Raw genomic sequence first — 136,293 nt, forward strand, 5'->3', positions numbered from 1 at the left:
TTAAACAGTCACCACTAGCTGGCCTCTGCCCAGTACCCTGCCCTGAACTTTAGTCACTGTTACTAGCCGGCTACTCAACCCTGCACCTTAGAGACTGCTGCAGTATGTACATAGTCATTGAACACTGGTCACTTTAATGATGTTTACATACTGTTTTACCCACTTTATATGTATAGTATTCATTATACTGTATTGTAGTCATGGCTCATTCTATATAACTACTGCTGTACACACCTTTTCCAGTCATTTACTGTCCATAATGTCTATACACACCATCATATACATACAGTGCCTTGCAAAATGATTCATCCCCCTTGGCGTTTTTCCAATTTTGTTTGCGTTACAACCTGTAATTTAAATGGTTTTAATTTGGATTTGATGTAATGGACATACACAAAATAGTCCAAATTGGTGAAGTGAAATTAAAATAAATAACTTGTTTCAAAAAATTATAAAAAATAAATAACGGAAAAGTGGTGCGTGCATATGTATTCACCTCCTTTGCTATGAAGCCCCTAAATAAGATCTGGTGCAACCAATTACCTTCAGAAGTCACATAATTAGTTAAATAATGTCCACCTGTGTGCAATCTAAGTGTCACATGATCTGTCACATGTATATATACACCTGTTCTGAAAGGCCCCAGAGTCTGCAACACCACTCAGCAAGGGGCACCACCAAGCAAGTGACACCATGAAGACCAAGGAGCTCTCCAAACAGGTCAGGGACAACGTTGTGGAGAAGTACAGATCAGGGTTGGGTTATAAAAAAATATCTGAAACTTTGAACATCCCACGGAGCACCAATAAATCCATCATTAAAAAATGGAAAGAATATGGCACCACAACAAACCTGCCAAGAGAGGGCCGCCCACCAAAACTCACGGACCAGGCAAGGAGGGCATTAATCAGAGAGGCAACAAAGAGATTGGAGTATCTGTCCATAGGACCACTTTAAGCCGTACACTCCACAGAGCTGGGCTTTATGGAAGAGTGGCCAGAAAAAAGCCATTACTTAAAGAAAAAAATAAGCAAACACATTTGGTGTTCGCCAAAAGGCATGTGGGAGACTCCCCAAACATTTGGAAGAAAGTACTCTGGTCAGATGAGACTAAAATTGAGCTTTTTGGCCATCAGGGAAAACACTATGTCTGGCGCAAACCCAACACCTCTCATCACCTCGAGAACACCATCCCCACAGTGAAGCATGGTGGTGGCAGCATCATGCTGTGGGGATGTTTTTCATCAGCAGGGACTGGGAAACTGGCCAGAATTGAAGGAATGATGGATGGCGCTAAATACAGGGACATTTTTGAGGGAAACCTGTTTCAGTCTTCCAGAGATTTGAGACTGGGACAGAGGTTCACCTTCCAGCAGGAAAATGAACCTAAGCATACTGCTAAAGCAACACTTGAGTGGTTTAAGGGGAAACATTTAAATGTCTTGGAATGGCCTAGTCAAAGCCCAGACGAGCTTCAATGCCATACAACAATCCTTCAGTAGCCTCCAACTGCTCTTAAACACTAGTAAAACTAAATGCATGCTTTTCAATCGAACGCTGCTGGCACCCGCCCACCCGACTAGAATCACCACTCTCGACGGGTCTGACCTAGAGTATGTGGACAACTACAAATACCTAGGTGTCTGGTTAGACTGTAAACTCAACTTCCAGACTCACATAAAGAATCTCCAATCCAAAGTTAAATCTAGAATCGGCTTCCTATTTCGCAATAAAGCCTCCTTCACTCATGCTGCCAAACATGCCCTCGTAAAACTGACTATCCTACCGATCCTTGACTTCGGCGATGTAATTTACAAAATAGCCTCCAACACTCTACTCAGCAAATTGGATGTAGTCTATCACAGTGCCATCCGTTTTGTCTCCAAAGCCCCATACACTACCCACCACTGTGACCTGTACGCTCTTGTTGGCTGGTCCTCACTACATGTTCGTCGTCAAACCCACTGGCTCCAGGCCATCTATAAATCACTGCTAGGCAAATCCCCGCCTTATCTTAGCTCATTGGTCACCATAGCAGCACCCACCCGTAGTCTACGCTCCAGCAGGTATATCTCACTGGTCATTCCCAAAGCCAACACCTCCTTTGGCCGCCATTCCTTCCAGTTCTCTGCTGCCAATGACTGGAACGAATTGCAAAAATCTCTGAAGCTGGAGACTCTTATCTCCCTTAATAACTTTAAGCATCAGTTGTCAGAGCACCTTACCGATCACTGCACCTGTACACAGCCCATCCGAAATTAGCCCACCCAACTACCTCATCCCTATATTATTTATTTTGCTCTTTTGCACCCCAGTATCTCTATTTGCACATAATCTCTTGCACATCTAGCATTCCAGTGTTAATACTATTGTAATTATTCTGCACTATAGCCTATTTATTGCCTTACCTCCATAACTTGCTACATTTGCACACACTGTATATATATTTTCTGTTGTATTTTCTGACTTTATGTTTTTTTTACCCCATATGTAACTCTGTTGTTTTTATTGCACTACTTTGCTTTATCTTGGCCAGGTCGCAGTTGTAAATGAGAACTTGTTCTCAACTGGCTTACCTGGTTAAATAAAGGTGAAATAAAATAAAATAAAATAAAAACTCAATCCAATTGAGAATCTGTGGTATGACTTAAAGATTGCTGTACTCCAGCGGAACCCATCCAACTTGAAGGAGCTGGAGCAGTTTTGCCTTGAAGAATGGGCAAAAATCCCAGTGGCTAGATGTGTCAGATTAAGCTAACACAACATGCCTGGGTCTAACACGTAGGTAGGTATAGCCGGAGGGCGGCAAAGCCATAGAGGAGGAACAAGAGAAGGGATCTCTAAATGAAGGGAGAAGGGGTTAGTGTGTGGCAAGGCCCTAAAGTAGGTCACTTGGCTGAGGGCTGCTCGTCTCCAAACAAAATGGAGGACTGGACCCGCGAGAGTTTGGGGTTAGATTTACTGTGTGTCTATTTGTGTGTATATGCGTGCGTGCGTGTGTGTGTTTGTATGTGTATGTGTGCACATGCATGTGTGCATTTACACATATATGTGCACGTGCACGTATGCATGTGCGTGCCTGTTCGCATCCATGCATGCGTTTGTGTGTATTTTGAAGGCCAGGGGCACCATTTCTGTCCATCCAGATTGTATGGGGGGAAGCTTCACTTATAACCCCCAGGTCCTAGAAATCCCACCCGCACCGCCCCCTCCGCTCCTGGCCACAAAAACCCAAAGGATGGATGGATACTGACGTTAAAATAACCAGAAGAAAACCACTATGTTCTCGTCTCTGTTTCAAAGCCTTGTTTCTCTGAAAATGGCTGTCCACATGCACTGGATCTGTCACACATTCAAGGAGAATTCATTGGCAGAAGGAAGGAAGGAAGGAAGGAAGGAAGGAAGGAAGGAAGGAAGGAAGGAAGGAAGGAAGGAAGGAAGGAAGGAAGGAAGGAAGGAATGCATGAGTGGTACAGTGGATGTGACTGAGAAGTCTTCCTCCATAGGCTTATTAGTGAATAACGCTTTTTATCAAATCCCAATTGGATGATATTGATAACACACACATCCATACACTCTCGTGGACGCAAAATGATGACCTCCCACACAGACAAACACAACCCCGCTCATCGTCTCAAGATCTAATTTCACTCTCACCCTCACTCTGGTGCTGCTTTAAAACCCTGTGGGATTAGTGGCCTGATTAAAAGCTGCACGCAGCACTCACAGACCTCCGCCTCCCAACCGCTCCCCCCCCCCCCCCTCCACCCCCTCCTGTCACCATCACACAGTCTGTCACCGTGCCAACCGAGGGTCTTATTGCGCTGCCAAACAGGCGGGGTGTCTCGCTCTTGGAAATGTAAAGTGTCGACACGTTATCAGCCCTCATCACTCACTGGGCCCCCCACCATGCCAACACCCCCTACCTTAAAAACCCTCAGGTACCTTGGGCGTGTCCCAAATTGCACCCTATTCCTTATTTAGTGCACTACATTTGACCAGAGCCCTATGGGAATGGCACCCTATGTAGGGCATAGGGTGCCATTTGGGATGCAGACCTCATCACTATGCAGTTGCCAGAGTGAAGGAGTAGTGTGTGTGAAATATATTCAGGTGGTTGGGTAGATGAATTGAGCGGTGGTAGGGACTTGCTGTTCTGTTCCATGGACTGAAGGATTGGCTGAGCTGTAGGGCCTTGACATCACTATCAAGGTGAGGTATGTCATCTCGATGCGTTTGTACGATCAACGACGTGGCTCAGAATTAGATACCCATATTTTCTTGTGCGAGCACAATGAAATCCTTACTCCTATTCATGGGTGGCACATTTCATCACAATATTGTTTTGAACATTCGTTTCAGGACCGATGCCCGACTGAACGTTCTGCTCAATGCTTTGTCAATTGGCGCTGATGAAGATTTAATTAAAAGTGCAGCACAGTGGCTTGGAAATACACTGTAATTTTGAAAAGAGGGCTAATAATTTGTACGAAAAACTTTTGTCGTCATTTTGATGTTGCCAGATTGCTTTTAGATGCACGTGTAACGTTAGCTAAGCTAGCTAGCTAAGATTGAGGGGAGACCACCAGATTTTAGCTAGCTAACGTTAGCATTGCTAGCTATTTTTGACAAACTTTGCCATCTGTCTAAAGTAAATTTGATGACATGATAATGACGGCGAAGTTGTTTCCTACTAAATATTTGCCTACTCCAGGCCACTGTAGTGTAATTCAGACGAAACAGTCAGTAGCCCCTGTTCAAAATGACTGGGCTTATGACAAGCTTTTGGGCGCCACTAACATTTTACATTTTAGTCATTTAGCAGACGCTCTTATCCAGAGCGACTTACAGTTAGTGCCATGCTCTACCAACTGAGCTAACGTGCTGGGCGGCTTGAGAACGTTCATAACAATGGAATGACGCGACCGAGGGACAGAGGTGCAACATATGAATTTAAATTGTAAAACTCTGGTTTGAAACTGAAGTATGGCTCTGAAGTGGCTGGCTGGTGACAGGATGATGAACAGTTGGCTCCGGACTAGAAAACAAGTCTTATACAGAAACAAATGACTCACGGGAAGCTGTGTCAGAATCAGAACAACGTACGATGAGAGACTGGGTAAGAAATAAGAAATGAACAGGAGAACAGGCTCAACTTTAATTTAGGTGTTATAAAATGCCATAAAAGATCACCTTGGAGTCGTAGAGTTATAGAGCATCGTTTGAAAATAGGCTAAGTGTTTACTTTATCAAGCACAACCCAACTCTGTGTATCATGTTTACCACCTCAGTCTGAAAGCTCAAATAACGATGAGCCAAGGAGATCTATTCAGCTCCTAGAGTTATAGCTGTGACAGTCGATCTAAAGGAAACGTTTACATTGGCTGGGCTGGTTGAACGGCAGCCAACTGGGAGTTTCTGGAGTGCCACAAGGTCTAGTCTTGGGCCCATTACTATTCACTCTGCTCTATAAGTAATTCACTAATGATGCTGAGAAAATTATATAAATCTAAGATACTTTGTCATTGTGCACAGCGGCATTGAATAACTATGTCGGGGGGGATATATTACATTTTCGCATGAAAAGAAAGCGCTTTCAATGGCATCACTACTTGGAAATCTAATGAACTGGAAGAGTTTTAAAACAATACAAGATTTGGACACACTTTATTTGATATTCTGGATTTTCCATCTGTAGATGCTGTACTACTATCAACAAACTATCTATTGAATGTTATGGTTAGGGTTAGGTTTAGAATAAGGGTTAGGTTTAGAATAAGGGTTAGGTTTAGAATAAGGGTTAGGTTTAGAATAAGGGTTAGGGTAAGGTTACGGTTAGGGTTAGGTTTAAAATAAGGGTTAGGTTTAGAATAAGGGTTAGGGTAAGGATTAAGGTTAGGTTTAGGGTAAGGGTTCAGTTTAGGGTTAGGATAAGGGTTACTAGATAGTTAGTTGAAATGTTACTGATGGTCTGTAGAGCCTCTACAGATGGACTATCCAAATAAAGTGTTACCCAGGATTGTTATTCAAGAAAACCCATGCAAAGTTTTTGTTGTCTATGCTGACTGGCTTTAGAATAAGCCGGAACAAGATGGCAAGGAGAAAAGTGGTTGTCTGCGGTTACAGAGAACACAGAGAAAGCAGGAAAGCAGTGAACTTTGTCACAAAAATACCACAATTTTACAACCCAAGGAAAAGTAAACAGTTCGAGGATTGGACTGGTCCCAGTTGTGTAACTACAGACCACATGTTTTCAGCTCTCCTCTGTCGTAGGTACACCCAGCTAGATCAAGGTTACGGCCCAAATGGCAGACCTATTCCCACAGGGCTCTGGTCAAAAGTAATGCACTATCTAGGGTGCTATTTGAGTCGTCTATTCAATCTGTAACGCTTGATTTCCGCGATAGTAATTTTAAGAGAATTTCCGATTGAGCCGACACATGCAGCATTTACCGTGAATGCAGTCTCTGCAAAAGCAGAAAGATTGCCTTTACATTTTTGAGCACGCTTAAAGCTGAACTTTCCGCGATGCGGATTAGGATTAGGGTTCGATGTCAATTCAAAATGGCATCTATCAATATAAGGATATAAGGAACGTTGTGCGCTAACTCCTTATTTTGACGCCCTTGACTTAGCGTGCCCAGCATTCCAACATGCTGCTGCCAGGTCACGAGGTCACTGGGGGTCACGGGCCACAAAGAGGTGACGAGCGGGGGTCCCAAATGGCACCCTATTCCCTATGTAGTATCCTATATTTCCTATGCATACATCGTCTATGTAGTGCCTATGTAGGCCCCGTAGGGCTCTAGTCAAAAGTAGTGCCCAATGTAGGGAATAGGGTGCCATTTGGGACACACACCGTGTCTGGGTCCCGCTGGACAAGGTGGGAGGCAACCAGGGCAGGGCAGGGTAGGGAGGGGGACCCATAAATCTGCCGGAGGTGGTTGGGAGAGGGTGAAGTCTCCTTATTCACACAGCGGCCTGTAATCCACGAGGGGCCACCTCTACCCTCTCTTTGCCCAGCACAGAGGGCCTGTTGTCAGGGTACACCGCCCGGAGATCCGGCCTCCTTCCGCTGTCAGTCTGGTTCACATACAATGCAGCGAAGAATCTGTCCTTCTGTTTAGCTCAGGCGTAGTTCAGTTTAGCACAGAACCCTGTGAATTTCTTATGGAAGACTTATGTAAGACGTATGGCCAATCTGGCCCTGTTAAACAGAGGTGAAATCTACAGGGCTCTTATGCAACTCAGACTTCACAGATACCCATCAGCAGACAAAGATGAAAGGGTAACTGCTAATTTTTCATTACAAGGCTATTTGTAGTGCTATTTCTGTCCGTGATTTTTTATTTTTTTTTGTTAAGTGGTGCAATACCGGTGACAGTGTAGCCTGAATCCCAGATCTGTTTGTGCTGTCTTGCCAAACTCCACTGCTGTCATTGTTTGGCATGATAATACAGCAATGGAGATGGCAAGACCACACAAACAGTTCTGGGAGCTGTGTGCCTGAGAAGATTGCCTCTTCTGCCGCCACACTACAGTAGAGCTAGTGCAAAATGCTACGACCATGGTGACGTGTTGCCATGGGGACGTGGGGTAGGGAAGGAACACTGTGAGCCTAAATGGTAACACTAATCTTTCTCTGGCCATTGATTGTTTGGCTTGTCTGCAGACACTTCAAACAGGGGATTTTGGTTGGGTACACAATCCAGCAGAGAATGCATCGCAGGACATCCGCGCCAGTGGCTTTCTCATTCCTTATCATTTCCATCTTATCTACAAATAGTATCAAAAAACCAAGAAATAACCCGCATAAACGGACACGTTTTAACAGACGCTCTTATCCAGAGCAATTAGGGTTAAGTGCCTTGCTCGAGGGCACGTCGACAGATTTTTCACATAGTCGGGCTCAGGGATTCGAACCAGAAACCTTTCGGTTACCGGCCCAACGCTCTTAACCGCTAAGCTGCTTGGCGGTCTCTGACACGTCTTCCAATCGAGCTGGAGGTCGTGGCAAAAAAAGGAATAAAACAAACGTTTTGTGTGTCTCAGGCTGTTTCTGTCAATGTTGTGAATGATAAACAGAGGAAAATGAAGGTTGTGTTTGTCATAGGAAACAGGTGCTTCACGTACTAGACACAATCACATCCATTATCCTGTTCAGAGAGAGAGAAGGCCTTTTCTGACCCATGTAACACACAGCAACACAAATGACTGTTTTGAGTGTTTCCATAAGAAGTATTCTAACGCAGGATGTGACTGTGCAGCCGAGACAAATGAGAGCAGTCAGAGGGCTTGTGATTCTGTGATTGTGATAAACAAAGCTGACAGTAATTGGAGAGTTGGGAAACACATGAGAGGTGTCTAATGACAGGTGTCTTCTCCCTCTTTCAAGTCACACAGTGATAGATAGAGAATGGAAACCAGTACAGAGATTAAACCAGTCAGACTCGGCCTATGAAAAGTGTGAGTGATGTCATACCCAGATATGGACCTTCTTCTGCTTTTCTGTGAGGCTGCTGCACAGTGCGGGGTGACAAAGCCACACGTTTGCAATGAGGTTGAGCCACACAAACAACAAACAAACACACGAAGTGTTGAAAGGGAGGCCTTCCTGTCAGGCTGTGTCTGCTCAGAGATGTTTCTCACCTCTATCCTCTCTGAGACGAGACCTTTAGTCTCATCTGTGCTGTGACACTACAACACTGCACACATATAGAGACTGGGGTAAGTCCATTTTATTTTAAGTTGTTTAGGTGGTGTTTTCTTGGTTAGCACAATAAACATGATACTGTTATCGCACAATAACTCATCATCTTATGTGTGTTTTGAAGAATATATTTACTATTATGTCTTGATAAACCGCGTGACGATTAGCTTAGCAACCGCGTGACGATTAGCTTAGCAACCGCGTGACGATTAGCTTAGCAACCGCTTGACGAATAGTTAGGCATGACATTTGTTTGGGGGTTAATAAATGTTTTCTCATTAGATGCTGTTGGGTTCTTGAATTTCCTTGCCAGGAAAAACAAAACAGCGTGATCAAGGTCCATGGTGTGTCTATCAGGGGGAAAAGATAAGTTATCGTGAATATTGAAGTCCCACTCAATGCCAGGACAAAAAGGGGAAGCTACTCAGCAGTGGAATATGTACTTAATGTCATACTTGAGTAAAAGTAAAGATACCTTAATAGAAAATGACTCAAGTAAAAGTTAAAGTCACCCAGTAAAATATTACTTGAGTAAAAGTCTGAAAGTATCTGGTTTTAAATATTCTTAAGTACAGTGGTGGAAAAAGTAGTCATATTTGAGTAAAAGTACAAAGTAAAAGTAAATACTATACATCAAATTCCTTATATTAAGTAAACCAGATGGCATGATTTTCTTTATTTTTTAAATTTATGGACAGCCAGGGGCACACTCCAACACTCAGACATAATTTACAAACGCAGTATTTGTGTTTAGTGAGTCCGCCAGATCAGAGGCAGTAGGGGTGACAACGCATTATATTGATAGGTGCGTGAATTGGACCATATTGCTGTCCTGCCTGAGCATTCGAAATGTAACGAGTACTTTTTGGTGTCAGGGGAAATGTATGGGAGTAAAAAGTACATATAAATAGTAAAGTAAAGTACAGATACTGAAAAAAACTACTTAAGTAGTACTTCAAAGGGTTTTTACTTAGTTACTTTACACCGCTGCAGCTAATGATAAATAACTAGGCCTAACACATTTTTGTGTCAATTTGTGACGCTCAAATATTTTGAAATAGTTCAGAAACACATGTTTAAAAGAAATGCTGATTAACAATCTCTTATCATAGAAACGGAAACTCTGTCGAAGCTTGAGCTTGAAACAGCATAATACATACGGAAACTCTGTCGGAGCTTGAGCTTGAAACAGCATAATACATACAATCGCACTTCCTTTTCCTCCCTCTGTCATATGAACCTCAACTGGTAAATCCTCTGCTGTCTGGTACACTTTATCTTTCTCAAATACACAAGTGTGTGTGTGTGTGTGTGTGTGTATGTGTGTATGTGTGTGTGTGTGTGTGTGTGTGTGTATGTGTGTGTGTGTGTGTGTGTGTGTGTGTGTGTGTGTGTGTGTGTGTGTGTGTGTGTGTGTGTGTGTGTGTGTGTGTGTGTGTGTGTGTATTTGTGATTTCCTGTGCCCTCCCTAGTTGGTTTATGAAAGTTTACCTGACAGTAAAACTTCCATGGCTTTAGTGGAAACAACTGTTGACAAGATACATTGGGGGAAAAAAGTATTTAGTCAGCCACCAATTGTGCAAGTTCTCCCACTTAAAAAGATGAGAGAGGCCTGTAATTTTCATCATAGGTACACGTCAACTATGACAGACAAATTGAGAAAAAAAAATCCAGAAAATCACATTGTAGGATTTTTAATGCATTTATTTTCAAATTATGGTGGAAAATAAGTATTTGGTCACCTACAAACAAGCAAGATTTCTGGCTCTCACAGACCTGTAACTTCTTCTTTAAGAGGCTCCTCTGTCCTCCACTCGTTACCTGTATTAATGGCACCTATTTGAACTTGTTATCAGTATAAAAGACACCTGTCCACAACCTCAAACAGTCACACTCCAAACTCCACTATGGCCAAGACCAAAGAGCTGTCAAAGGACACCAGAAACACAATTGTAGACCTGCACTAGGCTGGGAAGACTGAATCTGCAATAGGTAAGCAGCTTGGTTTGAAGAAATCAACTGTGGGAGCAATTATTAGGAAATGGAAGAGATACAAGACCACTAATAATCTCCCTCGATCTGGGGCTCCACGTAAGATCTCACCCCGTGGGGTCAAAATGATCATAAGAACGGTGAGCAAAAATCCCAGAACCACACGGGGGGACCTAGTGAATGACCTGCAGAGAGCTGGGACCAAAGTAACAAAGCCTACCATCAGTAACACACTATGCCGCCAGGGACTCAAATCCTGCAGTGCCAGACGTGTCCCCCGGCTTAAGCCCCCTGCTTAAGCCAGTACATGTCCAGGCCCGTCTGATTTTTTTTTCTCATTTTGTCTGTCATAGTTGACGTGTACCTATGATGAAAATTACAGGCCTCTCTCATCTTTTTAAGTGGGAGAACTTGCACAATTGGTGGCTGACTAAATACTTTTTTTCCCCACTGTACAACACAAATGGCTCTAAGATGATCTGTACATGATGGAAAGGAAGGCACAATCCCTAGCCAGCGTCAACTTCACCCACTCTTTATCCACTCACATCCTGTCTGCACACAATTAAACTTACTTTGGTTTCAAAGCCAACGAGTTGGACCAAGGCCCTAGGCTGTGATTTAGTGGTGCAGTGTTGACGAGCTTGATCGATGAGGTCAAACCAAAGTAGTTCCTCCTGACCTGTCCCTGCTAATGCACCAACTTTCTGAGTCTCACCATCACCTCTCACCGAATATGTCGAAGGAACAGATTTAGCATGGCAGCTATTCTTGTTCTATGGTGACCACGACTACCCTATGTTTTTGGGTTGGTTAAGCCTAACTGGCATACCTGGCGCAGACGGAAATGTAGTGGTTGCTTTCCTGACGGTTTTCTATTTGTTTGGTGGGCGTGTATACCAACAGGCCCTCTGCTACGTAAAGCTACGCTTATTTATGCAACATGTACATGTTTTAGATATTTCAGGTTTCAGTTGTGAAATTATAGTTAATAGTTAATCAATCAATACTGCTTGCACTGCATTCTGGGATGAATCTGGTAATGATAGCATTAAAATAAAATAAAATAAAATCTTATTGGTCACATACACATATTTAGCAGATGTTATTGCCGGTGTAGCGAAATGCTTGTATTCCTAGCTCCAACAGTGCAGTAGTATCTTACAATTCACAACAATACACACAAATCTAAAAGTAAAATAATGGAATATATATACAGTTGAAGTCGGAAATATACATACACCTTAGCCAAATACATTTAAACTCAGTTTTTCACAATTCCTGACATTTAATCGTGGTAAAAATTCCCTGTTTTATGTCAGTTAGGATCACCACTTTATTTTAACCCTCCTGTTATGTTGTGGGTCAATTTGACCCGTTTCCACTTTTGCGTTGTCTAAAATACTAGTTAACCACTCTTTTTCGCCATGAAATTACATGACTTTTCCTCATTTAGGGTCATGAACCTAACTGCAAAATGTGGACACACTGATGTGTTGTGGAATGTCTGTGTACATTTTGTATACAAACATGATGTTGTGGGTCATTTTGACCCGGAGGCTTTCATGTGTATATATATTTGCACAGGTGCAAAACAAAAAAGTGTCTTTGATTTATTTTGTTTTGACTGGTCCTGGTTGCACTTTTAGAATTGTGTTTGGGTTAAAAAGGGCTTTCCCAAGCTTCTCCTCAGTGTGAGAGCAGCAGGTCCCTGACACAGACACTCAAAAATGAGCTCCAAAAGATTTTCAATCAATGAAGTCTTATCACAAATTCTGGACTGTGACAGTGAAAAAGAAGAAGAGGTTTCAGAGACAGAGGATATTTCAGAGATAGAGGACAATGCTGTTGATGATCCAGATTTTGTCTTCATTGAAGAGGATTCAGAGGAGGAGTCTGCCGTACCATCCCCTACATCAGATGAGAGACAGAGCATGCAACAAGCATCATCAAGAGAAGAGAAGACATGGAAGTCTAAAGATGGTCATATTGAATGGTCACCGTCACCACAACGAGGTCAAGGTAGACTCTCAGCTTCCAATGTAATAAAAATGGTTCCAGGACCTACACGATTTGCTGTCACTCGAGTCCATGACATACAATCAGCTTTTGAGCTCTTTTTACCCCAAGCAATAGAGAAGATTGTTCTGGACATGACCAACTTGGAGGGGAGCCGTGTGTTTCAAGAGAACTGGAAGCCACTGGATCGGATTGACTTGCATGCATACATTGGATTGCTCATATTAGCTGGAGTCTACCGGTCAAACGGAGAAGCAACGGCCAGCCTGTGGAATGAAGAGAATGGAAGGCCAATATTTCGGGCAACAATGTCTCTACAAGAATTCCACATAATTTCTCGGGTGATTCGCTTTGATAACCGTGATACCAGACCGGGTCGACGTGAAAGAGACAAACTAGCTGCAATCAGAGATGTATGGGATAAATGGGTGGAAATTCTACCGTTACTGTACAATCCCAGTCCTCATGTTACAGTTGATGAACGCCTTGTTCCATTCAGAGGACGTTGTCCCTTCAGACAGTATATGCCAAACAAGCCTGCAAAATATGGCATCAAAATATGGGCAGCATGTGATGCCACATCAAGCTATGCATGGAATATGCAAGTTTACACTGGGAAGCCACCCGGCGGAGTGCCTGAGAAAAACCAGGGGATGCGGGTGGTGCTGGACATGAGTGAAGGGCTGCAAGGTCATAACATCACGTGTGACAACTTCTTCACATCCTACCGCCTTGGTGTTGAACTACAGAAGAGAAAGCTGACCATGGTTGGAACAATCAGAAAAAACAAACCTGAACTTCCCAGTGAGCTTCTGAAAATGCAGGGCAGAACTGTGCATTCCTCTAAATTTGCTTTCTCTGAAAATGCAACTGTTGTTTCATACTGCCCAAAGAAGAACAAGAATGTTCTTGTAATGAGCACAATGCACAAAGATGCATCGCTGAGTGCAAGAGAGGACATCAAGCCACAAATAATACTGGACTACAATTCCACCAAAGGAGGAGTTGACAATTTGGATAAAGTCACAGCAACATATAGTTGTCAGCGCATGACTGCCCGCTGGCCTTTGGTGATTTTCTACAACATTGTGGATGTGTCTGCTTACAATGCCTATGTCCTGTGGACTGAAATCAACCAGCAATGGAATGGTGGCAAATTGTACCGACGCCGGCTTTTCCTAGAGGAGCTCGGCAAAGCTCTCATCACTCCCAAGATCCAGAGGAGAGTCCGGCCTCCTCGGTCGACAGCAGCTGCATCTGCCGTCCAGAAAATTCAAGCTGGACCATCAACACATGCCTCCAATCAACCAGAAATGGATCCAGTGGATACAGGCAGTGGCAAGAAACGGAAAAGATGCCAGCTCTGCCCCCCTCGACAAGACAGTAAAACAAGCACCACTTGTGTAGAATGCAATAAATACATCTGCAGAAAGCACACACACACATTGTGTTCAACATGTAGAGAGAAAGACTGAAGGGATAATATGGACCAATAGGGGGGGAAAAAACCTACTTGGGGAAACTGAAAAATCTTGTTTGTGAGAAAGGAAATATGTTTAACAAATAGTTCTTAAATATTGTTTAAAAAAAATAAAAAGTATTGTATTTCTTCTTTCTGAAATGTCTGATAAGACAAAATAAAGTTGTTTCTGTTTTTACTTAATTCTTTGACTGTCTTGAGTGTGTTTAAACTGTGCGGGTCAATTTGACCCGTAACATAGTGGATGTAATTTTTTTTTAGCATAACAGGAGGGTTAAGAATGTGAAATGTCAGAATAATAGTAGAGAAAATGATTTATTTCAGCTTTTATTTCTTTCATCACATTCCTAGTGGGTCAGAAGTTTACATACACTATTAGTATTTGGTAGCATTGCCTTTAAATTGTTTAACTTGGGTCAAACGTTTTGGGTAGCCTTCCACAAGCTTCCCACAATAAGTTGGGTGAATTTTGTCCCATTCCTCCTGACAGAGCTGGTGTAACTGAGTCAGGTTTGTAGGCCTCCTTGCTTGCACATGCTTTTTCAGTTCTGCCCACAAATGTTCTATAGGATTGAGGTCAGGGCTTTGTGATGGCCACTCCAATACCTTGACTTTGCTGTCCTTAAGCCATTTTGCCACAACTTTGGAAGTATGCTTGGGGTCATTGTCCATTTGGAAGACCCATTTGCGACCAAGCTTTAACTTCCTGACTGATGTCTTGAGATGTTGCTTCAATATATCCACATAATTTTCCTTCCTCATGATGCCATCTATTTTGTGAAGTGCACCAGTCCCTCCTACAGCAAAGCACCCCCACAGCATGATGCTGCCACCCCGTGCTTCACGGTTGGGATGGTGTTCTTCGGCTTGCAAGCCACCCCCTTTTTCCTCCAAACATAACGATGGTCATTATGGCCAAACAGTTCTATTTTTGTTTCATCAGACCAGAGGACATTTCTCCAAAAAGTACAATCTTTGTGCAGTTGAAGTCGGAAGTTTACATACACTTAAGTTGGAGTCATTAAAACTCGTTTTTCAACCACTCCACAAATTTCTTGTTAAAAAACTATAGCTTTGGCAAGTCGGTTAGGACATCTAGCAATTTTTCCAGCAATTATTTCCAGACCAATTATTTCACTTATAATTCACTGTATCACAATTCCAGTGGGTCAGAAGTTTACATACACTAAGTTGACTGTGCCTTTAAACAGCTTGGAAAATTCCAGAAAATGATGTCATGGCTTTAGAAGCTTCTGATAGGCTAATTTACATAATTTGAGTCAATTGGAGGTGTACCTGTGGATGTATTTCAAGGCCTAACTTCAAACTCAGTGCCTCATTGCTTGACATCATTGGAAAATCAAAAGAAATCAGCCAAGATCTCAGAAAGAAAATTGTAGACCTCCACAATTCTGGTTCATCCTTGGGAGCAATTTCCAAACGCCTGAAGGCACCACGTTCATCTGTACAAACAATTGTACGCAAGTATAAACACCAAGGACCACGCAGCCGTCATACCGCTCAGGAAGGAGATGCGTTCTGTCTCCTAGAGATTAACGTACTTTGGTGTGAAAAGTGCAAATCAATCCCAGAACAACAGCAAAGGACCTTGTGAAGATGCTGGAGGAAACAGGTACAAAAGTATCTACACTGCTCAAAAAAATAAAGGGAACACTTAAACAACACAATGTAACTCCAAGTCAATCACACTTCTGTGAAATCAAACTGTCCACTTAGGAAGCAACACTGATTGACAATAAATGTCACATGCTGTTGTGCAAATGGAATAGACAACAGGTGGAAATTATAGGCAATTAGCAAGACACCCCCAATAAAGGACTGGTTTTGCAGGTGGTGACCACAGACCACTTCTCAGTTCCTATGCTTCCTGGCTGATGTTTTGGTCACTTTTGAATGCTGGCAGTGCTTTCACTCTAGTGGTAGCATGAGACCCACACAAGTGGCTCAGGTAGTGCAGCTCATCCAGGATGGCACATCAATGCGAGCTGTGGCAAGAAGGTTTGCTGTGTCTGTCAGCGTAGTGTCCAGAGCATGGAGGCGCTACCAGGAGACAGGCCAGTACATCAGGAGACGTGGAGGAGGCAGTAGGAGGGCAACAACCCAGCAGCAGGACTGCTACCTCCGCCTTTGTGCAAGGAGGAGCAGGAGGAGCACTGCCAGAGCCCTGCAAAATGACCTCCAGCAGGCCACAAATGTGCATGTGTCTGCTCAAACGGTCAGAAACAGACTCCATGAGGGTGGTATGAGGGCCCGACGTCCACAGGTGGGGGTTGTGCTTACAGCCCAACACCGTGCAGGACGTTTGGCATTTGCCAGAGAACACCAAGATTGGCAAATTCGCCACTGGCGCCCTGTGCTCTTCACAGATGAAAGCAGGTTCACACTGAGCACGTGACAAATGTGACAGAGTCTGGAGACGCCGTGGAGAACGTTCTGCTGCCTGCAACATCCTCCAGCATGACCGGTTTGGCGGTGGGTCAGTCATGGTGTGGGGTGGCATTTCTTTGGGGGGCCGCACATCCCTCCATGTGCCCGCCAGAGGTAGCCTGACTGCCATTAGGTACCGAGATGAGATCCTCAGACCCCTTGTGAGACCATATGCTGATGCGGTTGGCCCTGGGTTCCTCCTAATGCAAGACAATGCTAGACCTCATGTGGCTGGAGTGTGTCAGCAGTTCCTGCAAGAGGAAGGCATTGATGCTATGGACTGGCCCGCCCGTTCCCCAGACCTGAATCCAATTGAGCACATCTGGGACATCATGTCTCGCTCCATCCACCAACCACAGACTGTCCAGGAGTTGGCGGATGCTGTAGTCCAGGTCTGGGAGGAGATCCCTCAGGAGACCATCCGCCACCTCATCAGGAGCATGCCCAGGCGTTGTAGGGAGGTCATACAGGCACGTGGAGGCCACACACACTACTGAGCCTCATTTTGACTTGTTTTAAGGACATTACATCAAAGTTGGATCAGCCTGTAGTGTGGTTTTCCACTTTAATTTTGAGGGTGACTCCAAATCCAGACCTCCATGGGTTGATACATTTGATTTCCATTGATAATTTTTGTGTGATTTTGTTGTCAGCACATTCAACTATGTAAAGAAAAAAGTATTTAATAAGATTATTTCATTCATTCAGATCTAGGATGTGTTGTTTAAGTGTTCCCTTTATTTTTTTGAGCAGTGTATATCCACAGTAAAACGAGTCCTATATTGACATAACCTGAAAGGCCACTCAGCAAGGAAGAAGCCACTGCTCCAAAACCGCCATAAAAAGCCAGACTACAGTTTGCAACTGCACATAGGGACAAATATCTTACTTTTTGGAGAAATGTCCTCTGGTCTGATGAAACACAAATAGAACTGTTTGGCCATAATGACCACTGTTATGTTTGGAGGAAAAAGGGGGGACTTGCAAGCCGAAGAACACCATCCCAACCGTGAAGCACGGTGGTGGCAGCATCATGCTGTGGGGGTGCTTTTCTGCAGGAGGGACTGGTGCACTTCACAAAATAGATGGCATCATGAGGAAGGAAAATTATATGGATATATTGAAGCAACATCTCAAGACATCAGTCAGGAAGTTAAAGCTTGGTCGCAAATGGGTCTTCCAAATGGACAATGAGCACAATTATACTTCCAAAGTTGTGGCAAAATGGCTTAAGGACAACAAAGTCAAGGATTTGGAGTGGCCATCGCAAAGACCTGACCTCAATCCTACAGAAAATGTGTGGGCAGAACTGAAAAAGCGTGTGCTAGCAACGAGGCCTACAAACCTGACTCGGTTACAGCAGCTCTGTCAGGAGGAATGGGCCTAAATTCACCCAAGTTATTGTGGGAAGCTTGTGGAAGGCTACCCGAAACATTTGACCCAAGTTAAACAATTTAAAGGCAATGCTACCAAATACTAATTGAGTGTATGTAAACTTCTGACCCACTAGGAATGTAATGGAATAAATAAAAGCTGAAATAAATCATTCTCTCTACTATTATTCTGACATTTAACATTCTTAAAATAAAGTGGTGATCCTAACTGACCTAAGACAGGGAATGTTTACTAGGATTAAATGTCAGGAATTGTGAAAAACTGAGTTTAAATGTATTTGGCTAAGGTGTATGTAAACTCTCGACATCAACTGTAAATTTACATTTGACATTTAGCAGACGCTCTTATCCAGAGCGACTTACAGGAGCAATTAGGGTTAAGTGCCTTGCTCAAGGGCACATCGGCAGATTTTTCACCTAGTCGGCTTGGGGATTAGAACCAGCGACCTTTCGGTTACTGGCACAATGCTCTTAACCACTAAGCTACCTGCCGCCCCAAATATTAGGACGAGCGATGTCGGAGTGGCATTGACTAAAATACAGTAGAATAGAATACAGTATATACATATGAAATGAGTAAAGCAGTATGTAAACATTATTAAAGTGACCAGTGATTCCATGTCTAAGTATATAGGGCAGCAGCCTCTAAGGTGCAGGGTTGAGTAACCGGGTGGAAGCCGGCTAGAGATGGCTAAAGATAATATATAATATATAATATGCCATTTAGCAGACGCTTTTATCCAACGCGACTTACAGTCGTGTGTGCATACATTTTAGATGAAGGGTAGGAGACAGGTTAAAGAAGGATTTTTAAGCCTTGAGACAGATTGTGTGTGTGCCATTCAGAGAGTGACAAAATATTTAGTTGCCTTTGAACGGGATATGGTAGCAGGTGCCAGTTTGAGTGCGTCAAGAACTGCAACGCTGCTGGATTTGTCATGCTCAACAGTTTCCTGTGTGTATCAATAATGGTCCACTACCCAAAGGACAGGTGTAGTAGGGTGATTGTTAGGAGTATTGACAGGGTTAGAGACAGGACAGTGTGTGTGTGTGTGTGTGTCAGCCGGACAGTTTGCTAAATACTTTTATAGGTGCATTGCACCAAGCAAAGTCCCATAAGACTTTGAGCCATAATTCACTACATTTTATAACTGCTTTCCTCCAATGGTCCTTGCTTCCAATATAGTCAATAGACATGGACATTAAAATCGTAGCAGGCCGTTCATTAGATGACGTCAGTTTTACGCTGCATCAGCAAGGGAGGTACCGGGGCCGATTTGACCAATGAGTTAAGAGGCATTGTAAATGAGCTGAGGCGTTAAAGATCGTTCTCGTTCAGCCGCAACCAGATATGTTTATTGCAGAACCTGAGTGATACGCACGACTGGTTTGAAAATTACTGAAGGAAACATTCGCTTTTTATTGTCTTTACCATTGACCAAATCTTGATGGCTGTTTGATCGCAAATAAAACGTTTCGTTGCAACATCAGATGTGTTCTCTTTGACGCGACAAGCGGATATTTTACACTTCCCCGGAGTCGGAGAGGAGACGAGGCGCTCAAAATGAAGTACAAAGTAAGTGACTGTCCACAAAGTCATTGGAATGAGAGCTCCAGGAATTCACTGATAAGGTTGTTGTAATGGATTTATAAAATTATTTTGTGATCATAAACTGGCATAACCATAAACTGGCATAGCCCTTCAGACTAGACTTTATGAATTCTAGGGCTATGTATTGGGGAAAAGTTATAAATGTTTTCACCACAAAGAAAAACAAGAATGAACCTGAGTCAGTTTCAAGTTATATGCATAGTTTATTTGAAAATAAGCAGAGTGGTGGATTGTAACAATGTTGTAACAAATGTAACAACAGTGTTGTAGGCTAACAACGCTGTTACAGCATTTGTGTAACAATGTTACCCAGGGAAACATTTAGCCCACCGCAGCCTTGGGAAGTCGACGCGGGAAGAGGATGTTCTGTGGTCTGTCAGATCGTTCTTTGGTCTCCAGTCATAAACAAGGACATTACGATATTAATTAAATTGTTAAAAAAAAAAAATATATATATATATATATATATATATATAGGTCCCGTTACTTTCTCTGTGCGTAGGCTATGGGCTCTTCCAAAGTGGGCGAAGTGGGATTTAAAAGTGCTGAAGTGATGCTCGAATCTCAGGCTACGATGAATACTAGACGACGTAAGAATTCTCTCTCCTCTGCCCAATAATTCCCTCTCCTCTTCCCAATAATGATCTCTCTGCCCATGGGTCGAATTATTAAGGAGTAATCAAATACCCATGCGTTGACAGTGAACGCTATACCTTCACGGGTAATACATAATACATGATTGTATCGAATCAGGTTACTTTGTAGGATATGTCGGCACGGTCATTCTGAGTTCTCTCCCTGTATCCCCTTGCTGTCCGTTCGACCGTGGCTATAGCTTTATTTGGGCAATATATTTTGTTTACACTCAAGGTCTGACGAACAAACGAGACATTCAGTGAAGTTGATTTAACCCTTTCTACTTTGGGGGTTTGAGTCCTAGCACTGACTGGCCTGTTGTAACAAGCACACTTCATTATTCATAATTGTCTCCAGGACTTAGCATATTCAGTTTTTTTTAAAGTATTTTTTTAAAGCTGCTTAGATTGCATAATTGAATAGACTTCACTGTTCATGAGATCTGTAAAGTAAGGAGTAACTGAGATTGCTCAATCAGGGCCTGCCTATGAGTCAGTGTCAGCAAAAAAAAACCTGCCTTGGAGGCATGGGGCTGTCTGTCTCTCAACTCCTAAAGCCAAGGAAACCTGGCCTCTGTTATAGTTTCAGCCCTTTCATTCACAATTAACAAACTCCGTAAAGGCACTGATTGGAGCTCATGGAAAGAGCTCACTTCCTACTATGGTTTGAGGTTCAGAACTCCTCTTGAATGGAATGCTTTTGTCTACTTCACACTATCAGGGGAATGTAGGGCACTTGGCAAGAGAGCTGGCCGTTAGTTATGGATCTGACTGATGGTGCTGTTTGGAATCCTCCAAAATACTGTACTTACTGAAATAACCACCTCTTATAATAATAATAACTTATTCTCTTCTTTATTGGAGACATGCTTGGGTCTAATGTCTGTGTCCTACCATGTCAGGAAAGCCACAACTCACAGCTCTGTCATGCAAGGCTGTGAAGGAGTTTTCTTGTGATTCAGTATTATCAAGGGCCAACGACTTCAGTGTTAAGTTACCACAATGCTGTAATGCTTGGCTTGGCCTTAATCATCGGGAAAAGCACCCACATCTAGATTAGTGTTAGAAGATCACTAATTTGGCTGAAGTCCACTTCACACTTCTGAGTGCATGGCGCATGCAGGCTTTCCCTAAGGGCCTAGTGATTGCGGCGTCATGTGTGCTGTGTGTGTTTTGCGTCATGCATATGTATGTAGCCTTGTACTGTAGGTCTGTTCTTCTAACCTGGAGTAATATAGGGCTCTTCAAGGCAGGGCTACAGGGTTTGTTATCAGGCCCTGTAGGGGTTGGATCGGTATATTGCCTTCCATACCCTCTGACACAGCAGACCTGACCCTGTTGGGCTCTCTACTACTCTCTACATTACATTACATTTACATTTTAGTCATTTAGCAGACGCTCTTATCCAGAGCGACTTACAGGAGCAATTAGGGTTAAGTGCCTTGCTTAAGGGCACATCGACAGATTTTTCACCTAGTCAGCTACTACTCTCTACTCCTCTCTCCACTACTCTCTACTCCTTTCTCTACTCCTCTCTCTACTACTCTCTACTCCTCTCTCTACTACTCTCTACTACTCTCTACTCCTCTCTCTACTACTCTCTACTCCTCTCTCTACTACTCTCTCTACTCCTCTCTCTACTACTCTCTACTACTCTCTACTACTCTCTCTACTACTCTCTCTACTACTCTCTACTCCTCTCTCTACTCCTCTCTCTACTACTCTCTATTCCTCTCTCTACTACTCTCTCTACTACTCCTCTCTACTACTCTCTACTACTCTCTACTACTCTACTCCTCTCTCTACTACTCTACTCCTCTCTCTACTACTCTCTACTCCTCTCTCTACTACTCTCTACTCCTCTCTCTACTACTCTCTACTCCTCTCTCTACTACTCTCTACTCCTCTCTCTACTACTCTCTTCTCCTCGCTCTACTACTCTCTCTACTACTCTCTCTACTACTCTCTACTACTCTCTACTACTCTCTACTCCTCTCTCTACTACTCTCTACTCCTCTCTCTACTCCTCTCTCTACTACTCTCTACTACTCTCTACTACTCTCTCTACTACTCTCTACTCCTCTCTCTACTACTCTCTACTACTCTCTACTCCTCTCTCTACTACTCTCTACTCCTCTCTCTACTACTCTCTCTACTCCTCTCTCTACTACTCTCTACTACTCTCTACTACTCTCTACTCCTCTCTCTACTACTCTCTCTACTACTCTCTCTACTACTCTCTACTCCTCTCTCTACTACTCTCTACTCCTCTCTCTACTACTCTCTACTCCTCTCTACTACTCTCTACTCCTCTCTCTACTACTCTACTCCTCTCTCTACTACCCTCTCTACTACTCTCTACTACTCTCTACTCCTCTCTCTACTACTCTCTACTACTCTCTACTACTCTCTCTACTACTCTCTCTACTACTCTCTACTACTCTCTCTACTACTCTCTCTACTACTCTCTACTACTCTCTACTACTCTCTCTACTACTCTCTCTACTACTCTCTACTACTCTCTACTCCTCTCTCTACTACTCTCTACTCCTCTCTCTACTACTCTCTCTACTACTCTCTACTACTCTCTCTACTACTCTCTACTCTCTCTATTACTCTCTAATCCTCTCTCTACTCCTCTCTCTACTACTCTCTACTCCTCTCTCTACTACTCTCTACTACTCTCTCTACTACTCTCTACTACTCTCTACTACTCTCTACTCCTCTCTCTACTACTCTCTACTCCTCTCTCTACTACTCTCTCTACTACTCTCTACTACTCTCTCTACTACTCTCTACTCCTCTCTCTACTACTCTCTACTCCTCTCTCTACTCCTCTCTCTACTACTCTCTACTCCTCTCTCTACTACTCTCTCTACTACTCTCTACTACTCTCTCTACTACTCTCTACTCCTCTCTCTACTACTCTCTACTCCTCTCTCTACTCCTCTCTCTACTACTCTCTACTCCTCTCTCTACTACTCTCTACTACTCTCTCTACTACTCTCTCTACTCCTCTCTCTACTACTCTCTACTACTCTCTCTACTACTCTCTATTACTCTCTCTACTACTCTCTACTCCTCTCTCTACTACTCTCTACTCCTCTCTCTACTCCTCTCTATTACTCTCTCTACTACTCTCTCTACTACTCTCTACTCCCCTCTCTACTACACTCCACTCCTCTCTCTACTACTCTCTCTACTCCTCTCTCTACTACTCTCTACTACTCCCTACTACTCTCTCTACTACTCTCTACTACTCTCTACTCCTCTCTCTACTACTCTCTACTACTCTCTCTACTCCTCTCTCTACTACTCTCTACTCCTCTCTCTACTACTCTCTCTACTACTCTCTACTCCTCTCTCTACTACTCTCTCTACTACTCTCTACTACTCTCTCTACTACTGTCTACTCCTCTCTCTACTCCTCTCTCTACTACTCTCTACTCCTCTCTCTACTACTCTCTCTACTACTCTCTACTCCTCTCTCTATGACTCTCACTACTACTCTACTCCTCTCTCTACTCCTCTCTCTACTACTCTCTACTCCTCTCTCTACTCCTCTCTCTACTACTCTCTCTACTCCTCTCTCTACTACTCTCTCTACTACTCTACTCCTCTCTCTACTACTCTCTACTACTCTCTACTACTCTATCTACTACTCTACTCCTCTCTCTACTACTCTACTCCTCTCTCTACTCCTCTCTCTACTACTCTCTACTACTCTTTACTCCTCTCTACTACTCTCTCTACTCCTCTCTCTACTACTCTCTACTACTCTCTACTCCTCTCTCTACTACTCTCTACTACTCTACTCCTCTCTCTACTACTCTCTCTACTACTCTCTACTACTCTCTCTACTACTCTACTCCTCTCTCTACTACTCTCTCTACTACTCTCTACTACTCTCTCTACTACTCTACTCCTCTCTCTACTACTCTCTACTCCTCTCTCTACTCCTCTCTACTACTCTACTCCTCTCTCTACTACTCTCTCTACTACTCTACTCCTCTCTCTACTCCTCTCTCTAATATTCTCTCTACTACTCTCTACTACTCTCTACTACTCTCTACTCCTCTCTCTACTACGCTCTACTACTCTACTCCTCTTTCTACTCTCTACTACTCTCTACTACTCTCTATTACTCTCTACTACTCTCTACTACTCTCTCTACTACTCTCTACTCCTCTCTACTACTCTCTACTACTCTCTACTACTCTACTCCTCTCTCTACTACTCTCTACTACTCTTCCCCTCTCTCTACTACTCTCTACTACTCTATACTCCTCTCTCTACTCCTCTCTACTATTCTACTCCTCTCTCTACTACTCTCTACTACTCTTTACTCCTCTCTCTACTCCTCTCTCTACTACTCTCTACTACTCTACTGCCATCTACTACTCTCTACTACTCTCTACTACTCTACTACTCTCTACTTCTCTCTACTACTCTCTACTACTCTCTACTACTCTCTACTACTCCACTCCTCTCTCTACTACTCTACTCCTCTCTACTACTCTACTCCTCTCTACTCCTCTCTCTACTACTCTCTACTACTCTCTACTACTCTCTACTACTCCACTCCTCTCTCTACTACTCTACTCCTCTCTCTCTACTACTCTCTACTCCTCTCTCTACTACTCTACTCCTCTCTACTACTCTCTACTACTCCACTCCTCTCTCTACTACTCTCTACTCCTCTCTCTACTACTCTACTCCTCTCTCTCTACTACTCTCTACTACTCTCTACTACTCTCTACTACTCCACTCCTCTCTCTACTACTCTCTCTACTACTCTCTACTACTCTCTACTCCTCTCTCTACTACTCTCTACTACTCTCTACTACTCTCTACTACTCTCTACTCCTCTCTCTACTACTCCACTCCTCTCTCTACTACTCTACTCCTCTCTCTCTACTACTCTCTACTACTCTCTACTACTCTCTACTACTCTCTCTACTACTCCACTCCTCTCTCTACTACTCTCTCTACTACTCTCTACTACTCTCTACTACTCTCTACTCCTCTCTACTACTCTCTCTACTACTCCACTCCTCTCTCTACTACTCTACTCCTCTCTCTCTACTACTCTCTACTACTCTCTCCTCTACCACGTCTGTCTGAGAGGGCTTAGCAATAGCACAGACACCACCACAGCATTCAGCCTGTGATAACCTATCGTTATTATGCAATGGCACAAAGAAAGGGAAGGGTGGATGCATGCTGGGACGGACCTGACCTCTGGTTACACTTCACAGGTTATGTCCCAAACGGCACCCTATTCCCTTTGTAGTGCACTACTTTTGACAAGGGCTCATAAGGCTGTGGTCAAAAGTAGTGCACTATATAGCGAATAGGGTGCCATTTAATCTATCTGCTCTCTGCTCCTGAGTCAGCCACTCTGGATGACAGTTTACAGCCTTTGTCTTCTGACATAGCCCAGTTTAATTCAGTTAAATATTGACAGGAAGTTTTCTGTCCCCTCTATCAGATGCTCTTCCTTGTACTGAGGTTGAATTATTCATTGCACGGAAGTTTTAGTGTTAAGTATTAAATTCCTCCTGGATTGTTTATGGTCTTTTTTTTTTTACGGGCTGAGGTGCCAGGCAGCGGTCCAAAGAGAATGGGGGGGCGGTGGAGAGCGGGCAGACATTGTTCTGCAAGCGAGTGATTGAGGAGGGAGGAGGGTGGTGTTTCTAATACTGAAAGGGAAAGAAAATGAAAGAAATAGGAAGTGGGGTAGGCGGAAGGAGGTACAGTAGCTTGCGAAAGTATTCACCCCCCTTGGCATTTTTCCTATTTTGTTGCCTTACAACCTGGAATTAAAATGGATTTGGGGGGGGTTGTATCATTTGATTTACACTACCACTTTGAAGATGCAAAATATTTTTTTTGGTGAAACAAACAAGAAATAAGACAAAAAAAAAACAGAAAACTTGAGCGTGCATAACTATTCACCCCTCCAAAGTCAATACTTTGTAGAGCCACCTTTTGCAGCAATTACAGCTGCAAGTCTTTTGAGTTATGTCTCTATAAGCTTGGCACATCTAGCCTCTGGGATTTATGCCCATTCTTCAAGGCAAAACTGCTCCAGCTCCTTCAAGTTGGATGGGTTCCGCTGGTGTACAGCAATCTTTAAGTCATATCACAGATTCTCAATTGGATTGAGGTCTGGGCTTTGACTAGGCCATTCCAAGACATTTAAATGTTTTCCCTTAAACCACTCGAGTGTTGCTTTAGCAGTATGCTTAGGATCATTGTCCTGCTGGAAGGTGAACCTCCGTCCCAGTCTCAAATCTCTGGAAGACTGAAACAGGTTTCCCTCAAGAATTTCCCTGTATTTAGCGCCATCCATCATTCCTTCAATTCTGACCAGTTTCCCAGTCCCTGCTGATGAAAAACTTCCTGCTGCCACCACCATGCTTCACTGTGGGGATGGTGTTCTCGGGGTGATGAGAGGTGTTGGGTTTGCGCCAGACATAGCGTTTTCCTTGATGACCAAAAAGCTCAATTTTTGTCTCATCTGACCAGAGTACCTTCTTCCATATGTCTTTTGGCGAACACCAAACGTGTTTGCTTATTTTTTTCTTTAAGCAATGGCTTTTTTCTGGCCACTCTTCCGTAAAGCCCAGCTCTGTGGAGTGTACGGCTTAAAGTGGTCCTATGGACAGATACTCCAATCTCCACTGTGGCGCTTTGCAGCTCCTTCAGGGTTATCTTTGGTCTCTTTGTTGCCTCTCTGATTAATGCCCTCCTTGCCTGGTACGTGAATTTTGGTGGGCGGCCCTGTCTTGGCAGATTTGTTCTGGTGCCATATTCTTTCCATTTTTTAATAATGGATTTAATGGTTCTCCGTGGGATGTTCAAAGTTTCAGATATTTTTTTATAACCCAACCCTGATCTGTACTTCTCCACAACTTTGTCCCAGACCTGTTTGGAGAGCTCCTTGGTCTTAATGGTGCCGCTTGCTTGGTGGTGCCCCTTGCTTAGTGGTGTTGCAGACTCTGGGGCCTTTCAGAACAGGTGTATATATACTGAGATCATGTGACAGATCATGTGACACTTAGATTGCACACAGGTGGGCTTTATTTAACTAATTATGTGACTTCTGAAGGTAATTGGTTGCACCAGATCTTATTTAGGGGCTTCATAGCAAAGGGGTGAATACATATGCATGCACCACTTTTCCGTTATTTATTTTAACACGTTTTTTTAAACAAGTTATTTTTTTCATTTCACTTCACCAATTTTGACTATTTTGGGTATGTCCATTACATGAAATCCAAATAAAAATCCATTTAAATTACAGGTTGTAATGCAACAAAATAGGAAAAACGCCAATGGGGATGAATACTTTTGCAAGGCACTGTAAATAGAGTTGGGTGTACGTGTGTAAAGAGGGATTGGGGTGGGGTGGTTGGGTCCGGGAGCTCCCCATGACAAAAACCTTCTGGAGGAATGTGCATGGAGAGGTTAGTCAGAAGATGCACTTGATTGTTTCAAGGTTCCGCCTTCTCATTGGCTACGAGGGTTTACCCTGCTAGGGGGCCTCATTGGCTACCAAGAGTTTACCGTCTTTTTCAGTGTGTGTGTGTGTTGGTGTGGCATTGTTCAGAAAGAGCACTTCTCCGTGCAGGCATTTTGTATTCTCCAGTAGAAGAACAGGGTTCATTCACGGAGCAGATTTCAGCCATCATTGAACTATACAGTCCTCTCCTTTGTTGCAAGGCCTTTCTCCCACAAATCAACCTTTTACTGAGGGAGCCCAGTACCCTTTGTAATTACAAAGACATTGTTATGCAGGTACATTGGTATGGCACGACCATTGCATCTCAATGTTCTTACTTTCAATATCAAATTATTCTTAGTCCTTTCAATATAAGACCCCACAAAACAAGCTATGTTGTTTTCATAAGGTGATGAAAAGTTTGGGAGACATTTGAGAGAGTGTAGTTTGCTCGTATGCATGCATAAGTGTTTGTGTGTGTGTGTCTGTGTGTGTGTGTGTGTGTGTGTGTGTGTGTGTGTGTACTCAGCGGCTCTACACCCCTCTGGACCTATTTAGGAATCGTCCCTCTTGTTGCCTCCACTCCACCCAACCCCCCGACAAAATGTTCCACTGTGAGCAGCGTGAAGAGCATATTCCCCTGCTATGAATGGACAAAGGTTTCCACCCCCTGCTGTGCCATTGCACCGTGGGCCGAGCTTTACCATTTGAAAATGGCCAGTGGGGAGAGGCAGAATGCATTGTGGGCCGTGGCGCCTGAGAGTTCCCTGCCTTACATCAACAACAATACAAGACCAATCATTTCCATGTTTAACCTTCGGCAGAAATAAGTGCCCCCCCCCCCTCCCCCGCATCTTCCCTTAAGAATGCCAAGTATTTCACAGGGTGATCCTTTCAGACTTTAGTGCCCATATTCACAAGAGTCTCAGAGTAGGAGTGCTGATCCAGGATCAGGTTCCCCTCTCATATAATTATGACTTACAAGGCAAAACTGATCCTAGATCACGCTGAGATTCTTGTGAATATGGGCCTATCAAAAGTTGTGCACCATCTAGGGAATAGGGTGCCATTTGGGATTCAAGCCTGATGTCAAACTAGAAGGACCTTGACAGCTGAGAACACGGCGGTCCAGCCAAGAAGTCCCCATGCTGCTAAGGCATTCTCAAGCTCAGCTTTCACAACAAATTGCCTTGTATGCAAGAAGCTACTGTGCTTTTAGTGCCTGGGTGTCTGTGTTAGAGTGAGTAAATAGCAGAGTCTACGTTTTTGGGTGTGCTATTTTGTAAGCCGGCAAATATCTTGTTTTATAAAGTCACGCTTTGTGGAGTAAATACTCTCCTTTTTTTCCCCAAAGTGGTCCATTTATGGATAAAAGATACTACGACGGAGGACGTTTTATCTTTTTGTGTTCGGGCAGGACCTCTTTGTGGAGCGTGAAATTGAGCGGACAGTGTGAAGCGTGAAATTGAGCGGACAGTGTGAAGCGAATCTGGAGTTGGTTGGCTGTTTCTTTGTAAAGCCATGAAATGTGTTCCTGTAGAGATACCGTAAACACACCGTACATCTCGGCCAATAGCTTTGAAGAATTATGTCCCCAAGGGTTACTAAGATACACTCCTCCCCTTCGGCATCTTTTACGCCCCTTATTCCTCTCAATAGAACCCCCTTCTTCTCCAGAACTGAGACCGTATTCCTCTTAATAGAACCCCCTTCTTCTCCAGAACTGAGACCGTATTCCTCTTAATAGAACCCCCTTCTTCTCCAGAGCTGAGACCGTATTCCTCTTAATAGAACCCCCTTCTTCTCCAGAGCTGAGACCGTATTCCTCTTAATAGAACCCCCTTCTTCTCCAGAACTGAGACCGTATGCCTCTTAATAGAACCCCCTTCTTCTCCAGAGCTGAGACCGTATTCCTCTTAATAGAACCCCCTTCTTCTCCAGAGCTGAGACCGTATGCCTCTTAATAGAACCCCCTTCTTCTCCAGAGCTGAGACCGTATTCCTCTTAATAGAACCCCCTTCTTCTCCAGAACTGAGACCTATTTTCTTTGATCCCATGAATACAGTTACATTAGTTGAGAGTATAAATACTTCTGGCATGACTTTCAGTTATGTCAAGGACTGTATTACACAATACACTACTATGCTGAGCCCTTCTGGAGAATGCTATTCTATACACAACTAAAATAATACACCCACGTGTAACTTTCTTATCTTGTTTTCTGTGGTAGAGGGTGTCAGTTGTCTACGTGGCCAGACAGAGATAGAGCAGGGCAGCTGGTGTTGTCGTGAGATGACTAGGCTAGGTGGTTCCTATCCTGACTAGGATCCCTCATCGTGTGAGTGTGTAAACAGGAACTGCTTCAGGCTAAGGAGGAGTGGGGCGGAAACGGAGAGGATAGAGGTGGACATCATGTTACCTCTTAATGTGACAATAAAACTAACAAACTGAGGGCTGGCCCAAGGGTCTGGAAGATGTTTGTTTTACGTAATAGGCTTGGAGACGGTCAGACTGTACTCTGGGATTTGGGTCAATGGAGCTCTTTAGATGTTGCGCTACCTGACATTCTGACCTGCCCACAATTTAGAGCTTTCATCTAGACTTTTACTGCTAGCCTTCGTTGAAAGTTGGTTTAGTGGAAGTTGGTGAGGGTGGAATACCTAACCAACACAGTAGAATGGGTACATCCACAAGAGAGCGTAGTCTCAAATTGAAAGGGTTCTATCAACCATAGTAGATTTGACCTTTGATATGTGAAATAATTACACGTAAGACTGAAATTGAATAGACCTAAATCTGTTCTGAAACCCAACACACACGGTGGAAGGTACAGGGTTGTATTGACATCAGTTTGATGCTAGCCTACATAATGTCCAAATGTCAAAGGTCAAACCTAGCGTGTGTGGTTTGTACCAACATGCATTGCAGTTAGACACCACATGACGTATCATATCCTGTTGAAGTTACAGTTGCCATGGTGCCACTGTTTAATGTGTAATATGTGGGGGTGGGGGTATTTCAGTGATACTATCCACGTGTCTCTGTGTGTAGCGGAATAGAGTGAATCACAGATGAGAGGAGGAAGGTGGGTGACATCGGCCTACTTACACTATCCTCCCTCATATTTATATACCATTTCCCCTTAATAGGTCGTTATCAATAAAACGTCACAATAGCATTCGATTTGGCTGCTGGGGGGGGGGGGGGGGTAAGGAGACCTCCAGCTCTGCTTAAAACCATTGACAACTATGGCACCGCTGTCACGCTCTGGCTCCGGGACTGTGTAGTTTGAGCCAGGGTGTATTCATTTGGTTGTGTTGGGTATAGGGTGTGTTCATTTGGTTGTGTTTGGTTTTGGTTGTAGTGTCTTGTCTCGTCATGTGACTCCCAATCGGAGGTAACGAGTGTCAGCTGTCGGCTCGTTATCTCTGATTGGGAGCCATATTTAAACTGTCAGTGTTCACCTTAGGGTTGTGGGTTTTTGTTCCATGTTTCAGTCTGTGTACTGAGGACTTCACTATCCGTCATTGTTTATTGTTTTCTCGTTCGTGCACTTTAACTTTAATAAAGTCATGTTCGCTACAAACGCTGCGCTTTGGTCCACTCCTTCCGTAGACGGCCGTGACAGAAAAACCCACCACAAAAGGACCAAGCAGCGTGTCCAGGAGCAAGGAGACTGGACATGGGAGGAAGCGCCGGGTAAGGAGATCGAGAGGCTGGCGATGGCCCAGGTGGGCAAATCGTGGTCCTGGGAGGACATGCTCGGGGGCAAGGGACCTTGGGGGAGGATCAAGGCCCTGGCGAGAGAGGAGCAACGGCGTCAGCAGGGCCATCGTCGGAAGGACGAGAGGCAACCCCAAAAAGTTTTTTGGGGGGGGCACATGGCTTGGGCGGCTGGGCAGCAGGAGGCTGCCACAGGGAGACGTGGAGAGAAGGCTACCGGATTACGGGAGCCATTGGCGAGTAGAGGGAGGGAAGTAGTGGAGGCACGGCGTGAGAGACTGAGGTGTGTTACCAGTCCGGTCCGGCCCGTTCCTGATCCCCGGTTGAGGCCAGTGGTGTGTGTTCCCAGTATGGACCGGCCTGTTCCTACTCCACGCACCAAGTCCACGGTGTGCGTCGCCAGCCCAGCCCGGCCTGTTCCTGCGCCACGCACAAAGCCTACGGTGTGCGTCGACAGCCCTGTCCGGCCTGTTCCTGCTCCACGTACCAGACCTACGGTGTGCGTCGCCAGCCCAGCCCGGCCTGTTCCTGCTCCACGCACTAAACCTACGGTGTGCGTCGCCAGCCCAGCCCGGCCTGTTCCTGCTCCACGCACTAAACCTACGGTGTGCGTCGCCAGCCCAGCCCGGCCTGTTCCTGCCACCCGCACCAAGTCTACGGTGCGCGTCGCCAGCCCGACCCGGCCTGTTCCTGCCACTCGCACCAAACCTACGGTGCGCGTCGCCAGCCCGGTCCGGCCTGTTCCTGCCACCCGCACCAAGTGTACGGTGTGCGTCGCCAGCCCAACCCGGCCTGTTCCTGCCACCCGCACCAAGTCTACGGTGCGCGTCGCCAGCCCGACCCGGCCTGTTCCTGCCACTCGCACCAAACCTACGGTGCGCGTCGCCAGCCCGGTCCGGCCTGTTCCTGCCACCCGCACCAAGTCTACGGTGCGCGTCGCCAGCCCGACCCGGCCTGTTCCTGCCACTCGCACCAAACCTACGGTGCGCGTCGCCAGCCCGGTCCGGCCTGTTCCTGCCACTCGCACCAAGCCAAGGGTGCGAGTCGTCAGCCTGGTCCAGCCCACTCCTGCTACTCGCACCAAGCCAGGGATGCGAGTCGTCAGCCTGGGGAGGCCCGTTCCGGCTCCACGCATCAAGCCTAGGGTGCGTTTCGTCGGCCCTGTCCGGCCCGTTCCTGCTCCCCGCACCAGGTCTGTGGTGCGTGTCGTCAGCCCTGTCCGACCCGTTCCTGCTCCCCGCACCAAGTCTGTGGTGCGTTTCGTCAGCCCTGTCCGGCCCGGTCCCGCTCTCCGCACCAAGTCAAGGGTGCGCTTCGTCAGCCCGGTCCGGCCCATTCCTGCTCCCCGCGCCAAGGCAGTGGTGCGCGTCGTCAGCCTGGTAAGGCCCGTTCGTCCTCCACGCACCAAGCCAGGGGCGCGTGTCGTCAGTCCGGCTCCGGCCAGCGGGGCTAGACAGGACCAGGGGTACTTTGGGGGGTTGGAGAGGAGGTGGGGATCAAGGCCGGAGCCAGAGCCACCGCCGAGGAGGTATGCCCGCCCAGCCCTCCCTTGTTTAGCCCGTATTGAGGCGCGGTCGCAGTCCGCGCCTTTAGGGGGGGGTACTGTCACGCTCTGGCTCCGGGACTGTGTAGTTTGAGCCAGGGTGTATTCATTTGGTTGTGTTGGGTATAGGGTGTGTTCATTTGGTTGTGTTTGGTTTTGGTTGTAGTGTCTTGTCTCGTCATGTGACTCCCAATCGGAGGTAACGAGTGTCAGCTGTCGGCTCGTTATCTCTGATTGGGAGCCATATTTAAACTGTCAGTGTTCACCTTAGGGTTGTGGGGTTTTGTTCCATGTTTCAGTCTGTGTACTGAGGACTTCACTTTTCCGTCATTGTTTATTGTTTTCTCGTTCGTGCACTTTAACTTTAATAAAGTCATGTTCGCTACAAACGCTGCGCTTTGGTCCACTCCTTCCGTAGACGGCCGTGACAACCGCGTTTTCAAGGGATTGTTATATAAATGTTAGAACTGTTTGGTTTTAATATCGTCTCCTCTTGGGAGAGCATAGTCAGAACTACAGATGTCCTGTTATTCCACATTTAGCTCTATCATCTTATAGTTATACCAGCAATCAGTAAACATCAATTGATCATGTATTTTCAAATACGTGAGGGTAGCCAGATCCATTTGGCATGTAGCTAGCTAGCTAGCTAGCTAAAGCAAACAACATGTGTCATTTAGCTTGCTTGATCAGAGATTAGGCTTTTGGAAAGAGCTTGACATCGTCCCGGTAAAGTTATAATAATAATAATAATAATATAATAAAGTTGTCAGTCGGACTACTGTCATCACCGCTTGTATATGGAAAGCAAATCAAACAATATGTGGATATAGTCATCTAGTTTATCCCCTGAAAGTTAGCTTGTTAACTAGCCATATTGACGTGATCTGTAGTTAGCTTGTTAACTAGCCATATTGACCTGATCTGTAGTTAGCTTGTTAACTAGCCATATTGACGTGATCTGTAGTTAGCTTGTTAACTAGCCATATTGACGTGATCTGTAGTTAGCTTGTTAACTAGCCATATTGACGTGATCTGTAGTTAGCTTGTTAACTAGCCATATTGACGTGATCTGTAGTTAGCTTGTTAACTAGCCATATTGACGTGATCTGTAGTTAGCTTGTTAACTAGCCATATTGACGTGATCTGTAGTTAGCTTGTTAACTAGCCATATTGACGTGATCTGTAGTTAGCTTGTTAACTAGCCATATTGACGTGATCTGTAGTTAGCTTGTTAACTAGCCATATTGACGTGATCTGTGGTTAGCTTGTTAACTAGCCATATTGACGTGATCTGTAGTTAGCTTGTTAACTAGCCATATTGACGTGATCTGTGGTTAGCTTGTTAACTAGCCATATTGACGTGATCTGTAGTTAGCTTGTTAACTAGCCATATTGACGTGATCTGTAGTTAGCTTGTTAACTAGCCATATTGACGTGATCTGTAGTTAGCTTGTTAACTAGCCATATTGACGTGATCTGTAGTTAGCTTGTTAACTAGCCATATTGACGTGATCTGTAGTTAGCTTGTTAACTAGCCATATTGACGTGATCTGTGGTCAGGCTACCCTCAAGTATCTGAAATTACATGATCAATTGATGTTGAGCCTACTGATCATGAAAAGTATGCAGTTAGGCCCAGCCTACTTGCTGTAGTCCTATAACTCCGATGATAGAGCTAAATGTGCACAATTGTTTTGTATGGAATAATTGGACTTTTATAGTTCTGACTAAGCTCTTCGAGAGGTGATGATATTTTAACAAATATCTGTAACTGGACTGTAGTATTGATTTACTACTCTACTGTAGTCTGTAACTGGACTGTAGTATTGATTTACTACTGTATTTGTATTTATTAGGGATCCCCATTAGCTGCTGCCATGTAGTCATGGCTCTATGTAGTACTGTGCACCTCCCGTAGTCTGTTCTGGACTTGGGGACTGTGAAGAGACCTCTGGTGGCATGTCTTGTGGGGTATGCACAAATACGAGCTGTGTGCTAGTATTTTAAACAGACAGCTCGGAACATTCAGCTTGTCAACACTTCTTACAAAAACAAGTAGTGATTAAGTCAATCTCTCTTCCACTTTGAACCATGAGAGATTGACATGCATGTCATTAATGTTAGCTCTCCTTGTACTTTTAAGGGGCAACCGTGCTGCCCTGTTCTGAGCCAACTGGAATTTTCCCAAGTCCCTCTTTGTGGCACCTGACCACACTACTGAACAGTAGTCTAGGTGCGACAAAACTAGGGCCTGTAGGACGTTGATAGTGTTGTTAAGAAGGCAGAGCAGCGCTTAATTATGGACAGACTTCTCCCCATCTTAGCTACAGTTGTATCAATATGTTTTGACCATGACAGTTTACAATCCAGGGTTCCTCCAAGCAGTTTAGTCACCTCAACTTGCTCAATTTACATTTACATTTACATTTTCGTCATTTAGCAGACGCTCTCATCCAGAGCGACTTATAATTTCCACATGATTCATTACGAGATGTAGTTGAGGTTTAGGGTTTAGTGAATGATTTGTCCCAAAATACAATGCTTTTATTTTTTTGGAAATATTTAGGACTAACTTATTCCTTGCTACCCCATTCTGAAACTAACCGCAGCTCTTTGTTAAGTGTTGCAGTCATTTCAGTTGCTGTAGTAGCTGACGTGTATAGTATTGAGTCATCCGCATACATAGACACAAGCCAGTGGCATGACGTTAGTAAAGATTGGAAATAGCTGAGGCCGTACCATAGCTTGTTTACACATGGCATCATAAACTAATGCAAGGGGATAGAACACGTGCATGCTATGATAGATGGTTGCTAATGCCTCCTACAGACTGGTAACAGGCTACTTTAGAAATGGAAAAAGTCAACGTTGTGACGTGGTATAAGCCTTACTGGCATTGAGAGTGTTGGAGAAACTCAGGATGTGAGGGTTTTACCCAGTCTCCCTGTGTAATTATGTTATTACATGCACGTTGGCCCGCGTTTTAAAAAGCCTTAGTAATCAGAGGATCAGCAGTGTTCTCTAGGCTCGGTCCAAATTAAGAAATGTACCCTGAGCTCTGAACTTCCTTCAGTCCCACGAGCCTGTTCTACCCAGAACCCTTCACATGGCCCATTCATTCGCACTGCGTCCCAAATGGCACCCTAGTCCCTATATAATGCACTGTGCCCTGGACAAAAGTAGTGCACTATATAGGGAATAGGGTGCCATTTGGCTCTGACGCTCAGCCTCAGCAGGCTAGCAACACTCAGAGGAACAGAACAGCCTCAACCTCAGCCTCAGCAGGCTAGCAACACTCAGGGGAACAGAACAGCCTCAACCTCAGCCTCAGCAGGCTAGCAACACACAGGGGAACAGAACAGAACAGCCTCTGCAGGCTAGCAACACTCAGAGGAACAGAACAGCCTCAGCCTCAGCAGGCTAGCAACACTCAGGGGAACAGAACAGCCTCAGCCTCAGCAGGCTAGCAACACTCAGGGGAACAGAACAGAACAGCCTCAGCAGGCTAGCAACACTCAGGGGAACAGAACAGAACAGCCTCAGCAGGCTAGCAACACTCAGGGGAACAGAACAGAACAGTCTCAGCAGGCTAGCAACACTCAGGGGAACAGAACAGAACAGCCTCAGCAGGCTAGCAACACTCAGGGGAACAGAACAGCCTCAGCAGGTTAGCAACACTCAGGGGAACAGAACAGAACAGCCTCAGCAGGCTAGCAACACTCAGAGGAACAGAACAGAACAGCCTCAGCAGGCTAGCAACACTCAGGGGAACAGAACAGAACAGCCTCAGCAGGTTAGCAACACTCAGGGGAACAAAACAGAACAGCCTCAGCCTCAGCCTCAGCAGCAGGCTACACTCAGAGGAACAGAACAGGCCGTTCAAAGTCATCAGGTCCTCATTACCACCATCATTACTATAATTATTTTCTATATTTACCTACAGTATGGTGAAATGAGGCCAAATGAGATGTGCTGGTTCACCCTTTCTAATGCAGTATGCACCACCATCACCCCCGGGGCACGTGTTACGGTGGGCTGGCCCTAATTTTCACACTAGCAGCCCATTGCCGAGGGACACAGATCTGTGCTGTGCTGCGGTGTGGTCGGTCGGGGGTGGCTGAGGCAGAGGGGGAATTTGGACTGTCGTATTTGTGAGCTCATTTACCCAAAGCCACCTTCATTAGGCTGATGTGTACTCTGGAGGCAGAGCCAAAACCACCCAGTGAGCCCTTCCTGAATACTGACTGACTTGGAGCTGGGAGGGAAGGTGGGGCCCCATTCATTGGTAACATTACGTAAGGGTTTTTTAATTTTCGGGTTGGTCAGCAACTAAGCATACGTGTTCCCCCAAACAAATGAGAAAACTGTTATTTGTGCTTCGGCGAGACACACCAGTGAAAAATACCCCTGTTGATATATAGGTGTCTTGAGTCATAAAACTTCCCCGAGTGGATGGAGGCGTGGTAGGTCTAAGGGAATGAAAGGGGCTAGACAGCTGGATATACATATATGTGTGTGTGTGTGCTCCAGGTGTGGTTCTGGACAGTTCAACGCTGCACTATTCCACACTTCCAATGATAACAGCATATGAGACCAAGACTATATATCACTAGCCAGATGTATCCTAGCCGTGGACAGAGAGACGTGAGACACATCTCCAACTAGGTCATGTGTGAATCAGGGTTTTCTTTCCCTTCAGTCATTAGCCTACGTGTCTGGAGACACACAAACTGTTTATGTGTTCAATTCTTATCTTTAAAACTATTATCTAAGTACTGGTGCTAGATTGTACTCCTTGTTATCAGATGAAGCCACCTACCAACTGACAGACGCAGTGAGTCAACATACTGAAGAATGTTTTGTTGTAGATACCTGGAGGAGAATCCTGGGTGTAGATACCTGGAGGAGAATCCTGGGTGGATCATTATCACTGTCTCCAACTCTAAGCCATGGCCACCCTGTATAACCATGCCATTAGTGACGCTAGGTAAGAGAAGGACCAGAAAACCCCATCTCTGTTTAGGGAGGTTTGGTAAAGGTTACTACAAGTTTCCACTCCGTTGATCTACGTGCGTGCACGTGGGAGTGGGATTTTTGGAGTAGCGGACACCTTCTGGTAACATAATATCCTTGCAGGTCCCACTCCCATCCACAAGGGGGCGATAGCAAAGTATTTTTTTGTTTTAGTATTTTCATTTTGTGAAAGCAAGTAAGAGTTGCCTTCCCTTGCTGGTAGTAGCTAGCTGGCAGCTTGGCTAGCTGGCTTTAGCCTGGCTAAAAACATAGCTAGCTAGCTAGCCTTTTTAGCTTCCCACATCTCCATGTGAAATAATTAGATCTATGATGAAATAATATGCTCTGGCAACTCTTTACTTGCCGGTGTAACCTACAACGTTATCCTAGTTTAATATGCTGCTTGAATGTATCCACTCCCATACCAGCTAAAAATCATGTTTTGGTTGTGAAGAAAAAGCACATATCTCGCAGCTGTTTTTACCAGAAAAACCCTTCCCTGGTTAAGGACGTTGGGTAACAGAAGGACCAGAAAAACCCTTCCCTGGTTAAGGACGTTGGGTAACAGGACCAGAAAAACCCTTCCCTGGTTAAGGACGTTGGGTAACAGAAGGACCAGAAAAACCCTTCCCTGGTTAAGGACGTTGGGTAACAGAAGGACCAGAAAAACCCTTCCCTGGTTAAGGACGTTGGGTAACAGGACCAGTAAAACCCTTCCCTGGTTAAGGACGTTGGGTAACAGGACCAGAACAACCCTTCCCTGGTTAAGGACGTTGGGTAACAGGACCAGAAAAACCCTTCCCTGGTTAAGGACGTTGGGTAACAGGACCAGAAAAACCCTTCCCTGGTTTGTCATGGTTCATGTCGTGAGAGGCGGTGGAATGCCATGTTCCAGGATCCAAGGAAGCCCATTGGTTGTCATCAGTAGAGTAAGAGCCGGGGCCTCCCTGCCTCCCAGCCTCCCAGCCTCCCAGCCTCCCAGCCTCCCATCCTCCATGCTTCCCAGCCTCCCAGCCTCCCAGCCTCCCTGCCTCCCAGCCTCCCTGCCTCCCAGCCTCCCAGCCTCCCTGCCTCCCTGCCTCCCTGCCTCCCTGCCTCCCAGCATCCCAGCCTCCATGTCTCCCTGCCTCCCAGCCACCCTGCCTCCATGCCTCCCAGCCTCCCTGACTCCCTGCCTCCCAGCCTCCCTGCCTCCCAGCCTCCCTGCCTCCCAGCCTCCCTGCCTCCCAGCCTCCCTGCCTCCCAGCCTCCCTGCCTCCCTGCCTCCCTGCCTCCCTGCCTCCCAGCATCCCAGCCTCCATGTCTCCCTGCCTCCCAGCCACCCTGCCTCCATGCCTCCCAGCCTCCCTGACTCCCTGCCTCCCAGCCTCCCTGCCTCCCAGCCTCCCTGTCTCCCAGCCTCCCAGCATCCCAGCCTCCCAGCCTCCCTGCCTCCATGCCTCCCAGCCTCCCAGCCTCCCAGCCTCCCAGCCTCCCAGCCTCCCTGCCTCCCAGCCTCCCAGCCTCCCAGCCTCCCTGCCTCCCTGCCTCCCAGCATCCCAGCCTCCCTGTCTCCCTGCCTCCCAGCCACCCTGCCTCCATGCCTCCCAGCCTCCCAGCCTCCCTGACTCCCAGCCTCCCAGCCTCCCTGCCTCCCAGCCTCCCTGCCTCCCAGCCTCCCAGCCTCCCTGCCTCCCAGCATCCCAGCCTCCCAGCCTCCCTGACTCCCTGCCTCCCTGCCTCCCAGCCTCCCAGCCCACTGACAGATGGAGGACAGATGTTAACTGGAGGATCAACAGTCAGCAGCCCACTGAGTCACCTCCTTATGACTAGCCAATGTTTATACCAGGGATATACGTACGCATGCGCTCATTGGTCGTCCCATGTGCTCCAATTACAGATGTGCAGTAGCACAGACCAAACGACAGACCAACCAATAGGAGCTGATCTCTTTAGATCAAAATGATTTCTCAGTTTACATGGCTATATTTTTGCAGTCACAATATATCAAGACTATATTCAGCCCACATTAACTGGAATCCTATTCTGGTTTAATAATCTTCTGAGTCATTGATTCTGCTGAAGTGCTTTGCATGAACAAATCTGAATCATTACTATAAACGGTTCACTTTAAACCCAAACTTTGCATAGCAGGAAGTGCTAGTATTAGTATGCATTTGTGTGTGTGTGTGTGTGTGTGTGTGTGTGTGTGTGTGTGTGTGTGTGTGTGTGTGCATCTGTTCTCACTCACTCACAGTTGTCAGACCTCCTCATATGTCCAGTTACCACAGTCTAACAGTTGAGTTTTATTCACTGTCAGTAAGCATCAACTGTTCCTGATGAGGGATGACATAACGTGTTGGCTTTGGGCTCCCTGTTGTGTGTATCCTGCTCTTATCTTCGTCAATTTCTTGTTGACCTATTTTGTGAAGGTCTTTTTATGTACTCGGTCCCGTTCATCTATGGGAGAGAGAAGGAGATTATCGATATCAAACAGCGTTTGAGTTTTATTGAATCACTCATATGAAAGATCAATTGTTCAGATGAAATAGTCAAAAAGAAGAAGAAGTGTAAAGTTTGTGTCATGTCTGGGTAAGTGCCTTGGTGCTTCAAACCTGCAAAAATAGAGATGTGTGTGTTTGCAACGTGTGTGTGTGCAAGAGTGTTTTTGTGTTTTTAGTGTGTGTGAGGTAAAGCTGTTGACACTAGGAGAAACTAACCGCTGACAGAGTCAGATATGAGAACTAGCAGACCCTGGGTGGTTTGGAGGCGTTAGGATTAGTGGAGCTCTTAACTTTACACTCTGAAAGATTAGCTGAACAAAGCTCTTTCACGGTGTGTGTGTGTGTGTGTGGTTGTTTGTGTGGTAAGATGAACTGTCTGGTCATTTGTGTTGTCAGATGATAGCGATACTCTGAGTAATTAGTGGAAGATCGACAGTCTGAAAGGGATGATGTAATCATGTCTGTTGTTGTTGTTGTGGTATTGGCCTCTCCTGTCCTTCTCATGTCTGTTGTTGTTGTGGTAGTGACCTCTCCTGTCCTTCTCATGTCTGTTGTTGTTGTGGTAGTGACCTCTCCTGTCCTTCTCATGTCTGTTGTTGTTGTGGTATTGGCCTCTCCTGTCCTTCTCATGTCTGTTGTTGTTGTGGTAGTGACCTCTCCAGAGTTTCTCATGTCTGTTGTTGTGGTAGTGACCTCTCCAGTCCTTCTCATGTCTGTTGTTGTGGTAGTGACCTCTCCTGTCCTTCTCATGTCTGTTGTTGTGGTATTGACCTCTCCAGAGTTTCTCATGTCTGTTGTTGTGGTAGTGACCTCTCCAGTCCGTCTCATGTCTGTTGTTGTGGTAGTGACCTCTCCAGTTCGTCTCATGTCTGTTGTTGTGGTATTGACCTCTCCAGTCCTTCTCATGTCTGTTGTTGTGGTATTGGCCTCTCCAGTCCTTCTCATGTCTGTTGTTGTGGTAGTGACCTCTCCAGAGTTTCTCATGTCTGTTGTTGTGGTAGTGACCTCTCCAGTTCGTCTCATGTCTGTTGTTGTGGTAGTGACCTCTCCAGTCCTTCTCATGTCTGTTGTTGTGGTATTGGCCTCTCCAGTCCTTCTCATGTCTGTTGTTGTGGTAGTGACCTCTCCAGAGTTTCTCATGTCTGTTGTTGTGGTAGTGACCTCTCCAGTTCGTCTCATGTCTGTTGTTGTGGTAGTGACCTCTCCAGTCCGTCTCATGTCTGTTGTTGTGGTAGTGACCTCTCCAGTCCTTCTCATGTCTGTTGTTGTGGTAGTGACCTCTCCAGAGTTTCTCATGTCTGTTGTTGTGGTAGTGACCTCTCCAGTCCTTCTCATCCAGTAAATATTACAAGTAATCCTACTAGAGCAGAGGCTTTGCTTTCAGAAGTGTTGTCTCAGCAATTAACCAAACGTTCATCCGTAAAGGAGGTTGGATGGATATAGATGTCTAAATGTGTACTGTATCAGGGGAATAACGAGGCAGTTCATACTCGTAATAATCAGCATTTCTGTTCCTCCTAAGAGACTATGACTAGTACGTTCATCATCAGAATAATGAACAGGAACAGATCCCAGCGATCCTCTCCCATTGGCCAGCAGCATGCCGTGACCTTTGGGGTCAGGCAAGCGGCCGGGTGGCGGGGGGGTAATTGTGGTCTGTAATTGTGCAGTGAGTGTTGGGGACTATGACAGAGCACTGAGACAATGGCTAGTGAGGCCAGACGCCCAGTGAGACGACCCAGTGAGAGATAACGATTACCACCGACCCAGTTAAGGTTCACATGGGAACCCTGTGTGTGCGTCACAAGTGGCACCCTGTTCCCTACATAGTGCACTACTTTTGACCAGAGCCCTATGGACCCTGGTCAAATGTAGTGCACTGTGTAGGTAATAGGGTGCCATTTGTGACACAACTCCGGAGAATCAGAGCGGGTGTGAAGAGGGAGAAGGCCAGGGAACATTCAGCCCGAGAGGAATGCTTCCGGAATCCTGATTCCCACACAGTGACAGAGGAGGGAGAAGGCCAGGGAACATTCAGCCCGAGAGGAATGCTTCCGGAATCCTGATTCCCACACAGTGACAGAGGAGGGAGAAGGCCAGGGAACATTCAGCCCGAGAGGAATGCTTCCGGAATCCTGATTCCCACACAGTGACAGAGGAGGGAGAAGGCCAGGGAACATTCAGCCCGAGAGGAATGCTTCCGGAATCCTGATTCCCACACAGTGACAGAGGAGGGAGAAGGCCAGGGAACATTCAGCCCGAGAGGAATGCTTCCGGAATCCTGATTCCCACACAGTGACAGAGGAGGGAGAAGGCCAGGGAACATTCAGCCCGAGAGGAATGCTTCCTGAATCCTGATTCCCACACAGTGACAGAGGAGGGAGAAGGCCAGGGAACATTCAGCCCGAGAGGAATGCTTCCTGAATCCTGATTCCCACACAGTGACAGAGGAGGGAGAAGGCCAGGGAACATTCAGCCCGAGAGGAATGCTTCCGGAATCCTGATTCCCACACAGTGACAGAGGAGGGAGAAGGCCAGGGAACATTCAGCCCGAGAGGAATGCTTCCGGAATCCTGATTCCCACACAGTGACAGAGGAGGGAGAAGGCCAGGGAACATTCAGCCCGAGAGGAATGCTTCCTGAATCCTGATTCCCACACAGTGACAGAGAAGGGAGAAGGCCAGGGAACATTCAGCCCGAGAGGAATGCTTCCTGAATCCTGATTCCCACACAGTGACAGAGAAGGGAGAAGGCCAGGGAACATTCAGCCCGAGAGGAATGCTTCCTGAATCCTGATTCCCACACAGTGACAGAGGAGGGAGAAGGCCAGGGAACATTCAGCCCGAGAGGAATGCTTCCTGAATCCTGATTCCCACACAGTGACAGAGGAGGGAGAAGGCCAGGGAACATTCAGCCCGAGAGGAATGCTTCCTGAATCCTGATTCCCACACAGTGACAGAGAAGGGAGAAGGCCAGGGAACATTCAGCCCGAGAGGAATGCTTCCTGAATCCTGATTCCCACACAGTGACAGAGGAGGGAGAAGGCCAGGGAACATTCAGCCCGAGAGGAATGCTTCCTGAATCCTGATTCCCACACAGTGACAAAGGAGGGAGAAGGCCAGTGAACATTCAGCCCGAGAGGAATGCTTCCTGAATCCTGATTCCCACACAGTGACAGAGGAGGGAGAAGGCCAGGGAACATTCAGCCCGAGAGGAATGCTTCCTGAATCCTGATTCCCACACAGTGACAGAGGAGGGAGAAGGCCAGGGAACATTCAGCCCGAGAGGAATGCTTCCTGAATCCTGATTCCCACACAGTGACAGAGAAGGGAGAAGGCCAGGGAACATTCAGCCCGAGAGGAATGCTTCCTGAATCCTGATTCCCACACAGTGACAGAGAAGGGAGAAGGCCAGGGAACATTCAGCCCGAGAGGAATGCTTCCTGAATCCTGATTCCCACACAGTGACAGAGAAGGGAGAAGGCCAGGGAACATTCAGCCCGAGAGGAATGCTTCCTGAATCCTGATTCCCACACAGTGACAGAGAAGGGAGAAGGCCAGGGAACATTCAGCCCGAGAGGAATGCTTCCTGAATCCTGATTCCCACACAGTGACAGAGAAGGGAGAAGGCCAGGGAACATTCAGCCCGAGAGGAATGCTTCCTGAATCCTGATTCCCACACAGTGACAGAGAAGGGAGAAGGCCAGGGAACATTCAGCCCGAGAGGAATGCTTCCTGAATCCTGATTCCCACACAGTGACAGAGAAGGGCTCAGATAACTTGTGCTTGAGAGAGATAGGAAGAGAGTGACAGAGAAAGACAGTGTGTGAGAGAGGGGTCTGAAATGAGAGACTATATGCAGGAACAGCAAGGACCGTGTTTCCTGAAAACTGGTTTATGTGTTTGTATTCTATTCATTACTCTGTAGAACGAGCTGTTTGTTACTGTAGAACGAGCTGTTTGTTACTGTAGAACGAGCTGTTTGTTACTGTAGAATGAGCTGTTTGTTACTGTAGAATGAGCTGTTTGTTACTGTAGAACAAGCTGTTTGTTACTGTAGAACGAGCTGTTTGTTACTGTAGAACGAGCTATTTGTTACTGTAGAACGAGCTGTTTGTTACTGTAGAACAAGCTGTTTGTTACTGTAGAACAAGCTGTTTGTTACTGTAGAGCGAGCTGTTTGTTACGGCAATGAATGATCCTGTACTGTCAGATTTAGTGTGAGATTTTATTCCCAGCCCAGGTTCTCTGATAGAGTAGCCCAGCCCAGCCCAGCCCAGGTTCTCTGATAGCCCAGCCCAGCCCAGGTTCTCTGATAGTGTAGCTCAGCTCAGGTTCTCTGCTAGCGTAGCTCAGCTCAGGTTCTCTGCTAGCGTAGCTCAGCTCAGGTTCTCTGCTAGCGTAGCTCAGCTCAGGTTCTCTGCTAGCGTAGCCCAGCCCAGGTTCTCTGCTAGCCCAGCCCAGGTTCTCTGCTAGCCCAGCCCACCTCAGTTTCTCTGCTAGCGTAGCCCAGCTCAGGTTCTCTGCTAGCCCAGCTCAGGTTCTCTGCTAGCGTAGCTCAGCTCAGGTTCTCTGCTAGCCCAGCCCAGCCCAGGTTCTCTGCTAGCCCAGCCCAGCTCAGGTTCTCTGCTAGCGTAGCTCAGCTCAGGTTCTCTGCTAGCGTAGCCCAGCTCAGGTTCTCTGCTAGCCCAGCCCAGCTCAGGTGCTCTGCTAGCGTAGCTCAGCTCAGGTTCTCTGCTAGCCCAGCCCAGCTCAGGTTCTCTGCTAGCCCAGGCCAGCTCAGGTTCTCTGCTAGCCCTGCCCAGGTTCTCTGCTAGCGTAGCCCAGCTCAGGTTCTCTGCTAGCCCAGCCCAGCTCAGGTTCTCTGCTAGCCGAGCCCAGCTCAGGATCTCTGCTAGCGTAGCAAGTGAAAAGCTGCAAAGCACACTGACTGTACTGTGTATGAGAAAAGTGGATCTAAAATTAACAGTCAGTCTGGTGGACCAATGGTGAGATCAATCCTGACAGTCCCTCTGGGGGTTTATCTCAGCTTGGGATGTGATGATAAGAAAGCTTTTTGTGATAGAAATAAAATGGCTATGCTAGCCTATAGTGCAGACGATTGTTGGCTGGTCCTCACTACATATTCATCGCCAAACCCACTGGCTCCAGGTCATCTATAAATCACTGCTAGGCAAATCCCCGCCTTATCTTAGCTCATTGGTCACCATAGCAACACCCACCCGTAGTATGCGCTCCAGCAGGTATATCTCACTGGTCATCCCCAAAGCCAACACCTCCTTTGGCCGCCATTCCTTCCAGTTCTCTGCTGCCAATGACTGGAACGAACTGCAAAAATCTCTGAAGCTGGAGACTCTTATCTCCCTCACTAACTTTAAGCATCAGTTGTCAGAGCACCTTACCGATCACTGCACCTGTACACAGCCCATCTGAAATTAGCCCACCCAACTACCTCATCCCTATATTGTTATTTATTTTGCTCATTTGCACCCCAGTATCTCTATTTGCACATCATCTCTTGCACATCTATCATTCCAGTGTTAATACTAAATTGTAATTATTTTGCACTATGGCCTATTTATTGCCTTACCTCCATAACTTGCTACATTTGCACACACTGTATATATATTTTCTGTTTGTATTTTTGACTTTATGTTTTGTTTACCCCATATGTAACTCTGTGTTGTTGTTGTTTTATCACACTGCTTTGCTTTATCTTGGCCAGGTCGCAGTTGTAAATGAGAACTTGTTCTCAACTGGCTTACCTGGTTCAATAAATGTGAAATAAAAATAAATAAATATGTATGTGTATTTGTTTTGCACTGAATGTTGGTTTACCAAGTGGCTGTCCCCTATATACACAATAGCAGCAGCCCTTAGGGGTTTCCTATCTCTACTGCTGTGGTTAGGAACCATTATCCCTCCCTATAACCACACACCACCACACCAACAAACCGGTTGGATCACCATGCCCTGGAGCACTCACAGCAAAGACTGAGAGAAAATCCTATCAAATTAAAATCAGTCGAAAAGACATCTGGCATGGGAGCTAATACAATGTTGCATGGTAATTGCAAGTTGCACATTGCACAAATGCGACAGTCCACCCTAGGACTAACTGTGGACAAGAGCCACATAGACTAGAAAAGTGGTTCCCAAACTGTGGGTTGGGCTGGGGTCCAGATGGGTCGAGGGATAACATTGTGCCCCACCCCCACCTTCCCCAAATATATATATATATATATATATATATATATATATATATATACACTACCAGTCAAAAGTTTGGACACACCTACTCACTCAAGGGTTTTTCTTTATTAGTACTATTTTCTACATTGTAGAATAATAGGGAAGATGCACTTAAAATAAAGTGGGACTGATTTTGTTATAATGTTTGAGCAAAAGCACACAGCATTAGCCATATCAAGATGCGTAGAATTGTAGGAAATGACCTTAAAATACTACAAACGTGTCTCTCAGCTCCATGGCAAAATGTATAGAATTACAAGAAATTGGCTTTAAAATTGCATGTGTTGATGTGTGGAGTTGCAAGAGATTAGCTTTGAAACTGCAACATTGTTTCTAAATGTATATTTTGGACTTTATTCTTTGGTCTCTGTATTTTCTTTCACCGCTCAACCCTTATGGTGGGTCACGACTGGGGACCCCTGGACTAGCAGACCGGCAGGTGGCTCAGTGGGTAAGAGCGTTGTGCCAGTAACTGAAAGGTCGCTGGTTCTAATCCCCGAGCCGACTAGGTGAAAAATCTGTCGATGTGCCCTTGATCAAGGCACTTAACCCTAATTGCGCCTGTAAGTCGCTCTGGATAAGAGCGTCGGCTAAATGACTATAAAAAATAAAGACCGTCATGTTACATTTGTTAAATAACATTAGGCTAATGTTCAGTACAGTCTATAACATTAGGCTAATGTAATGTTCAGTACAGTCTATGATATGTTGGATAACATTAGGCTAATGCAATGTTCAGTACAGTCTATGATATGTTGCTAAAACTAGGCTATAAACTAAACTGTACATTGCTTCCTGTAGACTCCTCTCTTCTTTAACGGTAGTACATTGTTTACTGTAGACTCATCTCTTCTTTAACGGTAGTATGTTGTTTACTGTAGACTAATCTCTTCTTTAACGGTACTACATTGTTTACTGTAGACTCATCTCTTCTTTAACGGTAGTACATTGTTTACTGTAGACTCATCTCTACTTTAAATCAAATCAAATGTTATTGGTCACATACACATATTTTAGCAGATGTTATTGCAGGTGTAGCGAAATGCTTGTGTTCCTAGCTCCAACAGTGCAGTAGTATCTATCATTTCACAACCATACACAAAATCTAAAAGTAAAAGAATGGAATTAAGAAATATATAAATATTAGGACGAGCAATGTCGGAGTGGCATTGACTAAAATACAGTAGAATAGAATACAGTATATACATATGAAATGAGTAAAGCAGTATGTAAACATTATTAAAATGACTAGTGTTCCATTATTAAAGTGACCAGTGATTCCATGTCTATGTATATAGGGCAGCAGCCTCTAAGGCAGGGGTGTCAAACTCATTTTAGCTCAGGGGCCACATGGAGGAAAATCTATTCCCAAGTGGGCCGGACCGGAAAAATCATGGTATATATAACTTAAAAACAACAACTTCAGATTGTTTTCTTTGTTTTAATACGATCAACATACAACATAAAGCTGGAGTCTGAGGACAGTGTCCAAAAGCACAACATCACTATTAATCATAAAACACCTCAAGTTATATGAAAGTTCTGAGGACAAAGAACACACAAACACACAATGCCTCAGTGATTAACAGAACTGTTTCACAGATCACAGAACTATATCAGGGTGTCATTTCTCAGGCAGAAATGTAGATAAAAATAATGAAATCCTGTTCCCCAAACAAGTGCAAGAACCACAGAGTCAAGAATAGGTTAAATATACAAATAAAATAAAATCAATTAAAAACAATAGCACATCAACATAAAAACATAAACATAAATCTGAAAGTGTTGCTCAAACTCCCGTAACAGTCCCGTTATTTTATCTTTGAACCGCTTCATGTCTGCCACATGTTGGGTCGCGCACACATTTTTCAGACAGGGGAAGTGAGCTGCATCACCACCGGCAAGTTGCGTCTCCCACAATGACAGCTTCAACTTGAAAGAACGTATGCTGTCATAATACTGCGTGACAACTTTGTTGCGCCCTTGCAGCTGTTTGTTCAAGTTATTCAGGTGCTCTGTAACATCCACGATAAATGCAAGGTCCTGCATCCATTCTGCGGAATGAAATTCTAACACTGGTTTGCCCTTTTCTTCCATGAACTGTTCAATTTCTTCTCGTAAATCAAAGAAACGCCTCAACACAGCACCTCGGCTTAACCATCTTACCTCAGTGTGGTATGGCAGGCCATAGATGTGGTCTTTCTCTCTGAGAAGGCTGTCAAACTGACGGTGATTCAGGCTTCTGGATCGGATGAAATTAACAGTTTGGATGACCACCTTCATGACGTTATCCATCTTTAATGACTTGCAACACAGCCTCCTGGTGCAAAATACAGTGAAAAGTCAAAAAATCACGTCCTCCATTTGCAGATTGCACTTTCTCTCTGAACTTTGTCACAACGCCTGCTTTTTTCCCGATCATTGAGGGCGCACCATCTATAGCCAGGCTGACAGCGCGGGACCAGTCCACTCCGACCCTGTCCAGCGCGCCGACGAGTGCGGTAAAAATATCAGCTGCTGTCGTTGTATCTGTCATCGGCACCAACTCCACGAACTCCTCGGTGACGGTCAATGTGTCATCAACTCCGCGGATGAAAATGGCCAGTTGTGCAACATCTGTAATGTCCGTGCTTTCATCAATTGCAACCGAAAACGCAATAAATGACTTTACTTTTTGCTTCAACTGGCTGTCCAAATCCACTGAAAGATCGGAAATCCTGTCTGCAACTGTGTTTCTTGTCAGGCTGATATTTGCAAAAGCCTGCCGCTTTTCAGGGCACACAATCTCCGCTGCCTTCATCATGCATGTTTTTACAAATTCACCCTCACTAAATGGTTTTGAAGCCACTGCGATTTCATTAGCAATGAGGTAGCTAGCTTTCACTGCAGCGTCACTGATGTCTCGGCTGTGAGTAAACACAGACTGCTGTTTCTTCAGACCCGCCAACAGTTCATTCACCTTCTCTCATCTCCGCTGTCCTTGAAAGTTGTCATATTTGTCGGCATGAAGACTCACATAGTGGCGACGAAGGTTATATTCTTTCAGCACTGCAACATGCTCTGAACACACCAAACATACAGCTTTCCCATTCAATTCCGTGAATAAATAGGATGACCATTTTTCTTGGAACACTCTGCACTCTGCGTCCACTTTTCTCTTTTTTGACAGAGACATTTTGGGGCAATGAGGGTGCCAAAGCACATAATGTTAAAAGTAGAAGCCGTAATAAATATCGCGGGCAAAACAAAGTAGCTCATTGGCTGCACGTGCTTGACCTACTTGCTCTGCCCCGGTATAAACAGTTTGCTTGCTTAACACAATTGCTATTGCGCCGTCCAGTGGACGCAATTGGAACAGCAGTTTATTTAATAGAAAAATTGCAGCGCATTTTTATACTTTACAAAAATGATTATTATTATTATTATTATTATTATTATTTTTTTTTTTTTCAAAATCATCTTGCGGGCCGGATTAAACCCGTTTGCGGGCCTGATCCGGCCCGCGGGCCGTACGTTTGACACCCCTGCTCTAAGGTGCAGGGTTGAGTAAAGGGGTGGAAGCCTCCTGTAGCTCAGTTGGTAGAGCATGGCGCTTGCAACGCCAGGGTTGTGGGTTCGATTCCCACGGGGGGCCAGTATGAAAAATATATGCACTCACTAACTGTAAGTCGCTCTGGATAAGAGCGTCTGCTAAATGACTAAAAATGTGTATGTAAGCTATTTAACAGTCTGATGGCCTTGAGATAGAAGCTGTTTTTCACCTTCTCCACTGCGGTCCTGTGGATAGGGGTCTGCTGTCTCCTGAAGTCCACGATCAGCTCCTTCATTTTGTTGAGGGAGAGGTTATTTTCCTGCCACCACTCCGCCAGGGCCCACACCTCCTCCCTGTAGGCTGTCTTGTCATTGTTGGTAATCAAGCCTACTACTGTTGTGTCATCTGCAAACTTGATGATTGAGTTGGAGGCGTGCGTGGCCACGCAGTCATTGGGGAACAGGGAGTACAGGAGGGGGCTGAGCATGCACCCTTGTGGGGCCCCTGTGTTGAGGATCAGCAAAGTGGAGGTGTTGTTTCCTACCTTCACCACCTGGGGGCGGCCCGTCAGGAAGTCCAGCACCCAGTTGCACAGGGTGGGGTTCAGACCCAGGGCCCTGAGCTTAATGATGAGCTTGGACGGTACTATGGTGTTGAAGGCTGAGCTTTAGTCAATGAACAGCATTCTTACATAGGTATTCCTCTTGTCCAGATAGGACAGGGCAGTGTGCAGTGTGATGGCGATTGCATCGTCTGTGGATCTATTGGGGCGGTATGCAAATTAAAGTGGGTCTACGGTGGCAGGTAAGGTAGAGGTGATATGATCCTTGACTAGTCTCTCAAAGCACTTCATGATGACAGAGGTGAGTGCTACGGGGTGATAGTCATTTAGTTCAGTTACAGAACAAGTATTTGATACACTGCCGATTTTGCAGGTTTTCCTACTTACAAAGCATGTAGAGGTCTGTAATTTTTATCATAGGTACACTTCAACTGTGAGAGACGGAATCTAAAACAAAAATCCAGAAAATAACATTGTATGATTTTTAAGTAATTAATTTGCATTTTATTGCATGACATAAGTATTTGATACATCAGAAAAGCAGAACTTAATATTTGGTACAGAAACCTTTGTTTGCAATTACAGAGATCATATGTTTCCTGTAGGTCTTGACCAGGTTTGCACACACTGCAGCAGGGATTTTGGCCCACTCCTCCATACAGACCTTCTCCAGATCCTTCAGGTTTCGGGGCTGTCACTGGGCAATACGGACTTGCAGCTCCCTCCAAAGATTTTCTATTGGGTTCAGGTCTGGAAACTGGCTAGGCCACTCCAGGACCTTGAGATGCTTCTTACGGAGCCACTCCTTAGTTGCCCTGGCTGTGTGTTTCGGGTCGTTGTCATGCTGGAAGACCCAGCCACGACCCATCTTCAATGCTCTTACTGAGGGAAGGAGTTTTTTTTTTTTTTTTGGGGGGGGTGGATCAGCTTAATATTGCAGATAGATCTCGCGATACATGGCCCCATCCATCCTCCCCTCAATACGGTGCAGTCGTCCTGTCCCCTTTGCAGAAAAGCATCCCCAAAGAATGATGTTTCCACCTCCATGCTTCACGGTTGGGATGGTGTTCTTGGGGATGTACTCATCCTTCTTCTTCCTCCAAACATGGCGAGTGGAGTTTAGACCAAAAAGCTCTATTTTTGTCTCATCAGACCACATGACCTTCTCCCATTCCTCCTCTGGATCATCCAGATGGTCATTGGCAAACTTCAGATGGGCCTGGACATGCGCTGGCTTGAGCAGGGGACCTTGCGTGCACTGCAGGATTTTAATCCATGACGGCGTAGTGTGTTACTAATGGTTTTCTTTGAGACTGTGGTGCCAGCTCTCTTCAGGTCATTGACCAGGTCCTGCCGTGTAGTTCTGGGCTGATCCCTCACCTTCCTCATGATCATTGATGCCCCACGAGGTGAGATCTTGCATGGAGCCCCAGACCGAGGGTGATTGACCGTCATCTTGAACTTCTTCCATTTTCTAATAATTGCGCCAACATTTGTTGCCTTCTCATCAAGCTGCTTGCCTATTGTCCTGTAGCCCATCCCAGCCTTGTGCAGGTCTACAATTTTATCCCTGATGTCCTTACACAGCTCTCTGGTCTTGGCCATTGTGGAGAGGTTGGAGTCTGTTTGATTGAGTGTGTGGACAGGTGTCTTTTATACAAGTAACAAGTTCAAACAGGTGCAGTTAATACAGGTAATGAGTGGAGAACAGGAGGGCTTCTTAAAGAAAAACTAACAGGTCTGTGAGAGCCGGAATTCTTACTGGTTGGTAGGTAATCAAATACTTATGTCATGCAATAAAATACAAATTAATTACTTAAAAATCATACAATGTGATTTTCTGGATTTTTGTTTTAGATTCCGTCTCTCACAGTTGAAGTGTATCTATGATAAAAATTACAGACCTCTACATGCTTTGTAAGTAGGAAAACCTGCAAAATCGGCAGTGTATCAAATACTTGTTCTCCCCACTGTACCTTTGCTTTCTTGGGTACAGGAACAATGGTGGACATCTTGAAGCAAGTGGGGACAGCAGACTGGGATAGGGAGAGATTGAATATGTCCGTAAACACTGCAGCCAGCTGGTCTGCGCATGCTCTGAGGATGCGGCTAGAGATGCCGTCTGGGCCGGAAGCCTTGTGAGGATTAACACTCTTAAATGTCTTACTCACGTAGGCCACAGAGAAGGAGAGCCCACAGTCCTTGGGAGCGGGCCGCGTCGGTGGCACTGTGTTATCCTCAAAGCGAGCGAAGAAGGTGTTTAGCTTGTCGGGAGCAAGACGTCGGTGTCTGTGACGTGGCTGGTTTTCCCTTTGTAATCCGTGATTCTCTGTAGGACCTGCCACATACGTCTCGTGTCTGAGCCGTTGAATTGCGTCTCCACTTTGTCTCTATACTGACGTTTTGCCTGTTTGATTGCCTTATGGAGGGAATAACTACACTGTTTGTATTCAACCATATTCCCAGTCACCTTGCCATGGTTAAATGCGGTGGTTCGCGCTTTCAGTTTTGCGCGAATGCTGCCATCTATCCACGGTTTTTGGTTTGGGTAGGTTTTAATAGTCACAGTGGGAACAACATCCCCTATACACTTCCTGATGAACTCAGTCACTGTGTCCGTGTATACGTCAATGTTATTCCCAGAGGCTACCCGGAACATATCCCAGTCCGGTATGTTCCTGACAGTAGACTGACTTCTCTTCTCTCTGTAGAACCTGATGGCCAAGGCGTTGTACGACAACGTCCCCGAGTCCCCGGAGGAGCTGGCCTTCCGGAAGGGGGACATCCTAACGATCATCGAGCAGAACACGGGCGGCCTGGAGGGGTGGTGGCTCTGCTCGCTGCACGGACGCCAGGGCATCGCCCCGGGCAACCGCCTCAAGCTGCTGATTGGTGCAATGTTCGACGCCCAGTCCCCTGTCGCCCAATCATCACCTACGGGCTCGGCCTACCAGCAGAAGGTTGTGTCGTCGTCCCAGGGGCTATATCAGGTGCCCCCCTCCGTCCAGAGCCCTGGACAGCAGGGGATCTACCAGGTACCCACGGGACAGGATGTGTACCAGGTCCCCCCTCAGAGGAATGCCCTGGCTGCAGACAACACCACCAGCAAGGTAAGAGACTTGGAGAGAGAGAGAGAGAGAGAGAGAGGGGACACACACACACACACACACACACACACACACACACACACACAGACAGACAGAGAGAGCTGGATAGAGAGAACAATACTAACTGCTCAGCTAAAGCTGGTCCCCTGGCATCAGGAGACAGAGGGCTCTGGGATGTTCAAAGGGGATCATAGACACCAGTGGACCCAGGGGCATTAAATGGAGCTTTAAACCATGGCCTGTTCTGTTGTCCTGCCCTGTGAGGCAGCTGCCACGCCGCTGGCCACGGACCAGTCTAATGAGAGTCATTACACAGATACAGGCCGGAGGGATTGCAGGGCTGCAATGTGAAATGAAATGTGGACAGGGTGTGCCCAGATGTTAGTTCACCACAGAAGAGGGCAGTGTTTTTATTCACATAGACAGAGAGACTCCCATTTGGCTTATTTGTGTGTTGGCGAGCTGTGTGTAGGACTAGAGCAGCCGCAGAAAGGCACTGAACAGGGCACAACTCATGGAAAAGCCAACGGTGCAGAGCTGTGTTTTTATGGGGTTGGTGTTTGGTGGAGTCCAGCAGCAGCTGCCTGTGTTTAGGTCTGTCTGTACTCAAATACTGCACACCAGCTCACAGACAACAACCAAGCCCAGTGCACATGGATTCACCAGTCGTCTGTAGGTCTATTCATGTTCCAGGCAGTACAGTATAGCTGTGGATTTTTAATACTGAAATAAGCTAGCTATACACTTCAGCAGGGTTTCCCAACTGGCCCTCGTGTGATTTTATTTGCCCCCCCCAGTTTTCTGAGCAAAACAAATAATTTGTATTTGTTGGACATAAGACTGTAAAAACACCAGCAAATCAGCTCCAAGTGATTTTAATTTTGGAAATCTGTTTCAAAAATGTCCCACGCATAATAGAGAGATACACTACATGACCAAAAGTATGTGGACACCTGCTCGTCGAACATCTCATTCCAAAATCACGGGAATTAATATGGAGTTGGTCCCCCCTTTGGTGCTATAACAGCCTCCACTCTTCTGGGAAGGCTTTCCACTAGATGTTGGAACATTGCTGCGAGGACTTGCTTCCATTCAGCCACAAGAGCATTAGTGAGGTCGGGCACTGATGTTGGGCGATTCGGCCTGGCTCACAGTCGGCGTTCTAATTCATCCCAAAGGTGTTCAATGGGGTTGAGGTCAGGGCTCTGTGCTGGCCAGTCAAGTTCTTCCACACCGATCTCGACAAACCATTTCTGTATGGACCTCGCTTTGTGCACGGGGGCATTGTCATGCTGAAACAGGAAAGGGCCTTCCTCAAATGGTTGCCACAAAGTTGGAAGCACAGAATTGTCTAGAATGTCAATAACAACACTTTCAGTTGACCGGGGCAGCTCTAGCAGGGCAGGAATTTGACGAACTGACTTGTTGGAAAGGTGGCATCTTATGACGGTGCCACGTTGAAAGTCACTGAGCTGTTCAGTAAGGCCATTCTACTGCCAATGTTTGTCTATGGAGATTGCATAGCTGTGTGCTCAACGGGTGTGGCTGAAATAGCCGAATCCACTAATTTGAAGGGGTGTCCACATACTTTTGTATATATAGTGTACAGTATATGTGATCATATACAAATGTAAGCAAGGTTTGAAATATTATGTTTTAGTCAAATATTATATCTGATTGGGCTTCATGCGGTCAATTTGCAGTCTACAAATTATTTGTAATTATTTTCCGTCCCCCTGAACATCCGCTCAAGAAAAAATTGTCCAGCTGCTGAATCGAGTCGATGATTCATAATATGGTGAATATTGTCCCTGGTCAAATCTAGTTGATGACCCCTGATATGGGGAATATTGTCCCTGGTCAAATCTAGTTGATGATCCCTGAATTACAGTATATCAATAAAAGCACAAGAATATATATCAGGGTGTGACAGAAAATGTTTCTCTGTGGTAGGAGCAAGTTGTTTCTCTGTGGTAGGAGCAAGTAGTTTCTCTGCGGTAGGAGGAAGTTGTTTTTCTGTGGTAGAAGCAAGTTTCCAAGCAGTTTCACATTACATTTTAAATCGGAACAGAAAGATAATTACAACATATAGAAGTCAATGGAAAGGCAGTGGCGGAGGTGCAGTACATCAATCAAAGTTACGTACAGTGCCTTGCAAAAGTATTCATCCCCCTTCGCATTTTTCCTATTTTGTTGTGTTACAACCTGTCATTTAAATGGTTTTTATTTGGATTTAATGTAATGGACATACACAAAATAGTCCAAATTGGTGAAGTGAAATGAAAAAAATAACTTGTTTATAAATAACAGAAAAGTGGTGTGTGCATATGTATTCACCTCCTTTGCTATGAAGCCCCTAAATAAGATCTGGTGCAACCATTTACCTTTAGAAGTCACATAATTAGTTAAATAAAGTCCACCTGTGTGCAATCTAAGTGTCACATGATCTGTCACATGATCTCAGTATATATACACCTGTTCTGAAAGGCCCCAGAGTCTGCAACACCACTAAACAAGGGGCACGGAGCACCATTAAATCCATTATAAAAAAATGGAAAGAATATGGCACCACAACAAACCTGCCAAGAGAGGGCCGCCCACCAAAACTCACGGACCAGGCAAGGAGGGCACCAAAGATAACCCTGAAGGAGTTATAAAGCTCCACAGCGGAGATTGGAGTATCTGTCCATAGGACCACTTTAAGCCATACACTCCACAGAGCTGGGCTTTATGGATGAGTGGCCAGAAAAAAAGCCATTGCTTAAAGAAAAAAATAAGCAAACACGTTTGGTGTTCGCCAAAAGGCATGTGGGAGACTCCCCAAACATATGGAAGAAGGTACGCTGGTCAGATGAGACTAAAATTGAGCTTTTTAGCCATCAAGGAAAACGCTATGTCTGGCGCAAACCCAACACCTCTCATCACCCCGAGAACACCAGTGAAGAATGGTGGTGGCAGAATCATGTTGTGGGGATGTTTTTCATCAGCAGGGACTGGGAAACTGGCCAGAATTGAAGGAATGATAGATGGCGCTAAATACAGGGAAATTCTTGAGGGAAACCTGTTTCAGTCTTCCAGAGGTTTGAGACTGGGACGGAGGTTCACCTTCCAGCAGGACAATGATCCTAAGCATACTGCTAAAGCAACACTCGAGTGGTTTAAGGGGAAACATTTAAATGTCTTGGAATGGCCTAGTCAAAGCCCAGACCTCAATCCAATTGAGAATCTGTGGTATGACTTAAAGATTGCTGTACACCAGCGAAACCCATCCAACTTGAAGGAGCTGGAGCAGTTTTATCTTGAAGAATGGGCAAAAATCCCAGTGGATTTTGCATCTTCAAAGTGGTAGGCATGTTTTGTAAATCAAATGATACAAACCCCCCAAAAATCTATTTTAATTCCAGGTTGTAAGGCTACAAAATAGGAAAAATGCCAAGGGGGGTGAATACTTTCGCAAGCCACTGTAAAATAAAGACCAGTTCTCAACCTTAACTGGATAGGCGCTCTACTCCACCTCCTTAGGAGAGGGAAAATAATTATAACCAGTTCTTAACCTTAACTGGATAGGCGCTCTACTCCACCTCCTTAGGAGAGGAAAAATAATTATAACCAGTTCTTAACCTTAACTGGATAGGCGCTCTACTCCACCTCCTTAGGAGAGGGAAAATAATTATAACCAGTTCTTAACCTTAACTGGATAGGCGCTCTACTCCATCTCCTTAGGAGAGGGAAAATAATTATAACCTGGCAAAATGTCTTCTGGGTATTTTCAACAGGAAGGCTTGAGTTGGCAGAGACGTTACCCAGCTAAGGTGTGTTTGTGTAAATAGGGAGCTGCGCCTGCCGGGAGTTGGAGTTGTTTCCCAAACGGCACCCTATTCCCTTCATAGTGCACTACTTATGACCGGGGCACACAGGGAAAACAGCAAGGCATGTCAATCACTCCCACCTGTACTGTACACACACACACAGTCTCTGTCTGAAAGGGCACCATATTCCCTGTATAGTGCCCTAGTTTCGACCTGGGCCCATAGAGCTCTGGTCAAAAGTAGTGCACTATGTAGGGAAAAGGGTGCCATTTGGGACACATCCCTAATCACACTCAAAGACCAGTCCTACCATCACGATCACACTCCCCCTCTCACTGATAGGGAGCTTTACTAAGGGAACGGAATTAAGGCTTTGGTAATAAGGTCAATTAAATGTGTCTATATGAATGTGTCTACACTAGTTTATAATAGCAATTTTTTTTAATTAAATTGAGTCTGCGTCAACGTCTAAACGTCCAATCTGTGTTTGGCAAAGTGGTGCAGTCAGATTTTAGCTGTGTTCCTGGCCATTAAAGAGAGCAGAAATGCTGGCTCTGTGCTCTGTGGAGTCCAGACAGACAGACAGGGATGGCTCTGTGTACTCTGTGGAGTCCAGACAGACAGACAGGGCTGTGTTGTTTTCCACCCAGCTCTATGTGACTCATAGAGAGCTGGGCTAGGCCCAAATGGCACCCTATTCCCTATATAATGCAATACGTTTGACCAGGGCAATAGGGTGCCATTTGTGAAGCAGTCCTGGTCTAGGTTGATGAAGTAATAGGAAGGGCCTGTTGTTGAGTGGCTGAGTGCTGTAGAACGGTTGCATGCTGTTTAGGTGTTCCGTTTGTTTTTGTTTTTTTGTTTGTTTTTTTTGTTTTGTTTTTCTGGGGGGATGGATCAGCTTAATATTGCAGATAGATTGTATCTTCTATCAATGTAATTGTCTGCATCACTTCCAATCCCCCATGTTTTTTTTATTTTTTATATATATATTCCCCTTTATTACTTTTCAACCCCACCATCCTTTCCCTACTTGGAGTAAATTAGTGAACAACAACGCCCAGGCCTCTACTTCCGGTCTATAATTACTATCTACACCTTATGGACAGAGTTAATTTTACAATAATTCTATATCCATATATATATAGGTGTTCCGTTTGTTTGAGCTGGTTAGGAGGGAGGTAAGGGGGGTTTCCTGGTTGTCGAGCACACACACCCACTTCCTCCTCCGAGGAATCGAATGATAATGGGCACTGAGGCAGCCTCCTGCACTGATAATCCCCTCTCATATTCCACCAAAGCCACCATGTGTCGACATGTCATACCCCACTGTGAAAGGAACCAGCATGGTGTGTGTGTGTGTTTGTGTGTGTGTCTGTACATGTGTGTGCCAACCCCCGCTGTGCAAATCCAGATTGGCGACTGGTTATTTTCTGTTCATGTGGCTTTGGTATATAAAGGCACATTGAGGTTTGGCACTTGCTCTAGCTAGCTGCTCAGTTTGATGCTGTGGCCCTGCCTGTCTGTCCTTGACTGACCCTCCAGGGAGGGTGAGCTAAAGCGCCCCACAGCTGCGCCATTCAAGGCCCCAGTGTTCGCCCGAAGCTGGAAGCCATCCCTGGGGCTCTCGGCCACACAAAGAGCCCCTCACATGGAAGCCAGGAGCTGCCTTGCACCACTTTGTCACCCTGGTGTTAGAGGGCAGTTTATCATCAGCCGCTGGCCCTGCTTCTTATTTTAGTTTTTTACAGCTCTGATTCTGAAAGGTGTGTCTGTTTCCCTCTCTCTCTCTCTCTCTCTCTCTTTCTTTCTTTTTTTTCTCTCACTCTCTTTGACGTCCTGGTTGTTTCTCTGTAATTCCCCTTGTGTGAGTCAGGCAGTGAGGTCACGGCGCTCAAAGACGGAGTCGGGTCGGAGATCAAAGGCCCCGCCAAGCCTCTTATCTACTCCTACAAGGCCTTAACTACTCCTACCAGGCCGGAACGGCTTCTCTTCCTCACATCCTGCCTCCTTCTATGGGCCCTTCCTGTCACTATGTTAAATACCCATATAGAGATGATATTATTCACTGATATGGACTATGGTCATTACATTTACATTTACGTCATTTAGCGACTTACAAATTGGTGCATTCACCTTATAGCCAGTGGGATAACCACTTTACAATGGGTTTTTTTTTTGGGGGGGGGGGTAGAAGGATTACTTTATCCTATCCCAGGTATTCCTTAAAGAGGTGGGGTTTCAAATGTCTCCGGAAGGTGGTGAGTGACTCCGCTGTCCTGGCGTCGTGAGGGAGCTTGTTCCACGATTGGGGTGCCAGAGCAGCGAACAGTTTTGACTGGGCTGAGCGGGAACTGTGCTTCCGCAGAGGTAGGGGAGCCAGCAGGCCAGAGGTGGATGAACGCAATGCCCTCGTTTGGGTGTAGGGACTGATCAGAGCCTGAAGATACGGAGGTGCCGTTCCCCTCACAGCTCCGTAGGCAAGCACCATGGTCTTGTAGCAGATGCAAGCTTCAACTGGAAGCCAGTGGAGTGTGCGGAGGAGCGGGGTGACGTGAGAGAACTTGGGAAGGTTGAACACCAGACGGGCTGCGGCATTCTGGATGAATTGTAGGGGTTTAATGGCACAGGCAGGGAGCCCAGCCAACAGCGAGTTGCAGTAATCCAGACGGGAGATGACAAGTGCCTGGATTAGGACCTGTGCCGCTTCCTGTGTAAGGCAGGGTCGTACTCTTCGAATGTTGTAGAGCATGAACCTACAGGATCGGGTCACCGCCTTGATGTTAGCGGAGAACGACAGCGTGTTGTCCAGGGTCACGCCAAGGCTCTTCGCACTCTGGGAGGAGTGCGTCAGGACACACAGGAACACAGAGGGACTGAGTTAATAAACTCCCACAAGTCACAGAGGATTGAGGAAGTGCACTGCTTGGGTAACTGAGCCGTCCGTTAGCTTGATAAGATTATTTTATTTTCGAGGTAACCAGGTTAAGCTCTAATGTATGGACTTGTTTGTGAGGCATGCCAGACATATTTTCTCCCTCTAATCATGTGTAGAAGGGCCCCAGCAGCAGATAAATGAATGACGCCTTCCTGTGGTGCTCCACTCCTCTAGACACTGGTCTGCTCTCTGGCCTGTGTGATTTGACCCAGGGCAAGGTCATGAATCCCATTGCATGAAAAGGCATTGACCCAGTCCTGCCACCGCATACCGACAGAGACAGAGAGAGAAAGAGAGAGAGAGATCATTCCCCGAAAAGTTCTGCAGTGCAAAGGAGTAAGAAAGAGGAGTGAAAGTAAAGGAGGAAGGAAGACAGGAAATGCTTGGCTGAAAGGTAACTTACATTTTCCCCTGTTTAAAATCTATGTTGGCAGGGGTCAGCTAAGACATTTCCCATACTTGGTCAGAAGACATTTTTACATTTTAGTCATTTAGCAGACACTCTTATCCAGAGCGACTTACAGTTAGTGAATACATATTTTTTTATACTGGCCCCCCGTGGGAATCGAACCCACAACCCTGGCGTTGCAAACGCCATGCTTTATCAACTGAGCTACATCCCTGCCGGCCATTCCCTCCCCTACCCTGGACCAATTGTGCGCCGCCCATGAGTCTCCCGGTCACGGCCGGCTGCGACAGAGCCTGGATTCGAACCAGGATCTCTAGTGGCACAGTTAGCACTGCGATGCAGTGCCTTAGACCACTGCGCCACTCAGGAGACAAGACAAGAGGGACATTTAATAATGAATAATGAATGAATAACGAAGTCAAGAGGGACATCTTAATAATGAATCATGAATTAATTCCTGGAATGTAAACACGAAATGACCGTGCCATCATTAAAACTAGTGATGGAAGGGGGGTGGGTGGGGAGGTAATATGAGAGAATGGTGTCTGAAGCCACACACACACACACACACACACACACACACACACACACACACACACACACACAGAGAATCTGGTAAAGGCGCCAGCATGCTTCAGTTGGGCTGGTGCCGAGCCGAACTCAGCTAGCCGAACCGAACGAGTGTTCTCGCATACTCCCTTAATAGACCTTCGCTTAAAGAGTCGTCTCTCGTTGAATGACAACAAAGACTTTATTGAAGAATCCCTACAGTTGACCAATCATGGACAAAAGGGCGTAGACTTTGGCTCCCGAACTTTGGCTGGCCTCGAGAACGAAGTCCAAAATGAACAAAAAACATCACAAAATGTTGTCGTAATATATGCACAAACTCTTCAGAACTGTTTCGGCTGGGAAGCATGCGGACGCCTTAAAGGGATGGAAGGACAAGGAGGGAGAGATGGGGGATGAATAGATTAATGGAAAGGGTAGACAGATGGAATCACCCCATCCGGTTCGAACAGGGGTCAATTGTTGGAAGCGTCATTGTCACCATTAGTGTGACCCGGCCACCACTGACAGGCCTGATGGGACCGTTGACATGTCTCATCAGGTCATCAGCGTGTGAGGGAGCAACGAGACGACAAACTCCTAGTGGGTCTTTCTACACACACACCTACCAGCCTCCACACAAAGTTACACAAACACAAAGTTACCTCCTGCATAAAAGAACCGGTCTGGTCAATATTTACCCAAACACCATTAGGAGTTCCAAGTACCCTAACCGGGCCTGCCGCAGCAGCAAAGCTTGCTGGGTAAACAGAGGGTGTATATGGGAAATACATGAGCAGTGTGCGTCTGGCATCGCCTGAGAGGACCCAGTGACAGAAAGAGGGGAGCACAGAGTGGCTGTTTACGTCCCAAATGGCACCCTATTCCCTATATAGTGCACTACTTTTGGTTAAAAAAAAGTAGGGCACTGTGTAGGGGATAGGGTGCCATTTGGGACACTGATTTGACATGTACATGTTGAGTGTCCAGACTAGTCTAGCTCTAAGGGGTAATGTATTAGCCATCTCTATGGACTGACTTTAAGGGGTAATGTATTAGCCATCTCTATGGACTGACTTTAAGGGGTAATGTATTAGCCATCTCTATGGACTGACTTTAAGGGGTAATGTATTAGCCATCTCTATGGACTGACTTTGAGGGGTAATGTATTAGCCATCTCTATGGACTGACTTTGAGGGGTAATGTATTAGCCATCTCTATGGACTGACTTTGAGAGAGAGGGTAACTCCAAACAGAGATCTCCTTGTGTTCAATGTCAGTTCGCTGCAACTTTCCCACACAAAGTCACACCATAGGGAGTAGTAGGGACTATGGAGAAAGCAACAAGGACCTATTAGTCCGGGACTTTGGCGTTTTCTAACTAACTGGCTGCTGTGTCCGGCATCCAACCAAGGCCACACGTGTGTGAGTGAGAAAAAATAGAACGTAGCAGGATTGTTTGTTCCCCTGTCTCCATAACAGACATGCCTGTATATAGCCTCGTTATTGTTAATTTATTTTTTACTTTAGTTTATTTAGTAAACATTTTCTTAACTCTTATTTTTCTTAAAACTGCATTGCTGGTTAAGGGCTTGTAAGTAAGCGTTTCACGGTAAGGTCTACACCTGAAGTATTCTGCGCATGTGACAAATAACATTTGATTTGATTTGATGCCTTATTGCAGTCAGTCAGAGCTGGGTTGACTCACACAAACCTATAGTGAGTAAACGTTTAGTCTGTGGCCATATAGGTCCTATGGGATGGTGTATGTATGGATAGGAATGCCTTAAGTCACACAGGGAGAGGATGCACAGATCTGGCTAGCTGAGAACCATATGGTGTTCTGCTATAGTAGTCTTCATTCAGGCTCTTCACTCAGGCCCTTCACTCAGGCTCTTCACCCAGGCTCTTCACTCAGGCTCTTCACTCAGGCTCTTCACTCAGGCTCTTCACCTAGGCTCTTCACCTAGGCTCTTCACTCAGGCTCTTCACCTAGGCTCTTCACTCAGGCTCTTCACCCAGGCTCTTCACTCAGGCTCTTCACCTAGGCACTTCACTCAGGCTCTGGGTTGACATTCCTCTCTACTCTCATTTTCTCTCTTTCCCTCTCTCTATACCTCTCCATCTGTCTTTATATGTCTCTCTCTCTCTCTCTCTCCCTCTCCCTCTCCTCTCTCTCTCTCTCTCTCTCTCTCTCTCTCTCTCTCTCTCTCTCTCTCTCTCTCTCTCTCTCTCTCTCTCTCTCTCTCTCTCTCTCTCTCTCTCTCTCTCTCTCTCTCTCTCTCTCTCTCTCTCTCTCTCTCTCTCTCTCTCTCTCTCAGACTGGTGGATGGAGGGGGTCTTATGCTGGGATTATACCTGTGATCATTCAGATGATTATTTGTCAATGAGAGGAGGTATTAGAACGGCTACACAGGGACTAAAGAAGAGACCATAGAGATTTCATTGTTGTCTCTGTGTGCGTCCCAAATAGGCACCCTATTCCCTAGATAGAGAGATACAGGAAGAGAGAGGAGGGGGATACAGGGATACAGGGAGAGAGGGGAGGGGGATAGAGAGATACAGGGAGAGAGAGGAGGGGGATAGAGAGATACAGAGAGAGAGAAGAGGGGGATAGAGATACAGGGAGAGAGAGGAGGGGGGGAGAGAGATACAGGAAGAGAGAGGAGGGGGATAGAGAGATACAGAGAGAGAGAGAGAGAGAGGAGGGGGATAGAGTGATACGGGGAGAGAGAGGAGGGGGATAGAGAGATACAGGAAGAGAGAGGAGGGGGATAGAGAGATACAGAGAGAGAGAGGAGGGGGATAGAGATACAGGAAGAGAGAGGAGGGGGAGAGAGATACGGGAAGAGAGAGGAGGGGGATAGAGGGATATAGGAAGAGAGAGGAGGGGGATAGAGGGATGTAGAGAGAGAGAGACAGAGAGGAGGGGGATAGAGAGATACAGAGAGAGAGAGAGGAGGGGGATAGAGATATACAGAGAGAGAGATGAGGGGGATAGAGAGATACAGGGAGAGAGAGGAGGGGGATAGAGAGATACAGGGAGAGAGATGAGGGGGATAGAGAGATACAGAGAGAGAGAGGAGGGGGATAGAGAGATACAGGAAGAGAGAGGAGGGGGATAGAGAATACAGGAAGAGAGAGGAGGGGGATAGAGGGATACAGGGAGAGAAAGGAGGGGGATAGAGAGAGAGAGAGGAGGGGGATAGAGAGATACAGGAAGAGAGAGGAGGGGGATAGAGATACAGGAAGAGAGAGGAGGGGGATAGAGATACAGGAAGAGAGAGGAGGGGGATAGAGATACAGGAAGAGAGAGGAGGGGGATAGAGATACAGGAAGAGAGAGGAGGGGGATAGAGAGATACAGGAAGAGAGAGGAGGGGGATAGAGAGATACAGAGAGAGAGAAGAGGGGGATAGAGATACAGGGAGAGAGAGGAGGGGGATAGAGAGATACAGGAAGAGAGAGGAGGGGGATAGAGAGATACAGAGAGAGAGAGGAGGGGGATAGAGAGATACAGGAAGAGAGAGGAGGGGGATAGAGGGATACAGGGAGAGAGAGGAGGGGGATAGAGAGATACAGGAAGAGAGAGGAGGGGGATAGAGGGATACAGGGAAAGGGGAAGAGAATTCTGCACATTCTTCTGTCTGACGTAGTGAGGAGTTTTGGAGCTCAGCATGCTGGGACAAAGAGGGTAAGGAGGAGGGAGGGGTGGAGGTATGGCAGGGTGAAAGAGAGATGGAGAGGGTGATTAACACTTACGGGAGAGAGAGAGAGAGAGAGAGAGAGAGAGAGAGAGAGAGAGAGAGAAGAGAGAGAGAGAGAGAGAGAGAGAGAGAGAGAGAGAGAGAGAGAGAGAGAGAGAGAGAGAGAGAGAGAGAGAGAGAGAGAGAGAGAGAGATGTGAAGGAATGTGACACCCACGAGTGAAAATGTTGGAAAGGGAGGAAAAAGCTGTCACTGCATTTTCTGCCTTTTTTGGCTGTTTCTGCCTTTCTTTCTCGCCTCGCTTCTTGAGGAGCCAAAGTGACACCCATGTCCCGGGACGTCTGTTTTCACTTGCAGCATCACACCTCATGACAGCTCAGTCTCCTACTTCATGGCTTTAGTTTTTGTGGTGTTTCTGGCCCCAGTCCTGTTGGCTGAGCTCTGGTCAAAAGTAGTGCACTACATAGGGAATAGGGTGCCATTTGGGATGCACTTCATGGCTTTTCTGTGACATTTCTGGCCATAGCCCTGCTGTCTAAGGGGCTGGCTCTCTAGCAGGCTCCCACACCATTGTCCCTTGCTTGCCAGGCCTCTGTTTATCACACGGTTGGGTTTGGAGGGCGCTCCGCAAATAGGCTGAGACATGCACAGTCAGGACAGATTTGGTCTGAGTCGTTATTACTGCTGCAGGGTTACATAAGGAGAGGACTGACTGGGGAACAGAGGCTACGTGCCAAATGGTACCCTATTACCTATATAGTGCACTACGTTTGGCCCTGGTCAAAAGTAGTATAGGGTGCAATTTCGAACACAAACAGAGAACAGGGTCATTCATATACACTAGTCACCAAACAGAAGAAAAAATACTGAAAAATGTCTGGGGGGGGGGGAATACTATAAGAAACGCCTGTTTTCGTTTTCTGCTGCAAAACGTTTTACTACCATGTGCTCTAATGAATGTGACCCAGCTATGGGAGTCAGGAGAGAGAGATGCGCAGGTTTAGAGTCACAGTGACTCAGGGACTACATGAACAACTCATATGAGATACAGGGTGAATATACAGTATGTGGGCTAGCATTTGGTAGCCTGGATACCAGTCTGTTTGTGCCATCATGCCCCTACTTGCCACTCCTTGGCATAACAACATGAAACAAACGGACTGGTGAACAGGCTAAGCATTTGTAGGTCTGACACTGTTGGAACTGTCACGAACCAGTTGTCATGTGTTGTTTCTCCTGCCTCCTCCCTGGTGTGGACAGGTGGTGACCCCAACAGGAGTGGGACAGTCCTATGCCTACAGCGCTGGTCAGCACAACCAACAGGACCTCTATGACGTTCCTCCCATGAGACCACAGGGGGTAGGTGTCTCACTCAACTACACACATTCTATAGCAATCCCTATTTCAATCCGTTAGGACAATTCTGAAATGGAACCCTAGACGGTTAGCTACTGTATAGGAAACACAGAGGCTGTGTAGGGCCCTGGCCAAACGTGGTGCACTTTAAAGGGAACAGGGAGCAATTTCAGACACAACCTCTGTGTTTCACGTAGCTAATTCTGCCATGTCAATTGAATGTCATCCATGGGATCCTGATTTGGGATTTGTCGCTGTGTTTTCCAGGTGTATGACATTCCTCCTGGGAAACTGATGGGGTCACACTCTCCCGGACAACATGGGAATGCTCGCCCCCAAGAGGGAGTCTATGATATTCCTCCTGGGAAACTGATGGGGTCACCCTATCCCGGACAACATGGGAATGCTCGCCCCCAAGTGGGAGTCCATGATATTCCTCCATCCACTCAAATGGACCCCCGGACACAAGGGGTATGACTAGGACCACTCATACTACACACAGAAACACTACCCACATAGAGAGACAGCATACAGAAGGCCTGTAGGAAGCGGTAGCCGTTTAAGTCCGGAAAATGTTACTGTGTTTATTGATACAGGCTCTAGTATTCCCCTTAATTGCCTGGTAATAAATTAATAATATGTCAAATGATCGTATTTATGACTTCTTCGCGGTTCCCTAAATGAAAGCGTTGCCTGCCAAAAGTGTTCGAGCAAAACTCGCTGAGTAGCGTTCTCTCTCTCCATCTGTGAACCCTCCCGCAGGGAAAGTCAAGGACTAAATGATTACTTACTCTTGGGCTATGTACCAAATGGCACCCTATTCCCTATACAGTGCGTTCTTTTGACCAGGGCCCATAGGGCTGTGGTCGAAAGGAGTGGTCAAACGTAGTGCACTATGTAGGGTCCCATTTGGGACGTAGCCTGGGCCGTCTTACATTACTCCCTGGAACGTCCAGACCTGTCCCAAGGCTTAGGGCCATCAGTTGCTTGGTAACAACGTGAAATATGTGGGACCTCGTTATTTGCGTCGCTCCTAATTACAGTTTGGGGTCGGCCCATCTCGCACTAAGGAGTGGATTTTTAAGGCTGAGTGAAATCACTTACAGCCCACTCATTTTATTTATACAGCTCCACTTTCATGCTGCATGACATGTCCTGTACAATCCATATTCCACCTCTGTCAGGACTATACTGTTTTTAAAGGGCTAGATGTTTATTGCTTATAATGCTTGCCATATTCAAGGTGATACTGAGTTATTATGGGGAAGAAATAGAGAAGGAATAGAGAGTAAACATATTTAGATTAGCAAATATAGAATCAACAGAAACTAAACAGTACTTTCAGTTCCTCAATATCTAACTAAAATAATGTGGTACAAAGTGTGCTTGTTATTGATATGGATAAGCTGTGTCTCTGTAGCTATGTTATTGATATGGATAAGCTGTGTGTCTGTAGCTATATTATCGATATGGATAAGCTGTGTCTCTGTAACTACGTTATTGATATGGATAAGCTGTGTGTCTGTAGCTATGTTATTGATATGGATAAGCTGTGTGTCTGTAGCTACGTTATTGATATGGATAAGCTGTGTGTCTGTAGCTATGTTATTGATATGGATAAGCTGTGTGTCTGTAGCTATGTTATTGATATGGATAAGCTGTGTGTCTGTAGCTACGTTATTGATATGGATAAGCTGTGTGTCTGTAGCTATGTTATTGATATGGATAAGCTGTGTGTCTGTAGCTACGTTATTGATATGGATAAGCTGTGTGTCTGTAGCTATGTTATTGATATGGATAAGCTGTGTGTCTGTAGCTATGCTATTGATATGGATAAGCTGTGTGTCTGTAGCTACGTTATTGATATGGATAAGCTGTGTGGCTGTAGCTACGTTATTGATATGGATAAGCTGTGTGTCTGTAGCTATGTTATTGATATGGATAAGCTGTGTGTCTGTAGCTATGATGCATTGTTGGTTGAATCGCTGTCTACTCCCATCCTTATTGTAGTCTGAGGCACTCAACAAATGCTTGTCTTGTCCCTGCAGGTGTACTCTGTGCCTCCCTGCTTGAACACCCCAGTCCTCCAGGAGGGGAACTACGATTTTCCCCAGCCTCTCAAACAACACAAACAACAGGAGGGCATCTATGACGTACCCCCTCCCACCTTCACCAAACCCTCAGCCTCCCTGTCCCCACAGTCCAACTACGACTTCCCCCCCAGTTCCCAGCAAATCGGCCCCCACCACCTCCAACGCCCCGTCGCTAATGACAACGAGGGAATCTACGACGTGCCGCCCCCCGCCCACCAGCTCTCTGGGGCGGGGCCTCGGGGGGACCTGTATGACATCCCCAGGGGGATGCAGCAGCCCCCCTCCCAGCACCGCTCCACCCCCCAGGAGAGGGACAGGGGGAAGGGCCAGTCCACCCCCCAGGAGCGGGACAGGGGGAAGGGCCAGGGCATATATGACATCCCCCCTGCTCTGGGGGACGTGACGGACGGGGTGAATCGCCTGTCCTTCTCCAGTACGGGCTCCACACACAGCTCCATGTCCACCACCTCCACCTCCACGGTCTCCAGCGCTGAGGGCCGACCGGCCCTGGATGTGGACCAGGCCGTCCAGAGGCTGTGCCGCCAGCAGCAGGCTGTAGAGGCCTCGGTCGGGGCCCTGCAGAGCCTGGCCTCTTCGCCCCACTGGAGGACTTACCCCTTCATGGAGCGCCATAGCAACGAGTTGCGCACCGTGCTGGACCGGGTGCGGGCGGCCCTGGCAGACTTCGTGGTGTTTGGGAGGGGTGCTGCGGCCAACGCCACTGCCCTGTCGGACCCCAGTCTGCACAGTAAGCTGAGGAGGCAGCTGGGGAGGCTGGAGGACTCCCAGCAGATCATCCTGCAGACCTACCAAAGCCTGGAGAACTGCGGCTGGGCCCTCAACGCCCTGACCATCTCCAGCGCCTCCAAGCACCAGATCAAGAATGACGACCTGGATCGCTTTGTCATGGTGTCCAGGACGGTGCCCAACGACGCCAAACAGCTGGCCTCCTCCGTGGGGGGTAACGCTGAGCTGCTTTTCAGACGGGCACCCACCACGAACGGGTCCTCCTACCGCAAGGGTGGCACGCCCGAGGAGGCCGTTATCCACCCTCAGACTTCTCCACCCTCAGACAGGGATAACTACAGGGGCCACAACCAAGACAAAGGCAACATGAACAATAGTGAGAAGTGTGTGAAGAGCTGGATGGAGGACTATGACTACGTCCATCTGCAGGTACGACTGACTCTGACTCTAGCCCGACCTACCACACAGATGTTACATTTACATGACATTGTGGTCATTTAACAGACGCATTCCTTATCCAGAGCAACTTACAGTCGAGCGTTCAACTTATGTTAGCTAGTGAAGACAAAAAGGTAGCTAGGTAAGATGTTAGCCCCTCGTGTTAAGACATAATCCCTGGTGTATGCGTGAGAGCTTGGATGTGGAATTCCTACACAGCTTCTAAGGTGTGTTGCTGCCTTATGGACCCCTTGTGAGGATCTGGTGGTATTCAGGATGTGTGGGCTAGCTGTTTAAAGTGTTGAGGTAGTCAGGCTGTATCAGCATATTGGGTTGTACCATATGTTCATCAAGGAAGAGGCAGATCTTAATCGAGGGGAATAAAAGTAAAGGTTGAATGAGGGTATGTATTTTAATGAGTATACATGTAGCTACCCTCTGTATGTACCTACCCTCTGTATGTACCTACCCTCTGTATGTACCTACCCTCTGCTGTTTAAGTCTGCTGTCTTAGTTGAGTTCTCCTCACTCTTGTTTCTCCTCAGGGAAAAGAGGACTTTGAGCGTCAGCAGAAAGTGCTTCTGGAGAAAGAGAACATAATTAAACAGAGCAAGGTGCAGCTGGGACAGGAACAGGTGAAGGTTTTTTTCTCTCTCTTCTCTGTTCTGTTCTGTTCTGTTCTTCTCTGTTCTGCTCTGTTCTTCTCTGTTCTGTTCTGCTCTGTTCTCCTCTTCCCACTGGGCACACACTGGTTGAATCAAAGTTTTTCCCACGTCATTTCAATTAAATTACGTTGAACCAACTTGGAATAGATGTTGAATTGATGTCTGTTCTGTTCTGTTCTGTTCTGTTCTTCTCTGTTCTGTTCTGTTCTTCTCTGTTCTGTTCTGTTCTTCTCTGTTCTGTTCTTCTCTGTTCTGTTCTTCTCTGTTCTGTTCTGTTCTGTTCTTCTCTGTTCTGTTCTGTTCTTCTCTGTTCTGTTCTTCTCTGTTCTGTTCTGTTCTGTTCTGTTCTGTTCTGTTCTGTTCTTCTCTGTTCTGTTCTGTTCTTCTCTGTTCTGTTCTGTTCTGTTCTTCTCTGTTCTGTTCTGTTCATCTCTGTTCTTCTCTTTTCTGTTCTTCTCTGTTCTGTTCTGTTCTGTTCTGTTCTGTTCTGTTCTGTTCTGTTCTGTTCTTCTCTGTTCTGTTCTGTTCTTCTCTGTTCTGTTCTGTTCTGTTCTTCTCTGTTCTGTTCTGTTCTGTTCTTCTCTGTTCTTCTCTGTTATGTTGTTCTCTGTTCTGTTCTTCTGTGTTCTGTTCTGTTCTTCTCTGGTCTGTTCTGTTCTTCTCTGTTCTGTTCTTCTGTGTTCTGTTCTGTTCTTCTCTGTTCTGTTCTTCTGTGTTCTGTTCTGTTCTTCTCTGTTCTGTTCTGTTCTTCTCTGTTCTGTTCTTCTGTGTTCTGTTCTTCTCTGTTCTGTTCTGTTCTTCTGTGTTCTGTTCTGTTCTTCTCTGTTCTGTTCTGTTCTGTTCTTCTGTGTTCTGTTCTGTTCTTCTCTGTTCTGTTCTGTTCTTCTGTGTTCTGTTCTGTTCTTCTCTGTTCTGTTCTGTTCTGTTCTTCTGTGTTCTGTTCTGTTCTTCTCTGTTCTGTTCTGTTCTTCTCTTTTCTGTTCTTCTCTGTTCTGTTCTGTTCTGTTCTGTTCTTCTCTGTTCTGTTCTGTTCTTCTCTGTTCTGTTCTGTTCTGTTCTGTTCTGTTCTTCTCTGTTCTTCTCTGTTATGTTGTTCTCTGTTCTGTTCTTCTGTGTTCTGTTCTGTTCTTCTCTGTTCTGTTCTGTTCTTCTCTGTTCTGTTCTTCTGTGTTCTGTTCTGTTCTTCTCTGTTCTGTTCTTCTGTGTTCTGTTCTGTTCTTCTCTGTTCTGTTCTGTTCTTCTCTGTTCTGTTCTTCTGTGTTCTGTTCTGTTCTTCTCTGTTCTGTTCTGTTCTTCTGTGTTCTGTTCTGTTCTTCTCTGTTCTGTTCTGTTCTGTTCTTCTGTGTTCTGTTCTGTTCTTCTCTGTTCTGTTCTGTTCTTCTGTGTTCTGTTCTGTTCTTCTCTGTTCTGTTCTGTTCTGTTCTTCTGTGTTCTGTTCTGTTCTTCTCTGTTCTGTTCTGTTCTTCTCTGTTCTGTTCTTCTGTGTTCTGTTCTTCTCTGTTATGTTCTATTTGTGGTCCTCTGTAGCTCAGCTGGTAGAGCACGGTGCTTGTAATGCCAGGGTAGTGGGTTCGATCCCCGGGACCACCCATACACAAAAATGTATGCACGCATGACTGTAAGTCGCTTTGGATAAAAGCGTCTGCTAAATGGCATACTATTATTCTGTTCTGTTCTTCTCTCCACTCCACTCTTCTCTTCTTTTCTTTTTTGGCCAGTCTGGGCCACCGTACCTTGGTCATGCATACACATTTTCTTTGTCTTTTTGCATGGACTACAGTTACAATATTAAAGGCCCACTCCTCTAATTGAGAAACAACAAAATGGTAGCCCCGCCACTTGGTTTTCTATAAATCTGAGAGATGGGGCTGGAGAAATATGCCCACTCTCAGACATTATTTTCCTACTTTTCACATAATTTATCGAACACACATTATTTAATCAAACACGCAGTGGGTGACCTTTCTAGCATGGGTTCATAGACGGTACCTAGAACATTATGATAATTCCTTGTGGCTTGTACTAATATGATGAAATTGACAGGTAGGATGTATTTTCATCATGTTTATTGTGTGTGAGAGAGTTCCGTCTCCCGTCTCTCCACAATACTTAACTAGTTTGTGTAAATATGAAGAAAGAAATATCAACACAAAATATTAATCCGCTTTCTCTCTTTTAACCCTCACAGATTAACCAGTTCAAGCAGTTGGAGCAAGAGGTGATTAAACCGGTGGAGAACGACATCACACAGTGGATCTCCCATCAGCACCCGACAGGCCCCTCCTCCTCCCCATCAGACTCCTCCTCCTCTGCCTCCCCCTCCCTGACAGGAGGCGGGGCCCGTCAGATGCTGTGTGGGCGGGACCGTCAGTTGCTGGGCTTCTACGCGGAGCAGTGCCAGCAGCACTTTGTCACGCTGCTCAACGCCGTGGACGCTTTCTTTGGCTGCGTGGGCACCGGCCAGCCACCCCGCATCTTTGTGGCACACAGCAAGTTTGTCATTCTCAGCGCCCACAAACTGGTGTTCATCGGGGACACCCTGTCCAGGCAAGTAGCCACGCCCGAGGTGGCCAACCGGGTGATGAACTCTAGCAATGTGCTTTGCGACCTGCTGAAGACTGTGGTGGGAGCCACTAAGACGGCCGCGCTGCACTACCCCAACACAGCCGCCGTTCAGGACATGGTGGACAGAGTCACGGATCTCTCACACCACGCTCAACAGTTCAAAGAACAGCTGCTTCAGATGGCTGCTTTGTGATAGTTTGTGTTGTCACTACCTGGTCCCGCCTATTTCACCATAGCAACCTATGTGTATATACCGTATATATCTATATATATATATATATATATTGCTAGTTGTTAATCTTAAGAGTTTTTTTTGGGGCTGTTCTGTAAATATTTGGCTCTATTTGTGTGTAGATTGTTTTATATAATTAATTATGATATATAGATATGATATCTGTGGCTTTTTAGGGTGACTTGGACATATTTTCGTTACATTCCCGTTTCATATATTATAAAGCACCTTATGATGATGACATGTCCTTTTTTTTTTTTCACCTGTAGATTATTGACGCACCCTACTGCTGGAAATGATGTCAGTACTTTGTGTAAATCGTTTGATGTCGCACTCTTTTATTGAAAGGGTAGGGCTCTCAACAGACAAAGTAAAGGACTGTTCTTACCCATATGACTGTGTTATAAAGTTTGTTAACTGCTAAGAAGACTAGTGGGCGCCACTTTATTTTCAGACAGTGCACATGACATGACATAAACAAGCCTTGTTAAACATCACCTATGTTATTGCACACACACACACACACACACAACAGGTGGACATGTTTGCCTGGATAGCAGTAACTAGAGACCTGAATGGCTGACCTGGTACACAATATTGGCAACAACACTAAAACTCACAGCCAAAACCTGGTATTTATCTTTCACATTCACCCAGAGCTCGGTGTGGTTACTTGAAATAAATGAAATGGATATTACATGACCGGATGGTAAACAGCTCATGTTTCCATTTGAACAGAATTGCCAGTCATGTGTGGCCTTGAATAACAACACCGGTATGTTGCACATTAACATAACATTACTGATACAGCAGATCAGATGTTAACATCATAACTGATATGGCAGATCATATGTTAACATCATAACTGATACGGCAGATCATATGTTAACATCATAACTGGTATGGCAGATCATATGTTAACATTATAACTGATGTAGCAGATCATATGTTAACATTATAACTGATGTAGCAGATCAGATGTTAACATCATAACTGATGTAGCAGATCATATGTTAACATCCTAACTGATATGGCAGATCATATGTTAACATCATAACTGATACGGCAAATCATATGTTAACATCATAACTGACACGGAAGATCATATGTTGACATCATAATTGATAAGGCAAATAATATGTTAACATCATTACTGATATGGCAGATAATATGTTAACATCATAACTGATATGGCAGTTCATATGTTAACATCAAGATAAGTTGCCTCTTCTCTCTTATCCTCTTGGATCCGTCATGTAGCATGGCATGGGGCCAGCGAATAATTAAGCTTTTTGCGTTGCGCCAACTGGTAAGATGCTTTAGGAGGTTGGTCACGTGTGCTAGCTAGGCAGAGGTCAGGTCCTGGGTTGGAGCCTCGGTGTGAGCCCAATCAGGGGGACACGGTACTCACTAAGCAGCGTGACGTCCTTTACACTCACATGATATTTTCCATTCCATGTCATATTCAATGAGGATGTCTCAATACCATCTAAGCCTCAGAGGGGACGATGAAAGACGGGGATAAAAGGATTTCACGGTAAGCGGGGCGGGGCAGGGCCAGTGGAAAGGTGCCCATCCATGCCAAATGATCAGCCTTTAGTTAGCCTGTGGAACATCCTTTAGTTAGCCTGTGGAACATCCTTTAGTTAGCCTGTGGAACATCCTTTAGTTAGCCTGTGGAACATCCTTTAGTTAGCCTGTGGAACATCCTTTAGTTAGCCTGTGGAACATCCTTTAGTTAGCCTGTGGAACATCCTTTAGTTAGCCTGTGGAACATCCTTTAGTTAGCCTGTGGAACATCCTTTAGTTAGCCTGTGGAACATCCTTTAGTTAGCTTGTGGAACATCCTTTAGTTAGCCTGTGGAGCATCCTTTAGTTAGCCTGTGGAACATCCTTTAGTTAGCCTGTGGAACATCCTTTAGTTAGCCTGTGGAACATCCTTTAGTTAGCCTGTGGAACATCATTTAGTTAGCCTGTGGAGCATCCTTTAGTTAGCCTGTGGAACATCCTTTAGTTAGCCTGTGGAACATCCTTTAGTTAGCCTGTGGAACATCCTTTAGTTAGCCTGTGGAACATCCTTTAGTTAGCCTGTGGAACATCCTTTAGTTAGCCTGTGGAACATCCTTTATGGCATGAGTCAGTGGATGGGAGAGGGGTTATAGGGGGGACAGAACATTACACGTGTCCTACTGCTCTTCAAATCAAATCAAATCAAATTTAATTGGTCACATGCGCCGAATACAACAGGTGCAGACATTACAGTGAAATGCTTACTTACAGCCCTTAACCAACAGTGCATTTATTTTAAACAAAAAAAGTAAAAATAAAACAACAACAAAAAAAGTGTTGAGAAAAAAAAGAGCAGAAGTAAAATAAAGTGACAGTAGGGAGGCTATATATACAGGGGGGTACCGTTGCAGAGTCAATGTGCGGGGGCACCGGCTAGTTGAGGTAGTTGAGGTAATATGTACATGTGGGTAGAGTTAAAGTGACTATGCATAAATACTTAACGGAGTAGCAGCAGCGTAAAAAGGATGGGGTGGGGGGGCAGTGCAAATAGTCCGGGTAGCCATGATTAGCTGTTCAGGAGTCTTATGGCTTGGGGGTAGAAGCTGTTGAGAAGTCTTTTGGACCTAGACTTGGCACTCCGGTACCGCTTGCCGTGCAGTAGCAGAGAGAACAGTCTATGACTAGGGTGGCTGGAGTCTTTGACAATTTTGAGGGCCTTCCTCTGACACCGCCTGGTATAGAGGTCTTGGATGGCAGGAAGCTTTGCCCCAGTGATGTACTGGGCCGTACGCACTACCCTCTGTAGTGCCTTGCGGTCGGAGGCCAAGCAGTTGCCATACCAGGCGGTGATGCAACCAGTCAGGATGCTCTCGATGGTGCAGCTGTATAATTTTTTGAGGATCTGAGGACCCATGCCAAATCTTTTTAGTCTCCTGAGGGGGAATAGGCTTTGTCGTGCCCTCTTCACGACTGTCTTGGTGTGTTTGGACCATGATAGTTCGTTGGTGATGTGGACACCAAGGAACTTGAAGCTCTCAACCTGTTCCACTACAGCCCCGTCGATGAGAATGGGGGCGTGCTCAGTCCTCTTTTTTTTCCTGTAGTCCACAATCATCTCCTTTGTCTTGGTCACGTTGAGGGAGAGGTTGTTGTCCTGGCACCACACGGCCAGATCTCTGACCTCCTCCCTATAGGCTGTCTCATCGTTGTCGGTGATCAGGCCTACCACTGTTGTGTCGTCGGCAAACTTAATGATGGTGTTGGAGTCGTGCCTGGCCATGCAGTCATGGGTGAACAGAGAGTACAGGAGGGGACTGAGCACGCACCCCTGAGGGGCCCCCGTGTTGAGGATCAGTGTGGCAGATGTGTTGTTACCTACCCTTACCACCTGGGGGCGGCCCGTCAGGAAGTCCAGGATCCAGTTGCAGAGGGAGGTGTTTAGTCCCAGGATCCTTAGCTTAGTGATGAGCTTAGAGGGCACTATGGTGTTGAATGCTGAGCTGTAGTCAATGAATAGCATTCTCACGTAGGTGTTCCTCTTGTCCAGGTGGGAAAGGGCAGTGTGGAGTGCGATAGAGATTGCATCATCTGTGGATCTGTTGGGGCGGTATGCAAATTGGAGTGGGTCTAGGGTTTCTGGGATAATGCTGTTGATGTGAGCCATGACCAGCCTTTCAAAGCACTTCATGGCTACAGACGTCAGTGCTACGGGTCGGTAGTCATTTAGGCAGGTTATCTTAGAGTCCTTGGGCACGGGGACTATGGTGGTCTGCTTGAAACATGTTTGTATTACAGACTCAGTCAGGGACATGTTGAAAATGTCAGTGAAGACCCTTGCCAGTTGGTCAGCACATGCTCGGAGTACACGTCCTGGTAATCCGTCTGGCCCTGCGGCCTTGTGAATGTTGACCTGCTTAAAAGTCTTACTCACATCGGCTACGGAGAGCGTGATCACATAGTCATCCGGAACAGCTGGTGCTCTCATGCATGCTTCAGTGTTGCTTGCCTCGAAGCGAGCATAGAAGTGGTTTAGCTCGTCTGGTAGGCTTGTGTCACTGGGCAGCTCGCGGCTGTGCTTCCCTTTGTAGTCTGTAATAGTTTTCAAGCCCTGCCACATCCGACGAGCGTCAGAGCCAGTGTAGTATGATTCAATCTTAGACCTGTATTGACTCTTTGCCTGTTTGATGGTTCGTCGGAGGTCATAGCGGGATTTCTTATAAGCGTCCGGGTTAGAGTCCCGTTCCTTGAAAGCGGCAGCTCTACCCTTTAGCTCAGTGCGGATGTTTCCTATAATCCATGGCTTCTGGTTGGGGTCTGATCTGGGAACTATCTTTAGCATTCTCTCCTTTCATCTAGAAAGTGTCATAACAGTGGATAGGGTCAGAACATAGTTGTTGATGAGCAGTACACAGCTAAACCATGTAAGATGGTATGGCATATAGCGCAAAAGCTTCAAATGAACGGCATTGTGGGTTGGATGTGCACACAGGGCCTTAAAGCGGAAATCAGCAGTTGAAACAATAACAAAACGTCAACACCGCCACTGTTTCGGTAAAAAGCTGAGGGATGGGACTGGAGAAATGTAACCACTCTCAACTTAATAGACAGAGCTATGGATGATAGGACTGATCATCCATGATATCAACATTATAGTTGTAACCATGTTTTCAGGCTATACATTGTTTGTTTACCTTTACTCTGTTTACAAACATTGGAGTAAAACAACCTTATATTTTGGTTTCTGATGGGGTACGACAGTTGAACTGTGCTCATGAGGCATTTAGAAGTTATATTCTTCAAGAATCAATGGGTACATATTATTCATTTGTAAGTCCAAAAATGCACGTAGCAACTACTGATTGCCCCTTTAAAATACAGCTCAAAACAACCGTTATTTTGTTTCCCCCTATCCTTCTTCTGTCCCTCCTTTTCATTCCAGCCTGGCTGAAATATACGTTATATATAGGTTGTCCCTGTGGAGAGGTGGCGCTGTAGCTATAAGGGCTATGAAGGAGATGCCTATATGCCTGACTAGATACTCTCTGAGACTACTACCAACCCCATCAGAAAACCTCATTAAAGGGCTCTGAACACACAGAGTCTTGCTCTTAACAAGCCATATGTGGTTTAATCACCCACTGCATTCCATTCACTGTTATCCCAGTGGAAGAGAAGAGAAAATGATTCCATTCCATTCACTGTTATCCCAGTGGAAGAGAAGAGAAAATGAATCTGCTCTGGAATGGTTTTTTAGAAGGTTTTTCATTCAACCCAGACTGCAGAGGATGTGTCCTTCCCCCAAGTAAGTCTCAGGTCCTGGCTGACAAGATTCTGCTCTGATTTATCCTCGGGATAAAAATGGCATCCAGGAAAATCTAGTCGCTGGCTCAGAAACAAGAGAAAGAAATGGCCCATGGCTGAGTTAACCTGCAGACCTGGACACTGGAAAGACGATGAGCTATTTCAGGACTGGAGTTCGGTGCTGTCGCGCTACTCCTAAAACAGATAGTCCTGGGTGACATCCCAAATGGCACCCTATTCCCTATATAGTGCACTACTTTTGAACCAAATGTCACCCTAGTCCCTATTTAGCGCACTACTTTTGAACAGAGCCCAAAGTAGTGCACTATACAGGGAATAGGGTGTCATTTGGGACAAACTAAACTCACCTAGGGGGTGAAAGAAAGAAAGAAAGAAAGAAAGAAAGAAAGAAAGAAAGAAAGAAAGAAAGAAAGAAAGAAAGAAAGAAAGAAAGAAAGAAAGAAAGAAAGAAAGAAAGAAAGAAAGAAAGAGCAGCTCCTGTCTGTCTGTGGGATGCGAGGAGGAAGGAGGCAGCTTGAGGATGATCAACCAACAGTGGGTCATGCAGGCAAGCTTGGTGCTCAGAAAGACAGATCGATTAAGCTGTGCTCTGCTCTCCCCTGGGCAGTTGTCTATGCTCCTCAATGAGACAAGGTCTAGTCCTGACCTGACAGGAAATTCCAAAACAGGTGTTTGGCTGGATGTATGGGGATTTTATGAGTGAGGGATGTACAGGATAACTGGCCAACAGCCAACCGAGTCAGCTATTATGTTCACCTGTCTGTTGAGTGAAGAATCACTACAAGGTCGGTTAACCCAATGAATCCCACCATCGCGCCGGCGTGATTTAGGACTTCTAACCACTTTTTAAAAAACATTGTGTGTTTGAGCTTGTGGGTTCTATCATTGGATTTGTTGATTTCGTCTGCATCCGTTAGTCTGTGTGATTAACGGGGGCTGAGCTAAAGCAGTGTTTGTGAGACGAGTGCGGATCCCGAAGGGGCCCGGGGCCTGTTCCTTCTTACAAAAACGTCTGTAGAGTCAGAATGGTTTGAGCTACAAACTATTTAAAAGCTATTTATGAAAAGCTGAGACTCCCACGAACACGCACGTGTAACACGTTTTTGTACTCGCACGTGCAAACAATTTCTGTACTTACAGCATTCATATAAATTCATTTTTTTATCAGGTTTTTGCTTTTGGCGGACCTTATTATATATAGAAATTCAAGAGCGACTGACAGAGTCGAGAGTCTATGTAATTTCCTTGGCTTACCACAATCATTTCCTGCAATGAATTTGCAGGCTCTGAAATTACAGCTTTTTTGCTGTTGTTCAGCATGGGCTCCCGCTGCTCTTTAAAACGGCCCAGGTGCAGACAGAGAGTAGCTCGCAAAACACACTGTTACGAGTATACAAAGTACCTTCATTAGCATTTGAGAGCGTAAAGCCTCAAAGGCCATTTACTTCAGTGTGGTTTTGCAATTAGCAGCATCTGTCGGATGTGGAGGGATGTAACGGCTGGATGCCTGGGAATTTGAATGTTTTTACTTTAGTGTTGTTGAGTATCTGCACAGAGTCACTTCAGCCCATTTAACTGTCAAGGATGCTCATAACAAATAATAGCAAGATTTTTTTTCAACATCACACAGTATAGCAATCTGAAATTTTAACTGGCTGGTTTCAAACTCTTTCAAAAGACTGATTTACGCCATCGTTCTGCTATGCTGGACAATACTGCCTCATGTTGTTCACTCACTGTAAGCAGATATGACATGAGTGTGACTGGTGGGGAAACAGAGTTATCAAGTGTCAAAGGAAGACTCACTTTCAAAAGTATGAGGGAAATAATGTCAGAATTCAGGCAGTATATGTGTAAGGCACAATAACACACTAAGAAAGCTATCAGATTGAACCTACAGTAAAATGTTCTGATTACAATTTCCCTAAAGAACTGCCTATGTCAATGCTATATTCTTAAATTACCAGTTATCAACTTTGCAAAAAAGAAATTCATAGAAATGTATTTCTACACAGTTTAAGAAATATATTTATTATGAAGGTAAATTACAGCAATAGCCAAAACAAACTTGAAATTTGACCAGCGTCACATGTAAAAACCATTCCACATAGAATTGAATTTGTTTTTTTTGTACAATGTTGCGCGGCTATATAGGGTTATAACTGGATCAGAGGCCATGTGACCAACTAGAGGAAAGGATGCCATCTACAGGCAGGCAGTGGTACCGAGGCTCAGGGTACTACTGGGGAGAGGCCTTCTACTACAGCTGTAGCTTAAAGCCCAGGTTACACCTCTACCGGGAACCAGCTAGCCAGAGCTGCAGTTCGCCTATTCTACTGCCTTCCTGGGGAGCTCTGGGGCCATATGTATCAACCATGTCAGAGTAGGAGCGCTGACTTATTAGGATCACACACCACCGGGAAGGGCATTACGATAGCTGTAGCTTGGAGCGCAGGGGCGTTTTCATTAGTGCACACCGTAGCAAAGTGTTTTTGCAACAGAAAACAAAAAACAAATGTTTCTTATTGGACTAGTTCAGGTTAGGTCCTCCCCGTTTCAGCTGTTCGCTTCCGTTTGGTTTATATTGAATACACCCCCGGTTTAACACCTCTGGGAGGCTAGCTAGCCAGAGAAATGAGCTATAGCCTATTTGTTGCCTTCCTAGGGAGCTCTGTGTATAAAGCGTAGCAGAGTAGTGGTGTCGATCTAGGATCAGGTCCCCCCTGTCCATGTCATTGTATTCAATGTGATTTAAAGGTCAAAACTGATCCTAGATCAACACTCCTACACTGAGACGGATACAGCCCCTGGACATTGTCTTCATGGTGTTATTACAACCCTCTCGGTCTTAACGGTAGTCAGCAGTTCCAAAAAAAACATACCTTTCATTGCACTTGTTACAAATAAAGTGAAATTTACTGGCGTCGAGGAACTTCGGTTGTCAGTTATGCAAATTGTTTCATCCAGTTTCTCTTCTAGCAGTTTTTTTTTTTTGTAAATGATAACAAATGAGCCTGTTTTATAAAACGGTTTGTCTGTGTCAGAATATAGGCTTTACTACAAACATACGTATGTTCAAATAAACGCACTCTCATAAACGCACACACACACACCGTCATGACAGAGAATTCACACTCAGCTGTCTGATATTGGAGAAACGGATTCCCCATGCAGGTGTCAGCAGCATGACAGCCAGTCAGAGCTGACCATGTTCCAGTGACAGCCAATCAGAGCTGACCATGTTCCAGTGTCAGCCAATCAGAGCTGACCATGTTCCAGTGTCAGCCAAACAGAGCTGACCCTGTTCCAGTGTCAGCCAGTCAGAGCTGACCCTGTTCCAGTGTCAGCCAGTCAGAGCTGAACATGTTGCAGTGTCAGCCAGTCAGAGCTGACCGTATTGCAGTGTCAGCCAATCAAAGCTGACCATGTTACAGTGTCAGCCAATCAGAGCTGACCATGTTAGTGTCAGCCAGTCAGAGCTGACCATGTTGCAGTGTCAGCCAGTCAGAGCTGACCATGTTACAGTGTCAGCCAGTCAGAGCTGACCATGTTACAGTGTCAGCCAATCAGAGCTGACCGTATTGCAGTGTCAGCCAGTCAGAGCTGACCGTATTGCAGTGTCAGCCAGTCAGAGCTGACCATGTTGCAGTGTCAGCCAGTCAGAGCTGACCATGTTGCAGTGTCAGCCAGTCAGAGCTGACCGTATTGCAGTGTCAGCCAGTCAGAGCTGACCATGTTACAGTGTCAGCCAGTCAGAGCTGACCATGTTACAGTGTCAGCCAGTCAGAGCTGACCATGTTGCAGTGTCAGCCAGTCAGAGCTGACCATGTTGCAGTGTCAGCCAGTCAGAGCTGACCATGTTGCAGTGTCAGCCAGTCAGAGCTGACCATGTTGCAGTGTCAGCCAGTCAGAGCTGACCATGTTGCAGTGTCAGTGAAGGCCAGGTGAAGAGACTGCTCAGTACGTACACCGTGAACAGCTAAAATACATATTTGAAACATGAACAAGTGGCTTACAGAATGTTCCATGATTTGATGGCTTGTCCCTTTATAACATCAGCAGCCGTGCCTAGTCTAGTAAGAAGAGCGTGTCCAGGAGAGAAAAGTAGAGTGTCAAGTGTCATCGACAAGGATGTCCTTAGGTAGTGCAGAGTGGAGGGGTGGATTTCATCAGGAGAGGGAGTAGTATGGCATTCGACATCTTGCCATTTATTAAGGGGTTTCGTTTGGTCCACCACTGTTTCCTAGTAGGACGGGTGGTTTGGTGAACAGGAGGACAGGGTGTGGCTGACAGAGGACGGGTGAGGTCATCTATGTAGTGCTATTAGGAGGAACGGCCCTCTGGCGGGCAGTCTTGGGCCTCTGGCGTGGGTTTGGAGGAGAGGTACGCTCGCTCTTGGATTCGGACGGCTCGGTCTCGGCCTGCGGAGAGCCGGTGTCGCCCAACATCTCACGCAGGAACTTGAACTTGGACAGGAAGAGCTGCCAGACAACATACCAACCTGAGGGGCCAAACAGAGCAAAGGTCACCCAGTAGAAAGTGAACATTGACTGTGCGTAAGAATCAAACAATTAATTTGTTGTATTTGAGTCAGTGACCACATTTACATGCCCACAGTATTCTGGATAGTAGCTCATTTCCCACTTAAGGTCTTATTTGGGATAAGCTGTTTACATGCACCTTTGATATCCTGCTTAAGGTCTTATTTGGGATATGCTGTTTACATGCACCTTTGATATCCTGCTTAAGGTCTTATTTGGGATATGCTGTTTACATGCACCTTTGATATCCTGCTCACGAGTATCCCTGTATCCATTAATAAAAAGAGAATATTCCTCATTTAAGTTCATATGGGTTAGTAGCGTAATATAATATTTACTTCTGCAGAATTATGCATTTCTTGCAGTAAAATGATACAACAAATGTTAATGTTGTCTTGGGAACAGGAGTGGAGAAATATGATTTGTTTCTTTCAGCATCTCTTGAGAAAATGTGAATACGTGTGTAATGAATTATCTTTGACACTGTCATGCAAGCAGACAGTATTTCAACCACATAAAATATGCACCCAAGACGAACTGAAGTCTTGTCAGAAACCTGTTTCATCATTTTCTCAGCTTTTCATTTCCTTAAAACCAGTCAAACTGATGACATTTGGAAATTTTGCACAGGACCAATCTTTCCACTTTTTGGAGTTATTGTTGTTTTCTCCCCAGTCCACAAACAAAACAGACAACTTTACCGGTGTTAACTAGATTACTAATGCAATAATTCTATCGATGTAAGACATTATTCTGATGAGCACTACTTTATTTAGTCGTCTGGGGCAACAAGTTATGACAGAAGAGAAGCTGCATGTATCCAACTATAGTTAACAAACAAATGGCCTAATTATAATATGTCCTACCAAATGTCGGAAATTATAAGCAGAAACGTCTCTAAAATAGGGGTGAAAGTAGGAAGTAGGCTATACAGTCCAGTATGGAGTGTCAGCAAAACAAATTATACTGAACAAAAATATAAACGCAACATGTAAAGTGTTGGTCCATGAGAAAAAAAGCTTACTTATCTCAAATTGTGCACAAATTTGTTTACATCCCTGATAGTGAGCATTTCATCTTTGCCAAGATAATCCATCCACCTGACAGGTGTGGCATATCAAGAAGCTGATTAAACAGCATGATCATTACACAGGTGCACCTTGTGCGGGGGACAATAAAAGGCCACTCTAAAATGTGCAGTTTTGTCACACAATGCAACAGATGTCTCAAGTTTTGGTCAATGTTGATGCTGCCTACAAAGGTAGGATAAAGGAAGTGAGTCATAATGTAGAAATGGTGCGTTCTGGTGCTAATTGGAACCAGGAAACTTAGACATTTCCGACTTGCTAACTGGTTGTAGTTATACATGTGCCGCGTTCAACCAATTTGCAATGCAAACATTTCCGAGGTTCCTAGTTCCGACTAGCACTGAACACAGAAACATCTTTCAGGTGAACGTGGCAAAACAAAGGAACTGCGTCATTGCCACGTCATGACTCCTTCAGGCTCCTCCCCTTGTAGGGGATAAAAGTAGAGGAGAACGACTTACTGGATGCTATTGAACGAACACTGCTCAAGCACAATAACCAGACATATCAACTGATATGGATCAATGATTTAAATGTATCCAATTCATACCAGCCATGAGGGGTTTAGCTACAAACCTATAATAACATGATGTGTATTGAGGTATTGCACAGTTACCGCTCCCTAAAGAAAGATAGCTGCTAGCTAACGTTAGATCTTCATGACGTTGTACACAGTACAGTAGCTAGCTAGCTATAATGGCAACGCTAGCTAGCTACTGCAGTTAACGGTTAGCTGATACATTTCGCAGCTGTGTCAGACGTGATGTCCTCGTCATATCTCAGTAAGGTTAATCTCACAACATTCAAGAAAACTGTAAAATAACGAACGCAACACATTTTTGTTACTTACCAAAAACCATGAAGAGCAAAGCGCACACAAGGGTGGCCACAATTACCAGCACAGTGAGACCAACGCTTTGCCACATTTTTGTCTTCTTGATGTCAGTGCTTGCTAACTCTAGTTACCAAGTAAGTAAACAGATGTTTACAGCTAAATCGCTTTAGTTTAGTGTTGAGTCCGTTAACTCATTCGACAGACTGACACTGACAGACAGTTTACAGGTGTTGTTTGCCACAAAAATAACGTTATAACATAATTTCTCGCTTCAACACGGGTGGAGGATAGCTACTGTAGCTAACTAGTTGTTGTTATTAAAGAAAACAAACCCCTTATTGCTGATGCGGTTAGCTGGCCAGACAAGTCTCGTCGCCTGTAAAAATGTAAACGTTGGTTTGTAGTACCTAAATCATGGACGGATAGCTAGGTATCACAAGAGGGTGAAGTATTGTTCATATCTACATTATTGCAACCTGAACGATTACATTTGCTATATAAATAAAGTACAGACAGAGACCACAAAATCGGTTGTCTCGAAATGAGGCTGCGCATTAGGCTGAAGACCAGCATTGCCTTTTGGGTACTGTAGTCCATATCCTCACTCTGTAGTTCCACAAAACATGGGGCAAATCATAATAAGAGATCTACTCATATTCTAGTAACATTTTATGAAGATAATATTTTGTAAGTATGTTAAACTATTGCATGTGTTTATTTTCACAATCATTGCAGCAGGGCAGCTATTTCCTCCAATCTAGTCAGCCTGAGTGGCGCAGTGGTCTAAGGCACTGCATCGCAGTGCTAACTGTGCCACTAGAGATCCTGGTTCGAATCCAGGCTCTGTCGCAGCCGGCCGCGACCGGGAGACTCATGGGCGGCGCACAATTGGCCCAGCGTCGTCTAGGGTAGGGGAGGGAATGGCCGGCAGGGATGTAGCTCAGTTGATAGAGCATGGCGTTTGCAACGCCAGGGTTGTGGGTTCGATTCCCACAGGGGGCCAGTATAAAGAAAAATATGTAATCACTAACTGTAAGTCGCTCTGGATAAGAGCGTCTGCTAAATGACTAAAATGTAAATGTAAATGTAAGATCCAAAACATGTTTTAGTGACGTCTTTGGAGTGATTCACACCACTGGAGCACAATTTGACAACTACAGATCAACAACAAAACTTTTTTGTTGTTGTTGATCTGGATGAATTTGCTGACATCTTCAGCCAAGTTGATGAAGGCCTTCATCATGTAGCCAGGACATGTCTATTTTCACAGCTACCAGTCAAATTCAAGAGGCAGGTCTTTCATCTTCTCCATGTAGATCTCGTCAAACCTCTCACTCTGGGCCACAGTGAACATAGTCTTCCATCTTTTCCTTGTTGAATTTTGTAACCAATAGTTGAAATTGACTTTATTAATGTGGATAACATAGATGCCCTACCATTTCTAATAAAGGATCCACTTTGTTCAAAAAATGCTGGATGCTGTTTATCACGTCTAGCCTGTGGGTCTTCCTTCATGTTCTTGAAGGAGGATTTGTCCACTATTATGTCAATGGTTTGGTCATCCAGTTTTTTACCCAAGAAGTTTGATATCCTGACAACTGCTCCCCGTGTGTCCTGAAAGCAATTGTTATAGTTTGATTACTAGTCTCAGCAATACACTGAGTGTCCGAAACATTAGGAACACCTCCCTTTTGCCCTCAGAACAGCCTCAATTCGTCGGGGCATGGACTACAAGGTGTCGAAAGCGTTCTACGGTTGTGTCAAATTGGCTGGATGTCCTTTGGGTGGTACACCATTCTGTATACACACAGGAAACTGTTAAACATTGTTTTTAACAGCAGCGTTGCAGTTCTTGACACACTCAAAGAGGTGTGCCTGGCATACCCCGTTCAAAGGCACTTAAATATTTTGTCTTGCCCATTCACCCTCTGAATTATTCACCCTTAAAAAGTATTATTTAACCTGTATCTTCCCCTTCATCTACACTGATTTAAGTATATTTAACAGATTACATCAATAAGGGATCATAGCTTTCACCTGGATTCACCTGGTCAGTCTATGTCATGGAAAGAGTAGGTGTTCCTAAAGTTTTGTCCACTCAGTGTATATTATCCACTGTTATGTCATTTTATCTATTATAGAAATTAACTTACCTTGATCATATCTTCATATGTCAGGAAAAGGATGTCAAATTCATCTTTGTGAGCATACCAATCCGCAACATGATCAAACCAAGAGCCCCCGAGAACTAAGAAAGAAAAATGTGTAGGTTATTTCACGTTGACACTTTGGACATGTTTTGAATAGGCAATAAATGTGTTTAAACTTCTGAGATACGGCAACATCCTTTGGGTTCCTGGCTATGTAGATCAGCTTAATAAACAATTTACACAATTAGAATACAGCCTTATCAATATACATTTAACACAACAATACAAAACAATTATACAGTAGATTGTAGATTCAATTGATGTAAATTAAATAATCTGTCAAATCTCATTGCTGGCATTCAGTCTCTGAAGACGTTTTTAAAACATATTCTGTCTGTGTACAGTTTTATTAAAAAAGTAGTCAAACCATATGGGTTTCACTGGCAGTTATTGTTTTGCATTCATTGCATGTTATCTCTCTCTCTCTCTGTCTCTCTCTGTCTCTCTCTGTCTCTCTCTCTCTCTCTCTCTCTCTCTCTCTCTCTCTCTCTCTCTCTCTCTCTCTCTCTCTCTCTCTCTCTCTCTCTCTCTCTCTCTCTCTCTCTCTCTCTCTCTCTCTCTCTCTCTCTCTCCCTCTCTCTCCCTCTCTCTTACCTTTCCCTTGTCTCTCAGTCCTTGAGGGATCGAGGACAAATGTAAGTGAGACGCGAAGGTTCTTGTTGATGTCTTGTTGTTGTAGTCTTATTTGTTTTATGTTGTCCTCAAACAAAGGCACCAGTTCCTGGATTGATTGTTTGTTACTTCCCTCTGTCATTTGATCTCCATGATACAATAGAGACAGAATACACTGCGTCCATGTAGTTCCTGGATTTTTTAAAAAGAAATAGAATCACTGCATTTGTGAGATCATGTTGCACATTCACAGTACAAGACCTAAATTGATGCAGATTTCAATAGATGTTGTAGTGTAGCCTATAAGTCACTCTATAGTAAGTACTGTATATGCCTATAGCCTATGTCAGGTGTATGGTTTTACCTGAGCGTGGGTAAGTAACAACAACTATGTCATCATCCTGTATTTCAAATGTCTCCAGCGACTCGAGGTGTTCGACTTGATGCACCCCTCTGACCAGGTTGGATCCCCTTGTATGGGAAAAGCCCAAGGGGCAGTCTTCTGAATCTTCTGTTCCTCTCCCATCCTACAGTTAAAACAGCTATTAAAGCCTAGTGTAGCCTACAGTTAAAACAGCTATTACAGCCTAGTACAACATGTTCCATGTGAAGTTGATACAGGCAGAGACTTCTGAGATATACTTACCGCTTCCCTCAAGAAATTGAATCATCAGTCATATTTGATACATTTCTGATTCATATGTATCTGAAGGACGTTTGTAAAATTGTGGCGACATGTTCCACACACACAGTCAGTCCCTCGGGAGCGCCAAAGCCAGAGCAGAAGGTCAGCCAGTCCTTCTGTCCAACGAGATCTCACTGAAGGGCTTCTGTCAGTTCATCCCTCATTAGTCAATTTGCATTGTCCCCCCCCCCCCAGCCCCACCCCCTCTTTTACGCTGTTGCTACTCTGTTTATTATCTATGCATAGTCACTTTAACTCTACCCATATGTACATATTATCTCCATTACCTGGACTAACCGGTGCCCCCGCACATTGACTCGGTACTGGTACCCCTTGTACAGTGAGGGAAAAAAGTATTTGATCCCCTGCTGATTTTGTACGTTTGCCCACTGACAAAGATGATGATCAGTCTATAATTTTAATGGTAGGTTTATTTGAACAGTGAGAGACAGAATAACAACAAAAATATCCAGAAAAACGCATGTCGAAAACGTTATAAATTGATTTGCATTTTAATGAGGGAAATAAGTATTTGACCCCTCTACAAACATACTAGTACTTGGTGGAAAAACCCTTGTTGGCAATCACAGAGGAAAGACGTTTCTTGTAGTTGGCCACCAGGTTTGCACACATCTCAGGAGGGATTTTGTTCCACTCCTCTTTGCAGATCTTCTCCAAGTCATTAAGGTTTCGAGCCTGACGTTTGGCAACTCGAACCTTCAGCTCCCTCCACAGATTTTCTATGGGATTAAGGTCTGGAGACTGGCTAGGCCACTCCAGGACCTTAATGTGCTTCTTCTTGAGCCACTCCTTTGTTGCCTTGGCCGTGTGTTTTGGGTCATTGTCATGCTGGAATACCCATCCACGACCCATTTTCAATGCCCTGGCTGAGGGAAGGAGGTTCTCACCTAAGATTTGACGGTACATGGCCCTGTCCATCGTCCCTTTGATGCGGTGAAGTTGTCCTGTCCCCTTAGCAGAAAAACACCCCCAAAGCATAATGTTTCCACCTCCATGTTTGACGGTAGGGATGGTGTTCTTGGGGTCAAAGGCAGCATTCCTCCTCCTCCAAACACGGCGAGTTGAGTTGATGCCAAAGAGCTTGATTTTGGTCTCATCTGACCACAACACTTTCACCCAGTTCTCTGAATCATTCAGATGTTCATTGGCAAACTTCAGACGGGCCTGTATATGTGCTTTCTTGAGCAGGGGGACCTTGCGGGCGCTGCAGGATTTCAGTCCTTCACGGCGTAGTGTGTTACCAATTGTTTTCTTGGTGACTATGGTCCCAGCTGCCTTGAGATCATTGACAAGATCCTCCCGTGTAGTTCTGGGCTGATTCCTCACCGTTCTCATGATCATTGCAACTCCACGAGGTGAGATCTTGCATGGAGCCCCAGGCAGAGGGAGATTGACAGGTCTTTTGTGTTTCTTCCATTTGCGAATAATCGCACCAACTGTTGTCACCTTCTCACCAAGCTGCTTGGCGATGGTCTTGTAGCCCATTCCAGCCTTGTGTAGGTCTACAATCTTGTCCCTGACATCCTTGGAGAGCTCTTTGGTCTTGGCCATGGTGGAGAGTTTGGAATCTGATTGATTGATTGCTTCTGTGGACAGGTGTCTTTTATACAGGTAACAAGCTGAGATTAAGAGCACTCCCTTTAAGAGTGTGCTCCTAATCTCAGCTCGTTACCTGTATAAAAGACACCTGGGAGCCAGAAATCTTTCTGATTGAGAGGGGGTAAAATACTTATTTCCCTCATTAAAATGCAAATCAATTTATAACATTTTTGACATGCGTTTTTTTGGATTTTTTGTTGTTGTTATTCTGTTTCTCACTGTTCAAATAAACATACTATTAAAATTATAGACTGATCATTTCATTGTCAGTGGGCAAACGTACAAAATCAGCAGGGGATGAAATACTTTTTTCCCTCCCAACTGTTATTTTATTTTACGGCTCTTTCATTAATTGTTATTTGTTATTTTTTACTTATCCATTTTTTACTTAACACTTATATTTCTTAAAACTGCATTGTTGGTTAAGGGCTTGTAAGTAAGCATTTCACTGAAAGGTCTACACCTGTTGTATTCGGCGAATGTGGCAAATAACATTTGATTTGATTTAGTCCAGCAGGGGGTGGTATGTCCACATCCTTTGAGGCCATATACTTTTTTCCAAGCTACTACGGTCGTGGTCAAAAGTTTTGAGAATGACACAAATATTGGTCTTCACAATGTTCGCTGCTTCAGTGTTATGAGATATTTTTGTCAGATGTTACTGTGGTATACTGAAGTATAATTACAAGCATTCCATAAGTGTCAACGGCTTTTATTGACAATTACATTAAGTTTATGCAAAAAGTCAATATTTGCAGTGTTGACCCTTCTTTTTCAAGACCTCTGCAATCCGCCCTAGCATGCTGTCAATTAACTTCTGGGCCACATCCTGACTGATGGCAGCCCATTCTTGCATAATCAATGCTTGGAGTTTGTCAGAATTTGTGGGTTTTTGTTTGTCCACCCGCCTCTTGAGGATCGACCACAAGTTCTCAATGGGATTAAGGTCTGGGGAGTTTCCTGGCTATGGACCCAAAATGTTGATGTTTTGTTCCCCGAGCCACTTAGTTATTACTTTTGCCTTATGGCAAGGTGCTCCATCATGCTGGAAAAGGCATTGGTCTTCACCAAACTGTTCTTGGATGGTTGAGAGAAGTTGCTCTCGGAGGATGTGTTGGTACCATTCTTTATTCATGGCTGTGTTCTTTGGCAAAATTGTGAGTGAGCCCACTCCCTTGGCTGAGAAGCAACCCCACACATGAATGGTCTCAGGATGCTTTATTGTTGGCATGACACAGGACTGATGGTAGCGCTCACCTTGTCTTCTCCGGAGAAGGTGTTTTCTGGATGCCCCAAACAATCGGAAAGGGGATTCATCAGAGACAATTACTTTACCCCAGTCCTCAGCAGTCCAATCCCTGTACCTTTTGCAGGATATCAGTCTGTCCCTGATGTTTTTCCTGGAGAGAAGTGGCTTCTTTGCTGCCCTTCTTGACACCAGGCCATCCTCCAAAAGTATTCACCTCACTGTGCGTGTAGATGCACTCATACCTGCCTGCTGCCATTCCTGAGCAAGCTCTGCACTGGTGGTGCCCCGATCCCACAGGTGAATCAACTTTAGGAGACGGTCCTGGCGCTTGCTGGACTTTCTTGGGCGCCCTGACGCCTTCTTCACAACAATTGAACCTCTCTCCTTGAAGTTCTTGATGATCCGATAAATGGTTGATTTAGGTGCAATCTTACTAGCAGCAATATCCTTGCCTGTGAAGCCCTTTTGTGCAAAGCAATGATGACGGCATGTGTTTCCTTGCAGGTAACCATGGTTAACAGAGGAAGAACAATGATTTCAAGCACCACCCTCCTTTTAAAGCTTCCAGTCTGTTATTCTAACTCAATCAGCATGACAGAGTGATCTCCAGCCTTGTCCTCGTCAACACTCTCACCTGTGTTAACGAGAGAATCACTGACATGATGGCAGCTGGTCCTTTTGTGGCAGGGCTGAAATGCAGTGGAAATGTTTTTTGGGGATTAAGTTCATTTTCATGGCAAAGAGGGACTTTGCAATTAATTGCAATTCATCTGATCACCCTTCATGACATTCTGGAGTATATGCAAATTGCCATCATCAAAACTGAGGCAGCAGACTTTGTGAAAATTAGTATTTGTGTCATTCTCAAAACTTTTGACCATGACTGTGCGTTAACCCCTTTGTTATTACTCATGGTTACTTGCTTATGGCAGCGCAATGTGCTGGGTGATGGCATGCAATGGTGGAAAAAGTACCCAATTGTCTTACTTGAGTAAAAGTAAAGATACCTTAATAGAAAATGACTCAAATAAAAGTGAGTCACCCAATAAACTCCAACTTGAGTAAAAGTCTAAAAGTATTTGGTTTTAAATATACTTAAGTATCAAAAGTAAAAGTAAAAGTATACATATTTTCAAACCAGACGGCACCATTTTTCTCCAGCACTCACACTGTTTAGTGAGTCCGCCAGATCAGAGGCAGTAAGTTGACCAGAGATGTTCTATTGAATAGTGTGTGAATTAGACAATTTTCCTGTCCTGCTAAGCATTCAAAATGTAATGAGTACTTTTGGGTGTCAGGGAAAATGCATGGTGTAAAAAGTACATACTTTTCTTTAGGAATGTAGTGAAGTAAAAGTTGTCAAAAATATCAAAAGTAAAGTACAGATACCCCAAGAAAATGACTTAAGTAATACTTTCAAATATGTTTACTCATAAGTACTTTACACCACTGATGGCATGTCACACCTCTCTGGTAGCTTTGTTAAAATAAGACCTTAGATCAGACCTGTTTCATTTCACTTCACCAATTTGGACTATTTTGTGTCCATTACATGAAATCCAAATAAAAATTACAGGTTGCAATGCAACAAAATAGGAAAAATGCCCAATGGGGATTAATACATTTGCAAGGCACTGTATATAAATCTTTAAAAAATATGCCATTTAGCAGACACTTTTATCCAAAGCGACTTACATCGCTTGTGCGCATACATTTTTACGTATGGGTGGTCCCGGGGATCGAACCCACTACCCTGGCGTTACAAGCGCCGTGCTCTACCAATTGAGCAACATACCAATATACACTACATGACCAAAAGTATGTGGAGACCTGCTCGTCGAACAACTCATTCTAAAATCATGGGCATTAATATGGAGTTGGTCCCCCCTTTGCTGCTATAACAGCCTCCACTCTTCTGGGAAGGCGTTTCACTAGATGTTGGAACATTGCTGCAGGGACTTGCTTCCATTCAGCCACAAGAGCATTAGTGAGGTCGGGCACTGATGTTGGGCGATTAGGCCTGGCTCGCAGGCGGCGTTCCAATTCATCCCAAATGTGTTCTATGGGGTTGAGGTCAGGGCTCTGTGCAGGCCAGTCAAGTTTTTCCACAACGACCTCTACAAACCATTTCTGTATGGACCTCGCTTTGTGCACAGGGGCATTGTCATGCTGAAACAGGAAAGGGCCTTCCCCAAACTGTTACCACAAAGTTGGAAGCACAGAATCGTCTAGAATGTCATTTCCTAATGGGCCTAGCCCGAACAATGAAAAACAGCCCCAGACCATTACTCCTCCTCCACCAAACTTTACAGTTGGCACTATGCATTGGGGCATTGGGGCATCCTGGCATCCGCCAAACCCAGATTCGTAAGTCGGACTGCCAGATGGTGAAGAGTGATTGGACTCTGGAGCGTTTCCACTACAACGCAATGCTGCAAGGCAAACGCAGTGTTCCATTGGAAATGAATGTACTTCTGGTGTCCCAAAACGCAACGACGCGGGTGGTGTGTTCGAAGCGTTAGGAATACTACAGGTTCTCACCAGGATACTGTATAACTGGCCCATTTCTGCTTAACTACCTATGTAAGATAAGGCCTACAGTATGTTTGAATGTGAAAAATAATCAAATGAGGCATTTTGCCGGTCCGTTTCCAAGAAACAACGATAGAGATCGAGGACATTGGTGGTTGTTTGCAATGATTCATACTGGTTACATCTTGTGCAGGAAGTTCTGATTAAGAATATAGCGGCTTAGCGGTTCAGTGTCCGAATTTAATAACTTTATTTGAAAGCAAAGACTGTGTCACTTATACTCGTACGGAACGAAGCATTATGTATTTGTGTAGAACATACAGTAGTTGTAACGTGAAAATAATCCTGTAATACAAATGTTGGTTAATTGGCAGTACAACGTTTCACAAGACATGCTGGTAACAATCAGACGTGTTCCATAGGGCTGATATAACAGCATTCAGTCAGTCTGAGGGGGGTAACCTATTTCCATGTGCTAATCACATTTTGTAGGGTCAATATAGAAGAAAAAAAAAGTATCCAGAAATGTGAACTAACAACATAAAAATGTAATGTTAAATATTTCTGTTGACAACCGTAGCTTTTGTCAAGACAGAAATACCACCAGAGAGAAATGTTACTCAAGGTGAGGACTGCGAATCGAACCATTGCACAGAAACAACAATTTTGTGATTGAGCAATCCCTCTACAGATTTCCAATCAATGTGCCAACCAACCCCTTCCTATTGGCTATACTATGTGCTCCAACCGCATAAACTGCTGCCTCAAGATCACATGTACTGTTTGTACTGCTGCCAGCATGGATTAGAACTGACCCACTGCTCTAGCACCCTTTCCTCCTTACTTTCCACTCTCTATTTTCTGACTAATAAACTCAACAAATATGAAAGGATTGGGACTGCCCCACTCCTAAAGCAACCGGAGTCTGGGGTTCTTTTGACTTGGCTAGAAGAAGAAAAAGGAGAAGTCATTTGATTTGTTTCACTAACCGCGTTTCCATCCACAGTTGTTATGTGAAATCATACTGTATTAAAAGGTAGCTTCAGAACAGTTGTATAAATGGCGACCGATCATTCGTTCGTTCGATATGGTGGGATCTTTTCTTTTTGTGTCGGTAAAATGTACTATGCGAGAAATGGTGGTGGAAAACGCCTTGATGCGCAAATAGTGATACCATCATATCGAAGTAAACTGTGTCATGTGATGATGATGACGATGATGCTGATATGGTGTGTTGTCCTCCCACTCGGGAAACCACACAGTTTATTAGGCTACAGATTAAATACATTTTGATGAACTTCACAGGGTGGAGAAAGTGCAAAATGATCTTGATACTCCTTTCCAATAAATATCGAGGGGATTATTCTGGTGATATGATGATCGATCCTTGACTGCCGTTTGACAAATAAAAATATTCTCGCTCTTATCCGTAATAACCTCATCATGTAGACAGTTGACCCACACTGTATTTGCGAGCTGTCGGATAGATCACACATTCCAAGACCAGAGTAGGCACATTTGATATTTAACGCAACAGTTTTTGTGACTAAACTATCGGTAGAGTTGAAAATGCGATGGAAACACAGAATTCTAGATTTTTATTCGGTACATGAAAATGTACGCGAAAAAGTACATTTTGTGTGCACTACGTCATCACCCACTGACTTTTATCCTCAACAAATCTGTTATGCAATTTTTCCTATTTTATTAATGCGGATTTTAGAATATTTGCATGAAGATCTGTAGCCAATTGAATGGACACCTAGATACTGTCATGGATCGTGATGTCATAGATATTGCAATTTCTGGAAGATTACGTTTGTGGTTCTTCACCATTATAACATAGAAGACGGTGGAGTTAGAGAGGAGAGTGGTTAGTTGGTTGGTTTCAGAATTAGTAGCAAGAAGAGAGAAGAGATTCTGACTGCCAGTGGTGGTCATATTTGAAATGACATGATAGTTTTTCAGAAGATTTTTATTTTTATTTTATTTCACCTTTATTTAACCAGGTAAGCCAGTTGAGAACAGGTTCTCATTTACAACTGCGACCTGGCCAAGATAAAGCAAAGCAGTGCAATAAAAACAACACAGAGTTACATATGGGGTAAAAAACATAAAGTCAAAAATACAACAGAAAATATATATACAGTGTGTGCAAATGTAGCAAGTTATGGAGGTAAGGCAATAAATAGGCTATAGTGCAGAATAATTACAATAGTATTAACACTGGAATGCTAGATGTGCAAGAGATTATGTGCAAATAGAGATACTGGGGTGCAAAAGAGCAAAATAAATAACAATATAGGGATGAGGTAGTTGGGTGGGCTAATTTCAGATGGGCTGTGTACAGGTGCAGTGATCGGTAAGGTGCTCTGACAACTGATGCTTAAAGTTATTGAGGGAGATAAGAGTCTCCAGCTTCAGAGATTTTTGCAATTCGTTCCAGTCATTGGCAGCAGAGAACTGGAAGGAATGGCGGCCAAAGGAGGTGTTGGCTTTGGGAATGACCAGTGAGATATACCTGCTGGAGCGCAGACTACGGGTGGGTGCTGCTATGGTGACCAATGAGCTAAGATAAGGCGGGGATTTGCCTAGCAGTGATTTATAGATGGCCTGGAGCCAGTGGGTTTGACGACGAACATGTAGTGAGGACCAGCCAACAAGAGCGTACAGGTCACAGTGGTGGGTAGTGTATGGGGCTTTGGAGACAAAACGGATGGCACTGTGATAGACTACATCCAATTTGCTGAGTAGAGTGTTGGAGGCTATTTTGTAAATGACATCGCCGAAGTCAAGGATCGGTAGGATAGTCAGTTTTACGAGGGCATGTTTGGCAGCATGAGTGAAGGAGGCTTTGTTGCGAAATAGGAAGCCGATTCTAGATTTAACTTTGGATTGGAGATTCTTTATGTGAGTCTGGAAGTTGAGTTTACAGTCTAACCAGACACCTAGGTATTTGTAGTTGTCCACATACTCTAGGTCAGACCCGTCGAGAGTGGTGATTCTAGTCGGGTGGGCGGGTGCCAGCAGCGTTCGATTGAAAAGCATGCATTTAGTTTTACTAGTGTTTAAGAGCAGTTGGAGGCTACTGAAGGATTGTTGTATGGCATTGAAGCTCGTTTGGAGGTTTGTTAACACAGTGTCCAATGAAGGGCCAGATGTATACAAAATGGTGTCGTCTGCGTAGAGGTGGATCTGAGAGTCACCAGCAGCAAGAGCGACATCATTGATATACACAGAGAAAAGTGTCGGCCCAAGAATTGAACCCTGTGGCACCCCCATAGAGACTGCCATAGGTCCAGACAACAGGCCCTCCGATTTGACACACTGAACTCTATCTGAGAAGTAGTTGGTGAACCAGGCGAGGCAGTCATTTGAGAAACCAAGGCTATTTAGTCTGCCAATAAGAATACGATGGTTGACAGAGTCGAAAGCCTTGGCCAGGTCGATGAAGACGGCTGCACAGTACTGTCTATTATCAATCGCGGATATAATATCGTTTAGGACCTTGAGCGTGGCTGAAGTGCACCCGTGACCTGCTCGGAAACCGGATTGCATAGCGGAGAAGGTACGGTGGTATTCGAAATGGTCGGTGATCTGTTTGTTAACTTGGCTTTCAAATACTTTCGAAAGGCAGGGCAGGATGGATATAGGTCTGTAGCAGTTTGGATCTAGAGTGTCACCCCCTTTGAAGAGGGGGATGACCGCGGCAGCTTTCCAATCTCTGGGGATCTCAGACGTTATGAAAGAGAGGTTGAACAGACTAGTAATAGGGGTTGCGACAATTTCGGCGGCTAGTTTTAGAAAGAAAGGGTCCAGATTGTCTAGCCCAGCTGATTTGTAGGGGTCCAGATTTTGCAGCGCTTTCAAAACATCAGCTGTCTGAATTTGTGTGAAGGAGAAGCGGGGGGGCATGGGCAAGTTGCAGCAGAGGGTGCAGAGTTGGTGGCCGGGTTAGTGGTAGCCAGATGGAAAGCATGGCCAGCTGTAGCAAAATGCTTGTTGAAATTCTCGATTATTGTAGATTTATCGGTGGTGATAGTGTTTCCTAGCCTCAGTGCAGTGGGCAGCTGGGAGGAAGTGCTCTTATTCTCCATGGACTTTACAGTGTCCCAAAACTTTTTGGAGTTAGTGCTACAGGATGCAAATTTCTGTTTGAAAAAGTTAGCCTTTGCTTTCCTGACTGCTTGTGTATATTGGTTCCTAACTTCCCTGAAAAGTTGCATATCGCGGGGGCTATTTGATGCTAATGCTGTATGCCACAGGATGTTTTTGTGCTGGTCAAGGGCAGTCAAGTCTGAGGAGAACCAGGGGCTATATCGGTTCTTAGTTCTGTATTTTTTGAATGGGGCATGTTTATTTAAGATTGAGAGGAAATTACTTTTAAGGAACAACCAGGCATCCTCTACTGACGGAATGAGATCTATATCCATCCAGGATACCTGGGCCAGGTCAATTAGGAAGGCCTGCTCGCTAAAGTGTTTTAGGGAGCGTTTGACAGTGATGAGGGGTGGTCGTTTGACCGCGGACCCGTTACGGACGCAGGCAATAAGGCAGTGATCGCTGAGATCCTGGTTGAAGACAGCTGAGGTGTATTTAGAGGGTATGTTAGTCAGGATGATATCTATGAGGGTACCCATGTTTACGGATTTAGGGTTGTACCTGGTAGGTTCGTTGATAATTTGCGTGAGGTTGAGGGCATCTAGCTTGGATTGTAGGATGGCTGGGGTATTAAGCATATCCCAATTTAGGTCACCAAGCAGTACAAACTCTGAGGATAAATGGGGGGCAATCAATTCACATATGGTGTCCAGGGCACAGCTGGGGGCTGAGGGGGGTCTGTAGCAAGCGGCAACAGTGAGAGACTTATTTCTGGAAAGGTGGATTTTTAGAAGTAGAAGCTCAAACTGTTTGGGCACAGACCTGGATAGTATGATAGAGCTCTGCAGGCTATCTCTACAGTAGATTGCAAATCCACCCCCTTTGGCAGTTCTATCTAGATGGAAAATGTTATAGTTGGGGATGGAAATTTCAGAATTTTTGGTGGCCTTCCTGAGCCAGGATTCAGACACTGCTAGAACATCAGGGTTGGCAGAGTGTGCTAACGCAGTGAATAACTCAAACTTAGGAAGTAGACTTCTGATATTTATGTGCAAGAAACCAAGACTTTTGCGATTACAGAAGTCATCAAATGATAGCGCCTGGGGAGTAGGAGTGATACTGAGGGCTGCAGGGCCTGGGTTAGCCTCTACATCACCAGAGGAACAGAGGAGGACTAGAATAAGGATACGGCTAAAGGCTTTAAGAACTGGTCTTCTAGTGCGTTGGGTACATAGAATAAAGGGGGCAGATTTCCGGGTGTTATAGAAAAGATTCAGGGCATTATGTACAGACAAGGATATGGAAGGATATGAGTAAAGTGGAGGTAAACCTAAGCGTTGGGTAACAATGAAAGAGATAGCATCGCTGGAGGCATCAATTGAGTCGGTCTCCGCGTGTATAGGGGGAGGGGCAAAGGAGCTATCTAAGGCAGGTTTAGCTAGGCTGGGGGTCTACAGTGATATAGTACAATTCAAGATCAAAGGTCATCATAAACATTGATGGTTATACATGTAGATAAGGGCTGTATAGTGTCTCAGAGTGGGTCTAGAATCTGATCTAGGATCAAGTCCCCCGTGTAATATTATTAATTATGATCTCAAAAGACTCAACTGATCCTAGATCAGCACTCTTACTCTGAGATGCTTGATACATACCAAAGCAGATCACAGAGAATCAGTGTTTATGGAGTCACAGCTCAGACGTTATATGTGTAATTACAGTGTGGTTTATTTAAGTATTGGAGAGAACAGTGAAGCCACCTATCAAACATCAGACAGTAGATCGAGGGAAAAGCCTGTGAGGTACTGTCTGCTTCCTTGTCATGAGAAACGGTGTGTGTGTTGACAAGTGACCGGTCAATATATCTTTTTTTACTGTATTAGTGGAAGGAAAAGTACAGATTCCTCCTGGGGGGACGAGAGTTGTGTAGGAGGGATGCGGCGGCCTGGGGTAAGACAATGCACTGATGGAGAAAACTGTTTCCTCAAGTGAGTCATAATCTAATTAAACCACAGTTTGTCTCAGTTTGGTAAATTTCTTCATTCCCACATCAACCATTATACACTGCTCAAAAAAATAAAGGGAAAACTTAAACAACACAATGTAACTCCAAGTCAATCACACTTCTGTGAAATCAAACTGTCCACTTAGGAAGCAACACTGATTGACAATAACTTTCACATGCTGTTGTGCAAATGGAATAGACAACAGGTGGAAATTATAGGCAATTAGCAAGACACCCCCAATAAAGGACTGGTTTTGCAGGTGGTGACCACAGACCACTTCTCAGTTCCTATGCTTCCTGGCTGATGTTTTGGTCGCTTTTGAATGCTGGCGGTGCTTTCACTCTAGTGGTAGCATGAGACGGAGTCTACAACCCACACAAGTGGCTCAGGTAGTGCAGCTCATCCAGGATGGCACATCAATGCGAGCTGTGGCAAGAAGGTTTGCTGTGTCTGTCAGCGTAGTGTCCAGAGCATGGAGGCGCTACCAGGAGACAGGCCAGTACATCAGGAGACGTGGAGGAGGCCGTAGGAGGGCAACAACCCAGCAGCAGGACTGCTACCTCCGCCTTTGTGCAAGGAGGAGCAGGAGGAGCACTGCCAGAGCCCTGCAAAATGACCTCCAGCAGGCCACAAATGTGCATGTGTCTGCTCAAACGGTCAGAAACAGACTCCATGAGGGTGGTATGAGGGCCCGACGTCCACAGGTGGGGGTTGTGCTTACAGCCCAACACCGTGCAGGACGTTTGGCATTTGCCAGAGAACACCAAGATTGGCAAATTCGCCACTGGCGCCCTGTGCTCTTCACAGATGAAAGCAGGTTCACACTGAGCACGTGACAGATGTGACAGAGTCTGGAGACGCCGTGGAGAACGTTCTGCTGCCTGCAACATCCTCCAGCATGACCGGTTTGGCGGTGGGTCAGTCATGGTGTGGGGTGGCATTTCTTTGGGGGGCCGCACATCTCTCCATGTGCCCGCCAGAGGTAGCCTGTCTGCCATTAGGTACCGAGATGAGATCCTCAGACCCCTTGTGAGACCATATGCTGGTGCAGTTGGCCCTGGGTTCCTCCTAATGCAAGACAATGCTAGACCTCATGTGGCTGGAGTGTGTCAGCAGTTCCTGCAAGAGGAAGGCATTGATGCTATGGACTGGCCCGCCCGTTCCCCAGACCTGAATCCAATTGAGCACATCTGGGACATCATGTCTCGCTCCATCCACCAACGCCACATTGCACCACAGACTGTCCAGGAGTTGGCGGATGCTTTAGTCCAGGTCTGGGAGGAGATCCCTCAGGAGACCATCCGGCACCTCATCAGGAGCATGCCCAGGCGTTGTAGGGAGGTCATACAGGCACGTGGAGGCCACACACACTACTGAGCCTCATTTTGACTTGTTTTAAGGACATTACATCAAAGTTGGATCAGCCTGTAGAGTGGTTTTCCACTTTAATTTTGAGGGTGACTCCAAATCCAGACCTCCATGGGTTGATAAATTTGATTTCCATTGATAATTTTTGTGTGATTTTGTTGTCAGCACATTTAACTATGTAAAGAAGAAAGTATTTAATAAGATTATTTCATTCATTCAGATCTAGGATGTGTTATTTTAGTGTTCCCTTTATTTTTTTGAGCAGTGTATTTTTCCATCAGTAACTAAATCTAATGGAATAGCACATGTGAACAGCTCACAGCACAGTGAGTCACAACAGATCTATTGCAGTAGAGGGACTTTACTCCACCAAAAGATGTCACAACAGATCTATTGCAGTAGAGGGACTTTACTCCACCAAAAGATGTCACAACAGATCTATTGCAGTAGAGGGACTTTACTCCACCAAAAGATGTCACAACAGATGTATTGCAGTAGAAGGTTTATCGATACCACTACCAAAACTGTGACAAAACAACTTTATCTGTAAAGGTTTGTCCAAAATATTTTAAACATCACAGACTAATAAAAGTGGTGTAAAGTATTTAAGTAAAAACTTAAGTAATTTTGGGGGGTATTTGTACTTTACTTTACTATTTATATTTTTTGACAACTTTTATTTTTACTCCACTACATTCCTAAAGAAAATAATTTACTTTTTACTCCATATATTTTCCCTGACACCCAGAAGTACTCCTTACATCTCGAATGCTCAGGCAGGACAGCAATATGGTCCAATTCACGCACATATCAATATAACATGGTGTCATCCCTACTGCCTCTGATCTGGCGGACTCACTAAACACAAATACTGTGTTTGTAAATTATGTCTGATTGTTAGAGTGTATTCTCCAAGATGGCGAAGTAGTGCAGTTGTGTTTTTATCGTCTGTCTGTAAATAGCCTGTAAATACCCTATTTTCGTACATTTTTCGTACATATTTCCCTATCAGACTTTTCATCCTTCTACAAGATATACTTTCCTGCAACCCGCCTCACTCAATGTGGAACGGATTCTATTATTGACTTACCTTTATCTAGAATCTAGAATCTCCAGTTGAAACTAGCTAGCCAGCTAACTAGCTACTTGCTATTTGCTATTAGCCACAGCTAGCGGTGTTTTCACCCAGAACATTGGATTTTTTCCGCGGGATTAATTTTAATCATTGGACATTGATCACCGGATATTCGGCCAGTCTGCACAGCGCGTTATCGACCCAGAACATATCAGTTTTTCCGCGGAATCACTGATTCACTGGACCTTTAACTCCGGATTAATCGCTACCAGCTGGCTACAACAAAACGGACGCTGTGGTCTGGCTAATCAACCTGAGCTAGGCCCATCTCCCGGCTATCTACCTCTCTATCAACCGGACGGGACCACATAGTATTGACACGGAGCCCCGCCGATCCTACACGACTGGTCTGCCGACGAAATCGTCTGATGTGGTTACGACGTAACCACGAAGATTCCATCCATCTGCTAGCCCTGGCCCGTTAGCACACGCTTACTCACTAAACTGAACTAGCTACTGGACTAGCTACTTGCTATTAGCCACAGCTAGCAGTGTTTCACCCAGAACATTTGATTTTTTTCCGCGGGATTAATTTTAATCACTGGACTTTGATCACCGGATATTCGGCCAGTCAGCACTGCGCGTTATCGACCCAGAACATATCAGTTTTTCCGCCGGAATCACTGGACCTTTAACTCCGGATTCTTCGCTACCAGCTGGCTACAACAAAACGGACGTAGCACACGCTAGCCGTGGCCTCTTACTCACTAGCACTTCACCACCGGACCTTATGATAACTCAGCTATACAGCTGATATCTGCTGGACTGTTCCTTTTTTACGGTACTACATCCTGTTTATGTTTAGCCTCAGCCCAAACATGGTTAGTTTATTGTTGTTTCGGTTATTTCTAATTGTACTATATCACTGTAGACCCCCCAGCCTAGCTAAACCTGCCTTAGTTAGCTCTTTTGTCCCTCCACCCATACACTCAGAGACCGACTCAATTGATGCCTCTAGAGATACTATCTCTTTCAGTGTTACCCAACGCTTAGGTTTACCTCCACTTTACTCATATCCTTCCAAATCCTTGTCTGTACATAATGCCCTGAATCTTTTCTATAACACCCGGAAATCTGCCCCCTTTATTCTATGTACCCAACGCACTAGAAGACTAGTTCTTAAAGCCTTTAGCCGTATCCTTATTCTAGTCCTCCTCTGTTCCTCTGGTGATGTAGAGGCTAACCCAGGCCCTGTAGCCCCCAGTATCACTCCTACTCCCCAGGAGCTATCATTTGTTGACTTCTGTAATCGCAAAAGTCTTGGTTTCTTGCACATAAATATCAGAAGTCTACTTCCTAAGTTTGAGTTATTCACTGCGTTAGCACACTCTGCCAACCCTGATGTTCTAGCAGTGTCTGAATCCTGGCTCAGGAAGGCCACCAAAAATTCTGAAATTTCCATCCCCAACTATAACATTTTCCGTCTAGATAGAACTGCCAAAGGGGGTGGAGTTGCAATCTACTGTAGAGATAGCCTGCAGAGCTCTATCATACTATCCAGGTCTGTGCCCAAACAGTTTGAGCTACTTCTAAAAATCCACCTTTCCAGAAATAAGTCTCTCACTGTTGCCGCTTGCTACAGACCCCCCTCAGCCCCCAGCTGTGCCCTGGACACCATATGTGAATTGATTGCCCCCCATTTATCCTCTGAGTTTGTACTGCTTGGTGACCTAAATTGGGATATGCTTAATACCCCAGCCATCCTACAATCCAAGCTAGATGCCCTCAACCTCACGCAAATTATCAACGAACCTACCAGGTACAACCCTAAATCCTTAAACATGGGTACCCTCATAGATATCATCCTGACTAACATACCCTCTAAATACACCTCAGCTGTCTTCAACCAGGATCTCAGCGATCACTGCCTTATTGCCTGCGTCCGTAACGGGTCCGCGGTCAAACAACCACCCCTCATCACTGTCAAACGCTCCCTAAAACACTTTAGCGAGGAGGCCTTCCTAATTGACCTGGCCCAGGTATCCTGGATGGATATAGATCTCATTCCGTCAGTAGAGGATGCCTGGTTGTTCCTTAAAAGTAATTTCCTCTCAATCTTAAATAAACATGCCCCATTCAAAAAATACAGAACTAAGAACCGATATAGCCCCTGGTTCTCCTCAGACTTGACTGCCCTTGACCAGCACAAAAACATCCTATGGCGTACAGCATTAGCATCAAAAAGCCCCCGCGATATGCAACTTTTCAGGGAAGTTAGGAACCAATATACACAAGCAGTCAGGAAAGCAAAGGCTAACTTTTTCAAACAGAAATTTGCATCCTGTAGCACTAACTCCAAAAAGTTTTGGGACACTGTAAAGTCCATGGAGAATAAGAGCACTTCCTCCCAGCTTCCCACTGCACTGAGGCTAGGAAACACTATCACCACCGATAAATCTACAATAATCGAGAATTTCAACAAGCATTTTGCTACAGCTGGCCATGCTTTCCATCTGGCTACCACTAACCTGGCCACCAACTCTGCACCCTCTGCTGCAACTTGCCCATGCCCCCCCCCGCTTCTCCTTCACACAAATTCAGACAGCTGATGTTTTGAAAGCGCTGCAAAATCTGGACCCCTACAAATCAGCTGGGCTAGACAATCTGGACCCTTTCTTCCTAAAACTAGCCGCCGAAATTGTCGCAACCCCTATTACTAGTCTGTTCAACCTCTCTTTCATAATGTCTGAGATCCCCAGAGATTGGAAAGCTGCCGCGGTCATCCCCCTCTTCAAAGGGGGTGACACTCTAGATCCAAACTGCTACAGACCTATATCCATCCTGCCCTGCCTTTCGAAAGTATTCGAAAGCCAAGTTAATAAACAGATCATCGACCATTTCGAATACCACCGTACCTTCTCCGCTATGCAATCCGGTTTCCGAGCTGGTCACGGGTGCACTTCAGCCACGCTCAAGGTCCTAAACGATATTATAACCGCGATTGATAATAGACAGTACTGTGCAGCCGTCTTCATCGACCTGGCCAAGGCTTTCGACTCTGTCAACCACCGCATTCTTATTGGCAGACTAAATAGCCTTGGTTTCTCAAATGACTGCCTCGCCTGGTTCACCAACTACTTCTCAGATAGAGTTCAGTGTGTCAAATCGGAGGGCCTGTTGTCTGGACCTATGGCAGTCTCTATGGGGGTGCCACAGGGTTCAATTCTTGGGCCGACACTTTTCTCCGTGTATATCAATGATGTCGCTCTTGCTGCTGGTGACTCTCAGATCCACCTCTACGCAGACGACACCATTTTGTATACATCTGGCCCTTCATTGGACACTGTGTTAACAAACCTCCAAACGAGCTTCAATGCCATACAACAATCCTTCAGTAGCCTTCAACTGCTCTTAAACACTAGTAAAACTAAATGCATGTTTTTCAATCGAACGCTGCTAGCACCCGCCCACCCGACTAGAATCACAACTCTCGACGGGTCTGACCTAGAGTATGTGGACAACTACAAATATCTAGGTGTCTGGTTAGACTGTAAACTCAACTTCCAGACTCACATAAAGAATCTCCAATCCAAAGTTAAATCTAGAATCGGCTTCCTATTTCGCAACAAAGCCTCCTTCACTCATGCTGCCAAACATGCCCTCGTAAAACTGACTATCCTACATATCCTTGACTTCGGCGATGTCATTTATAAAATAGCCTCCAACACTCTACTCAGCAAATTGGATGTAGTCTATCACAGTGCCATCCGTTTTGTCTCCAAAGCCCCATACACTACCCACCACTGTGACCTGTACGCTCTTGTTGGCTGGTCCTCACTACATGTTCGTCGTCAAACCCACTGGCTCCAGGCCATCTATAAATCACTGCTAGGCAAATCCCCGCCTTATCTTAGCTCATTGGTCACCATAGCAGCACCCACCCGTAGTCTGCGCTCCAGCAGGTATATCTCACTGGTCATTCCCAAAGCCAACACCTCCTTTGGCCGCCATTCCTTCCAGTTCTCTGCTGCCAATGACTGGAACGAATTGCAAAAATCTCTGAAGCTGGAGACTCTTATCTCCCTCAATAACTTTAAGCATCAGTTGTCAGAGCACCTTACCGATCACTGCACCTGTACACAGCCCATCTGAAATTAGCCCACCCAACTACCTCATCCCTATATTGTTATTTAATTTGCTCTTTTGCACCCCAGTATCTCTATTTGCACATAATCTCTTGCACATCTAGCATTCCAGTGTTAATACTATTGTAATTATTCTGCACTATAGCCTATTTATTGCCTTACCTCCATAACTTGCTACATTTGCACACACTGTATATATATTTTCTGTTGTATTTCTGACTTTATGTTTTTTTTACCCCATATGTAACTCTGTGTTGTTTTTGTTGCACTACTTTGCTTTGTCTTGGCCAGGTCGCAGTTGTAAATGAGAACCTGTTCTCAACTGGCTTACCTGGTTAAATAAAGGTGAAATAAATAAAAAAAAATAAAAAATAAAAAATAAGGAGTGTGCCCCTGACCATAAATGTAAAAAACAAGAAGATTGTGTCGTCTGGTTTGCTTAATATAAGGAATATGATGTATAATATGTACTTTTTATTTTTTACTCAAGCATGACAGTTGAGCACTTTCTCCTCCACTGACTAATCTACACTGAGTGTACAAAACATTAGGAACACCTGCTCTTTCCATGACATAGACTGACCAGGTGAATCCAGGTGAAAGCTATGATCTGATATTGATGTCACCTGTTAAATCCACTTCAATCAGTGCAGATGAAAGGGAGGAGACAGGTTAAAGAAGGATGCTTAAGCCTTGAGACAACTGAGACATGGATTGTGTATGTGTGCCATTCAGAGGGTGAATGGGCAAGACAAAAAATTTAAGCACCTTTGAACTGGGTATGGTAGTAGTGTGTCAAGAACTGCAACGCTGCTGGTTTTTCACGCTCAACAGTTTCCCGTGTGTATTGTTATATAGTATCACATCTTTATACAAACACTATCGATCTAGAACATCTATGCATATAAACTGAATGTCAACAACCAAAGATTTCCCTCCAGAAATATGTGTGTGCAGGTTTAAACAGGTCTAAACAGGTTTAAACAGGTTTAAACAGGTGGAAGTAAGAACATCAATAAATAAATAACTGAAATAATAAATAACTGAAAAACCTTATTTACATAAGTATTCAGACCCTTTGCTATGAGACTCGAAATTGAGCTCAGGTGCATCCGGTTTCCATTGATCATCCTTGAGATGTTTCTACAACTTGATTGGAGTCCACCTGTGGTAAATTCAATTGATTGGACAATATTTGGAAAGGCACACACCTGTCTATATAAGGTCCCACAGTTGACAGTGCATGTCAGAGCAAAAACCAAGCTGTGAGGTTGAAGGCATTGTCCATAGAGCTCAGAGACAGGATTATGTCGAGGCACAGATCTGGGGAAGGGTACCAAAACATTTCTGCAGCATTGAAGGTCCCCAGGAACACAGTGGCCTCCATCATTCTTAAATGGAAGAAGTTTGGATCCACCAAGACTCTTCCTAGAGCTGGCCACCCGGCCAAACTGAGCAATCAGGGGAGAAGGGCCTTGGTCAGGGAGGTGACCAAGAACCCGATGGTCACTCTGACAGAGCTCCAGAGTTCCTCTGTAGAGATGGGAGAACCTCCCAGAAGGACAACCATCTCTGCAGCACTCAACCGATCAGGCCTTTACGGTAGAGTGGCCAGACGGAAGCCACTCCTCAGTAAAAGGCACATGACAGCCCGATTGGAGTCCTAAAGGACTCTCAGACCATGAGAAACAAGATTCTCTGGTCTGATGAAACCAAGATTGAACTTTTTGGCCTGAATGCCAAGCGTCACGTCTGGAGGAAACCTGGCACCATCCCTACGGAGAAGCATAGTTCTGGCAGCATCATGCTGTGGGGATATCTTTCAGCGGCAGAGATTGGGAGACTAGTCAGGATTGAGGGAAAGATGAACGGAGCAAAGTACAGAGAGATCCTCAGGACCTCAGACTGGGGTGAAGGTTCACCTTCTAACAGGACAACGACCTTAAGCACACAGCCAAGACAATGCAGGGGTGGCTTCAGGACAAGTCTCTGAATGTCCTTGAGTGGCCCAGCCAGAGCCCGGACTTGAACCCGGTCGAACATTTCTGGAGAGACCTGAAAATAGCTGTGCAGCGACGCTCCCCATCAAACTTGACAGAGCTTGAGAGGATCTGCAGAGAAGAATGGGAGAAACTCCCCAAATACAGGTGTGCCATGCTTGTAGCATCATACCCAAGAAGACTCGAGGCTGTAATCGCTGCCAAAAGTGCTTCAACAAAGTACTGAGTAAAGGGTCTGAATATTTATGTAAATGTGATATTTCAGGGGGGGGTTTTGTGTAAATTTGCAAACACAAAAAAAACTCTTTTTGCTTTGTTATTATGGGTTATTGTGTGTAGAGAGATAACAATTTAAGCAATTTTAGAATAAGGCTGTAACTTCTAACCACGACTGTATATCTTCCTGACTGCTGGGTGATTTATATGTCGACTGACATTTACAGAATGGGTGGCAGGTGTTGTGGGTTCTGCTGCCGTGTTTGTTATAATATGTCACGCAGTTTATTTGAATTCTTGGAGTGTATGCACAGATAGTGCCTAGGAGAGGATAGCTAGGCTGACACACCCTCTTAGGTGTTGACATACTCATGTGGGCAGATAGCCTGGGTACCAGTCTGTTTGTGCCATCATGCCACTCCTTGCAAAACATTAAAACATCGGTCACTATGAACTATTTATGCATTCCAAAACCAGATCTCAATGTGTAATTCAGGACATGTTACAAAAAAGAAATATTTGAATGCCATTCAGAGCAGGCGTTAAATTGTTCTGACAAAGAAGACATGCTTTCACCTTTACGCTTCCCCAGAACAACCACTTTACTCTCACACATGCCTTCTCTCTCTCTCTCTCTCTCTCTCTCTCTCTCTCTCTCTCTCTCTCTCTCTCTCTCTCTCTCTCTCTCTCTCTCTCTCTCTCTCTCTCTCTCTCTCTCTGTCTCTGTCTCTCTCTCTGTCTAGGCGAGTCCACAGGTCAGTGCTTTCAACCCCCTGCCCTGAAAGTTCACTGACATACAGTATACTTGTCAGCTAAGGACAAACTTTACGGTGATGCTAACGGATGTTAAGTGAACCCCTGTGACCCTAGTGTGCCTTGTCACCCGTCAAAGGGAGAACCCTGTAAAGAGAACATAATGTAATGTGCTCAGAGTAGCACACCTAGTTTTAAGATAGATACAGTACGTAATGTACTTCCTCAAGTAGCCTAGAGCAAGTACACCAGTTTTACAATCAGTGCAAATAAAAACATATTTGCTAGTCTCCACAATGGAATGTTTATGAGTATCGTGTCTGAGCTAGTGATCGTTTTAAAATTGAGTGACAGAGGAATTGACTTGTGCAGACGAGACACGGGCTCAGCTTTTGTAACAGTACAATAACAACACTTTATATAACACTGTATGTGCGGATGCGGGCATGTGCCTCTTAAAGGGGCAATCAGCAGGTGAAACAATAACAAAGCGTTTTCACCGCCCGTTTCGGTAAAAAGCTGAGGGATAGGGCCTGGAGAAATGTAACCACTCTCAAATTCATAGACCGAGCTATGGATGCAAGGACTGACCAGCCATGATATACAAATTATAGTTTTAATCATGTTATAAGGCGTTTGTATACAGTGTTTGTTTACATTGTCTTTGTTTATAAACATTGGAGTAAAACAACTTACATTTTGGGTTCTGATTGGGTACGACAGTTGAACTGTGCTCATGAGGCATTTATAAGTTATATTCTTCAAGAATCAATGGGTACATATGATAAATTTAGCAAAAATACATGTAGCAATTGCAGATTGCCCCTTTAAGGTTTTCTACATACCTACAGTGGCTTGCGAAAGTGTTCACCCCCCTTGGCATTTTTCCTATTTTGTTGCTTTACAACCTGGAATTATAATGGATTTTTGGGGGGTTTGTATCATTTGATTTACACAACATGCCTACCAGTTTGAAGATGCAAAATATGTTTTATTGTGAAACAAACAAGAAATAAGACAAGAAAAACAGAAAACTTGAGCATGCATAACTATCCACCCCCCCTCAAAGTCTATACTTTGTAGAGCCACCTTTTGCAGCAATTACAGCTGCAAGTCTCTTGGGGTATGTCTCTATAAGCTTGGCACATCTAGCCACTGGGATTTCTGCCCATTCTTCAAGGCAAAACTGCTCCAGCTCCTTCAAGTTGGATGGGTTCCGCTGGTGTACAGCAATCTTTAAGTCATACAGTGAGGGGAAAAAAGTATTTGATCCCCTGCTGATTTTGTATGTTTGCCCACTGACAAAGAAATGATCAGTCTATACTTTTAATGGTAGGTTTATTTGAACAGTGAGAGACAGAATAACAACAAAAAAATCCAGAAAAGCGCATGTCAAAAATGTTATAAATTGATTTGCATTTTAATGAGGGAAATAAGTATTTGACCCCTCTGCAAAACATGATTTAGTACTTGATGGCAAAACCCTTGTTGGCAATCAAAGAGGTCAGACGTTTCTTGTAGTTGGCCACCAGGTTTGCATACATCTCAGGAAGGATTTTGTCCCACTCCTCTTTGCAGATCTTCTCCAAGTCATTAAGGTTTCGAGGCTGACGTTCGGCAACTCGAACCTTCAGCTCCCTCCACAGATTTTCTATGGGATTAAGGTCTGGAGACTGGCTAGGCCACTCCAGGACCTTAATGTTCTTCTTCTTGAGCCACTCCTTTGTTGCCTTGGCCGTGTGTTTTGGGTCATTGTCATGCTGGAATACCAATCCACAACCCATTTTCAATGCCCTGGCTGAGGGACGGAGGTTCTCACCCAAGATTTGATGGTACATGGCCCCGTCCATCGTCCCTTTGATGCAGTGAAGTTTTCCTGTCCCCTTAGCAGAAAAACACCCCCAAAGCATAATGTTTCCACCTCCATGTTTGACTGTGGGGATGGTGTTCTTGGAGTCATAGGCAGCATTCCTCCTCCTCCAAACACGGCGTGTTGAGTTGATGCCAAAGAGCTCCATTTTGGTCTCATCTGACCACAACACTTTCACCCAGTTCTCCTCTCAATCATTCAGATGTTCATTGGCAAACTTCAGACGGGCATGTATATGTACTTTCTTGAGCAGGGGGGCCTTGCGGGCGCTGCAGGATTTCAGTCCTTCACGGCGTAGTGTGTTACCAATTGTTTTCTTGGTGACTATGGTCCCAGCTGCCTTGAGATCATTGACAAGATCCTCCCGTGTAGTTCTGGGCTGATTCCTCACCGTTCACATGATCATTGCAACTCCACGAGGTGAGATCTTGCATGGAGCCCCAGGCCGAGGGAGATTGACAGTTATTTTGTGTTTCTTCCATTTGCGAATAATCACACCAACTGTTGTCACCTTCTCACCAAGCTGCTTGGCGATGGTCTTGTAGCCCATTCGAGCCTTGTGTAGGTCTACAATCTTGTCCCTGACATCCTTGGAGAGCTCTTTGGTCTTGGCCATGGTGGAGAGTTTGGAATCTGATTGATTGATTGCTTCTGTGGACAGGTGTCTTTTATACAGGTAACAAACTGAGATTAGGAGCACTCCCTTTAAAAGTGTGCTCCTAATCTCAGCTCGTTACCTGTATAAAAGACACCTGGGAGCCAGAAATCTTTCTGATTGAGAGGGGGTCAAATACTTATTTCCCTCATTAAAATGCAAATCAATGTATAACATTTTTTACATGCGTTTTTCAGGATTTCTTTGTTGTTATTCTGTCTCACTGTTCAAATAAACCTACCATTAAAATTATAGACTGATCATTTCTTTGTCAGTGGGCAAACGTACAAAATCAGCAGGGGATCAAATACTTTTTTCCTTCACTGTACCACAGATTCTCAATTGGATTGAGGTCTGGGCTTTGACTAGGCCATTCCAAGACATTTAAATGTTTCCCCTTAAACCACTCGAATATTGCTTTAGCAGTATGCTTAGGGTCATTGTCCTGCTGGAAGGTGAACCTCCGTCCCAATCTCAAATCTCTGGAAGATTGAAACAGGTTTCCCTCAAGAATTTCCCTGTATTTAGCGCCATCCATCATTCCTTCAATTTTGTCCAGTTTCCCAGTCCCTGCCGATGAAAAACATCCCCACAGCATGATGCTGCCACCACCATGCTTCACTGTGGGGATAGTGTTCTCGGGGTGATGAGAGGTGTTGGGTTTGCGACCAGACATAGTGTTTTCCTTGATGACCAAAAAGCTCAATTTTAGTCCCATCTGACCAGAGTACCTTCTTCCATATGTTTGGGGATTCTCCCACATTGCTTATTTTCTTCTTTAAGCAGTGGCTTTTTTCTGGCCACCCTTCCGTAAAGCCCAGCTCTGTGGAGTGTACGGCTTAAAGTGATCATATGGACAGATACTCCAATTTCTGCTGTGGAGCTTTGCAGCACCTTCAGGGTTATCTTTGGTCTCTTTGTTGCCTCTCTGACTAATGCCCTCCTTGCCTGGTCCGTGAGTTTTAGTGGGCGGCCCTCTCTTGGCAGGTTTGATGTGGTGACATATTCTTTCCATTTTTTAATAATAGATTTAATGGTGCTCCGTGGGATGTTCAAAGTTTCTGATATTTTTTTTATAACCCAACCCTGATCTGTACTTCTCCACAACTTTGTCCCTGACCTGTTTGGAGAGCTCCTTGGTCTTCATGGTGCCGCTTGCCTGGTCGTGCCCATTGCTTAGTGGTGTTGCAGACTCTGGGGCCTTTCAGAACAGGTGTATATATACTGAGATCATGTGACAGATCATGTGACACACAGGTGGACTTTATTTAACTAATTATGTGACTTCTGAAGGTAAGTGGTTGCACCAGATCTTATTTAGGGGCTACATAGCAAAAGGGGTGAATACATATGCACGCACCACTTTTCCGTTATTTATTCTTTAGAATTTTCTGAAACAAGTTATTTTTTTCATTTCACTTCACCAATTTGGACTATTTTGTGTATGTCCATTGCATGAAATCCAAATAAAAATCCATTTAAATTACAGGTTGTAATGCAACAAAATAGGAAGAACGGCAAGGGGGATGAATACTTTTGCAAGGCACTGTATCCAAGTTGGGTTGGCTGTGGTTGGATAGGTGTGTAGAAGCCTTTAAGCTATTATAAAATCACAACATGTTGTGGTCCTATGCAAAATAATTAGGCAGGATTCAATCCAAGGTGTGTTGTAGAGCGTTGTCAACAAGGCACAGTTTAAAATAAATGTGCCTGTGTTTGTTGAGATCACATTCAGGGTAAGTGCTGCAGATTTCGGCCTATTCGGAAATTACCTTAAAATGTCAAGTGCTCTATAACGTACCTCGGATTGAATCCCGACATTACTATAGTAATAAAAACAAGGCTTAGGGGATTTAGTATATTCTGTATATTGTGAGAATCCATATGTCAAAAACAGCAAGATTCACAAACCTTTAAATATATTTTTGTTTTATTAAATGTATTACATAAACACTGCAATTATTAATTGACTGTATCCATACCACAATTCCATGTACACTGAAGAAAATAAAAACCAACAGCTCATTGCAGGGAACTAAACCTGTCACAAATCAATGATCTGGAATTATACACACTGGTCTGTTCTCACATTGCTGCACACAGTTTAAAACAAGTACATAGTGCCAAATAGTGTCAAATATCAGAACGTTTTTCTACTGTTCTACTTCTGACTGTAAATATTTTTATTGTATTTTTATTTTTAGACTTTTAGATATATTTGTGTATGTTTTTGTACTATAAAAATATATTTTTTATCATAAATGTATACATTATACTGCTCTGAACATTAATGCTGGAATCCGCATAAGGTGAAACAGCACCACTGTTACTGTTGTTGTTTTGTTGATGAAAGAGGAGAGGAACGTCTGGCAAACACAATACATATTCTGCTGTTCTATCGCGTGTGCAATGATGTCTGAGGGGGAAAAAAAACAGTGTTTGTTGTTTTAAGTTACTTCTTTGTTGTTGTCAACCGGACGTGGCAGTAGCACCAAGTACGTATTCCAGCTTGAATGTTCTTCAAAGAAACAAGACCCATAGGGCATCTACTTCACTAGCATACTAGCTAGATAGTTAGCTGTGGCCCACCATTATGGCACACAGTGCCAATAAAATACCCCTTATGGAACAGCGGGGACTGTGAAGCAACACAAACACAGGCACATGCATACACACACACGACAGCATACGCACTATACACACACGTACACATGGATTTTTGTATTGTAGATATGTGGTAGTGGTGGAGTAGGGGCCTGAGGGTGCACAGTGTGTTGTGAAATCTGTGAATGTTTTGTAATGTTTTAAAAATTGTATGAACTGCCATAATTTTGCTGGACCCCGGGAAGAGTAGCTGCTAATGGGGATCCATAATAAATACAAAATACAAATAAAACTCTTTATGCCATAACTCATCTTGATACATAGACCTTAGAACACTACATCATACATATGTACATGCATACTGTAAGAATATTGCTCCTCAAATACATTACATTTACCCATCGAATACATTCAATGGTCTAGAAATAATTATTTCCCCCCCAAAAGATGCAATTTGCATCAACAATCCATTGCCTCAGGTTTCACGCTATCGGAAGCAATATAAGCAACCCAGGTCCTGAAACACGTGGCAAGAACACCTTTGGCACAGCACATACAGTAGGAAGATCAATGTTTCCCCAAAGTGGAAAACACTACTTAACCTTGGACACAACACAGATCTTTACAGTAGCTTGCAGTTTTTCACAAGAGATTCTTTCAATTGAAAGAAACTACAATTCCCAGTCCCCCACCAGACCAGAGCAACGAGCCAATCACAGGCCCTGAGACTGCAGGGTGAGGATCTCAGCAGCCAATCTCTGTGGGTCCATGAGCTGGGGGAACATGTCCATGGCCTTGTCCACCAGACGGCGGTGAAAGATGGCCAGCAGCTTCTTCCTGACCTCCTCCCTCTCCCTGCCCTCCCCGTGGGGGTGGGGCTGTGTCTGGGGGAAGGGCCAGTGTCTCTGCTTCGCCTCCTGAGCAGCGCTAAGGAGAGTCTGAGGATAAGTCCCGAATGGATCGGACCAGTAGGTCTGCTGTGGAGGATGGGCACTGCCCTGCTGTTGGAAGTCATTGGGGTGGCTGTAGTGATGCTTACCAACTGGATACATTGGTGCCCCATAGTTGAGGTAATAGGGTGGGTAGTAGGTTATCATGCCTGGGTTGTGGGTGCTGGCTGGGCCCCTGCTGTGATGTTGTTGGTATCCTGCGCTGGGGCCCAGTAAAGGCTGAGGAGGATGAGAGACGCAGCTACAAGGCGGGTTGCTAGGCAGGGAATAGAGTTGTTGTCTCATACTGGGGGTGGACTGGCAGTTCCTGTACCCAGCCGTCCCATAGCGGTCACAGTGGTCCCTGGAGGGGTCAGACGCTTGGCTCTCGAAGGAGCCAAGACCAGAATCTAGTCGCTCCTGAGAGCCACTGGGCAGGGCCGAGTCCAGGTCGGTCGGGGAGTGAGAGCCACTGGGCATTGCCGAGTCCAGGTCGGTCATGAAGTGTCGGTTGGACTTGTCCTTCTTGGCTGGGGACCTCCGGCTGGAACGATGGCTTCCCTTGAGCAGAAGCACATTCTCACTGATGTGGCCTTTCTTCAGGGAGCCATTCCACTGTTCTAGGGTCAGTTTCTGAGCCGTATTCTCGTCCAGGGAAAGGCCATTGGCAGGTCCAGCACCTGTGTTGGGGTGTTTATGTTGTGATAAAGACAGCTTGGCCTTCTCCCGCAGCTCGTCAGCCAGAGAGCGATTAGATTGGTTGGCTCGTTCCGGGTGGTAGAATTTACACTTCATCCCGTAAGTGCATTTCCTTCCTGGATTCATGAAATGTAAACAAGAGTTCATTAGTACCGTTGAGTTTCAGCACATCCAGTACAGTCCATTTATTACATCCATTACGGTATTGGTGTCCGTTTGTCAATCATTCTTTTCAAATGTTCCCCCCACCCATATGTAAGGTCAACCACAGGATGACCCTAGTAGAGATATGACCTCACCATAAGGACATGGCTGTTTCCGTGGTAACCGAGGAACCTTCCGTAGAAAGTTCTCCAGGGTGGGACCATGGCGACCCAGAGGGTCATCAGGGGGCATGAACCTGAGAGAGGGGGGTGTAGAGTTTAGATTCATACTACACTGTGGCTAATGAACAATAATGCATCATCTTTTTCATACCTCAGTAGTACAGTTATACAGATTTATAAGTATAAAATATTTACAAGTTATACGATCAAGCAATGGCTTATTCATGACAGTTGTGGACTACAGGAGAAAAAAAAGAGGACTGAGCACGCCCCCATTCTCATCGACGGGGCTGTACTAGAACAGGTTGAGAGCTTCAAGTTCCTTGGTGTCCACATCACCAACAAACTATCATGGTCCAAACACACCAAGACAGTCGTGAAGAGGGCACGACAAAGCCTATTCCCCCTCAGGAGACTGAAAAGATTTGGCATGGGTCCCCAGATCCTCAAAAGGTTCGACAGCTGCACCATCGAGATCATCCTGACTGGTTGCATCACCGCCTGGTATGGCAACTGCTCGGCCTCCGACCACAAGGCACTACAGAGGGTAGTGCGTACGGCCCAGTACATCACTGGGGCCAAGCTTCAGTGATGAGGCGGTGTCAGAGGAAGGCCCTAAAAATGGTCAAAGACTCCAGCCACCCTAGTCATAGACTGTTCTCTCTGCTACCGCACGGCAAGCGATACCGGAGCGCCAAGTCTAGGTCCAAAAGGCTTCTTAACAGCTTCTACCCACAAGCCATAAGACTCCTGAACAGCTAATCATGGCTACCCAGACTATTTGCATTGTCAACTGTGTATTTTTCAGTGTTAATAGTAAGCTACAACAAGACTTACTTGTCATTGACGAAGGAGTACATGAGTAGCCTCTCCTCAATGAAGCGCTTCCACTCCTGCCTCTCGCCCTGAAGGTCACGGTAGGTGTCGTTGGACACGATGATGCCGTCGGACTCATGCGCCAGCTTGACGATGAAGCGATCATCATAGCAGACCACCCGTTTGCCCGCTACCCGCCGCGAAGGGGTGAACACCACGATCTTCTTCCTCTCCAGCTCACGCAAAATGTGTTGTTCTTTAGAAACAGAGAAAAATACTAACATTAGATAACTATTGAATTAGTTAATCATCAATTAAGTATTACTTAAGAGAGAGAAATTGTATAATTTATGCTGCTGCTCTTTGCTTTTCACAGGAGTGGAGCGTGTAGCTTGTTGTTGTTGTTGGCCAATCATGTCATCAAAGCGCCAAAAAGCTACAGTCATAGAGCCTCCATGTGGGGCAAAAGTTAGGAGATATCAGATCAATGGAAGATGGAATTAAAATGACAGAATTAAAAGTTAAAGGAGAAGGACAGGCTACAACGACCAAGAGCCAACAGGTAGGCTGCTACTTAATATTCTGAATGGAGTTGTTGTTGTTGTTTGTACCTGTGTAGGATGAGAAAGTACATGCAGCCTCAATTAGCCTAGCTAGCTAGCTAACTAGCTTCTCCCAGTTTGATGCAGTCAAGACAGGTACTACTTAATCATATTGGATGATATATGATGAGAAAGTACATGCAGCCTCAATTAGCCTAGCTAGCTAGCTTAACTAGCTTCTCCCGGTTTTATGAAGTAAAGACATGTACTACTTAATCATATTGGATGATATATGATGAGAAAGTACATGCAGCCTCAATTAGCCTAGCTAGCTAGCTTAACTAGCTTCTCCCGGTTTTATGAAGTAAAGACAGGTACTACTTAATCATATTGGATGATATATGATGAGAAAGTACATGCAGCCTCAATTAGCCTAGCTAGCTAGCTTAACTAGCTTCTCCCGGTTTGATGCAGTCAAGACATGTACTACTTAATCATATTGGATGATATATGATGAGAAAGTACATGCAGCCTCAATTAGCCTAGCTAGCTAGCTTAACTAGCTTCTCCCGGTTTTATGAAGTAAAGACAGGTACTACTTAATCATATTGGATGATATATGATGAGAAAGTACATGCAGCCTCAATTAGCCTAGCTAGCTAGCTTAACTAGCTTCTCCCGGTTTTATGAAGTAAAGACAGGTACTACTTAATCATATTGGATGATATATGATGAGAAAGTACATGCAGCCTCAATTAGCCTAGCTAGCTAGCTTAACTAGCTTCTCCCGGTTTGATGCAGTCAAGACAGGTACCAGTTAATCATATTGGATGATAAATAACCTAGCTATGGCAGCTATTAGTCTACTATAGCGCGAGTCGGCTTGGTTGGTTGCTGTTTCTCGTCTCTCCCACCCTCCTCCCTGTTCCCGTGTCACTCGCTCACACTCACAGGAGCCTACTCCTCTCCCTACACACACAACACTGCTACAGGGACTCTACCTCCTCTCCCTACACACACAGCACCACTAGAGGCTCTCTCTTTCTCCTCTCCCTCGCGCTTTATCAGCTCCGGGTAATAAAGTAGCTTAAAAAATGACTTTTCTGCTGCTTCCATCACTCGAATCGGGTCTGGATCCGACCAGGTCTATACGGAACGGGTCTAGTTGTCGCCGGGCCCGTTCGGAACGGGTCTCTATATTTTAAAAAAATTATTTGTGCATATCGGGTCCAGATAGGAAAGCCCCAGGCCCAACTTTTTGGACCAGTAAAGGCCTCTAATTCACAGTAACTAGGTCAGCCAAGCTCATCTTGAGAAGGTGGTTTTTACATGCTACTGAAGGAAGTGATAAAGCACCATGATAAAAGTCCCTAGTTTAATCAGCTGAACATGAGAGACGTAGTTAGGAGATAAAGATCAGCAAGGGTTGCCATTTGGAAACAAAAAATATCAGTGTTGGGTTTTCCCCCATGCTCTCACTTCCCACAGTCACCTTTGACCCCTGATCTGATCTCAAGTTCAGCCACTGACAAAAGCCAAACAAGGCCAAACGCCAAACTGTTTTTTGCTCACACATGAAAAACAATTTGACCTTTGCTGATCAAAGACACACGCTCTCTACTCGAACATTGTGCTTGTATGCATATTTCCTGAAGTCAACATATCACATAGCGTATTACATATTAGAAACTAGGTGGTTCGAGCCCTGAATGCTGATTGGCTGAAAGCTATGGTATATCAGCCCATATACCACAGGTATGACAAAACATTTATTTTTACTGCTCTAATTACATTGGTAACCAGTTTATAATAGCAATAAGGCACCTCATGGGTTTGTGGTATATGGCCAATATACAACTCTGTGTTGCGTTGTGCCTAGGACCAGCCCTTGGTCGTGGTATATTGGCCATATACCACACCCCCTCGGGCCTTATTGCTTAAATATACTCTATGTGCCATCTCTGATTAAAATAACATATGTTCTATTGAGTGTCTAAAACAAATGTCCGCCCAACTTTATCCCACTGGGCAAAAACAGGTTGAATCAACATTGTTTCCACGTCAATTCAACAAAATAATTCATGTGATGATGTTGAATCAACATGGAAAAACTGATTGGATTTGCAAAAAGTCGTCGTGTTTTTTTTTTTTACCCAACTTTTAACCAAATCCAATGACATGGTGAAATGTTTTGTTGATTTCACGATGAATTCACGTTAGTTGACAACTTAACCAAATCAAAACAAACGTTGAAATGACGTCTGTGCCCAGTGGGATGGCTTGAGGAAGAAACTGAATTCAATACAATGAGGGCTATTGTGTGATACAGAGAAGGAAGTAGACATCGGGCCCTGGGCCGGGCGGTGCATTCCCAACATCTTCACCTGTGATGGGGACATCTGGTCTAGGCTGCTCCTTCCTCCATGAGGGAACAAACACGGTGATATCAGTATGACCTCTGTCCAGGAAGAAGTTTACCGCCAGCTGGATTCCCAGGCAGGAAAACACTTCCTTGTTCCCGTGGCTACAACAGAAAGACAATAGAAATAAATACTGTTTTAGCAAGCAAGCCAATCCCATTCACAATGACTTACCTGTGTGGTAAGGGTAAGGAAGTATTCCTCCTACACTGACTCTGTGCCTGCGTCCCAAGTGTCACCTTATGGACCCTGGTCAAAAGTAGTGCACTTTATAGGGTGCTATTTGGGACGCAAGCTGTACTACCTCAAGAGCTATATCAATAGACAGATTTGGAGAGGGAGGGCCCGCGATGACTTCAACAGTTATTTTTCAGGTGAAAACACTTAGCTACATGTATACACAATATCACAGCATTTGCAATGCAAATGTTTGAACTATTACTGGAATCTAGACCAGGGATCATCAACTAGATTCAGCTGCGGCCAAGTTTTTTCTTCCGAGTGGATGGTCAGGGGGCCGGAACATAATTACAAATAATTTGTGGACTGCAAATTGACCGCAAGAAGCCCAAACAGATATAATATTTGACTAAAACATAATAATTTCAAACCTTGCTTACGTTTGTATACGATCACATACATCTCTCTATTATGCGTGGGAATACTTTGGAACAGATTTCCTAAATTAAAATCACTTCCAGCTGATTTACTGGTGTTTTTACAATCTTTTATGTCCAACAATACCATTTTTTTATATTTTTTATTTTTGCTCAGAAAACATGGAGGGCCAAATAAAAATCACCAACCTGCAAGCCGCCAGTTGGGGAAGCCTGATCTAGATAGTATTATCCTGAACCACGTCTAGGGGTCAAATGGATTTGACTGGTAATGTTGTGTCATTTATATGCTCTCTCATAACTGTATGTGCTAAAATGTATGTTAAAGATTGACCGTTGCACTGGTAAATGTATACATTCATTATCCACATTAATATTCCCATATATGCTTATGTCCTTTGATCTGATTGCATTTAACTTATGTATCTTTTGATCGAACTTTTTAGATGCCATCTTATTCACCATGACTATTAGCAAACCATGATTCAGCAGTTCAAATGCGCTCATGGGTGAGATGAAGGTACTGTAGAGAAGTACCCTAGGGAGATTCCTGCATCTTGAACCCTCTGACTTCGGATCTAAGGTGCATCCCAAATGGCACCCTATACCCTGCCTAGTGCACTAAGTAGTGCAGTATATAGGGAATAGGGTGCCATTTGGGATGCAGGCTAAGAAGGGCTATTACCAGAGCTTAAAGGAGGAGGAGTGGGGGGGGGGGGGGGGCATAGGGCAGGGCATACAATGCAGTCAGGCCTGTTCCTGTTGCACTGATTTGCATGCTCAGATTTGCATGTCAGAGCAATGAGGGAGAGACGTGCCTGTACGAGTGTTGTCTCAAAGTGGGCAGAAGGCCAAAGGAGACAGATGAGCAGCGGAAGGGGGGAGTGAGGGGGGGTGTAGGAGAAAAGGTTGAGGCTTCCCCCAGGCTGACAGTGACACCTGACTGAGTGGCTGTTGGAGTGTTGAGTGCTGAAACCATAGACATAAAAGCAGGGCTGAAACAGTGTTACCATCCCCGACTTCTAGCTAGATCCTAATTATGAGGGGTTAGGGTAGGAGTTTAGCTAGATCCTAATTATGAGGGGTTAGGGTAGGAGTTTAGCTAGATCCTAATTATGAGGGGTTAGGGTAGGAGTTTAGCTAGATCCTAATTATGAGGGGTTAGGGTAGGAGTTTAGCTAGATCCTAATTATGAGGGGTTAGGGTAGGAGTTTAGCTAGATCCTAATTATGAGGGGTTAGGGTAGGAGTTTAGCTAGATCCTAATTATGAGGGGTTAGGGTAGGAGTTTAGCTAGAGAAGTAATTATGAGGGGTTAGGGTAGGAGTTTAGCTAGATCCTAATTATGAGAGGTTAGGGTAGGAGTTTAGCTAGATCCTAATTATGAGGGGTTAGGGTAGGAGTTTAGCTAGATCCTAATTATGAGGGGTTAGGGTAGGAGTTTAGCTAGATCCTAATTATGAGGGGTTGGGGTAGGAGTTTAGCTAGATCCTAATTATGAGGGGTTAGGGTAGGAGTTTAGCTAGATCCTAATTATGAGGGGTTAGGGTAGGAGTTTAGCTAGATCCTAATTATGAGGGGTTAGGGTAGGAGTTTAGCTAGATCCTAATTATGAGGGGTTGGGGTAGGAGTTTAGCTAGAGAAGTAATTATGAGAGGTTAGGGTAGGAGTTTAGCTAGATCCTAATTATGAGGGGTTAGGGCAGGAGTTTAGCTAGAGAAGTAATTATGAGAGGTTAGGGTAGGAGTTTAGCTAGATCCTAATTATGAGGGGTTAGGGTAGGAGTTTAGCTAGATCCTAATTATGAGGGGTTAGGGTAGGAGTTTAGCTAGAGAAGTAATTATGAGGGGTTAGGGTAGGAGTTTAGCTAGATCCTAATTATGAGGGGTTAGGGCAGGAGTTTAGCTAGATCCTAATTATGAGGGGTTAGGGTAGGAGTTTAGCTAGATCCTAATTATGAGGGGTTAGGGTAGGAGTTTAGCTAGATCCTAATTATGAGGGGTTAGGGTAGGAGTTTAGCTAGATCCTAATTATGAGGGGTTACGGTAGGAGTTTAGCTAGATCCTAATTATGAGGGGTTAGGGTAGGAGTTTAGCTAGATCCTAATTATGAGAGGTTAGGGTAGGAGTTTAGCTAGATCCTAATTATGAGGGGTTAGGGTAGGAGTTTAGCTAGATCCTAATTATGAGAGGTTAGGGTAGGAGTTTAGCTAGATCCTAATTATGAGGGGTTACGGTAGGAGTTTAGCTAGATCCTAATTATGAGGGGTTAGGGTAGGAGTTTAGCTAGATCCTAATTATGAGGGGTTAGGGTAGGAGTTTAGCTAGATCCTAATTATGAGGGGTTAGGGTAGGAGTTTAGCTAGATGGACACACATATATTTTTGATAAAAAATATTTCTCAAGCAAGAATTTTGCTAAGAATGTCTGGGAGTGGTGAGTTGGGAAGGTAAAATTTAAAACGAGTTGTTGTTGGCAGAGAGGTTGGGAACGCTCTTTGTGTCACACCCTGGCTCTGGGACTCTATATGTTGAGCCAGGGTGTGTTCATTCTTTGTGTTTATTTCTATGTTGGTATTCTGGTGTGTTTATTTCTATGTTGGCTAGAGTGACTCCCAATCAGAGGCAACGAGTGTCAGCTGTCATTGGTTGTCTCTGATTGGGAGCCATATTTATACTGTCTATTTTCCCTTTGTGTTTGTGGGTTCTTGTTCCGTGTTTCGGTCATTGTTACCGTGGACTTCACGAGTCGTTTCTTGTTTTTGTATCGTGTTTACACTTTAACTAATTAAAGTATGTTCGTTCATCACGCTGCGCCTTGGTCTGTTCAATATGACGATCGTGACACTTTGTTATTGGTCTGTTAACTAATTTACCGCATGGTGATGTCGCCACGGCAAGCAGAAACTACCACCCATGCAAACAGGCTGATTCGAAGGTCCTGTGTAGATTGTTGAGCAGTCATAAATACCTGGCGTCTGCCCGGTACTCTACCCTGCACCTTAGAGACTGCTTCCCTATGTACATAGAGTCATTGAACACTGGTCACTTTAATAATGTTTACATAATGTTTATTGTTCTGAAACTGTTTCTGTAGATAGAAACAGATAAGATTAGCATTCCTGTAACATTATTTTGTTGAAAATTTATTTGCTCTCTGAGAAATGAAGCTAATTGATGACTCATACTATATTCTGGACATAGTTCATCCATATAACTACTGCTGTAGATATATATATTGTCCACACTGTCTATACACAACATGTTTTTTTCTTCTTATTTACTATTATATATTGATTTTTATCTTGACTTTTTTACTCAGCCATGTGCACTGCTGGGAACACCGGAATCTTTTTTTAAACTGGAATTATCACTGAATTATTGTAATGTTTGTTTATGTGTCAGTTAATCCCATAAGGGACGGGTTGCCAACTGGCGATTTGCCCCGAAAATAAAACGTAATTCATTCAGTATTGTACTGTTAGACATTTACTGCACTGCTGGAGCTAAAAACACAAGCATTTCGCTGCACCTGCTTTAACATCTGCTAATCTGTGTACGCGACAAATAAACGTTGATTTGATTTTGTATTTTCAACCAGCAACTATCAGGAAATAACACTGATCCATTTTTTTTCACACTTTTACAGTGTTAGTTTCATCAGCTGTTGTACAATATGATACAAAACACAGGAAAAACTCAACTTTGACTGTACTGGGCCTTTAAGAGCAAATTATGTCTGCATTATGTCCACCTCTCCATTTTCTGAGTTGAGATCTGAGAGCACAACTTGTTTGTTTGTTTACAACTGAAAAGAGTACTTTCATGCTGACTCAAAGCCTTATTAGTAGTGGAGGCGGGGATACAAGGAGAAGACCCGACGAACGGCCAATAATGTGTCATAACGTACAGATGCCACGGATCCTCGATACCTTCCCATCTGCAAACCAATCAACCACTGGACCCAGACAGAACGCAGCTGAATGATACGCTCTGCTAAAACTATCAACAAAAAACACTCTGGGGTAGTTTCCCGGACACACATTAAGCCTAGTTCTCAAATAAAAAGCACTTCCTGTGAAGAATCTCCATTGAGTATGCTTTTCAATCTAGGACTAGGCTTAATCTGTGTCTGGGAAACCAGCCCTCAAACTCACAGCATGTAAACCTACTAAGACCCATGGCAGCATCCAGTGAAACTCTGTGCTCACCTCATAGCCACGTTGCTCCCATCGATCACTATGGGTCTCAGGGCATCTCCCTCCTCACTGGTTGCATCCTCCCGGCTGGGTGGAGGGGTGAGGGGCAGGTTACTGAGGGTCTCCCCTCGGGTCACCAGGATAGACATGGTAGATGGGGCGCCCTCCTTCTCCCACTCCTTCTCCATCCCTTCTGGGCTGACTCCAGTCCGCACCAGCTCCCCCAGAACCCTGTTAGTGTCTGTGTTCAGGCCAAACTTCTGCAGCACGGTCCGGACCTGCGCTGGGGAGTAGCCCAGTTTACGGTAGAAGTCCAGCTGAGCCTCTCCAGGGTCTGTGGGGGTCTTGCGGCTCTCCTCCGGGGCAGAGCAGTGGGTGCCACTGGGGTGCATTCTCTCACAGATGGGGTGGGGTGGATGAGGATTGTGGAGGGCAGTCAGAGTGTCGAGCCATCCAGCTGTGTCGTGGGTCTCTGTGGGGCTCAGACGGGCTGTGTAGGAGAACTCTCTCCATGGGAAGACATCTTTGAGTGGGCGCAGCTTTGGGATAGCACTGCCTTCTACTTTCATCTCTCTCTCTCTCTCTCCTTCAGGCAGGTCTCATATATCACACCTGTTTTAAAAAACATGTCATCATTTTTGTGGGTGTGTGAAAGGGCTATTTAAAAGTTTGAGGTTTCCCCGAAAGCCTGTCATAATACTTAGAAAAGGGCTGAAAATAAACATGCACCAGTTCTACATACACCAGTAGGCTACAATTCATCTTGTAATGTAAGTTATCAACACTACAATCATTTTCTTGCTGTCTGAAAACAGATCACATCTTACTTTAGTAGCACTGACTTGGCTGATAATTACTTTATTGAGGGAAAATGTACTTGTTATGACTGTGATATGTGGTTGTCTCACCTAACTGTAAGTAGCTCTAGAAAAGAGCGTCTGCTAAATTACTAAAATGTAAATGTAATGTTAGTACTGACATTGATGTCTGTATTAGTTCTTACCACAAATACCATTAATTATCAGTTCATTTTAAAGATATTTCCACAGCAGTCAGAAAATATTCAGAACCCCGTGACTTTTTCCACATTTTGTTACGTTACAGCTTTATTCTAAAATGGATTAAATAAAAACAAATCCTCATCAATCTACACACAATAACCCATAATGACAAAGCGAAAAAAGGTTTTTAGAAATGTTTGCACATTTATTACAAATTAAAAACAGAAATACCTTATTTACATAAGTATTCAGACCCATTGCTATGAGATTCGAAATTGAGCTCAGGTGCATCCTGTTTCCATTGATCATCCTTAAGATGTTTCTACAACTTGATTGGAGTCCACCTGTGGTAAATTCAATTGATTGGACATGATTTGGAAAGGCACACAACTGTCTATACAAGGTCCACAGTTGACAGTGCATGTCAGAGCAAAAACCAAGCCATGAGGTCGAAGGAATTGTCCGTAGAGCTCCGAGACAGGAGGAAGGGTACCAAAAAAGGTCTGCCGCATTGAAGGTCCCCAAGAACACAGTGGCCTCCATCATTCTTAAATGGAAAAAGTTTGGAACCACCAAGACTCTTCCTAGAGCTGGCCGCCCGGCCAAACTGAGCACTCGGGGGAGAAGGGCCTTGGTCAGGGAGGTGACCAAGAACCTGATGGTCACTCTGAAAGAGCTCCAGAATTCCTCTGTGGAGATGGGAGAACCTTCCAGAAGGACAACCATCTCTGCAGCACTCCACCAATCAGGCCTTTATGGTAGAGTGGCCAGACGGATCCACTCCTCAGTAAAAGGCATATGACAGACCGCTTGGAGTTTGCCAAAAGGCTGATGAAACAAAGATTGAACTCTTTGGCCTCAATGCCAAGCATCAAGTCTGGAAGAAATCTGGCACCATCCCTACAGTGAAGCATGGCGGTGGCAGCATCATGCTGTGGGGATGTTTTTCAGCAGCAGGGACTGGGAGACTAGTCAGGATCGAGGGAAAGATGAACGGAGCAAAGTACCAAGAGATCCTTGATGAAAACCTGCTCCAGAGCGCTCAGGACCTCAGACTGGGGTGAAGGTTCACCTTCCAACAGGACAATGACCCTAAGCACACAGCCAAGACAATGCAGGAGTGGCTTCGGGACAAGTCTCTGAATGTCCTTGAGGGGCCCAGCCAGAGCCCCGACTGGAGAGACCTGAAAATAGCTGTGCAGCGACGCTCCCCATCCAACCTAACAGAGCTTAAGAGGATCTGCAGAGAAGAATGGGAGAAACTCTCCAAATACAGGTGTGCCAAGCTTGTAGCGTCATACCCAAGAAGATTTGAGGCTGTAATCGCTGCCAAAGGTGCTTCAACAAAGTATTGAGTAAAGGGTCTGAATACTTATGTAAATGTGATATTTCTGTTTTTTATTTGTAATACATTTGCTAAAATTGATAAAAACCTGTTTTTGCTTTGTCATTATGGGGTATTGTGTGTAGATTGATGAGGGGAAAAAAAACAATTTAATCCATTTTAGAATAAGGCTGTAACGTAACATAATGTGAAAAACGTCAAGGGGTCTGAATACTTTCCGAATACACTGTATGTGTTCAAAATGATAATAATGCCCTTTTTGTGTAAGAGCCGTTTGAAAGAAAATCCTGGAATTTCAGCCTGTTCAGGTGGGATGGGAACTTTTGGCCCACATCATGACGTCACAATGTGATCTGATTATAATAGACCAATGACTCTTTATATGGGTAAGGGGGTGGGCTCAAGACCATCCTATCAGCCAATCAGGGCTATGTATGTAGATATCTTCAAATTTGTTTCGTAAAGCCCACACGTTCAGACTGAGCATTTCAAGAGCTAAAGAAGGCTCAGGGAAATAAATGATAAAAATTGTTGGTGTTATTTTTATGAAATAAATACACACAGTGATTTATTAGACATACGGTGATATAATATAACAATTACAAAGACTGCATGATGGCTTTAAGGTTGTCACAAAATACTAATTATCAGTGGTCATCCCGGCCGGTTCCAGGAATAAGCGACATATTTTGTTGTGTTACAAGGTAGGATTAAAATGGATTTGTCCTTTTTTTTTTGTCAACGATCTACACAAAATACTCAGTGATGTCAAAGTTGAAGTAAAAAAATATATGAAAAATAAAACACTAATATACATTTTTACTCCTGAACTTGTTTAGGCTTGCCATAACAAAGGGTTTGAATAATTATTGACTCAAGAGATTTCAGCTTTACATTTTTAATTAATTTCTAAAAATGTCTAAAAACATAATTAAACTTTGACAAGATATGTGGGTTTTTGGTAACAACATTTCAAGGCACAAGGAAATATTTCTTAAACATAAAGAAGGCATAAACATTTCTCCAAAATATAAGTGTTGATATTAGTTGGCAGGTGTCTTTACTTCAACATGACTGTGTTCTGATGTGTTTCTAATACCATAACTTTTTCTGGTAGATGTTTTCTAAGACCCCTTTTCCATCTGCTTATTCCTAATATTTTGGATGGAAAATGGTTGAAAAATGTATATATGCCTTAATAAATAAAATAAAATACTCTTAGCTTTCATTTGACATGCTCCTATGAACTTCACATGTTGGTGCTCATGGGTCCTTTCACATGGAAATTACCAATATTAGAATACACCAAGGTGCAATTTCGAAATTTGGTTGTGCATCAGCAGTTTTTAAACTTGTAGTAATCATTTTAGTCATTTTAGAAGACACTCTTATCCAGAGCGGCTTACATTTAGTGAGTGCATACATTTTCATACTGGCCCCCCCGTGAGAAACGAACCCAAAACCCTGGCGTTGCAAGCGCCATGCTCTACCCACTGAGCTACAGGGGACTAATCATGGCCGAACAGCGACCGGGCACGCAGGGTACATGCCCAGGGGCCCTGGCCTCCACAGGGCCCCCATTGATAAGTCAACCTCACGCAGATATCATATTAACATGGCATAAGTCATGGCTAAATGAATTGCAGGAAATTAGCTGTAAAACTGAACAAAAATGTCTCTCCGCCCCATGGCAATATGTGTAGAATTGCAGAAAATTGCAGGGTCACTAGACTGTTTTTTCTACGAGGTGGGGGGGCCCCCCAACCAAATCTTGCTTATGGCCCCCAAAAGCCATTGTTTTAATAATAATATAAGCCATTTAGTAGACGCTTTTATCCAAAGCAACTTACAGTCATGCATTTAACATAAAGGTGGTCCCGGGAATCAAACCTACTATCCTGGCGTTGCAAGCACCATGCTCTACCAACTGAGCACCACTAGTTTAACAGCCCCTAGGCCAGGGTTCCCCAATTACATTCATATATTCAGCCATGGGCCGATTCTTTCTTAAGCGGATGGTCGGGGGGCCGGGACATAGTTATAAATAATTTGTACACTGCAAATTGACATGATTGACTTGATAAGACCGCAAGAATCCCAAACAAATACAGTATTTGACAAAAACATAATCAATTTAAACCTATATTATAATGGGATACGATCACATATGCCTTTCTACATATGCGTGGGAATACTTGGGAACAGATTTCCTAAACTAAAATCACTTTGAGCTGATTTCCTAGTGATTTTATAGTCGTTTTACGTCCAACAATGAAAAATAAAATCACCCATGGTCTGCCTATTCGGGAACCCTGCCCTAGGCTACTCTACGATCAGGATAATGAAATTCCTAAAGTAAAGTTACCCTAATTAAAGTTGTACAGATGTAGGATCTTAATTTGATCACCCTGTTGCAGGAGAACTTTCCTGCAATGTAGGAAATGTAAAACTTGTAGTGTATTTTAGTTTTTAAAAGGCTTCTGAAGTTCGTAATTTCCACGTTGAAATCTCCAACTTTCCTTACGAAAAATGTATCAACCCCATGAAAAAATTGCCATTAATTACAATCCACATAATAATTCACATTTCCAGTTGCTGCAGGATTATTTTCCTGCTGTAGCAAACTGGCTCAAATCAAATGTAACTCTTGATGACAAGTGCTCCTGTCTGTCACGTCTCCCGAGTGGCGCAGTGGTCTAAGGCTGTGCCACTAGAGATCCTAGATCCTGGTTCGAATCCAGGCTCTGTCATAGCCAGCCGCGACCGGGAGACCCATGGGGTGGCGCACAATTGGCCCAGGGTAGGGGAGGGAATGGCCGGCAGGGATGTAGCTCAGTTGGTAGAGCATGGTGTTTGCAACGCCAGGGTTGTGGGTTCGATTCCCACGGGGGGCCAGTATGATAAATAAAAAAAATATGTATGCACTCACTAACTGTAAGTCGCTCTGGATAAGAGCGTCTGCTAAATGACTAAAATTTAAATGTCAGTATCCTTGAATGGGACCTAACAGCCTGGTCTCATAGACTAGACGTAACATAGCAAATGTAAATCAGGGACACTCAAATTAATATGATATGTTAAGTTTGGTATGGTTAATTAAGACAGATGGCTACTTAAGGTAAAAAGGTTGGGGTGGGTGTATAATGCAAACGTCTAGCAACCCAAAGGTTGCGAGTTTGAATCTCATCAAGGACAACTTTGGCGTTTTAGCAACTTTTCAACTACCTAGCATGTTAGCTAACCCTTCCCCTAACCCTAACCTTAAACCTTTAGCCTAACTCCTAAACTTAACCCTAACCTTAACCCTAACCCCTAGCCTAGCTAACGTTAGCCAGCTATCTAGAATTCGTAACATAACATACGTTTTTCAACATCGTAACCTATTGTACTTTTAGAAAATTCGTAACATATTGTAAGTTTTTTGCAAATTCAAACGTATAATAAGAATTGTAATTCATAACAAACCATACGAAATGGGTGATGGACATCCACAAGTTAATACATACAGTAACATACAAAACGTAACGTATCATACTAAATAGAGTGTCTCGGATTTACATACAGAATCATACGAAATGCTCTGCGACCAGGTTGGACTTAAAGAAAACGTGTATATTGTGTAAATTATCTATTATATTCCTTTACTCAAGTTCCTCTACTGTGAATTTACAGCTGACCTCCAGTAGCCTAACTTCGGGCAGAAAATACAAGTACTGTTGTTCGTCTAGTTCTACTGTACTATCTTGTACTTAAGCTACCAATAGGCTACACTCCTGTTCAATGGATAACATTATTTATTGTGTAGTCATGCGTTTCCCTAACAGAGGTGGAAATAACTCATGGTCCATGTGTGAAAAATCCACCTATAATTATTAGAATGCCTGAGCTTGACCAGTATGTTTTTCTGAAAGTGAAACGTCATTTTTCCCCACCTAAAGTTGAGGTCCAAAAGGCAACGGATAGGAATGGCCCGTTGGTTTACTGTATCAATAGCCTAAATGTATATTGTCCACCACTCGAGAATTTAAAGGAAATTAAATAAATTGCCGGTGTTCATTCCCAGACATTTGTCGACGAGATGTTAAATGTAGCCTATGAGTATCAACCCGAGTTATCCTTTTTGATTTGTTCCGCAAGTTAGTCCGTTTCGGAAAACCTAAACATATAGTCTGACTTCCTGAACTGTTGACACCGTAATCAGCCTACATGTTGCCAAATAAGAAACAAAGTGTACCTGTCAATGTTGTTACTTACCAGTATTTTATAGTCCTACAGTTTCGGGATTTCATGTAACGTTGATGTTGGTATCCATGTGAAATGTGTCTCTCTCTGTGAGCAGTTTCACGGTGGACGGTCAGCTGCACCGACTAAATATCGGAGGCGATGACGTCATAGGCTTCAACTCCGCACGAGGAAATAGAGGGTTTTTCCCGTCTTTTCTTTAGGTTACAAAACAGGCCAACGGCAGTTGATCATTCATTCACCAGCCAACTAAACAGTTGTTTCAAAGCCTTTTACAAAAAAGTTTCAAGTGCGCCTAGTGAATCAGGCCTTTCTTTTTATTTTCTGTATAGATTTCTGCCAATGGATTGGATCTTCCTTTCTAAGTGTTGTTGATGACATAAAGGGGAAAAAGGCTGATAGTATCGGTGAGCTTTTCCCTTTACACTGTCATAAGCACTATTATAGCCCACTGTCTATTATCTACTGTCTATAACCCACCGAATGGTCCACAATCCGAAAAGAAAGTATACGTTTGAGATTCCATAGACAAAGCTGGAAAATAACTACTCTACATTTTCCTACACCGTAAAAGGAGGATAAAGGTCAACTCATTGTTGGTATAAGCTTAGACCCAGCCCAGACAGCCAGTTCATGTAAGACAGAGAAGTCACCGGTGTGGTCTGATGACCTGTGTTACAGAACAATACACCCTTTCTCTGCACTTGTATGCCTAAAGCTCTTACCTGACTTCATCATACTGGCATGTGTCTGAGTTGTTTTTTATTTTCCATTCTCAAGAGCGACTCAGAAAGCCCTGCTAAGCAGTACCTGATTGATGCTTAGGCTATTTTCTTATGGATCATCATTTATGCATCACAATGAATCATATATGTCTGTCTGCTGGCAATATGTAATTGTTTTACTTAACCTTGCAATATAAATCTTTTAGAATCAATGCCATATGACATTTAAAAAAACGTATTTCCTGTTTCATCACAGAAAGCGATTATAAACCAAATATCTTTGAATAGATACATTTTGAGAGGGAGGATCTGGTCATCTTGAAGACTACATTAATTTGAAGTAGTATTTTCCAGTAGGACTATTACATTTAACCCTATAGGAGTCACTGACTGTGGGTTTAGTCATGAGTTAGAAGTTGGAATATTCTTTGTGTGGGGAACAAATCATTACATTTACATCATCAAATCATCAGAGAGTGCCAAGTGCAGATGTGTTAATTTACCAGTAACCATCACATTATCAACTGCAAGGTAGTGTAGAAGTTGGCTATTCCCTATTAAACATGCAATTGTCGTGGAAACATCAAACTGTGTATTGGAATGACAGTGTTGTGCTTGTTGCGGCCAGCAGAGGGGGCACTCGCTTTTGCTGGTTGCTTCTCACACTCTCGTTCTAGCAACTCTGGCTCTCGCGCTAGCGTAGTCAGTTCAGTTGATGGAGATGTACATGAAGGAAGACCAGATAAATGTATTGTTTTAATCTTTATTTCAAAGGGGATTGAGGAGAAAATGACATGTCATGTTGAAGAAGAGAGCCAAAAGAGAGGCAACCGTAATTGTAATGTACATAAAGAAGCACCAGATATACTGTATATCACGTGTCAAAGTCATTCCACAGACGGCAGAGTGTCTGCGGGTTTTCGTTCCTCCCTTGTACTTGATTGATAAAATAATGTCACTAATTAGTAAGGAACTCCCCTCACCTGGTTGTCTAACCTGCAGACAATAGGCCCTCTGTGGAATGAGTTTGACACCTCTGCTGTATATTGTTTTAAACTGTAGTAGAAGTGTGGAACTCTCTTCCTTCTTCTCACAACACATTAACCACAGCTGCCTCTTACCTTGGCCTCAGAACACAATGGACGTCTAGACAAATACATGTTTGGAAGTCTAGATAAATAAATGTGTGGAAGATTTGACATTGTATTAATTGTTTGGGGGTTTTGGGCACAGTTCTGAGGTTCATTGGACAAGAACTGAATTGTATGTTAATGCTTATATGTTAGTCTTATGTTTCTATGACATTTCGTCTTCCTAGGTTTTTCCTTAGGTTCTACAGGCTTCCCTGGAGGTTCACGCTCACCAGGCTCTGTTGGTTCAGGCTCTACTGGTTCAGGTTCTGCTGGTTCAGGCTCTGCTGGTTCAGGCTCTTCAGCCTCTGCTGGTTCAGGCTCTGCTGGTTCAGGCTCCACTGATTCAGGCTCTGCTGGTTCAGGCTCTGCTGGTTCAGGCTCCACTGATTCAGGCTCTGCTGGTTCAAGCTCTGCTGGTTCAGGCTCCACTGATTCAGGCTCTGCTTGTTCAAGCTCTACTGGTTCAGGCTCCCCTGAAGGTTCAGGCTCTACTGGTTCTGCTGGTTCAGGCTCTACTGGCTCAGGCTCTGCTGGTTCAGGCTGTACTGGTTCAGGCTCCCCTGAAGGTTCAGGCTCTACTGGTTCTACTGGTTCAAGCTCTACTGGTTCAGGCTCTGCTGGTTCAGGCTCTTCTACTGGCTCAGGCACTTCAGGCTCTGCTGGTTCAGGTTCATCAGGCTCTACTGGTTCAGGCTCTGCTGGTTCAGGCTCTACAGACTCTGCTGGTTCAGTCTCTCCTGGTTCAGGTTCTTCATATTCTGCTGGTTCTGTCTCTGCTGGTCCAAGCTCTGCAGGTTCAGGCTCTGCGCGCTCAGGCTCTGCTGGTTCAGGCTCTGCGGGCTCAGGCTCTGCTGGTTCAGGCTCTTCTACTGGCTCAGGCTCTGCTGGTTCAGGGTCTGCGGGCTCAGGCTCTGCTGGTTCAGGCTCTTCTACTGGCTCAGGCTCTGCTGGTTCAGGCTCTGCGGATTCAGGCTCTGCTGGTTCAGGCTCTTCTACAGGCTCAGGCTCTGCTGGTTCAGGCTCTTCTACTGGCTCAGGCTCTGCTGGTTCAGGCTCTGCGGGCTCAGGCTCTGCTGGTTCAGGCTCTGCGGGCTCAGGCTCTGCTGGTTCAGGCTCTGCGGGCTCAGGCTCTGCTGGTTCAGGCTCTTCTATTGGCTCAGGCTCTGCTGGTTCAGGCTCTGCAGGCTCAGGCTCTGCTGGTTCAGGCTCTTCTATTGGCTCAGGCTCTGCTGGTTCAGGCTCTGCAGGCTCAGGCTCTGCTGGTTCAGGCTCTTCTTCTGGCTCAGGCTCTGCTGGTTCAGGCTCTGCGGGCTCAGGCTCTGCTGGTTCAGGCTCTTCTACTGGCTCAGGCTCTGCTGGTTCAGGCTCCCCAGGCTCTGCTGGTTCAGGCTCTGCTTGTCCAGGTTCGTCATGTTCTGCTGGTTCAGGTTCTGCTGGTTCAGGCTCTACTAGTTCAGGCCCTGCTGGTTCAGGCTCTGCTGGTTCAGGCACCCCAGGCTCTGCTGGTTCAGGCTCTGCTTGTCCAGGATCTGCTGGTTCAGGCTCTGCTGGTTCAGGCTCCCCAGGCTCTGCTGGTTCAGACTCTGCTTGTCCAGGTTCATCATGTTCTGCTGGTTCAGGTTCTGCTGGTTCAGGCTCTACTAGTTCAGGCTCTGCTGGTTCAGGCTCTACTGGTTCAGGCTCTGCTGATTCAGGCTCTACTGGTTTAGGCTCTACTGGTTCAGGCTCTTCAGGTTCTGCGGGTTCAGGCTCTACTGGTTCAGGCTCTACTGGTTCAGGCTCTGCTGGTTCAGGCTCCCCAGGCTCTGCTGGTTCAGACTCTGCTTGTCCAGGTTCGTCATGTTCTGCTGGTTCAGGTTCTGCTGGTTCAGGCTCTACTGGTTCAGGCTCTGCTGGTTCAGGCTCTACTGGTTCAGGCTCTGCTGATTCAGGCTCTACTGGTTCAGGCTCTGCTGGTTCAGACTCTGCTTGTCTAGGTTCGTCGTGTTCTGCTGGTTCAGGTTCTGCTGGTTCAGGCTCTACTAGTTCAAGCTCTGCTGGTTCAGGCTCTACTGGTTCAGGCTCTGCTGGTTCAGACTCTGCTTGTCTAGGTTCGTCATGCTCTGCTGGTTCAGGTTCTGCTGGTTCAGACTCTACTAGTTCAAGCTCTGCTGGTTCAGGCTCTACTGGTTCAGGCTCTACTGGTTCAAGCTCTTCAGGTTCTGCTGGTTCAGGCTCTGGTTCAAGTTCTGCTGGTTCAGGCTCTACTGGTTGAAGCTGTATTGGTTCAGGCTCTGCTGGTTCAG

At 44.9% G+C, this 136,293-nt stretch overlaps 3 protein-coding genes across 4 annotated transcripts; 1 reads left to right on the forward strand and 2 right to left on the reverse strand.

The window, feature by feature from the left end:
- The first annotated feature begins 19,410 nt into the window (after positions 1–19,410).
- LOC311118229 (enhancer of filamentation 1-like) lies at positions 19,411–73,914 on the forward strand. 2 transcript variants are annotated; one of them, XM_084157604.1, is made up of 7 exons: positions 19,411–19,619; positions 53,619–54,017; positions 66,686–66,784; positions 67,049–67,252; positions 68,830–70,050; positions 70,605–70,694; positions 72,913–73,914. In XM_084157604.1, exons 1-7 carry the CDS (start codon positions 19,608–19,610, stop codon positions 73,480–73,482), a joined length of 2,595 nt encoding a protein of 864 aa, XP_084013730.1. In that variant the 5' UTR covers positions 19,411–19,607; the 3' UTR covers positions 73,483–73,914. The 2 variants fall into 2 exon arrangements, with proteins under 2 accessions (XP_084013730.1, XP_084013731.1); XM_084157605.1 differs by lacking the exons at positions 66,686–66,784; positions 67,049–67,252.
- Positions 73,915–80,862: 6,948 nt separating this feature from the next.
- On the reverse strand, positions 80,863–85,857 carry LOC311121197 (small integral membrane protein 13-like). Its single transcript, XM_084157932.1, has 2 exons — positions 85,332–85,857; positions 80,863–83,353 (listed from the first exon to the last, which is right to left on the reverse strand). Exons 1-2 carry the CDS (start codon positions 85,405–85,407, stop codon positions 83,163–83,165), a joined length of 267 nt encoding a protein of 88 aa, XP_084014058.1. The 5' UTR covers positions 85,408–85,857; the 3' UTR covers positions 80,863–83,162.
- Positions 85,858–114,321: 28,464 nt separating this feature from the next.
- LOC311111691 (endoribonuclease ZC3H12A-like) lies at positions 114,322–132,243 on the reverse strand. Its single transcript, XM_084154484.1, has 6 exons — positions 132,163–132,243; positions 125,575–126,174; positions 120,714–120,853; positions 117,809–118,043; positions 116,945–117,045; positions 114,322–116,761 (listed from the first exon to the last, which is right to left on the reverse strand). Exons 2-6 carry the CDS (start codon positions 126,129–126,131, stop codon positions 115,731–115,733), a joined length of 2,064 nt encoding a protein of 687 aa, XP_084010610.1. The 5' UTR covers positions 126,132–126,174; positions 132,163–132,243; the 3' UTR covers positions 114,322–115,730.
- Between the last annotated feature and the right edge of the window lie 4,050 nt (positions 132,244–136,293).

The sequence above is a fragment of the Coregonus lavaretus genome, assembly GCF_964263955.1.
Source record: "Coregonus lavaretus genome assembly, chromosome: 3".
Taxonomy (NCBI): Eukaryota; Metazoa; Chordata; class Actinopteri; order Salmoniformes; family Salmonidae; genus Coregonus; species Coregonus lavaretus.

Excerpts from the sequence above, each read along its gene's own strand:
- LOC311121197 (XM_084157932.1), bottom strand. The coding sequence starts at position 85,407 with ATGTGGCAAAGCGTTGGTCTCACTGTGCTGGTAATTGTGGCCACCCTT. Across the intron at positions 83,354-85,331 it reads TTTGCTCTTCATGGTTTTTG|GTTGGTATGTTGTCTGGCAG; the intron begins GTAAGTAACAAA and ends TTGGCCCCTCAG.
- LOC311118229 (XM_084157604.1), top strand. Across the intron at positions 66,785-67,048 it reads CTCCCATGAGACCACAGGGG|GTGTATGACATTCCTCCTGG; the intron begins GTAGGTGTCTCA and ends TGTGTTTTCCAG. Across the intron at positions 67,253-68,829 it reads TGGACCCCCGGACACAAGGG|GTGTACTCTGTGCCTCCCTG; the intron begins GTATGACTAGGA and ends TTGTCCCTGCAG.
- LOC311111691 (XM_084154484.1), bottom strand. The coding sequence starts at position 126,131 with ATGAAAGTAGAAGGCAGTGCTATCCCAAAGCTGCGCCCACTCAAAGAT. Across the intron at positions 117,046-117,808 it reads TACTCCTTCGTCAATGACAA|GTTCATGCCCCCTGATGACC; the intron begins GTAAGTCTTGTT and ends CCCCTCTCTCAG. Across the intron at positions 116,762-116,944 it reads GAAACAGCCATGTCCTTATG|GAAGGAAATGCACTTACGGG; the intron begins GTGAGGTCATAT and ends TCATGAATCCAG.